Genomic DNA, 144,179 nt, shown 5'->3' on the forward strand with positions numbered 1-144,179 from the left:
CTTTCAGGGCCCCTTTAAGTGCATTTCACTTCTCTCTGGTTTTGCTATTTGTAGAGCGATGTGAGTGAATTTAAGTGACGTCGCATGGGTAATCGTTATGGGTGCCGTTTACAGCTTTGCTTTCCAACCACATCCACGGGGTGGATTGGCGCGATTTTTTTATTTAGAATTAAGTTTTCTTTGTCACTAAAGTGCGCTTAAATACCGCAATGCCGTGGCTAAAGGCGACGTCAATGTCACCTGACTAAGCATCGGTACAAGAAAACACGGGCAATACAGACAAAATATTTCAGGCATGAAAAAAACGGCTATTCGAATGGGGACAAGAATTACACAACAGCTAACACTTCAGAATTAAAAAAACTGATAGAAGTCCAGGCCGAGACCAGCTAAGCTCAATATCTGCCCGGGTTGTGGTATTTTTCCTGCGGGGAGAATCACTGGTTACACTTCCGTGGTTGTAGCCATAGGTCGGCAAAACCGAAAGAACTCACTCAAACTCATACTCAAAAAAGCTCATCGGTGCTCAAACTTACGCATACTCAATCATCATATACTCATTTTTAATTGTACTCATCTGTACTCAAACTCACATGACCGCGCGGGTACTCGTATTCAATCTGTACTCACTCTACTCACGTCATCTGTATTCACTCGTATTCATACTCAATCTGTACTCACGAGTGCTCGTACTCATTCTGTACTCACGAGTATTCGTACTCAATTGTACTCAACTCATCTGTACTGATGAGTTCTCACACTCAATCTGTACTGAGGAGCACTCGTACTCAATCTTCACTCATTTACTCGTACTTAAGTGTTCCTACTGATTTGTTCCAGAAATCAACCATTTACGTTCACATGCTGAACTTCGTCAATGGACTCCACCAACAGGTGCGAAGGCATATCGTTCGCTTACTGCTACAAAATGCGGGTTATGAACCCTTCCAGCCCTGGAGTCCTATTTCTAAGACATTAACCAAAATTCTTCTAGCAACGTCAGAAGGAAACGAAAACAGCAAGTTTTCTAGGACATAGTTCTTCAAGGATTTCTCTTTCAACACATCACCATTGTTTGTTTGTTTTTTTCGTTTTTTTTTTTGGCTACAGCTTAACGCTAGAGAGAGGAAGGCATTGCAGTGAAGACCAAACCGACATCAAGGTGACCCCAGGGACCGAAGTTCTAGTTGGATTACATGGCTGTAACTAAAAAATACTTTCAATACCAGCTGTATTTTTTGTATGTGGGCTCACTGATTTTTTCAATTTGGAAAAACAAGCAAAAAATTTTCTCTTGGATTTTAACTTTTATATGCTAATCACCTAATTAGTTGCAGTGCCTCTAAATTGCTAATTACTTGTACCACAAGTTCAATTTTTCGTTTGTAAGCTTATAGGGCCGGAATAGTAAGGTTTTCCTTATTATTCCGGGCCAAAATATATTTTGCTAGAAAAAAATTCAGGCCTGAAAGGGTTAAGAAAGGTAGGGATGATTGCGGTACGTTTTTAAAGTAGCTGTAAACGCTCATTTTCAAAGTAAATTCACATCTAGCATTTTTTTACATAATCAGCCTTACAATCATAAAATCTTCCTCCATGCCAAACATTTTATGACGGGAATGATGGGAGACCAGCCGAGACGCGGTCAGATAGAAGCAACATGAAGTTTCCCGACAGGAAATCAAATTGATATTTCGTACGTGCAGCGAAAAAAACCTGTATATCGATTGAAAACACAATTATTAGCAAACATTTTGATTGACTACATAAAAGACAGAAATATCTCTCGGGCCGTGGCAAACCAGAAGCTTCCAGCACTTGAAGCCGTATCCTTAGGGTTACACCCGTATCGCTTATTTTCGGTCGCATGCCACAACAAACTGTGCCAACAATTACAGCGCACCACAAGCATCACGCACACCGCAGCAACGAGCAGCGCACAAAATATATCATCTATAACAAAATACAACAGCACCCCACAACCTATCGCAAGCACATTTTGAGGTATTCACGCAGCTGTAAGCCCTGGACGGTGAGTTCCAGCACAACGTCCGAGCAGGCCGATGGTGTAAGGAATCGAATAAAGCTCTGGTTTTTCCAAATTTAGCTCAGGTAGTATTCATTCATGTTGTATTCCTAGCGTGAATTTCATTGATGCTAGGAAGTATGCTCAGTCGTAAATTGCAAACAAACGTGGTTTGTTTCGTGCACTCCGTGGAGAGCTTACTGCTTTTGCAGGTCATCCTTCTTCACATAGTGGAAGGGGTCTAAATTTTGAAGGGACCCGCGGAGCCGTGCGCGGCGGCGTCGCCGCCGCGCAGACGGCACTGCAGGGTTAACCTCAGTGGCGAGATGGCACCAGCGTCTCGGTGGCGGCCTCAACGCAAATTCATTCTGATTTTGGATTTCTTTATCGGGCGTAATACCATCCATGAATGACACAACGCCTAGAGAAGTTTCATACGTCTGCGACCGGATTGTGTGCACAGAAAGAAATATTTTTGGTTTACCCAGCAAAACAGGCCTAGCATAAAACGTCGGTGGTAAACTTACCTTAATCGAAACAGTTCTCTCAGCCTTTGTTCACTGCTTTTTACTGCGAAGCAGTATATGTCTAACCCCCCCCCCCCCCAGTTTTCATTCCGGTGTGAACGATTTACTCGGCGCCGCTCCGGGGCTCCTCCTCACCACCGCTGACACCTCTTTCCCAACTATTTCCCCCCTCGCCTTCACCGATGCCCCTTTGGCAAGTTGCGCAGTCGGCAGCTAACGGCGGTAGTGCGGTTATCAGATAATTGCGAAAAACAAACAGAAGCACGAATTGCCGTAAAAAACGCACGGACGATTACTACACTCCCTAATACCAAATTTGTGATCAGCGTGAGCTGCAGTCTTCTCGGTCACGGTGCATTTCTGCTGCGTCTCAGGAGGTGTTCGCGTGATCAGCGAACGTACGGCGGCGTGCCCTACTCTGCTGCTACCTTGCAGTGCGCCGCCACCTCCGGTGTTGCAAACCGTGTTTGAACCTCCCGCGCAAATGTCATTTGGTTCGCATTAGCCCTGCACAAGGGAGCAGCTAGCATATTGTTGCATATCGTGCTTGAACCTCCCGCGCAAACGTCACTTGGTTTGGATTAGAGGAGAATGGAACAGCGTCTGCAGAAAGTGTCAGGGGGAAAGCGCTCCTTCGTGGCGACGCATGACACATGTGTGAGGGAAAGGCCCTGAGAGAGATGACGCCGCATCCGCACGTGTCGTGCTCCACTTCACCCTCCTGAAGATGCTCCTCTCCGCTTTCTTTCTTTCGTCGCTGAGACGTTCGCTCACTGGGTTACATGGACATAAAGAGACGCCACTCCCGCGAAGCCCAGGTAACAGCTGCCAAAGCTCAAAGTACACGTCTCCAAGTAGCTGCGAATACCTCCCGGTAGAAGAGAACCTTCCCCAGTTGGAACGCCAGCTTGAGCCGGTATGTCTTTTGCAGTTTGGAAGACCTTCCTAGCGACATTTTTGCCGGTGTTATGCACCACCACCGGTTGCCGGTTTATGCGTGCACGGTTCGCGGTAGGCACAGCTAGACTTCATGCCGCTACCGATGAAATGCCGGTTGGGCTGGTGGCAGATTTAGATGACGAAATTACATTAAACGCGGACGTTGAACGGCCCAATGGGACCTGTCCGGAGTCCGCAGTGGTAGAGCGGATTGGGTTTCTGTGTAGCTTATGTTCAGACTATTGACGCAAAAGCAGTATCGTGATCTATGGTCGTAAAAAATGGCATGTCATGCGGTTCGGTTGGCTGAAACGTGAAATGACGTCATTCTTTAAGGTTATTACGAGACTTGCGGCAAGAGTCTGAACCCGGCCTTACACAACAATCAGATGCCTACGACGCGGGAGGGACACAGGCAGTTCCATGTTTATCTGCAAGAGCAAAGCGTGGATCCTTCAGGGTTCACTCAGCTATCTGGCTAGGAAGTATGCTCCATCGCAGATTACGATAAACGTGTTTTAATTCGTGCACTCCGTAGACTGCGTCCAGCTTTGCAGGTCATCCTTCTTCACAGAGTGGAAGGGCACTAATTTTTTTGTTCAGGCTATCTTTGCTGGCTGCGTCTTATTCACCCCAGCTGTACGGTCGCTGCGTGCTCCGTTCCCGGTATCTGCCGCATCTATGCCTGCCGCTTCGGATTCTACAACAGCATCACCGCACGTGCCTCACAACTGCACCAATACGTGGTTCTGCGTACCGTGACGTCACCGAAGACTATGGCTATAAATCCCGGACTTCACCAATTCTTCATCAGTGGGCATGGCGAACTGAAACCAACAGCCATGTTGACCAGGCCTATTCCTCTTTTTGTTCAGGTTAGTTGTGCACCGTGCGGTGTAAAAACCAGTAATAGGTCCATTATTATTGTGCCATGCACACTGACTTGTTTGTGCATTGTAAGCGACTGTTACCACGTTTGCAAACTACTTCTTTGCGGGGATGTTGAGTCAAGCCCTGGTCCGACCATAGCCGACGTTTGGGACCGTCAGAAGGTCATTCTTACATGCATAGACGAGATTAAAGCTCAACAAGCTGCGACGGAAACTACGTCGCAAGCCCTTTGCTCAAAAGTTAATGAAGTTGAGAAGCTTCTGCAGCGCTTGGCTTCTTCAACATCCCAATTTGAAGTCGTAAAATCTAGTCAACATCCCTTGAATGCTCTGTTGCGCAGCAGTCTGAAAAACTAGTTGACATCGAAGACCGAAGCCACCGATCAAACTTAGTTGTGCATGGTCTGTCGGAAGAAAAAGGAGAAACGGAAGAGCTATTAAAAAGAAGGTACTGGATGACGTGTTCAAAAACAGCTTAAGGTAGAGTGCCACTCGACTGGTAGAATTTACAGACTTGGTAAACGGTTAGGAAGCCGCCCAGTCATCTTGTTCCTGCAGGATTATAACAAAAAACAGGCCATTTTGAAAAATGCAAAAAAACTTAAAGGCAGCAACTTATTCATCTCAAATTATTACTCTAGGCTTACACGTCAAAAGCGCAAACTGTTGTGGGAGAGTGCGAAGGCTGATAAAGGCAGTGGAAAGAAGGTCTATCTCGTTAACGAAAAGCTGCGCATCCACGACGACACTTTTATATGGGATTTTAGTACAAACTCGCGAGTACAGATTCCGTCCGTGAGCACAACTCCGCTGCATCCATGACAATGCCCTCTTTCCTCACAACACTGTTTGCGTCTCCTGAATATAAATGAAAGAAGCATCATTAACAAAACCACCGAGCTTGACAGTATTTTACTAACCCACGGCCCCCATGTAACTATCGTAACAGAAACATGGCTTCCCAGTGACATTTCCGACGAAGATATAGTGCCGAGTTCCTACAAGGTGTATCGAAGATACCGACCGTCGCACGGCGGGTGCGTCGCCATTCTTTTAAAGAAGGATATACCGGTTGTAGTACTTGACCAAATTGAAGATCACGAAACTCTGTATCCAGATACATTGTTTTGGTAATAAGCTAATTATTTTCGCTGTGTATCGAGCTCCCTCTTCGAACCTGGATGTCTTGCCTGAACTTTATGATAATGCTATTAAGTTCTCCAAAAATCGCTTGTTAATTGCCGGTGATTTTAATTTGTCTAGCAATAATTGGTCAAAATTATCATCCCCCTGTCGTACTGATCACACTGTCTTTGAAATGATGCTAGCATGTAATCTCGCCCAAGCAGTCAATACCCCTATCCGTGAAATTCGAAACACATCCTCCATGTTAGATCTAGTTTTTTCATTCCAGATCCCTTAGCGATGCATGCGCTACGGTCGAGGACGGTTTATCAGACCACAAACTTGTGCTTTTTACGGGTCGTTTAAACAGTCAGTGCTCCTCGTTTAAAGAAAAAGAATAATTAGTCAAAGACTTTTCGCGGGAAAACGACGAATCGATGCTCGATTACCTTGATCTGGTTTTGATTGCTTTTGTGGAAATGACGTCAATTATATGTGGGATAATTTTAAGTCCATTTGTCATTTCTGCTCGAGAGGTTTTTTTCGAACAAAAAGAAAAAAGTTCAGAAGGCTAATCCTTGGATTAATCGTGATATTATTCATCTGGTACGGGAAATTAAGCGAATAAAAAAATGGGGAACAACCTAAAGCTCTTGCTATGTCAGAAAATTCACTCAAGCAAAAAATTTAACTTCGCTAATACTTTTCCCCAGTTTTTAAAAACAAATGCATCAAAATTCTGGCGCCACCTCAGCTCTAAAAACAAAAAAAAACTATTGACTGCATTAAAATAGGCCAAAGGGTCGTTCGCGACAATCTGGACATCGCAAATGAATTCAATGTATACTTCCATTCTGTTTTTTCAAGGTCCCCTCCTTATGACATATACAGTATTAACAGGGCAGATATCAGCGCAGAATTTATAACATTTGAAGGCGTTTTTTCGATGCCCCTCAACTTAGATTCAAAATGCTGGTGCGGAACAGATAACATACCCAATGCTTTTCTGCGCCGCTACGCTGAATCATTAGCTCGCTTTCTGGTTGCTATTTTTCGTTTATCTTTTTCAACTGCATTGTCCCTTCAGACTGGCGTGTCGCTCGTGTTGTACCGGTGTTTAAAAAAGGGGATAACATATTGCTTCCAAGTTACCGGCCCATATCCCTGATAAGCTCTGCTTGTAAGCTCATGGAGCACATAATTGCTAACTATATAGTTGATTTCCTAGATAAGGGGAACATTCTTTCCCCCTTCCAGCACGGGTTTCGCAGGGGCTTGTCCTGCACCACTCAATTAATTTTCACTATTCATTCCTTCTCTTCTGTGATTGATGAATCGGGCCAAATTGACGTAATATTCCTTGACTTAAGTAAAGCTTTCGATAAAATCTCTCACTCTGGACTAATATTTAAACTAAACAAACTCGGTTTTCGTTCCTCGCTTGTGAATTGGATCATATCAGACTTCGAACTCCGTGAACAATTTGTTGATTTAAATGGCTTTCACTCCGATACCCTCCCCGTTTTTTCCGGCGTCCCCCAAGGCAGCGTGCTCGGGCCGCTGCTTTTTCTCTCATTTATATTAACGATATAGCAACTTGTGTAAACCAGGACATAATATTCGTCTATTTGCAGATGACTGCTTGCTTTTCAAAAATATTAAAAATGTTAACGATCAGGTCTCTCTAAATGAAAGTCTCGATGGCATGCTGACATGGTGCAAGCTGTGGGTTATGACACTAAACCCCGATAAAACAGTGTTCAAGCGTATAACCAACAAAAAGAGCCCTCTTGAATACCACTACACAATAAACAACACCCCTGTGAGTTTAACAAATAGCTTTAAATACCTTGGTGTAACGATTACTAGAAGCCTGTCCTCGTCGGCTCATGTTGACAATATTTCCGCTTCGGCTAGAAGAAAACTGGGACTCTTAAAACATAAACTTAAACACTCCCCGCCCAATATCAAATTGTAGGCTTACAATACATTAATCCGATCGCGCCTTGAGTACGCTTCAGTGGTCTGGTACCCGCATACAAAAAAAGATATTGGCAAGCTCGAAATTATTCAACGGCAATCTGTCCGGTTTATTCATAACCGTTATCAAAGACACGATTCCCCTACCACTCTAATGCAGAACAACGGAATTCCAACGCTGGAATCCCGAAGAAGGATCAACCGATTAAAATTTCTTGTCGATCTTTGGAACCGCAAACTTCGCATTGACCCATCAATATATCTGACCTGTCTTTCTTCCCGGCCCACCAGGCAATACCACCCCTTTAAATTTACCCCATTGTTCGCCCGCACAAACAATCATCAATATTCATTTTTCCCGTGAACAATATCCGATTGGAACAGTCTTCCTGCCTCTGTGTTCACTTCGCCTAATCTGCAAGCATAAATTGATCAGCTTTTTCACATGTAGAAATTTTTTGTCGTTTGCCATTCTTTTGTTGGTGTTTCTAAGATAGAGATTGCATAATTACATTTGCCTGATATGCTATGTTTTTTTTTCTTTTCACTCCTGCTCGGGCCTAATTCTGGCCTGCAGTATTGTCTAAATAAATAAATAAATAAAAATATGACCAACATACCATCTGTTGACATACTTCGGTGGGATTATGATGTTTACCCAGGGGCAAAATCTTGTTCAGCACACCCTAAACTTGGAGCTTTAAAATGAGTAGAAGAATCCAGGGCACGGAAATGTGCCACGTTGACATATGTGGTGTTGCGACGTCGTCATCCCACCGCTGACAACCTGTTGCTGCATCCGGGAAGGCGTCGCCTCCGACATGCGTGTGGTAGCGTGGTGAAGCGAGCGGCCAGCCAATGTTGCTGCCTCGAATAAGCCCAGAAGCCGAAGGCAAACGTAACTTGCTTACTTCATGGCGAGAGATGAGCCGCAGCCAAAAAACAATGCCCCGACGGGCGAGGTTACAGTACAGGACTCGAGCGGAGTGACAGCATTGATTCACTGCTCAAACAAGAATGAACTACAGCGCTTGGGGGTCTTATTTATACCCAAAGTGCCAACGGTCAAAACAAGCGTTCCCTCTAGATTCTGCACACGACACGAATGGCACACACACAGTACTCTTTCCAGAGTTCGTGAGCAGTCGGTAGTAGCGGCGCATGCTGAGTCCGAGAGAGGGGAGAGAGGAGGTCTCCGCAGCGGACGCAGGGGGCTTCCGCGTCCTTCGGACAGGTCTCTGCGTGTTGCGTCGGCACGCCACGGGAGTTTGATCGCGCCGATAGCGAGGAGCCTACGATCGAGACACGTCGCAGCTTGTTTGAATTGTCGGCTGCAAGTGTGAGTCACCGACAGGGAGGCCTGCTTGAAAGGCGCACGTAGTGGAGGCTTCGCCGCACAGCCGAGGAGTATTGAATGAAGCACAGCGGCGGGTTGATTCGTAACAGTGGGTATTATTCTGAGGCACATGACCGTTCTGACCTCCTAGTAAGACACTGCCATTCTTTTGTTGTCTGTGTGAATGTGTTACGTGTGTCCGAATGGGTTTGAAGCAACCACAGCCTGTATTTTTGCATTGCTGTTTCCATTTCTAGTGAAATATACCAGGCACAATGAATATTTATTCAGCCACATAAGCCCTAAAACAGGCCGCACATAAACAAAAAATTCGGAATCAGAATAGAAATTTATTAGGCAATCGATAGATTACAAAATTTTTGTATACAGAAGGAGGTCCCATAGTCAGGGACTGAAACGGGACCTCCTATATTAGTGAACATAAGAAATATATTTGAAGCAGCAAACAGTAGTAGCGAAAAACAAATAAAATACATCGCAGGCAACAAAAGATATTCTACAACAGAACAGCAAAAAAAAGCAAGAATTATGCTGAAAAAAAAACAAGGGTAATTCAATATTTCAAATTGTGAGATCGATACACACAACAGAATAGCAAAAAAAAAAAAAAGAAAAGAAAGAAAGCAAAAATTATTCAGCAGAAAGAGTAATTCAACATTCCAATTGTGAGAGCGACACATGTTGGAAAATAGCCAAAATGATATCGCAAAAAGAAACCACAATTATTCGCAGCGATATACAACAACCACCACCGAGGTGATTCATCGGCAGAAGGTTGTGGAAAGGTTGCCATGAAAAAGAGAGGGACAGAAAGTAGAAAGGTAAAGAACACGAAGAAAAGTAAAAACTATTTAAAATTATGGTGATTGTGGCATGAACGGGAGGAACGTTTTAAGATCTTTTTTGAATTTTCCAATTGATTGGGAATTTTTTATTTCCGGTGGTATGGTGTTTCATAGCCGGATACTGGTGAAAAGAGCTGTTTGTTTGCCGTAGTTGGAATGAGGTAAAATGAAATTGTGATTACGTGCAAACCTTGTGAAGTTAGTATTTAATAGGTTGCATTCGGGGATTATGAACACATGAAGCTGATTGTTGATTTGTTTAAACAATAAGATACCTAGCTTGTATTTGAAACTGTTTTCAATATTTAGAATGTTCTCAAGAAGGAGTGTTTTGGCGTCACTGCGGTAAGGACTGCGGGTGAGTATTCTAATACATTGGTTTTGCATAGTTTGAAGGGAGGAAAGGTGGGTGCTGTAGGTATTGGCCGAAGATGAAATACAGTAATTAATATGGGAATGAACAAAAGCGTAGTATAACGAAAGTAATGTACCGTAAAAACCCGCGTATAATACGAGGTTTCTTTTCCAAATTTTACTATGTAAAATTGGTGCCTCGTATTATATGTGGATCCCAAAGTTTTCAGCCGAAAATTTGCACTTTCGGTTTCAGTGGAGGGTGCGCCATCTTGCGGTGGCGTTCGCTGGCTGCTGCTTCTCTCAGCCGGCGCCATTTTGATTGTTGTGACCACGCGAAGGATCTCGGCACGTTCACCGCAAGTCTATCACGATGTCGGGTGCACGAAAACAGTATTCGGCTGCAATTAAAAGAAAAGTTATTTTATGTGCCGAGACCATCAGGAATTGCGCCGCAGGACGGCAGTTCGGCGTCACCGAAGGCAGCATTCGTGGGTGGAGAAAGCAACTGGTGCTTGACTGGATAAAGTCTGTGTGTTGTCGGCGTCCTGGAGCACTGTTGTGGATTCCCGTCAGTGCTCGTGTTGGACGCCTTTCGCTGCCACCTGGCCGATTCCGTGAAGAAGTTGTTGCGCGAACCTTGCACCCAACTCATTGTCATTCCAGGAGGAATGACATCCCAGCTGCAACCGCTAGACGTTTGCATCAAGAAGCCTTTCAAAGACTTCATCAGGTCCTGCTACCAAGAGTGGATGAGGTCAGGAGTCCCCGTAAGTGACAGCTACCGAATGGCTGACGCGGGTTTCTCCAGCGGTGCTTTGTGGCTGGATCGCCGATGCGTGGGCCAGCATCCCAGAGGAGCTCGTCAGTTGCTCTTTTAAGAAACGCGGCATCTCGAACGCCCTTGACGGCACTGAGGACCACTTTCTGTGGGAAGACATTTCCGACAAGGCGACTTCAGGAGACAGCGGCAGTGAACCTGACGATGACTGAAAGGACGTCGGGAGACAGTGCCAGCGAAAACTGACAATGACTGAACGGTAACTGCAGTGCAAATAAATGTGTTCTGTGCTCTTTACCTCGCATTATATGCGGATGAAAACTTTTTTTCTGAATTTGCTGTCCTAGAATTACACCTCGTATTATACGCGGGTCCGTATTATACGCGGGTTTTTACGGTAGGCCGAGAGAATACATCCCGGGCCTTAATCAAAACATGTATGCCGTATGCTATCTTCCTTCTCAGATAACAAACGTGAGAGTGAAATTTCAAGTGACGGTCCAACTGAAGCCCTAAAAAAATAGCCTCTTCTTCTGCTTCAATTGCAAATTGTTTCAAAAAAACTCGTGGGACATGATTTATTACACGTTGGTGAGAGTGAAAAACAACGAACCGGGTTTTAGTAGGATTAATCTGTAGTTTATTATGAGAGCACCAAGCTGCCAAGCTTGCCAGGTCATTGTTTAGTTTTTCTGTAAGGGATTGGGGGCATTTATCAGTGTTAACAATTGTTGTGTCATCGGCATAAAGTAAGCAATCTGAAGTATTAAGACAGTTCGGTAGATCATTTATATAAATTATGAAAAGAAGAGGGCCGAGAATAGAACCTTGAGGTACGCCTATATTTGTTATTTTGGGCCTAGAGTTAATTCCTGACACACTAACAACCTGACTTCTGTTGAGTAAGTATTTTTTTATCAATAATAGTGCGGGGCCAGTTCCTCCTATTGCTTCGAGCTTCATAAAAAGAATGTGGTGGTTGATAGTGTCGAACGCTTTGGTGAAGTCTACAAATACAGAGCCTGCGTAGTACGCTCCATCAATTGCTTTCTTCAGCTTATCGGTTAAAGATAACAAAGCGAAGTCAGTGGAATATGCCGCGCGAAAACCAAATTGAGAAGGTGTTAGAATCTTAAATTTATTGATGCAATTCGCGATGCGAATTTCAAGTAATTTTTCAAACAATTTACTAAGAAATGGTAGTATGCATATCGGGCGATAGTTAGATATTATTGCACAGTCTCCTTTTTTAAAGACGAGAACGATTTTACCCCTTTTCAGTTCAACAGGAAAGATGCCAGTTTTGAAAGTTAGGTTGATAATGGTTGCCAAAATATCTGAAATAGCGTGCGCAATCATTTTTATGTGGGTGGGGTGAATACCATCGAGACCAGGACTTGTTGTTTTCAGGCTACGGATGACATCATGGACTTCGTGAGATGTGGTCGGAAATAAAAAGAAAGACTGGGGCAGCCGAGGTAGGGATAGATTGTAATCATCACTGTGGATGTTATCAGTATGAAAAAAATAATTGCTGAATGCCTCAGAAATTTCTAGTGGGCTGTCATACGTGTCGTTATTATGCTGAACAGTAGTTATTCCAGAGTGCCTTCCGTTCCTGTTCAAGAAAGAGTTGACTATCTCCCATTTCTTCTTTACATTAGATCCAGCATCTTCAATTTTGCGTTCATAATACAGCCTTTGTGCATTTTTCAGCCGTATTCTAAGAGCATTACAGAATCTTCTGTATCGGTCAAGCAACTTCAAATTAAAAGGCTTACTTTTGTTTTTATATAAAGGTTCTCTTTGGCTCTTAGTTCTTTCAATAATTTTTCAGTTATCCAAGGGCTCTGAGGACTGGCGTATATTTTTTTACATTTACGGTTCTGTGTATGGCATTGAATATGAGGCAACAAAATAGAAGAAAACCCTGAAAATGCAATTTGGGGATCGTCTAAGGATATCACTGAGGGCCAATCAGTGCGCTCTACAGCATCAATGAACGATTCCTTGTCGAAAACGTCTCGGATGAAGGATTTGCTGGTTGGAATGGTGTTGCTCGTGAAGCGCAGGAAAATCGGATAATGATCAGTAATATCAACATTAAGAACGCCTGCGTCGGGTGCAGGTGACAGATTAGAAAGAGCATGATCAATTAGTGTGCTTACACCACTAAAGCCGCGAGTGGGAAGGGAAATTAAACATTCATATCCAAAGCTCTGAAAAGCGCTGGAGTAATTTAAAGAGCTAGGAGAAGAAAGATCAAGTAAGTTTATATTGAAATCGCCCATAATCACTACATTTGTGTCTTCAAGAGATAATGTATGGAAAACTTCATGAAGGGCTTCACAGAAATTAATGACTGACGAGGATGGAGATCGATAGACACATCCAAAGATGAAATTCTTATTGTCAAGGTTGAGAAAATTATGGTTTAGTTGCACCCAGACACTTTCGCAGTCCGTTACATTTAACTCTAAGTCACGTCAACGTTTATACTTAGTGGCAGAGTTGATGTACACGGCTACACCTCTATGATTGCTATGTGCACGATTCGAGTACTCGGATTTGTAAGAAGGGAAACAGAACAAATTTTTGTCGTCGTCGGAAAGCCAGGTTTCGGAGATACTGACAAGAGAAAAAGGATTTTCAAAAGAGTAAAGAAGATGCTGTATGTCGTCAAAATGTTTACGGATGCTTCTTCCATTTATGTGAATGGCAGAGGAGGAGACAGGCGAGAGAAAGCAATTGAGTTGGTCAGTTGAGAAATAGGTAGCCATATGTGGATGTATTTAAGTCCAAAAGAGGAGGAATTTCGGATTGGATGAGGTTACCCACGCCCTTTTTCAGCCCACGCATCACGTATACCCTACCTACCATATCTCGCCATCACCCACACCGAAATGACACGAACAGAGGCTACACAACGCGCACTATATCTCCGTACGCTACAGCTACCCCCAGCGCTGCTTCCGACGCTCTCCTTCACACGGGCACCTTTAATACACCATCCGAACTTATAGTAGCACACCGACAGGCTCAACTATCCCGCCTTGCCCTAACCCAAACCGGTAGAACCGTCCTATTCTCCCTCAAAATTAACCCGCCCATCCACCACTCCCCACCCCTCCTCATCCCTCCAGAATATCGAGAGGTTCTCTATCCCCTCCCTATCCCCCCCAACCTGCACCCCACTTATCACACAAACCGTCGCCTGGCGCGGCCGCGATACCATGCCCAACACTTCCCCTCGGACATGGTATACGTTGATGCTGCAGAACAGCAACCCCGCCATACATACATTATAGCAGCAGTGAACCACACCCCAACTCCGCGCTGCCCATCCCCACGCGGCGGAGGAAGCTGCAATTGCCCTGGCCGCCACCCTCCACGCCACCCCTAGCCTCATATTAACGGATTCACAAACGGCCGTTCGAAATTTCTGCAGGGGCATCATTTCGCCCCTCGCCCACAAAATTATCTGCTCCCACCCCCCTCCTTACCGCACCATCTCCCTTTTGTGGACTCCTGGCCATGTGGGCTTTGGCGGCGCGGAGAAGGCACACGAGGCGGCCCGAGCTTTGATACACCCAACCTCCTTGGATACACCGGACCCCTCAGCAGAGCCCCCTCCTCGCTTCACATCCCCCTCCTCACCTAGAGCCACTGCTCACCTTCCGCGAAATCACCCTCCATCACAGGCTTTCACGCACCACCCTTTCACCCCCTCACCCCTCGTTATCCCCAGTTGAATCATCCCTCTGGAGACAGATCCAAACCCATTCCCTCCCCACTCGATCCATGCTCACCCACATATCGCCATCCCTCTTTCCCACCCCCGCTTGTCCACACTGCGGGGACTACGAAGACACCCCCACGCCATCTGGCACTGCCCTGCCCTGCTTCCTCTTCCCCTACCCCCCCCCCCCCCCCGACTCCTGGCTGTCTGCCTTCGCGCGCTGGGACGCCCAGTCCCAGTGCGCCCTGGTCGACAGGGCTCGGGCCTATAGAGCTGCGCTTCCGCGGCTCCACCGTCCGAACTAACTTAGCCTGGCCAGGAATAAAACGTGTTTCTCTCTCTCTCTCTCTCTCTCTCTCTCTCTCTCTCTCTCTCTCTCTCTCTCTCTCTCTCTCTCTCTCTCTCTCTCTCTCTCTCTCTCTCTCTCTTCCGTTGCACCGCAAGAAACTTTTGAAATACAAAATGAGCGAATTGCACCTGCTGTTTTTTTAAAGGGTATTAGGGTTCAGACAAGCTGAAGTAATCCATTCAATTCATCCATCCAACTAAGCTCATTCCGACAATAACACTTGAAAAGCTTTGCAGAGTTTTTTTTAAGACTGATCAGTGTTTCCTGTCTTCCGGTTTTTTTTTTTTTTTTCACTACGGTACGCCGAGTCACTGTTCGGACTGCTACTACTAGGTTGCTCCCTCAAATATGTAACAGAGCCCTTGCAACATCGTATTTAGGTGCCGTGTGCGGATCATTTGAAATCCACTCCATCAAGCAATTACTCGTTTGTGATGATTGCAAAATTCCCATGGACCAAAATTGCAGCAAGATGTGGAATCCTGAGCCCTTCGATTAAACAAAGCTGTATGTCTTCTTCATGGTCACAGTAAAGTGCAAAGCTTCTTTGTGCTACTTTCCTGAAAAAAAAAACGCAGTATTCCCCAGCTGGCACCACAACTTCATTTTTCCTTTTTTCTTCCTTTCTTTCTTTCTTTTGCAGGGTGCGCACGGGAGCCCACCTTCACTCCTCAAGAGCAAGGCACTGCTACTGCCCATGCAGAACTAGCGTCTCAAGCTGGTGTGAAAATTGATAAGATTGTACACGTTAAATCACTTGTTAACAAATTAGTTCACACCATATATGGTTCGAATGTTAATTCCTTTACTGGATTGTCTTCACTAGTTGCTAGTGTCTGGTTACGCCCTATATGAGAGTGTCCAGCCAGTTGTCCATGAATAGTCCATGCCATTGCAGCCCATGCCTGAAAAACAACAGAAACACTGATTATTACATACCAAGTTTTACTTCAGGGTCCGTTACTTTTACATAAAACACATATTCTTGTATAATTCCACGCGACTACTGATAACTCAACCCTTGCGCACTTGCAGGACTGCAAGCTCTGGTCGAATAAACCTTGTTAACTCCAAATTCCATTATCTGCTGGAAATAGACCACTTGTTTTTCGGCACTCAATCGTGCATAAGTTCCTCAGCAAGGACACCAGTTTATAAACGCTGTCACAGCATCAGACTACAACCCGATACCAAAAAAGAAGTCACTTTAACAGCCTACGGCGAAACGCCCCAAGAAAGGCGTTGGCTCAACTTGCTTAGCTAAGTCTCACAGGTTGTTTACTTTTAGCTCTGTTGTACAACGTGCATAGGTCAGAAAGTGCCTTACCTTCCAGGTAGCGGTAAGGTTACTGAGAACGGGAGATTAAGCCTACAAACTTAAAGGAGCCATGAAGACAAAACACAACTTTGGTTCATTCAAAAGACCGCCTCGTTAGAATCATACTGACACCAGTTTTAACGCAAACTTCGCTCAAATAAGCTATATAATTAGGAAAAAAGGGAAAGACCATGCGACCCACTCGCTCCTTTCCCGCCACAGAACCTATGATGCCATACCAGCCTTCTCAGCGATTGGCGGAGGCCGGCAAAAGCAAACGCAAATTAGGCTGAGCTTATAAGCGTGCAGAACGAGCTATTTGTGCTTAAATTTAGTGCACATTTTTATAGCAGTAGGAATGGTGGGATAAACAGTGGAAGTTACGAAAGCACATGTAAACATAGAAGTACTGATGCGTATACTGCTGTTGGCACTGCGCGCACTATGCTTGGTTTAGCTTCACAGCCCTGCGGGGCCTGGGGTTGTCTCGGACGACACTGGCCGATTGATGCAAGCAACGGTGTCTTAGGTGACCATACTTGTCGAGCGAGCACTATGTTTCACGAAACGATTATTTTATCCCAGAACGAAAACAAGCCATGTTTAAATACGGTCAAAAACAAACCAAAGGCAGAATCATACTGAATTGCCCCATTCTACGTCCTTCAAAGGCAGAGTACGGCTTGCCACGGTATGGTGGCACCATCTAGGTTCAGTAACGTAAACAAACGCGCGAGTACCTAGATGCCAGCACCGCCGTACAGGGTGGAGACACCCTTTGAACGGTCCCGTGCAGCTGCAGTTGGGTCAACGTACTCAACGCGTTGTTCTTTTCGTTTCCCACGAGACCCAGCAACTCGAAACATATCATCATTATCATCATCACCACCAGCCTATCTACGCCCACTGCAGGTCAAAGGCCTCTCCCATTAATCTCCAATTACCCCGGTCCTGTGCTAGCTGCGACCAATTTATCCCCGCAAACTTCTTGATCTCATCTGCCCATCGAACTTTCTGCCGCCCCCTGAAACGCTTGCCTTCTCTAGGGATCCACTCTGTTACCCTTAATGACCAACGGTTATCTTGCCTTCGCATTACATGCCCCGCCCACGTCCATTTCTTCTTCTTAATTTCTACTAATATGTCCTGAACACGCGTTTGTTCCCTGACCCACTCCGCTCTCTTCTTGTCCCTTAATGTTGCACCCATCATCTTCCGCTCCATTGCCCGCTGAGTCGTTCTCAATTTAAGTTGAACTTCCTTCATGGTAGAATTTCCAAGACGGCTCTGGATATCCTGCTGCAAAGGCCACCCGAAAGAAAAGTGAGGATTCTTTGGACGCCAGCCCACTCAACCCTACAGGGCACCACGACCGCCCACGACATCGCCCGAGATCTATCCCGCCAGGCGACACGAGGGTGTAGGTTAGAGACTGCGTGTCCTTTGGTTACATATCAAGATATAACGGGGTACTATAAGTGCCAAAGAATGATCTATCCCCCTGGTCATGAATCTCTAACCAAAGGGCAGGAGCACTGCCTCCGGCTCCTCCAAACAAATACGTTTCCTCATCCATCAAAACTTCACTTGCTCCATCCCACTCAGTACTTCCCTTTGTGCGAATTTTGCGCTGCCCCGGGCACCCTGTACCATATGGTATGGGAGTTTTCCGCCAACCCCGAAATTCAAAGAACAGCGCACCCTTCCCGTGAGCAGTGGGAGAAGGAGCTGTCCAGCTCCGGTCTCGATTCCCAGCTCCGGCTGGTGGAAAGGGCCGTGGCGGCAGGGGTCTCCAATGGAGTTCTGGACTGAGGGCACCACACCAAATTACGATGCTGTCAATAAAGTTTATCCTCCTCCTCTTAGTGAGCCTCCAAGTTTCTGCCGTATACCGGTAAGATGCAGCTGTCATACACTTTCTTCTTCAGGGACAATGGTAGGCTGCTATTCATTATCTGAGAATGTCTGCCATATGCACTCCACCCCATTCTTATCCTTCTAATTACCTCTGCCTCGTGGTTGGGATCCGGAGTCACTACTTGGCCTAAGTAGATGTATTCGCTTACCACTTCCACTGCCTCGCTACCTATCTCAAACCACTGTGCTGTCCCGAGGTTATTGATCATGACTTTGGTTTTCTGCATATTAATTTTCAGGCCCACGGTTCTACTCTGTTTGTCCAGTGCGGAAAGCATGCTTTGCAATTCGTCCCCCGAGTTACTTAGCAAGGCAACGTCATCAGCAAATCTGAGGTTACTTAGGTATCCTCCACTAACCCTTACTCCCACCTGTTCCCAATCTAACGTTCTGAATACTTCTTGTAAACACGCTGTGAATAACATTGGAGAGATCGTGTCTCCTTGTCTGACGCCCTTCCTTATAGGTATTTTACTGCTCTCAGGATGATGGTAGCTGTGGACCCATTGTAGATATCCTCTAGTATTCTTACATAATGCTCATCTACCCCCCGGTTCCGTAATGCCTGAATACTGGAATACTGCTGAGGTTTCGACCGAGTCAAATGCAGATAAGATGATTCAAAGTTCACCACTAAACGGCGTTGCAGCCATAATTTTAGGACGGTTTTCATACAATGACTTGCTTCGGCGGTGAGCGAGTGACCCAAAATGGCGGCGCCAGCGTATACGTGTCTCCACCCTGTGCGGCAGACGCGTGAATCAAGGGACCCTAGGCTGCGGAGTGGTCGGTTCCTGTGATGTCATTGCAGACCACGAAAACACACGCTTTAGCGGGAAAATCAAAATTTTAACTTAAATTGATTAATTTTTCAGTGAATAAAGCATCGTTTGTATCCGGACAAACGCTGGTGGCACTATAAAATACGAAATCTTTCGAATAAAACCAACTTGTATTTTGTCTTCATGGCTCTTTTAACAAGTTTAATATACAAACGTTGAGCCACAACCCTTATGTGTGGCTGAATTATGCAATATGTAGAAGTAATGCAAGTAAACTATACTTAGATAAAACACGAGAATAAAACTGACTTCCTTTTTTTGAAACACAATTGTAAATTTTTATTTTACTTATTTATTTATTTATTTATTCATTTATTTATTTTAGTACCCTAAAGGCCCCGAGAGGCATTACATAGGGGGGGATACAATTTATACAAGGTAAACGTCAATAGGTATAAAAAAGACCGCACTGAGCGATCAGACACAATTGGGCGAAAGACACATTTGGAAAAGAAAAAAAAGAAGAAGAAGAAACGACAGGCAGTTACCACACAGCGCATTTCACACCCGCAGTACATTCAATCCCACGAAGCAACACATGGCAGTTGATTACCAACGCCGCACCGGTAAACAAGATACAACAGGGCACACAAAAAGTATCAGTCGGAACTTTACACATTCAGAAATGTGCGCAGGTTGACAAATTGACAACATATTTGTTTCAAATCATTCAAACTGACCATTATGCGACATAAATCACAATGGTAGTAGTAGTAGTAGTAGTAGTAAAAAACGTTATTATAAAGTCAGATTATTTAGCTTAGTGCCCTTAGTCCAGGGCCCCCATTTGCTGCTGCGATCCGTCTTGCGCGGTCGATCAGTCCGCGCTCGTCGTCCAAGGCTGAGCTGGAAAGAGCGGCTTCCCATCCGGAGGGGGAGGGGCTGGGTATAGGCAATTGGGTCGGGGGTTTGGGGCATTCCCATGTGGACTGATACAGGTTCGGGTGTCCTCCGCAGGTTGGGCATCTGTCTGGGTACATGGTAGGGTAGAATGTGTGCCGGCGCGAGAGGCTAGGAAACGTGTTAATTTGTAGCTGGCGCCATGCAGCGGCTTCCTCACGGGTGAGTTGAGCGTGTGGCGGAGGAAGTGTCCTACGGGAGAGTCTGTAGTGTTGTAGTATATGTGTGTATGTGAGTGGGATACTTTCTGTCTTGTCTGGTTTGGGTTGGTCTTCCGCTGGCGCCCAAAGGGTGAGGCCTCGGGCTACCGCATGAACGCATTCATTGCCAGGGAAACACGCATGCCCAGGTGTCCAGATTAGACGGACTGGTGGAATGTGTCGGTTTCGCTGTAGGATGTGATAGGCGGTCGTGGTGATACGCCCTTGCGCATAATTTCGGCATGCCTCTTGCGAGTCGGATATAACAGTTATTGGGTTCCCTGAAGGGCGAGTGCTGATAGCGAGTGTTATTGCACACTCTTCCGCTTCCGTGCTGTTCCCGGAGCGTATGGTGGCTGATGTTATCGTCTCACTCCTCCAGTCGGCTACCGCTTCCACCTTGGCATTTATGGCTAGATAGTCTGCTGCATCCGTATAGAGGGTGTCGGGGTTACTGCCGTATATGCGGTGCAAGGTATCATAACAGTGAGCAAAAGAAAAACATGGCGTTATTGCGGGACTACACACGGTGACACACCATGTACCAAACTTACTGAAGTCATTGCCAGTGCAATGTGACATGGAAGGCTGTTTAAATTCTAAGCCGATTGTCGTTGATTTCGCCGCTGGTGATAAAGCACCGACACTCCTTCCTGTCGATACTACACAAATTGGCGAGCTGAAAGTCCATACCTCAAATATATGGCGTTTCCGTTTTTCGCCACAATCCCAGATACAGCCTCCTCGAGGGCGACGGAGTCCACTACATAACTGACGCAGTTCGACAGCACACAATACAGCGCATAATCTAAAACTCTGCCAGGATGTAAGTGAACACGCGTCGCGCATTTCTTCCGAACGCGCTTTCGTCGAGATTCTAGCAACATGCGAGCGCCATATGTATTGCGCCATCAATACGAGCGTAAAGGCAACAAACAAAACACCGAAACTGTTCTTATTGTCCTGCTTCTTCCGACTCGTATATTTTTTCTGCAGTTTGCGCTCACACCAGATCATAATTAATGAGGCTACGGCGAAGCTCCATCACAGCCCGAAGAGTGGTAGTTAAAACTAGAGTGACTGCACGACTTACCTGTCGCAGGTGGATGAGAGCCACAGCAGGATGCTTGCACTTCTCTGACTGCCCTGGTGCGCACGAGCCCTACCCTTCCGCGACTTTTGGCTCGATAAACAGGCAGCTTATCCTGAGTGAAATGCGATGCGGTTCCTCGGTCACACCCGACGCTTGCATGACTCCGATCTTTGACGGGCCCGATCAAGATAAGGTCGTCGGCTGAAATCATGCGCTCTTCCTCGCCAAAAGAACGCGAGTATATGGTGCAGTAAGAATATTTGTACGGCAGCAGGCGAAACTGCGACGGCGCACTTGTTCTGCGACGCCATTTTGTTTGTTTTGACTGATGTTGCCAGACTGGGTTGCGGAACTTGGAGTTGCGAATCGCTCCTTTAAAGAGCTTTGAGTGCGCCGAGTTGAAAGACCGAAGTGATTTGTTGGCTCTGGGATCATAGCTTCGACAGCTACCAACATCTTTAAACATAAACCGAATGACTAGAAACCTGATATGATTTCGTGCGTTAGGAAGTACGCGCATTGCGTCATGAAACAAATCCAGCACCTTCCTGGTTCTCACATTCAATGTCCTGCGCGTAACAGTTCAAAACCACTAAAAAGTCGTCAACAAAGCGGAACTCTTTTAGACTATTGTCAGTTAGCAAGGCGTGAATGAGGCGATAGAACGGAGCGTGTACTAAATCACTAAGAACTGGCGCGATCCAAGACCCAATGCATACGCCCTGTTTTGAAAATGGGTCGTCCCTTCAAAGAAGATGTAGGTTGACTGCAGGTAATAGGTAAAGAGTTCTGAAACCCCACTAACTGAAATTCCCGTGGCGTTTTGGAAAGCCACAGAACAGTCTTTTTCAATGGAGTGTTCCACGCATTCAAGGATGACGTTATAGGGTAAAGAATAAAAGAAATCCTTTTAAAGTTCCCTTTAAATATTTCCTTCTTTTTTTTCTCGTTTAAAAAGCATCTTCTGTGGCTGGAATGTAGCTGAGTGAGTTACCAAAGGCTAGTTCTTCGAAATTAACCATAGTTGTACCTTGTGGCCCCTTTATGCTAGGGCAAATATATTTATAGTCATGACGTTCGCTTTCCATGCACAATGCTTCAGAGAAAGACGAAAGGTTAACCTACGGCGGCAAGACAAGAGGGCACGGAAGTGGAGCTTTAGCAAAATGTCAATACTAAAAGTGTCAGCGTTTGGCTGAAAATGATAAACCAGAAAACGCCAAGTGGAACAGGAGCCACTGTTTGGGGTTCGATCCCCCATTCCTTGCTTTTCTAGTTCACTCGTTTCGAATTCGCGCAGCAGATCACGGCTCTTTCAAGACAAATAAGTTACCGTACGTACCACGTACCTTCCCCGATGTATATTTTTGGCCAGTTCCGCTCGGTTTGGAAGGTCCATTTTTCGAAAGTTTCGGCGTCTTCAAACGAGCACAGCTGCATTTCGAGGCCCTGCGTGTTCAAGCATAAAGAGACGAAGATGGCCCCACTGTCTGCATCACGGTGCACACCCACATAGGGCAAGTTGGAGCAGCATCAGAGTTTTTGTCAGTGCAGCGACAGATGCGCCGGAAGGCTCAGCTGACGGCAGGTCAATTGCGCGCTTCCGGAGACGCTCGCCGGGTTTCCTTTACGCCGCTGCAACGGGCTAAGAACACAAAACGTTGTGTGCTACGTTCGCTTTTTAGGGCCCCGGTTCGGTTGTATTGTATCTAAGGAGGAAAGAAAAATGGTGCTCGTTAGCTCCTCATCGCCGGGGAAAAGCAGAAGGAGCCTGCGGCCATCCACTTGAATGGGAGGGCCTGCAATGTTCACAGAAGGGCGAAGTGGAGATTTTCGCCGCCGGCGGGTTTCCTTTGGTTTTCGTTTCTTTCAAGCCACCGGCAAAGCAAACGTAATCGCTGGACGAAGCGAGGCAATCGTTGCGCTGCTGGAACTGATCAAGCATTGCGCGGGAGCACGTTCTTTTAAGTGCGGAGCACATTAGGGGTCCGGCTTGCCGTCGTAGCTCGTCCGGGGTCACAGTACCTAGCCGCCGTACTAACTCATAACGCGTAACGCGGCGTCACGCAGCCACACAGAGGCTTCGAAAAGATCGCCGCTTCCCGTGTTCGTGATCGAACGTGGGCCCCTCGCGTTACGAAACCGATGCCAATCCCATTACGCTACACACAGGGGCGTCGGAACAACGGCTGCATGGGGAGCGATGGCTCCCCCTCTTTAACAGCGGGGGGCACGGCTCCCACAGTGAAGGGCCACCTGAAGACTGCTGGACGGCTACGAGAGGGCTCGGTTTATTTGTACAAGGCAAAATGCTTAAGGATCAGACGATATTCAGTCGAAATTCCGACGGCGCTGGCCGCTAATTAGAGGATATTTTCCGCCTTTATCAATGCCCCTAATTCTGAAAAAAAAATGTGATTTCGACGTTACCCGTTTTCAGCAGATATATAGTTTACGTGCAAACAAAATTGTATGCAAGTTGTTTACAGTTTTATTGCCTGGTTCGAAGAGACTGGTATACAAAATTTTCTGGAGTTGGCCGTGTTTTTATTTGTATTAGGGGTTTTCGTGGAAATGTGCCATTTTATTATTTCATAATTTTTCTAGCTGCTACAGGAACATTAATTTGTAGAAGTAGTTGCATGTATTTGGTGTTCTATGTTTATTTATTATTTACTATGTATTATTTATTAGGGGTGTGGTACCTGAGCAGATTGAGCGAAGAATAATAACATCAGAGAATTCTGCCAAGCGTGTACAAGAAAAAAAAGAAAAAGAAATACAGCAGAAACATCAGTGTCCATACGCATATAAAAAACGTACACGCAAAAAACACAATAATAGTATACTGTGTTTAAGCTATTTGGTCATTTGAATTTTGAATGGGAGGCTCCTAAGGAAATATATGTAGTGCTTGACCAGTTTTCAAAATGGTATTTCTTTTTTACTTTACATTGACAGAGGTCTCAACGAGCATCTGGATGCACCTACAACGTTTGTGCTGTGCACCTCTGATATCTGTCGTCTTGTATGGCTGTGGAGCTGGGAATAAATAAAACTAAAAACTGTCTCTTTCATTTGCTATATTCCTTTTACATATTGCAGGAACGTGGAAATAATATGGGTACAATACACGAGCACTTGCACGTCATCGTCCCCTGGTCTATTATCTGGTATTTATGCTGCAGTTTAAACAATCAACTGCCAGGTAGCCAACATTCACAACCATTTCAAGTTGTACCTCTCAAGCTGTACCTCTCAATCGGTTACTCCGGCTAGTGTCATAGCAATCAAGCATCTTGCAATAACACAAATTTGTTTAGACTTAGAGCCACTAAATAAGCTACGCTACCATCTATCGCCAATAAATGTGCATTTGGAACGACCAGATCTGGAATCTGATTTGAAGGGGCAATATCTCATTCTACGTTTTTTTTTTTTTTTAGTTTAAAAGTGGCACACTGCACAAGTAAAAGTGCTATTGAGATTACCCCGGCCGGTACACGCGCGCGCTTCTAGGAAATCTCGCAGCTCAGCACCGAATTTTTCTTTAATTTTCTCATCGTTCTGGAAAGAAGCAAGAAACTTAAACGCAGAGGTAATTCAGTGTCGGAGAAATAATAAAGAAGACGTCCTCCAAGTCTGATGATTGGTTGGTGCGGCGCGCAGCAGTAATATTAGGGCCACACAGAGGAGAAAGAAATGTTGAAATTTATAAGAATAAAGGAACCAGCGCAGGGCACACTAGGGGCAATACCATGGACACGGTCAGGCAGGCACGCTCCGCATTCATAAAAGAAAAATATCGACAAGCAAGACACCCGTCAAAACTGAAATAATTACGAAGGAAGCGTAAGTTCCAGCCGTTTCTGCGTCGTCTGATGCTAGACGCCGGCATTCAGCTTCTTACAGGGAATTCTATAGGAGGCGACGGGCGAGGCCACAACAAGCCTGCTCGCTGCAACAACAAATTCCCTAAATGTCCATAACTTTTGTCCCCAACTGACAGTGGTTTCAGGAGCCAATCTAAACATGGAATATTTTCCTCCTTTTAGCCGCATGCGTGGGCGAGGGTCCGTTTTTCTTTCGGCAGCGTCTGGAACCCCACGCGGGGCACGAGATTGAGCCCCCTCGCAACGGCTCCTTCCCCGCGTGACCTCATATAAACGTCATACTGATGTCATATTTACAGCAGTTGTTATTATATCGCGTAGTAGAATACCAAAAGCACATTTTTTTTTACATTTTAATAAAAAAATTACAAATCCACCTATTCGCTAAAAGTTTTATAAAAGAAATTTTTGTTCATTCTTGCGGAAGCCGCCGGTGCTGCCGCTGCTGGCGGTATGGCGTATCTGAAAGCAGAGCCATTTAGTTATGCCACCATAATTTAGTGGGTCTACCACTCTACCCTGAATTTGTTCGGTCCATATGCTTCGGTCGTCAACGTAGATAAAGCAGACTTGACAGAGTTATAGAAGCAATATCAGAAAGGGCTAAAACGTTGCCGTATGCGGGGACCAAGCCAGACTTTCCACACGGTAGCGAAATCCGCTCTCGAGTAATGCTGACCTGTGACTGCCTGCTGTATGCCGATGGTACCTGCGTTAGACAACATCGCGCAGCCGAGTGGCCCCGTTCAAACAACCCACGTCCCACGCAAGAAAAGACACCGCCCGAGCGTGATTAACCCGCCGCGGTGGCTCAGTGGCTAAGGCGTTGCGCTGCTGAGCACGAGGTCGCGGGTTCGATTCCCGGCCGCGGCGGCCGCTTTTCTGATGGATGCGAAAAGCAAAAACGCCCGTGTGTACGAGATTTCGGCGCACTTTAAAGATCCCCAGGTGGTCAAAATTAATCCGGAGCCCTCCACTACGGCGCGCCTCATCGCCTGCGTTGCGTCGGCGCGTTAAACCCTACAATGAAATAAAAAAATCAAACCGAGCGTGATTATGTGAGCCTGCTGCGGTATGTCTGCGCGGCGGCATCTGCTATCAACAGTTTGTACCACGGCAAGTTCAGACTGCTTAAATGGGTGGCCTGAAATCACGGTGTTTTCAAAATGACAGCAGCGCGGAACCTACAGGGCTCAGGACGTAGGCTAGACGCCGCAACTGATATTTTACTGGTCGCATGTGCGCATTCCAAGTGCAAACCACTGATAGCTAGAAAATGTAATCATTGGTGTCCCCACACATGTACCGCGTACAACCCAGCACAGTAGTTTCCCCTCTGAGGAGATTAGCAAGGAAGACCCGAAAATCGGCAGTTTGTCGCGCTTTTTAGATGCGACGCATCTCTTGCTCTGAGGCATGTCCCTCCTGCGTCGGCGTCGGCGGCGTCCGCACGCCACCTGCGCATGCGCGACTCTCCTCCGCTCTTCTCTCCGACAGCTGTGCGCAACACTCTCACTCCGTCCATTATCATAAACAACAGCTGCGTGCGCGCGCTTCGCTCGCTTCGCTCCGCTCCCGTCGCGTAAGCACGCGCATGCGCGACTCTCCTCCGCTGTCTCCTCTTCTTCAGGCGCTGTGAATATAAAGCGGGTAGCGCGCTGCGGCGGTTCAGTCAGCGCTCGCTCTCGTTCGACTCCGCGTGACTTCGATTGATGACTTCGTGCTTGGCTTGATTTTCCGATGAAGACGTGATGGAAGCGACGGTCCCTTCAGCGAGTGGATTGACGCAATCCAATACCAGCGTCAGCCCAAACGCTCAAGGCAACGTTACGACCATAGAGAATCAACCAATGGAAACGCCAATTGAACCCCCCGATGCGTCGCATCACATCAGGGTTCCCCTCGCGGGAAGATGGGCGTAATTTTGTATATATTTTCGAGTAGACTCAATTGTGGCTTAAAATTATTTACCCGAAATGCGTTTTGTGCGCAGAAAAGTAGAGAGTTTTAGCTGACCGTTTCTGACGGTCCGCTCCGCTCCGATAGCAAGCGGGAGCGCCATTGCGCATGCGTGGCGCGCTAGCGCGCTACCGGAGATACCGGAGCGTGGCCCCGCTCCGCTAACCGGGGCCTCTTAGCGGACAGTCGCGGCAGCTTACGCTACCGTGCGGAATTTTAACATGGCTGCCCCCGCGATGCGAGCGCGCTACAGCGAACTTCGTTTCTTCATTTGAAACACGAGCGACGAAGCCGCGAAAGCGCTTCCGAATAGGCGATGGTGCCACACACCTCAAAGATCTTTAGAACGGAAGCGAAAAACGTCGACCGAAGCGCAAAGCTGCTTCTATGCAGCGCCGAGAAATGCAGCCTTGGCTTGGCTATTCCAAGGTTTATCGGCTTCTTTATTGTAATTTAATAAAAATCGTACTACGTCAGCGACTACATTATAAAAAAAAGGTTAACTGAGGCCAAGAAACACGGTATTTTGCTTTGTTTGGGCGACCAAATACCAATTCTTATGTTTCCTTTAGGATGAAGTTTTCGTTTACAAGCGCACGCGAAACGACCAGTCACGCGAATCATTCCCGGTCGAGGGTGATACGGTTATCGCTTAGCTAAAAGCCTTTCGGCTGCTGACGCTTCGGTTGTGCTGAGCGGGACGTCGGGAGCATAGCGGAGCGTCAAAAACGGTCAGCTAAAACTCTCTAATATGGTGAGCATGCGCTTCTTGTATCATAATTGTAATTGTAATTGTAATTGTTTTATTTCATCTCTTGAAATATACAAATCAACATCGGGTCAGCCCAAGCCATGCAAGGCTTCTCGGGCCGTACCCGGCAGTCAGCACACGCACTAAATGGTATTAGTTAGAGGTAGACAACACAGAAAAATTTTTGCGCAGATATGTTCTTAGGCCACGCAGAGAAGAAATAGAAAATATCTCATCGGGTAAGGAGTTGAAAATTTTTTAAACGTAGTGAGGTCTAACATAGGATCCAAAACGTGTGTAGCAACGCGGTATAACAAATCGAGGACTATGTCTTAACGCTCGCACCGGCACATGAGGGGACAAAAAAGAGCTGCACCAGAAGTTTTTTTTAAATAATCGTTTGAAAAAACAGGGCATCAAATGTAGGCAGACTGAAATAAGTGAAGCAATCAACGTTAACGGGGATATCTACATAAAATCATGGTATTCATCGCTTGAAAATATTTTCAGAACAAATTACTGCAGCTGTAGTTGTACGTGAGCCATTTCACTACAGCAAAATGTGGCAGAAACACATCTGCGATACAAAGGATGTGAAAGAGTGAGAACATTGGCAGTGTTGTATCCCGTGGCCCAGATTGTGGCTGGGTAGTTTCCGTCATTCATTCAGCTCCTCACATTGGCACACACATGATGTTCCGACAAATTAGGACCTGGGTCCTCCAAAAGGCACACTAGCTAGGCGCTTCATGCCATAGCTGCTGCATTGGCATAACCTTCACGTCTCTCTGTATATCTGGCGGTATATGCTATGTTGGCCAGATTTTACCGAGTCCCCTCATGCAAAGGGACTTAATTCAGGACACCCAGCCGATATTGTCAGAGAAGAAGCTGTACAGACGGTAACAGGAAGGGTATACACTTGGCCGACCGTCATGTCTATTACACATACATGCACTCCAGCATATGAAACCCCATGGGTTCTACGCAGGCTCAATAGACAACGTCAAAGAGAATCTTAAGATGTGCCTGGAACGTGAAAGCCTCAGCGGATTGTTTGTGTCCATGGGTATAGATGGTATTCGTTGAAAAGTTTAACGGTCAATTTTTTCGCTTGGCAACACTGGAAACGGCCACAGACATGGCCGATGCACCAATGACCATAGAGATAAGGACATGGACAAGTACCGCCATCCCGCGGAGCCCAACGTAACAAGTGGCGGCGCACCACGGCCTCCGCGATCGGCTGCCGGCGGCACGCCGTTGCTTGGAGGACAAGAGGGGTGCCTGATCTGGGGGCCGTCCGCAAAACGTTGCCTAGCAACAGACGCTTGGCCACAGATATGGCGGCGCACTCGCATGGTTGCCTGCATGCACTCCACGCCATTGAATACCGGCCATAGGGACCGGGCAGCTGGACGGGTGACGCCACCACTCGGCGCTCCCCTCGTCAGTGGAATGGGCCGGTGAATTGGACTACACAGCCTCACGTTGTTTTTGTCGTTTTTGCTTCGGTGCTTTGAATGTTGTGGTGGTGTTGTGAGCGGACATGTGTGGTGAAACGAAGTCTAGACAGATGTGTTGGGTTCTTAAATTTTTATGCGACGCATTCAACGTGTGGGTCGACTAGTGAGGTCTAGCTGGCCAGTTTGGGCACAAAATACTCACTTTTGTGATTTCAGACAGCTCTCAAAGGCCTATCTAGATGTCTGTTTTTTTTTTCGATAAAAAAAAGTGCAAGCTCACAGTTGGGGATCTTGAAAACATTGTTTAGCTTCTCCAGCAATTGTGCGAGCCCGAGGTAACACTGCCTCTAGGTGGTTTTCATGTTTGCTAGCTCCCTCACCAAGCACATGAATGCAGTGACTGAGAAAGATGGTGGCCAAAGGGAGAAGAGAGGGTGGTTCCTGAACAAACAGCCCTTGATCATCAAAACAGCAGAAAAGAGCGCTGATGACTCAGAGTTTCCGGGCGGGGTGTCAAAATACCTTCTGGCCTACGTGTACAGTGCATTCACAAACTTTTCCCTAAAAAATCTTGCGATTACACACACTCCCTCCATGTAAGGGGTTTATTTCCGGCAAGGTGGTTGAGTTGAAATTTGTGATTAGTAACAACATCAACTCGCCATTCGTCCCTTTCATTTAGCATGCTTCCGAGCTTCACTTTAAAACCCCCGATTTTCCTCATTTACGTATAAATGGATTGATTATGCAATATTCTCTTATTTACCTCTGTTCAAATAAAACTCTGGTATACCATAACCGCTGATGAGTCCATGCAGGCGTAACATTCTTTAATGGTGTTGTGTGGGGTACATTAAGCTCAGTACCAATAAGCTTAAAACCAGGGCAAGTGAAGTTCCCCCTATTGTTTCAGGGCACCCAAACTATTTATAAATTTTTATAAGCATTCTAAGTCTCTACCAATACTTGGGGGGTAACTCAACTAAGTTCACCCTTTTTTCCCATGCCTTTACATTCCCAGCTGGAACATGCCTGCTGAATTCAGGGCCCAAACCATTCTTTTGCTATTTCACACGATTGCAACTGTATGAAACATTGCTTTTGTTTAGTTTTAGCCAATGATTTCCAACAGGCCACTTAACTACTGTCAAAACCATATTAATTGCTATTTATATTAATTGCTATTTATAACAAACATTAATTGCTATTTATAACAAACATTATTCTAACATTTTACGTAAAACATTTTCTTCTAACCTAACTTGACGTTTTTGTTACACAGCCAGCCTGGTTCATATTTATCTAGGTATGAAGGACATCTACACAACAAATGCTTTACTGCAATACATCCACATGCCTGTCTCACAGCAAATCAGCAGTGACAGAAGCCACACGTTTTGGCTTTCCAGCAGAGCTTTGGTGTCAACAAAAAAGGAATCTTTCTTGGCTTCTCTGCAGAGCTTTGCACTCAAGCAAAAAGATCACTTGGTTTGGCTTTCCTGCAGGACTGTAGTGTAGTGCTAGAAGGCATCACTTGCTTATTTGGCATTTTTTCTGTGTTGTGCCAATAAACCCTTGTGTTTTGTTTGGAAAAGAAACTTCACACCACAGACTGTGCAGAGGAAGTAGAGCTACTCACTGACTTTTTTCACAGCGACGCAAGTTTGGTAGAATCACTTGTCATTGACAAACACCATGTTTGCTTTCTGTCTGAAGGTGTGAAGCTGGGAGAGTTGGTTTACAAAAATACAGTGACAATAACAGTACTGAAGTACAAGGAAAGGTGCTGTGATTAACAGTGTCCATGTGTTCACAGCTTTTTTGTCCAGTTTCTTTCCCGTGTTTTTTTTCATGAAGACTTGCTACAGTGGCTGATCAATCCTGTTTTTGTGTAACAAAAATGTCAACAGCGAAGCACTTATCAATGCTCACATGCTGACCATTGACACCAAAGCAGAAGTGCGTTCATTGGAGTCATTTTATTGTTGAAGCCTTCCAGGATACATACTACAGCTTTCAGCTGTACTGCAATATTCACAAACACCAACAAAGACATTCACGTCCATATAGGTGTCCTTGGCTCCAGTTCCTGCACAAGATATTAAGTACTCTCGGGAGAGGGTAATGTCAAGCTGTACAAGAACCATTCCCTCGTAGATGTGCTCCATAAACTGTTTTTTAGGCTTGTTAGCTTAAAAAATAGTTTCAGTGCCCCCCCTTTTTTCAAGCTAATGTCCACCCCCCGAGAATGTGCTTTCTAGCGTTGGGCTCTGCTGGGTATGCATCGTTGCAAAAAAAATATGGGACACTGTATTATGGCCCTTACGGCTAAGCATATTCACTTAAGCAATTAGCCGAGACAGTTTTTTACACAGCACAGAGTTGCAATAGAACATGAAATATCTTCTTGCAATTAGAAACTTTTACTGTTCACCCCCCCCCCCCTCCCCCAAACACATAGCAGACAATTACCAGCTGTGAGCAGTTGAATTCCACAGGGTGCTCCGGATGGGTACATTAATGTCACAGTCAATCAGAATTCGTGAATCCACTGTAAGCCTTCGAGAGAAGCTTTCACCATTACTAGCCATCCAACTGAGTGGGCATGAAAGTATTGTCGTTGGTTATGTTGACTTCCAAGCCAAACACAAGAGTAAACAAAAAACTCGCGAACCAAGTGAGACACGGTCAGTACTTCGTGCCCTACCGAGTGAACCTCGTTCGAACTGTGCCGTTTGCATAAGCCTAACGCCGGGAGCTCTTCGGAGCGCCGGCATGGCGGAGCACGGTGCACGTGCATCACCGCCAGCTCAACCTGCGGCTGCCGGCGTCATCAACCCCGGCGCTCGTGCTTCCCCACCAACTCAGTCGGCGACGGTCGGCGCTCCAGCGTCTGATGCAACGACCAGCGCTCCGGAATTGCTCATCGCGCCCGTTTCTTGCTACGCGATAAAACCAGGCGAGAAGACCCGCAGGACACTGGATGACTACTCAGGCCGAGATGCTTTGCGCGGCCCTCGCGCACGCTCTCGAGAGCGCCGCAGAAAAGGAAGCCCCATCGACCGAGACACCCTGCTTGATCACCAACGGGAAGAACACCGCAAAAGCCGAGCAACGTACCATCGCGCACGCAGAAGTGCGGGACACTTCATGGAAATAGAAGACACCGACACCGACTCCTCTTTCGCTTCGAGATCACCGCATCACCCCAGGAGCCCCATTGACCGCACTCGGGTCTCGGACTACCAGGCCGAATGGTCGGCGAGAGACCTGTCAGCGCAGGATAATGACGAACGGTTCGGCCTGTGAACTATCCAGGGACCAAAGCGTCGCCCATGATTCGCGAAGGAGCCTGGAGCGCTGACGGAAGAAATTCCTCGCTCTAAGCTTCCAAGCTACCTAATCACCCTTCGACCAACAACGCGTGTTGCGCTAGCGAGCGTTTCACAGCGTCTGCTTCACACTACGGTTATGGCAGCTGCTCCACCGTCAGAGCTTCAGCATCACGTAGCCATCCGCACGAACAGAGCATCGAATACAGTGACAATCGAAACTTACGACGCCCAGCATGCCAAAGGCCTCTTACGACTCACGTCCGTCCGAATATCGCCGAACCAAACGATTACGATTACTGCACACCAAACCCCTGGAAAGGGCATGTGTCGTGGTGTCATCTACCGAGTCGACCCGTCGGAGACGGCGGAGTCCCTAAGAAGAGCCCGGTACTCGGAGAGCCACCACATCATTGCCGCACGGCTGATGGGGAAGCGAGGAGCCTGCCTCGTGACGTTCGAGGGAACCAGACCGCCACGGACGATCAGGTACTGGAGTGTACTCACGAAGGTTTCCACGTACGAAGCGCGCAGTCTGGTTTGCCACAATTGTCAAGGCCTTGTACACAAGAAAGACATTAGCCCGCACCCTAGCACCTGTGGCAAATGCGGAAGGCAGCACTCTGTTGATGTCCAGGGCATGGATCAGACACCCTAGCTACTGCCGAAACTGCAAGCAGTCTGGACACCTAGGTACTGACGCCGAGTGCCCCACGCGTCGCCGGTTTGAAGAACGAAGCAAGGAGCGGGCAAAAGATCGCCGCTCGCGTAGTCGCAATCGCCGTAGAAGCAGGCGTCGCTCGTCCAGTTGGAACCACGGCAATCGCTTCATGCCACTCTCCGAAACCAGTACCAGCCGCAGCAGTAGCCGTAGTGTTGGTGCCCCCGCTGCTTCACAATTGGACAGGGCCACCGCTTCTCCCGGATCGCAAATCCCAGGCGAAAAAAACAATTGGAGGACCATTTGGACCTGCCGAAGACACAACTGGTTCAAATGGAACCATTTGAAAATGCAAATGGTTCCATTTGGTCCAATTGTGTTTTCGACAGGTCCAATTAGGCCTCCAATTGTTTTTTTCGACTGGGATCGCTAAAGAGTCAACCAATAAAAAGGTCACGTATGCATCTGCCACCGCGTCAACCATGCCTCCCATCCAGCGATCGGCACAACCGTCCTCCACGCAAGATTCACCCGCTTTGACTCCTGCAACAGACGACGAACTAGGAGCTATGATCGCGGCTCTCCGAGAAGAGGAGCGAGACTTGCATAACCAGGTACAAGAAATTCGGCGTGAGATGGAACGGGCACTGGCAGAATTCAACGCCCGCATTGATGAGAAGGCTGCGCGGCGCAAGGAGCTCCAGCGCGCCTACGGGGCAGTCGCGCGGAGCACGCCGCGACACCCATGGTGATCTCGCCACCCAGCGTAGTGCAAGCTTCGCTGCAAGGCCAGGTCACAACAGACTGCATCGTCGAGACGTGTGTGCGAACCATCATGGACAAACTGGTAATTGCGGCAATCCTCCCCTTGCAAGCCTGCTCCCTTGCTTGAAAAGGTAAAAAGCGCGACTTGGACAACGACAGTAGAGAAGGACGACGGGACAACTGTCGTTGTCCAAGTCGCGCTTTTTACCTTTTCAAGCATAATGCACCAACTTGCCCAACAGATTTGTTTAATGCTGCTCCCTTGCTACACCTTCGGCAGCCGCAGTGCCGCTCTTTTAGGAGGAGGAAAGCGGAATTCATCCACAGATTTCAGTTAATTCAGGGAAGAAACGCTCCAGCTATTATTGCACTTCAGGAGGTTAACGGACCCCTCGTGAGAATCCCCTCGTACGAAAGATATGCACCCCACGACGATGCCCCACAACCTGTCAAAGCGGCACTGTTCATCCACAGGGGGTTTATGCACGTAGAACTCGACACTCAGCCGTGGTGCACCGCTTTCGCCGAAGTAGCGGGGTGTCGAGTCGAAATATCACCACACCGAAAATTTTGGTGTTTTCTGTGTATGTAAGTCCAGAAGGCGCGCGTAAGAAATCGCAATTATCGCACATAGACCTCAACTTCGTCCAGCACTTCCAGAAGCTGTACCCGAAGGACGTTACAGTTATGTGCGGTGATTTTAACGCTGAGGATGTTCCTTGGGGTTACGAGAAGACCAGTGCCCGGGGCAAGCACATCATGGCAGACGCGACGGCATACGGCCTGACGTTGCTAAACGCACCACTGACGCACACTCGATTAGGCCAAACACAAAATCAAGCTGACACAACGCCGGATCTCTCGTGGGTGTCGCATCCGAAGCTGGCCCGGTGGGAAACCTACGAGGATACGTTAGGGAGTGACCACCTGCCCATTTTAATCCATCTCCGCACTGGCGGACAACGCCCACAACGAACTAGCGCTGGGTCTTACGCGAAGATGGCGTACATTACGCACTGCAGTATCGGTGCATTTTAATGGAAGAGCCACCAGCCGCCGGAATTCAAAATCACACAGACCAGCTGTGCATGGCGAAAGAACAATCTACCAAGAAATTGCGCGTCCCTCAAGATCACCCGGAGCCAGACAGACACTTGGTGACGCTGTGGAACCGCTGGTTGCGAATTTTCGGTCAATACAAAAAGTCTGGTCGTGCGCCACATCTCAAGCGACGCCTTCTCGAGGTTCAGAAGAAAATCGAGAGTCACACTAACGCATTAGCCACCGAGCGTTGGATGGATGTGTGCGAGACCATAAATGTGCACACGCACGTACGCTTCGAAAGTCTGGGCTTTTCTCCGATCTCTTCTTGGACAGCGCAAAACAAACAACAGTGTCACACGAGTCGCACTTCGCGGAGGTGTGAGCGTAAACGAGTTGGCCGAAGAAGCTGCCGCCGCCTTTTTCCGTCAGACGTCTCACCCTTCTGCAACTACCTACAATCGGGACGATACATCTGCCGACGAGGAAGCTTACAACGTCCCCTTCACAATGACAGAATTACATCATGCCCTCGAACGAGCGAACACTCGCAGCATGCCAGGGGCCAACAAAGTATGCGTTGCCCACCTGCGAAACTTGCCGGATAGCCACAAGCAAGCCCTTCTTGATGAACTAAACCACATCTGGAACAGTGGCGGGATACCTAAGACCTGGACGTTCTCAATCGTAAAACCCATCCCGAAGCCAGGCAAGCCGCCTCTTTCTCTGTCCAACCTTCCACCAATCTCCTTAACATCGTGCGTGTGCAAAATTATGGAGAGCATGGTAAATACACGATTAATCTGGTATCTGGAGGAGCGCCAGCTGTTGCCACCAACGCAGTATGGATTTCGATCTGGACTGTCTACTCAAGACGTGCTACTTCGCCTTCGAGAAGACGTGCTTTACAAGTACTGTAACCAGCCTCGTGCCGTGGTCGCCGTTGACATCAGGGAGGCTTTCGATTCGGTTCCGCATGACACCGTGCTGACCAAGACCCGAGAGCTCCGCATACGCGGGAGGCTTTATAACTTCATCGCAGCCTTCTTGCACGACCGCACCTATCAGGTCCACATAGGCCAGGCGACTAGTGCTATATATCACAACAACGTTGGAGTGCCTCAAGGCTCAGTTATTGCGCCTATACTCAGTTCAACATTGCCATGCACGGCCTCCCGTGCAAGCTGGAAGCGGTAGCTGGGCTTAAATACGCCATTTATGCCGACGACGTCACCGTGTGGACGCACCAGGGTTCCGTCGGTGCACAAGAGGCCACGCTCCAACAGGCTCTGGACATCATACATGATCAAATGTGCGATGTCGGCCTCACTATTGCACCAGATAAGACCGAATTCGTGGTCATTCACGGGGGCAGGCGTACAACGGTGAAACAGGCGGAGAAGGAGGCATACAGACTGCGCATTGGAAGCCAAGAGATTTCAAGAAAACCGTCGATCAGAATTCTGGGCATGCACCTGGACGAGAACTGTACCGCCTCTACTTGGTTCCGAAGGACATTAAAGACATGCAAGCAAATTTTTCACGTTCTCAGACGTATTTCAAACCGTACAATGGGTGTCAAGGAAAGGGAGATGCGGCAGATTGTGCAAGCATTGCTAGTTTCGCGTATTGTCTACGGACTTCCTTACCACCCGGTCAATCGCACCCAGAAGCTTGCACTCGAAAGGATGCTCAACGAAGCACGAGGCATTGTCACGGGGCTTCCCCGCTACACCCGCCTCGAGGCGCTGAAGAGCTGCAGCCTTATTAACGACTTGTCCGAGATTACAGACACACACCGGCACACGCAAGAAGTCCGGCTTCGTTCGACAGAGGCTGGCCGTGACACCCTTCGCCGTCTGGGCTATAAAACTAGTGGTCTACCATTACTCCCGCGACGCACACCTCCGTGGGAGTACATTACCATTACAAATGGCAAGCCACTACCCGTCCACATGGGACCTCATCACGGCGGTCGAAGAGCAGCCCATGCGAAACGTCACGCCCGCTTCACACAGGCGGCATTTAGGCACGAGCGTGTCATCTACCCGGACGTGGCCATGTCCACTACGGTAGACTTGCACATTGTACGCCACGGCCTGGTTCGACGAAACTACTGGACTTCAAGATCGCCGTCACCACGTCGGTGTCACTCCGGCCCACAGCACACAAGCTGAACTACCCGCCGCGGTGGCTCAGTGGCTAAAGCGTTGCGCTGCTGAGCACGAGGTCGCGGGTTCGATTCCCGGCCGCGGCGGCCGCTTTTTTGATGGAGGCGAAAAGCAAAAACGCCCGTGTGTACGAGATTTCGGCGCACGATAAAGATCCCCAGGTGGTCAAAATTAATCCGGAGCCCTCCACTACGGCGCGCCTCATCGCCTGCGTTGCGTCGGCGCGTTAAACCCCACAATCAATCAATCAAATCACACAAGCTGAACTGCAAGCTATCTGTGACTATCTCGACGCAGCTCTCCAGGAAGACCTAACAAGCTCCCCTGTACATCACCATGTGTACACAGACTCACAGGCAGTGTATCGAGCCTGTGCCAATGTGCAGTTCACCAACCCCGTCACCGAAGTCATTCGCCGCAACGTTCTGAAACTCCGGGCATCGGGTAACGGTTTCACACTTCACTGGGTTCCAGCACACTGCGGCATCCCTGGAAATGAGAAAGTGCACCGACTAGCACGCGCACATTTACTCTCCGTGCTAGCTCGGAGCCCCTCCCCACTCGTGGCTACGGCGTCCTTGCCCGTTCCTCAAGAAGAAGCCGATCCCACAGCTGAACGGCACCTTAGTCAAACGCGCCGGACAGCTTACTTCGTAGCCATGGCCAACCCTCTCCAGATCCCTGCAGTTCCTTCCCGTGAGTTCTCACGGCGGGAATGTGTGATCATCCGACGGATTCAGACGGGAACACTGCTCACACCGTTTTAAATGCAGAGCATTTCAGTAACTCACGATGTCACCCGCGTTGACGTCCGTAGTCGTAGTCCGCACCCCTCCCCCTACACTATATAAAAAAAATAATATCCGGCGCCTGGTTTCGATTCCTCGACCCTGCGGGCGGAACGCAATGTACATGGTGCTCTACCCACTGCGCCACAAAGCCGACACAGAATGGGAGGCTACGAACGCGCCTTATATCCTTGACTCATTCAAACTACGTCAAGAAGCTGCTGATACAACGCATTCACTACCACCAACTCCCCAAACACTAAACGTTAACGCAATACACCCACCCCCGATGCGACGCATTTACTCGAGTCCCCCTCGCGGGGAGATGGGCCAAATTTTATGCTCTACCGTTTTCATCGCCGTGGGGCCGCTCCCAGTGTCCCGAGCACCTGCAGCACTTGCCATACCAGGGCAGACCTACAACATCTAGTGTGGGACTGCCCCCGCTACAGTATTCCTCGGTACCGTGCCCTCACCAACGTGCGACTTGGACCCTGGCCCACGTCTCTCCAGTCCTGGTCCTGTCCGCCACCAAAAGCTCCTGCTGGGTACGCTACTAGCTTGTGGCATGCCCTGCTGCTTTTTCTGTTGGACCCCGCAGCACCAGTCGTTGGCGACCGGCTTTGTGGCGACGCGCAGGACAGTACGGTGGCTATGACTCCAGGCGACCATAGTGTTGCGTCCATGCCGCTGATGCAGTGAATGGCGGCATTATCCTTTCCCACTTTTTCCTTCCCTACCAATCCCCTACCTGACCCATCTATCCATAGCAGCGCTCAAGCGCAAGAAAATGGAATAAACGTGTATTCAATCAATAAATCGCGTTATCACGTCATCAAAGTCAGCTACCTCGTTAGCCACGGCGCGAAGCGCTGGAGAACTGATCCGCACGTTTTACGCCAAAATCAAAACACAAGGCTTGGAATGCAAGTAGCGATGACAACGAATGCAGGAGCATGAAGCCGATGGCACGCGAACTTCAAGACAATGAAGCTAGCAACATATTTAACGGCAACAAAAGGAGCACGGAAAAAAGCGGGGCGAAGCAGCTTGCCAAAATAGGATGCGTTAGGCTTACCAAGACTAGCAGCAGCAAGTTCACGAAAAATATTTAATAAATAATTACAAACAATCCTCCCAACAAGAAAAAAGCACCGCGAGGTAGCCGCTGTGCAAGGCGATAAGGACGTAACGTTGCGCAGGCTTGCGGTTGGAGCCACGGCCGGAATCCCACATGGCGCACACACGCCGTCAAACAACGTCCTTAAATGGGCAAAAAATAATAAATTTAGTGACGTCACAGGAAGTCACGTGAGTAGTTTAGTTTGACGTCACTTCTGCGGGGCGGGCTAGATCTCGTGCCCCGCGCGGGGCACGAAACTTACCCTTTTTTTTCTCTTTCCCTTGGGTTAGAATAGAATATTCGGCGAGTATATTATGCCTAGAAATAGCAAAAAAAAAAAAAAAAAACAGGGCTTACTGCAGCTCTCCAATTGTTTCGGGCGGGACCAGGCTTATATTTATTCGTTTTAGGAGCACAAAGTTGAGCTGTAGACGTCCTAGACGACCTTCGGCTAATGATTTGCTGGCTCCAGTAGGTCTTTATAGCAGAGACCATCTGGGTACCAAGAAGTCCTGGGAGCAACTATTGGTCCCAAATGCAGCCCTGATAGTCACAACTGCAGCCTTGCTGGTCCCAACAGCAGCCCAGCTGGTCCCAACTGAAGCCCAGTTAGGACCAACTGGAGCCTTGCTGGTCCCAACTGAAGCCCTGTTGGGACCAACGGTGGCCTAGCTGGGACCAGCAGCAGCCCAGCTGGGACCAGTAGCGGCCAAGTTGGGACCAGAAGAAACCAGCAGCGGCCCAGCTGGGACCAGCAGAAATCAGCAGAGACCAGCTAAAACCAGTTCAAATATTTTCTGTTGGGCATCTATCGTCATTTGGTTCAACCGCTCGTACGTGTGCTCTGAGACCAAGCCCGCCGCATTTATTAACTATCACCAGCTGCCGTTCTTCACACATATTTAGAACCAGGGCGCCGTACGTTGTAGTCCATATAGATCCTCAATGTGGGCATTTAAGACTCCTACTATATCACCTCGCCGGATTCTTTGAATTTGTTTATGTCCTTCCTGCAGTCGCATAGAGTTTCATACAATAATGTTATTGTAGTCCCTGCAGTCCACCCACCCACTATGGTAGCCACCATACACCCACGGCAGCAGGCTGCAGCGCCGGCTGCGCCCGCAAGAACAAAAATGGTTTGTTTCAAAATCTTCTAGCATTCGAATAGCTTTTGAACTTTTAATAAAAATAAAAACGTGTATTGTGTGTTATAATACGGAATTTATTTTATTTTAAGACGCTGCCTTTATTTCTTGATCGCACGCGGCGTGCGAACATAAATAAAAATTATCCTTACGCGGCGTGCGAGCTAAACATAAAAATTGTTCCCACGTGACGTGCGAATAGGGGCGCTGCTAAAGTGAGAGAAAAACCGGGAGAGAAACTCAGCAGGAAGCTCTGGGCGTCGTCGCTCTTCCGCATGCAGGATTCTTTCCTCCGCGCTCTTCTGCATCTCTTGCGGGTCGTTCCTCTGGCCTGAGCCAGTATGCTACTATGTGGGCTCCACACGATGGGCGGACTTCGTGAGTGCTGTCCCTGCTCAGGTTGGTCGTCTTTCGAAAAGGTACAGCAATTTCTTTGTCCGATCCTGTCAACGGCCTTTCGGCGGCTGCCGAGTTTGACAGCAAAGCGGGCAGCCAACTGCTTTGCTGTGAAACGTTCCTTTAAACACGTGTAACCGTTGTGCGAGAACCTCCTCGCACCACCGAACGCGCGGAGAAATGCTGCGGCGTTCGCACGATTGCTGCCAGCCCGACGCAGCGACGAGCGTTGGAGCGCTGGCTTTCCTGCAAGGCTTCGCTGCATTGCTCGATCTTCGCCGCATCCTTTTTCGAGCCAAACAAGGCGGCGTGCCAAAATTGGCTGCCGGCCGCTTCCTGTGAAGAATCGCAGATTTCTTCCTTTTTAGGGCCGTGGTGCCGTCATGCCCGGAATACCTTCGTCAAGCGGTGCACCTGTTCCGCCGCACGTTTAGCGGATCATTTCTGTACATGAGGCTGAAAAGTGTCAGGGAAAAAAATAATTCCGTTCTGTTTCGTATAATTTGAGATCGTGACGGTTGCATATGCGCGACTGAAGAGCTCCAACGCTTCGCTTTATTTATTCTATAATTGCGTAATGCCACACCATCAGGCAGGAACAAAACAGGCCACACGTTTGCAAAACCCCTCGTTTTGTGAACGTTGACAAAAGGAAGAGCAGGAATATTATATAATTGGATGACGCGTACACAAGGAGAAAGCGGGACAACACGTTCTCTCGCGAGGCTGGGTCCCGTCCTTCTATCCAACGTCCCATCCGAGTGTGTACCAACAGGCCCATCACCAGACTCTTCTACCACATTATTTAAGTTACTCTCGTCATTCGACTACTTAATTTTGCCAAATTTAGGTGGTCCAAACAGAAACATGCGAAGTCTGGACCACATGACTGTACTAAAAAGTGTTTTTTTTTTTTTTTTTTTAAGAATTCCTTGTCAACTTTCGGATCAAATTAATTTCACATTGTTTTGGCGATGTCTGTATATGTGCATAGTTCTTGGATTGTCAGTACTTGTGAGTTTTACCATGCACCAAGTATTGAAACATTTGCTGTCTAGCAGCACAGCAAATAATCAATCATTCAGGACGGCTCGAACTGCCTCACCGCACTTCTGCATTTCAGTTAGGGAATTACTTTAGCTGAACGGATTAACTTTTATAAAGGGCGGAGTAAAACTTTTTACAGCAAAATAAGAGAGTGTGAAAACAAATGCCGAATGCAGCCACTTCAAAAATTTCATTAGTCCAGAACTCTCCCGAAGGGCCAGTCATAGGCCACTTGTAAGGCCACAATACTGGACATCATCCATGGCTTCTTGCATTTATTAAGCTTGTCTGCTTGTTTCGCAGGTATATATTTATCCAGAAAGGGCAACCACTTGTCCTTAAACTTAAGCCACAAATTGTTTACACTATTGTTTTCAGCTAGGCATTCAAACACGGGCAAATGGTCTTCTAGCTTTCGGGCTTTAGTTGAGTAGTCACCCTTGCTGAATAAGAAAATATTTCTTGTTGCACAACTTAAGGTTCTTGTACTTTTCTGACTTCTGCAGCAACAGCCATGTGGTCGCTGATACCTGGAATAACGCTGACGTTATTCACCAAACGGAGAATTTGAGAACGGGAGGGCTAAAAAGTTATTATTACTAGCTGGGAAAGTAACAAACTGAGTAAGACCAAAGTTGCCAATTACATTTTTCATTTTCGGGTTCACGCGGCACCCAGTGGCTTTTACACATATTCCATCACTCCATTCTAAGTCTGGCAGATTAAAATCACCAGCAAGAATGAAAGTTCCTAAGACCCTGTTGCGCTTGTTGATTCATGTCAACATTTTACAGCGCAGACACACAAAGGAGGAGCGGCACACCACGAGCGCTGACTTTCAACAACAATTATTGGAGGGAAAAACATACATCGAGCTTATATGAGAAAAATCATGGAAAACAGCACATGGCATTTCCTGAATCAGCCAGGGAATCGCAAAAATAATCATGAACGCGTGAAAGATTCCCATAAAAACTTCAATTCTTTTTCCAATAGAACCAAGTAAGGGGCACTTAAGCAGCGTTCTTGCATCTGGCATACTACCGTATTGTGGTATCTAGCAGGGATCTTGGTGCGCACGGACTCACGGGTGCAACCGCAGTTGCGGCAATGAATACCAATACTCACTGCATTATGTATGTTGTTGTGGTGCCCGCGAAGCCTATTGTTACAGCGCCTGCCTGTTTAGCTGACGTATTCATTATTGCAATGAGTTAAGGGTGTTGATTCGACAACACCTAATGAAGAGGTTTTTGTGATTCTTAGAACAAGCAGGTTCCTCCGTCGTGCCTTCTTTGATCCACTTGCACAAAGACTGCAATTTGGTGGGACCCGAAAACGCCGCGTTGACGTTCTAGTCTTCCCTGACGTTCCCTGGCATCCAGTCTTCTTTAGGCGGCGGGACAGGTTACGAATGAAAGGGACGACCACCTTTTCGCTATCGTTTACAATTTAGTTTTTCTCAAGCTGTGCACTTGGCGGATGCTTTTTTAATTGCTCCACAACTGACGCATCAAATGGGACGGATAAGCCGCAGCCAACAGGCGGTCCAATTGCTCGTTGAGGCTAGTGCTCATGGAATGACAGTAACATTTCTTCAAGGAATTACTCAAGCAGAGGCTGGCGATCGCTCTTTTAACAAGTTTTGAGCATGCGAAAGCAGCGGCTTGTTTGCTCTGGGTTCAAATTTCCAGCAGACATGGTCACTAGAGAAGACAAGTTTAATGTCCAGAAACCTAACTAAAACAGCCGTCTTGTGAACCTCATGAGTGATCTCAGGTGGTTCGAGGCAACGGAAGAAAATCCCGACAACCTCGGAAACGACGTCTTAAGGACATTTTCTTGAATTCTTGAATCGCAAATAATCAGAAAATTATCAACAAAACGAAACACTTTGCAAACAGACAGGCCCTTCAGGGCTAGGAACAGGTCGCTGAGGATGAGCGGTAGGCATGATCCAATACTAGCACCACTTTTTTGAAGGTCGACATTCGTTGCCTTCATACATCACACAAGTGCACTTCAAGTATAACAGCAGCAGCTCAAGGAATCCCTGCACTGATTCCCCACAGGCGTTCTGGAAAGCAATGGCTCCAAAGGTGTCAATACTATTTTCAATGCACAAAAGTATCTCCTGTTCAGGGATGGAGTAATACAAATATTTAACATCTATCGAGGCACCCGCGAAGTCAGATTTACACTTATAATCTGTAAACTAATTCGTATCGTCTGAGTATTTCACCAAGAAAGCTACGTCATATCGTCTGATGATTTCTCCAAGAAAGGATTGTCTACTGTTAGATGTTTTAGCCAGCGTGTCTACCAGTGGGGAAAACCGAGAATCATCAGGGATTTGATTTCGGATAGTCTGGAAAAACTCATGGAAAACTCGGGAAACCTGTGCTTCTATCACTTCTATCAGGGAAAATTAGCTGTAATTTATAAAGGAAGCAAAAGTCATGGTAATGCCGGCCATAGTGATTCGAAAGCGGACAGTTCCCTGGTGTCGTCGCTGATGCCTTCGTCAGAAGTCATTGGTTTCCCTGAAAACTCGCTTTGTATGGCTTTCAAGTGACCTCTTCAGCCGTTTCGATGGCCGCCAATGCGCCCCCCCCCCCCTTCTTCCTGTACCCTCCCCCTGTATTGTCGCGTTTTTCCCAAATTTTAGAGTCCTGAACAGCGGCTGAAAACATGCGCCGCGATAGCTTGTTGTGGCAGCGTGCGGCTATGGGGGTAGGCGCCCGTAAGTGTGCTACTCCACCTCGGCCGCGGAGCCTAACTGCCAGGACCGCGGTGATCTGTCGTAAGAAGCGGGTCGCAGTGAGATTGGGGGACATATCATTGGGAGTTCCACTGTATATATTACACTTGGGCGGAGGCACTATTGTTGCATATGCACTCCCTTCTGAAATAAATTTCTGGCTACGCCACTGGTTGCTAAAATTCAAGCGATTGGCGTGCTGCATATGCTGCCAAATGATGCATCACTACTCGCCCCTGGCATTAATTAAATGTTACACAGTTTGCTAGTCGTGTGTCATGCAGACCTGCACAAAGCTGCCTTCGCTCTGCCCATTCCTATGTTTGGCAGTAAGCCCCGCAGGCCAAAAACAACACATGCACACTTCAGAGCTGGCACGTTCAATCACTAGCATCATGCACTGGCCAATGGCTGGCACTGCAATTGACACGTCATTCATGATTCCCACTAAAGCACTCGATAGCAGCACCTGCTTCCTTTAATATTGACAAAGTCAGGTATGTGGGACACAGGGGGCGCAAGACCGCTGGCAAAAGAGTGACGAAAGAGAGGCGAATTATTGTTCTCCATTTATGATGGCATATTACTAATGGGATGCTACTTGTTCTGTTTTATAAGGGCAGTGGTGTGTAAAAATATCTGTACCCCATGTTGACTGTGTTGTAAACAGGTGTTTTAGTCCTCGGCACACCACGGTGCTAGCGTGTTATGGTATAACGCTAAGCCCAACCAATGGGAGGCCTCTGAAGGGTGCTTGTCAGAATCCAGAATCAGTTTACGATTTAATGCAGTGCGAGCCAGCAGTACAAAATGTGTCACAGTCGAGGCATTTGCCACTAAGCACACAAGAGCCAGGAAATTTGGTGGTATTGGGCTGCACAGAGCTTGAAGGGTGTGCGAAAGAATGTACCCAGGCATGACCTCCGCCGGTGGTGGGTGACGCTGGGTGGTGCGTGTGCAGTGGTTGACCTGCAATGTGGCCCGGTGGCAGCCCAGCCCGGAGCCCCGTGCACCCGAGTCCGGGCTTCCTGCTCAAATGCGGCAAGGAGCATGAGAAGCTGCAGCTTCGCCTGCGCTCGCAGCTGCAGAAGCACATGCTCAGGTGGGTCATGCGGGGTCCCCGCAGGCAGCGAGCAACTGGGTCTTGGCGAGTCCCGCCCCCTTAGTAGAAATTAAGAAAAACAAATGGGCGTGGGCAGGGCATGTAATGTGAAGGCAAGATAACCGTTGGTCATTAACGGTAACAGAGCGGATCCCTAGAGAAGGGTTTGCTGGAGGGCGAGATGGTACATTGTAATACGAAGAAAAACAGTGCAGAAGGCAGGGCAAAGAAAGGAACTACAAACCACAGCGCCTTTGGGTTGTGGTTCGTTTCTTTGTCCTGTCTTTTGCACTGTTTTTCTTTGTATCCCTAGAGAAGGCAAGCGTGGAAGGGGGCGGCAGAAAGTTAGGTGGGCAGATGAGATCAAGAAGTTTGCGGGGATAAGTTGGTCACAGATAGCACAGGGCTGGGATAATTGGAGATCTATGGAAGAGCCCTTTGCCCTGTAGTTGGCGTAGGCAGACTGATGATGATGACGATGAGTCCCCCACCTTGTGCAGTGTGCTTGAAGATGGCCTTTTTGCGGATGTCACCATCGAGTCGGGGGATCACGGGTCGGTGCTCAGGGCCCACAAGGCAGTGCTCGTGGTGAGAGTGCCGGCCTTCTGGAAGCTGCTCAACGAGAGCTTTGCCACCACAGGCATTGGCCACTTTGCTGTTCCACTTGAAGAGGACCGGCTCGGGGATTTCCTCAGGTGGGCAAGGTGGTTTCATACCCAGGTCGCTCACCTGCACATAAAAGTAACAGCCTCGCATAGCCTGATAGAATGACTTTCTCGGCTCTTCAGAGCGAGCCTCTCTCAGGCAGTGACCGAGAGAGGCTCACTCACTGCCCGAAATGTGGAGGCCGATCCTTTCCGTGCAATGGTGTAATGAATTGGTTCTGCATATCTTCAGTTTAAATCGTGCCTTCCTTGTTTTTGTTTTTTTTTCACTCTTTGGTGGTCACGTAGGCACTAATGCACTTGCACAAGCCACTGAGGTGAAGTCAATAAAGTCAGGGGTGAGGCCATTTCAGTCATTGCTGTGCCAAGCCCACCTGTACAAGCGTGAAATGGCTTGCCAAAAAAGTTTTACTTGAGCATTGCTTGCTTTTTCTAAGCCACAGAGTGTAGGCTTTTTTTTGTGTGTGTGTGGAGGGCGGCAGCAGAGCCGCTACAATGCCACCTGGTGTGCTGTTGGTATGTTTTCCAAGGGTATTTTGGTGCAGCCATGCTTCATGATGCAGCACACCGCACACGCGGCTTGGCACACCGTCGTGGCCACCCATCAGGCAGGGTGGCCCAGCAGCAGGGGGCAGCAGGCATGGCGATTGGGGGGGAACTCTGTTAGCCACTTCATCCGGCACACCGCCGCGGGTCAGTGACCTGGAGTTTAGTGTGTCCACAGCAGACCCGGCATTGCCTACACTGCATTCAAAGTTGACTTGGCAACGTGAAAAAACAGTATTTTCACTCCATCCATAGCAATGAGGTAAGGGCGAAGCAGAACGGGTGAGGGTGGGGCATCCTTTCCCCCAAAGCCAGTCGCGGTATTTGCTGGCCTGACATTGGCCCTAATGTTGCACCAACAGTACCCATAACTTGACGTACAATGAGTTTTATGTTGCCAAATCGCTAATCTTTACGTTGAGGCTGCCAAACATTGAGCCAAAATGTAGGCCGAACAAGGGTGATTGGCCGACACTCTCAATGATAGTAGCGGAGAGGAGGACAGGACAGGCAGAAGGATGAGGATGCCTTCACACCCGTCTCTCGGGATACACAAGCTACACAGCTTGAACCAAGCTTGCCAAGAGTGGCTGGGCACACCTGCAGAGACGAGGCTTTATGAAATCGCTAATCGACTCGATCATATAAAGGGGCCCTGAAATATCCTCCACCGATACATGGATGTACGTATGACCAAATAAAGCAATGTTTTAGACATCACCTCCTTCAAGAATTTTGCTAAAGCGATGAATATTAGCTGAGAATTTGTAAATCAAAAACTGCACATTGCTGCCGCGGCATGTTTCCTCCTTTCTTCATCATTCTCCACACTGTTGACGATGGGTGAGCATTCCCTCCCACGATGCTTCGCTCCTCGGAGGGGATGTCTCCAACCATGTCCGGTTTTACGCTCCGCTGACTGCGCGTTGCAGTGGTTGGTATCGGCGGTGACGGATCGTTGATGACCATGCAACCGCATCGACGGCGCAGCAAGGCCGCACACACCTGGGAGATGATACCAGTGATACTTAAAACGGCGACGCCGTGTGCACTGTCGCTGGCTCCTGCCTGGCGGGCTTCCATTGGTGCCTTCCCGGCGCGGTAAACAGTGAAAGATGATCGGTCCAAACGGCATTCTCCCCTTGTGCAGTTGGAACTCTAAAAGCCTAGAGTGAAAATGAATTTTTTGTAGGCAGCTCGAATAAACCACTGTCCACATGTTACTGCCTTCGAACATTACAATAGGCAACGAGGTCAATTCTGGACTGATGGCACTTTTAAGCGGCTACATCATCGAACAGCAACACAGCCCCTGCGCTGCGCACACCATGGCAACGCCTGACTTTGCCCGCATTCCAGCGTTCTACCGCAGACCGGGTTCGTGGAAATCATGGTCAGGGCGCCTGAACTTTTTCTTTGAGGCTTTGGATGTTATGGACGTTTCCAAGAAAAAAAAGCACACCTTCCAACGTTGTGTGGGGTAGGGACTTACGACGTCGTCTGCGCCCCCTGCTACAGCCCGAGCAGCCCACTAAGGTCAGTTTTGAAGATATTGTAGACGCCCTGAAAGCACACTTTGAAAGCTCACTGTCAAGCACGCTTTAAATGTCGGAATCAAGAACAGGGAGAAACCGTGGATGCCTACGGTATATAGCACGGAAACAACTTGCAGCAGACTGCAATTTTACATTGAGATCAGGCGAGCCAACAAATGCTACACTCCTGCCTCTGGATGTAATGCTCCGAGACCATTATGTTTGCGGCCTAAGGGATGAGGCTGCAACAACATCTTTTCTGAACGAGACTTGACATTCAAGAAGGCCTATGAATTCACCTTGCGAGCAGGAAGCGCCACAGAAGACAAAAAAAAAGTAAAGGCTGAGTTCAGAGACGTGCCCAAAACAAGTGGATTTCCAGCCAGAGACGTGAACAAGGCAAGTGCAATGGGTTCCCCACCGAGGAATCATTATGGCGCAGGAAAGCGACCAAAAAACGGGAAAGCTCAATGCTGTCGACGTGGTGCACAGCACAGCCCGGACACTTTCAAGTTCCAGACTTACTCCTGCATTGCAAGAAGCGCGGACACATTGCATCAATTTAAGCACAAAGACGCTCAAAACTTGCACTGAAACCGCAACGTGGAGCTACCACTACAGCATGTGCCACAGGTGACTCTGTCACTGGCTCATCATCAGCATGCAAGAGCTGAGACGACGCATGATATCAACAACTTGGCGGACACTGTGAACGTGCCGAAGTTCACAGTGAACGTGCTAATCGACAATAAACCTTTGAACTTTGAAGTAGACTCCGGTGCCACCTGCATGCTTGTCAGGAAGTCCATGTTCAACACCATGTGGACACATAATTCATTTAGGCTACAGTTGCTGCGCATGTGGTCAGGCCAGTCTCTTCATGTTCTGGGTTCTGCAACAGTAAACATCGAGTGCAAGTCCATGACATCTGTGTAACCACTACTGGTTGTCGATGGAGCTGGATGCAACCTGCCTGGAAGAAACTGGTTCCCACATCTCGGCATACAACTTGCTGGAATCAACAAGCCTCGGATGATGAACTTGTCCAGCAGCTATTAGAAAAGTACCAGTTCGTATTCAACGTGGACATCTCGGAATTCCTTGGCCCAAAAGTGGACATTGAACTCACCGAAGGAGCGATGCCGAAGTTCATGAAAGCACAGCCAGTTCCCATCACCTTACAGTTCCCTGTGTATGCAGAGATTGACAAACTTCACAAACACAGTGTCATCGAGCCAGCCCAGCATTCAAAGTGGGCCACGCCTCTCATAATGGTGCAAAAGAAAGATGGGACAGTGTGCATCCGTGGCAGCTATCCTTCCTTCCACCGTCAACTTGGCATCAAGGAAGGCAGCCCACCCACTTCCTACAACAGGCGATATCTTCAGCAAATTGAGAGGAGGCAAGATATACAGTATCCTACATCTGGCTCAAGCATACCAACAACGTAATTGACTGTCCCAGTTGGTATTCCATTATGTACAGTTCAGCGCAAAAAAAGACAGGGACTAGAAAAGACACAACGCAAGAGTGCTACTACAACTGAAGTTTACTAAAAAAAAGACGCCCACTTATAAACACGCTAAGGACAGATATAAATGAAAAACAGAAAAGGAAGGAACATAAGAATGAGGTGAAGTCACACGAGATAAAATTTGGCACACTCAGACACACCCGTCAACAACGCGTGCGCCAGCAACCTAAAGAAATTCAATTTCTTTGGCTGAAAGGTGCAAGGCCGGCACACTGATACATTTGTCATGTGCTGTCTGAATATTCACCGCTTCCATCATTTCCCTGGTGCGCTGGTCTCTCGACCTGAAAAGCACTTCACAGTTTTCCAATGACGGAGCGCAGGCACCATCTTCACAATCTTTGCAGTTGGCAGCCAAGTGTCCCTTCATTGCCACGGCGTGCATTATTTGCATGCTCACGCAATCAAACATTAAGACAGCGTCCTGTTTGGCCTACGTAAGACCTTCCACATTTCAGAGGAAGGCGATACAACACCTTCAACACATCTAACATACTTATTCTGATGCTGGATGTTGCACTGTTTGTTCTTGTTTGAGTGTGGGCCGGTGCGAGCGACAATGAATTGAGGTGCAGAGAAAATTCCGCACCCATCTTACTTCCCATTTTCTTCAAGTTATGTGAAATCTTGTGGATATGCGGTACAACAGAAACTTTGCCTCTTCGCTTGTTCCCCTGCCCCTGCTGCTGCGATTCACAATCATCTTTCTGTATTTTTTTTGTGAATTGTTTCTGCTACTGATGTAATAAACTCGGCTGGCTACCCAGCCGACCCTAGCTGCAGAATGTGCTGGTGAAAGCTATTGTTCATTGAATGAACGCATGATTTTGTAAGAGAGTTCAACAGGCAGCCCTGTGCGATGGCTCGCTTGACCACCTTGGAATGTGCCGAGGTGAACGGCAGCAGCAGCTTTTTGCTGCGTAGCTCATACTGCCAACAAAGATGGCTCCCTCTGATCTGAAGTCTTAGATCAAGAAACCTGATCTCAGAGTTCTCAGGGACCTCGTGGCTCAACACCAATTGAGCCAAACATTTCCGAAAGGTGGTCAGTGTGCGATCAATGTGATGCAAAAAGCCTTCACTTGTGCATTGCAGCACAACCAGCCCACCAACCTAAAGATTCTCTCGACAATACTGTCAGCCAGCTTGGCGGCCACCAGCCAGTTAAAATGTACCAGATACAGCTCACTCAAAACAGGAGCGATACAAGAGCCAATACAGACACTTTTTTTTTAAACAAGAACTGGTCATTCCATTCTACAGCAGTGGAGGTGAGATACAAGCGAAGAAGTTCCAAAAAACCGGAAATACTAACGCCAGCCTTGTTTTGAAATGGAAGTGCTCCATAGTTATCAACCACCTCTTCAACACAACCAAGAAGGGTGTCCTGCAGAAGTGAGTAGTGCAGATCTGTGATATTTATGAATAAACACCAATGACCCACACTGCAGTCCTGTCAAAAAATGTGCTACAGCATCAGAATTCTTGACTACAAAAGGGTCATCAACCGGCAGGAGTCCTAGGTTCTTTTGCAAAAACATACCCAAAGATTTTTGCCACGTATTCCTTTCCGAGACAGGGTTGCAGTGTGGGTTGTTGGTGTTTTTCCATAGACATCAAAGATTTGTACTACTTACTTCTACAGGACACCCTTCTTGGTTGTGTTGAAGAGGCGATTGATAACTATGGGGTCGTTCCATTTCAGAACAAGGCTGGTGTTAGTATTTCCTGTTTTTTGGAACTTTTTCGCTTGTAGCTTACCTCCAATGCTGTAGAATGGAACAACCAAGTCCTTGTTCAAAAACAAGGCGTCTGTATTGGCTCTTGTGTCACTCCTGTTTCGCGTGAACTGTATCTGGCGCATTTTAACCGGCTGGTGGCCGCCGAGCTGGCTGACGGTAGTGTCGAGAGAACCTTTAGGTTCGTGGACGACTACCTGGTTGTGCTGCAATGCACACGTGAAGGCTTTTTGCATCATGTTGATCGCACCTGACCACCTGACGGAAATGTTTGGCTCCATTGGTGTTGAGCCACGAGGTCCCTGAGAACTCTGAGATCAGGTTTCTTGATCGAAGACTTCAAATCAGAGGGAGCCATCTTTGTTGGTAGTATGAGCCATTGCACAGGGTTGCCTGTTGAAGTCTCTTACAAAAAACATGTGTTCATTCAATGGATGACAGCTTTCGCCAACAAATTCAGCGGCTGCAGTCGGCTGGGTAGCCAGCCGAGTTAATTAGATCAGTAGCAGAAACAATTCACAAAAAAAATATAAAGATAATAGTGAATCGCAGCAGCAGGAGGAGGGGAACAAGCGAAGAGGCAAAGTTGGTGTTGTACCACATATCCACAAGATTTCACATAACTGAAAGAAAACAGGAAGTCGGGCAGATGTGGACGTTGTTTTCTCTGCGCCTCACAAGTTGTCAAGGTTATGTGCGCGCACCGGCCCACACTCAAACAAGAACAAACAGTGCAACATCCAGCATCGGAATAAGTATGTTAGATGTGTTGAAGGTGTTGTGTTTCGCCTTCCTCTGAAATGTGGAAGGTCTTACGTAGGCCAAACAGGACACTGTCTTAATGTTCAATTGTGTGAGCATGCAATTAATGTACGCCGTGGCAATGAAGGGACACTTGGCTGCCCACTGCAAAGATAGTGAAGATGGTGCCTGTGGTCCGTCATTGGAAAACTGTGAAGTGCTTTCCAGGACGATAGACCAGCGCACCAGGGAAATGATGGAAGTAGTGAATATTCAGACAGCACATGACAAATGTATCAGTGTGCCATCCTTGCACCTTTCAGCCAAAGAAATTGAATTTCTTGAGGTTGCTGGTGCACGCGTTGTTGACGGGTGTGTCTGAGTGTGCCAAATTTTATCTCGTGTGACTTCACCTCATTCTTATGTTCCTTTCTTTTCTGCTTTTCATTTATATCTGTCCTTAGCATGTTTATGAGCGGGTGTCTTTTTTTTTAATAAACTTTAGTTGTAGTAGCGCTCTTGTGTTGTGTCTTTTCTAGTCCATCTTTTTCTGTGCTGAACTGCACATACCAACAACTTCCCATCATGTCAGAAACAGCCAAGTTACTGACTCTCAACACGCCAAAAGGACTCTGCAAAGTCAACAGACTTCCATTTGGCAACTCTGCAGCAACCAGCCATTTTCAGTGCGTTATGGACTCTGTGATAACCGGCATCACAGGTGTTTGGGCGTACCTGGACGGCATCATTGTCAGTAGAAAAGATGCCGCCAAACACAACGCCTGGCTGGGAGAAGTGCTACAGCGGTTGGACAAACACAGCCTTTGTCTTCGAAAGTATAAGTGCTGTGTTGGAGTCAACGAAGTTTTCCTGCTGGGTCACCGGATCAATGTGTTGGGAGTTCACACAACCCAGGAGAAGTTTAAGGCTATCGTGGATGCTCCAGCACCAACTTCTAAGAAAGCTCTGTAGTCTGTTCTTTGAATGCTTGCATTCTATGACCAATTCCTGATGCACCGGGCAAGCATCGCCTGATGGCTATACGAGTTGCTTCAGAAGAACACCGCGTGGAGATGAGAAACGAAGCAATCGAAAGCACTTGAGCATTTGGAAAAGTGCTTCTCAGACAAACCATATTGGCTCACTTCGACGAGAGGAAAAAGCACCTGATCTCCTGTGTTGCAACAACCAACAAAGTGGGGCTTTGTGGATGACCTCTTTGTGTCAAAAGAGGTACCGGCATCATACCCAGATGAGCTCTCATCCATCCCACACACAGCTCAACTGCTGTGACCTCCAGAGGTCAGACGCCCACCTGATCATTACAAAAACTTTGTCTAAGAAGGGAGGATGGGCATTGACGGCGCAGCGAGGGCACACACACCTGAGAGGTGATGCCAGTGGTACTTGAAACGGAAACGCCACGCTCGCTCTCTCTGGCTCCTGTCTGGTGGGCGTCCACTGGCGTCGTAACAATACTGCGCGACAGAGACGTGGCACACAGGACGAGCGCAGCTTAAGTCTTTGTTTCTGTTGCGCTGTATTGTTAAGATGAACCACGAACTCACCCGATACTACACTCTGTTTCCATTGGCGCCTTCCCGGCATGGTAAACTGTGAAAGATGATCATTGTGAACGGCACTTTCCGCTTGGGCAGTTGGAACTCAAAAAGCCTAGAGTGAAGATGTATTTTTGTACGCAGCTCGAATAAACTGCCATCAACATATTTACGGCCTGCGAACATTACAGGCGGCGCATCGAAACGACAGCTTAAAGCGGTGGAGAACTCGTGGTGATGAATGCGCCGGTTAGGAATGCTTTATCAGCTGCACGGGGAGGATCTTGCGTGTCTTGTCCTCTTTCACACACCACACATTGTGTATCTCAAAACACCATCTCACAAGTGGCCCCGCTGGTGCCAGGTCTTGTTTTGCAGTGTTGCGGTAATTCCTGCCGGCAGCATGTCAAAAAGGCATTTTAAAGCGGCAGAGGACCGTGCACAAAATGCGCCGGTTCGGGCCGCTTTATTAGTTGCGATGAACGGCCTTCCTGGGAAGGCACACAGCAAACCAATGGTGCACTCGAGGAGGGTGCACGCGTTTTTGATAAGCTGCACCCATGTCTTGTAACGAGAAGCGTGGTAATAGAGTAAAAATGATAAATATAAACAAACATGATAGCATGTAAGCATGTTGCAGGAAGTGCTAATTAACCGAAGGTTAATTAGCAACCCGCTGCGACCCGCCGACGCTGAGCAAATGACCCTTCTCTTCGCCGGAAGTACGAGAATAAAGGCCGTCTAATAGCAGGATCTCTGCTTCGTGACACACATGGGAGAATCAGGGATGTACATGTGTTTAAATGGTGGTGTCTAAAAAAGTGCAGGAAATGGTGGGAAAGGGGCGACAAACTTTGCTATGAAAGTGTGAGCGTTCCACTGCACGTAAAATTATACTTGGCACAGATGACGTTGACCACCCAACGTAATGACTGCACTGGTTAATTTAGTGTGCTTAAAATGCCTTTCAGCACCCCTTTAAAGTTTACTCAATCAATTACAAAGTGCACAAGCGTGAGGAGGATTGACCACAAGAAATGCCTGAATGAAGAAATCTGCGCCAGGCATACTCAGAAGCCTAGCACAGTGTACCACCCACGCAGTAGTGTGCACCCATAGTACTGTGTTGGTTGACGCTATTCTATCAGCAGGAATCGGCACAGCCAAACCACCTTTCATTTTTTTGTGTGTTCTGCTTATGGCAGTATTGCCCTTGTGCCAGCATTCTTTAGTGAAAATGTTTGATTGGTGTTTCACGCAGGAGCATCTACTCTGATGACGACATTCGGATGAAGGAACATGACATACTTCGAGCCCTGCGTTCACACGATGCTCCTTCCACTGATGAGGACGACGATGGTGGTGACTTTGAAGGTGCCAGGGGCGACACCAGTGGCACCGCCCCCCGGCCAGCGGTGCCAGACAGCGCCGGCACAGACGGCCCCCCAATTGGTTCACTGGGGCTGACGGAGGACTCGCTGGAGAACTTGCGCTTTGCGAACGACGGTGCTGAGCGGGGCACTGCGACGACTGGCAATGGGGGGGAGGAACCTTTGGACAGCCTGTGCGACCACGGCCAACGGTGCGACGATGGCTCCGCAAGCATGAGCAGCAGCATGGTTCGGAGTGGAACATTTGACCTGCAGAGCCAGATGCCCCTCGAGGAGGCCATTGACAAGTGGAGTGCCACCAGTCCGGGGAAGGAGACCCCGATGGCTGCCTTCTTCCTGCACGACAAGAGCGCGGCCCCCGTGCCAGTCTCCTACGTCCCCCGGCAGCCCCCTCCCAGCACAAGCGACTCGGGCCTTCAGTCCCCAAGCACGTCCGCCAAGGGAGCCCTGTTCCCGTTCTACATCGACATGAGCCAGGCGGACGAGGGTGGGCGGGAGCCACCCCACTCGGGCCGTGCGGACCCGATGCCCCGCTCCCTGTCGCTCTCCATGTTCATTGACATCAACGATGAGCACGGCGCGAGTGTGGTCAGCGCCCAGGAGGCCTACAGCAGCTACCAGGGCCGCCCAGCGGCGGACGGGCCTCCCGGCCACCACCGCATGTGGGAGCACTTTGAGCGCGAAGAGATCCTGGTCGTGTCCGAGGAGGCCTCTCCCCGGCGGCTGCCCCTGGAGCCGGCCGCCGACCTGTGCCTGCTCCCGATGAGCCCCATCCTGCGGCGCAAGGCCCAGCCGGCCGGGAAGCGGGGCGGGGCCCCCGTCAAAGCCTCGACGCGGCCGCAGGACGTGGACGCCCTGACGTTTCGCAGGCCGTGTGGCGGCCAGGACAGCGACTCTCTCGAACACGAGAGCGACAAAGAGGCCCACCAGCCCAGCAGCACGGGGCCTCCGGTCGGGGGGGACGGTAGTGTGCGGGGCTCCCCACCGCAGCCAGCCGAGGTGGCAACACCAGAAGCCGCTGCTGGCAAAGTTCAAGAGCCGCCTGCAACCGCTGCCAAGCGACCCAAGGTGTGTGCAGGCCTGGGCATAACTGGAGTTCTCGGGTTGCCATTACTGTGCTCACCGCCGATGTCCGAGATGCAATCCGACGTTTGTTTTTACCACTTATTTCCATGACGAGCAGGTGGCTGATTATAAAAGAGCCCCAGTTATTCTCAGCTCCACTTGTGCGTTTCCTAAGGGCCTTGTTCGTAGGGTTTGTATCAGGGGCATAGCCAGTGGGGGTGTCATTTAAATTTTTTACCTGCGGGGCATAATGTGCATCGGAAAACATTTCTGGCTACGCCACTGGTTTGTATGGTGAACAAAGTTAAATTATCTGATTTACCTTCCCAATAGTTCTTTTTATCTAGACTGGTGAGCACTTAGTAGTGGCTATTTTTATTGTAATAGATGTTTTGTTTTGCAGTATTATCTTCTAGAAAGCTCGCACAAAATAGAACCTTGCAACGCGTGCAACAGACTGGCTGTGTGTACATGCAGGAACGAGAGCCAGACCAATATGAGGGACATTTGTAGGACATTTCATCCTGAATAAATGTGTTGGCTGTAAAACATGAAGGCAGCTCAAGTAGGGGGAAAAATTCACCAGTGGGACGATATTTGTTGGCTGTGTCCAACTGATGTGCATTTGTTTCGAGGCAGTTCCACTCTACCCTCCCTCCAAAAGGGAGTATAGTTTGTGATGGAAGGGCATTTGAGAAATGCCATGCTGTTGATTGATTATATCTTTGATTTGTGTACATTTCAGACGGTTGGCAAAATCACGCTTGGTTAGCAAGTAGTGCTGCGTGCTTCCTTGGAAAATATCTCCAACTGACACCTGAGGTCTTACTGACATGCCTCCGAGGGAAGAAACAAATGAATGTAAACATTGAGGAATACTTTGGGTGCTTAGTGTAAACAGATACTTCGCAAACTGTATTATGTCTGAAGGTGTGACAAATTTTTCAGCATTTATCGTGAAGTTTGCTTAGCTGGCAAGGGGCGGCAATGTGCCAATAATCTAGCATGCAGACAGAAGCAGAGTGAAAATGGGGCCTTCCTTTCAATCCAGTTGATTTGGCCTGCTGTGGTCCATTTTATGTAATGTTTAAACATTGTCCTTGCTCGCACGTTTCCCCCAAAAGAGTGCGACAGCCTGCAAAGGAACCAGCTGGTGATGTGCAAGTGCTGAACACTTATTTGTCATCAGCACTGGGGGTAGGTGTACTTCAATGTAAGGTCCTTGCTCAAATGTGGCCTCGTAGCAATGTGTAGTCGTAGTTGTGTTGGATGCGTGCCAAATGACCTTCTTCAACAAAGCCCAAGTGGCTAGATGAGAAAAGGAAACATAGACCTCATCCTGGTGGCAGGTAGTGTCGTGTGAGGCAATATGAAGAGCCACAGGATGCTGAAAGCAGAATTGGGACGAGTGCGAAAAGGGAACCATAATTGTAAGCAAAAAATCACAGTCGGCAAACGAGCAGTAATCTGGACTGAACACGGAAAACAACAGTGTGGAAAACAAAAGCTGAGAGGCGTTCCCAGGAAATTCTCAATCGAGGTGAAATTGACAGAAGCGAGGTAATATCAGTGCAGAAACATGATGAGGAAGTTTAGGAGCAAATGGAAGTGGCAGTGGAGGTGGACAGGTGATCTGCTAGATGTTGGTTCTCAGCTCCCTTGCTGTGGAGAATTCAGTGAATCCAGTGAGCCTTGCTTATGTAACGCAAGGTGAATGAATATGCATTTCTCATGGGGAAAGAAATCAGCATGGATGTTTGGGTGGAGTAAGCAGCCTCTGGTGCTGCTAGCTTGAGCTCGTAGTGAACACCGTGGAAGCAGAAAGGGAGAACTAGCGCTTGTGGATGAGGGAGCAGACTTGGGGGAGACACTCAAGCGGGCCACCTGGAGAGTTAAGGGAGGACCTGATGGAGGACCTCCCCGAGGCCCGAAGCTTAAGCCTGCCCTTTCTGTTCAGCAGATGCCTGCTCCGTCCTCACCACGAGGGGATCGGGAGGACGACTCTGAGACGGTCTACTCGGAGGTCTCCGAAGTGAGTGGCCTATCAAGCGTTGACCGAAGGATGCCCGACTCGGAGGCACCGGAGGCCTGCTCCAAGCTGGGCGGTGACCTGCTGAGGATGTTCATCAGCCAGGTGGAAACGGACGTCACCATCTGTGTGGAGGGCAAGCGCATTGGGGCACACAGGTAGGGGCCAACATCCTTGCTAGCGGGAGATCCTTTCTTGCAAGAGGCACTGTAGCAGTTCGCACACCGCTGGAGTTGTACACAGTGAACACTTAAGCATCCTGCAGTGCACCATTGTCGCATGTTAATCAATCTAACAAACTTGAGTTTCACACCGTCTCATCTCATGAGTCATGTTTACAGCATTAGTTCTAGCGGTGTTCCTGGGGGGAACTGCAGCTGCTAGTGGGTCGTATTAGAAAAAAGTGAACCGTGCTCCTCTGTGCAGAAAAGCAAAAGTACTGCCAATTTTCGGTCACATATTCTGTTTGGAGTCGTATGTGATAACCACAACCACTCTTTCCCTGGGCTCATCCTTGGGAGATAGCGAGCTGCCACATCGTGAGTTGGCTTTTGCGGAACGTTGTATCGATAAAAAACTGCCTTTCGTGTTAAAGAAAAGGGAGAGAGCGAGAGAAAGTAACAAAGGCCTTTGTTCTGATCACTTTGGACCAGCAGTAGTGGCCGGGCTTCTGCCACCGTCGCATCCATTCTTTCAAATGCCTTTCATTTCTTCCAAGAAAAAAGATTGCAGATGTGTTTGCAATTTTGAAAAACTGCAGCAGTAGGTGATGTGAAAAAGACTGGAAATAAACTCTGTGCATCTGTTTTAAGTTGCACTTGTTTCAGTGATGGTAAATGAAGAATGCTTGAAAGGTATGCTTGGTTTGTGCATGCTTTGGCTGTAGCGTGTATAGCTTACAGTGTGGACTTTCATTGGCTTGCGCTATAAGTGGTCCATCTTGTACTGTGCACTTTGTTGCTCCCATTCCTTTAGGACAATGAGGGCATTGGCTGCTTGCTTTGTGTGCCAGTCCACAAGCACCATTGAGACAGCTCGTGTGGGGTGCATATATAATCAATGTTGGCTGGGAAGAGGTTTGTTTCATAAGTAATCCCTGGGCGAACGTTTTCTGGTAAAGCTACAGAGGGCAGCCTAGCTGTTCCTAAACAACTCCCACAAGAATGCTAAACTCGTGAACGACAAACTCGTATGGATCCTGAATGTGAATTGGCCATTCTGTCCTGCAACGTGTGTGAGTCCTCTCCATAGACACTGGACAGTGTCGCTGAATTCCGAGACAATCCCAGCTTCCTAGAATTTGGCAGGTAATCTGAGATTGTAATGCGGCCCCTCTACAACTGGGCACAGTTGGTGATGCATGTCGAACTAGGACGAAACAAAGAAGGACGAACAGTGCTTTGTTGTTTATCCTGCTGTATTTCGTCCTCACTTTGATGGCCTGTGCTGTAGTTCAATATGTACCTTGCTGCTATTCACACAGTGGCGGAACAAACGTTGGAGGAGAATGACACTTTCGTGTTAACCATCTGCTTCTTTTGAGTCCTGCACTGTTGGAAGGGGGGGCGCCCTGAAGAGGCACTCACATCACTACACCTGCATGCTTCCAAGGTGTTTTGACAGCACTGAAACACTGCACAAAAGACATGGCATGGACTAACAATTGGAGATCTCATTTGAACCTTTACATGCAAGTATGAATGGGAAAAAAAAATGCACGCTACGCATGTGCAGAAAGCAGGGTGAAGGCGATATGGGGAACAAGGCATTGCAATCGTTTTTGCCAGAAATGATTGCTGTAGCCAGGAGGGGAGAGGGGACTTCTCAGGCTGTTTGCTCAGACTTTTTCCTCGCCTCTTCCATCGCCGATGGAAATTGAACCAATAAAACAAAAAAAAAGAAGCGAAAGGCCAACGGGATCAGATGACCCTTAATGTCGTTTGCACAGGCTTTCATTGTCGTAATGGGCCAACTAGGCCGAGTATTGTTCTGCTGGAGTTCATGTTTTGAAAACGTTGTCATGGTGCAGAGGATAAGTGTCGAGAATTGTGAGTCCATAATATTTTTGGCTGTGCCCGAGAAAATGGTGACTTTTATTGGTTTGGTGCTGTTTGGAAATATTGCAAGATTGATTAGATTATATAAAACCGGGATTTTTCAGAACAGGTGTGAAAGGACTAAGTGCCCATAGTTTGAAGAAAAAAAAATAGTGAAGCAAAAAAAATACAGTTACAGAAAGGCTGGAAGGTGAACCAGGAATGAACCCTATCATCGAACTTGGGCAGCTGAAACTTCTTGTGGGCTGCCATTATGATTATTAGTACAATGGAGTTCGGGAAATATCGAATTTTTCAACCAGGCCCCCACCCTCCCTTGAAGGCCAAAGTTTGTGTCGCGTTGACTCCCGTGGTGTGTTTGTAATGTTTTGCAGGTTCATCCTGGCATCACGGTCCGACTACTTCTCGCTCATCCTGCGGGAAGAATTTGCTGCTGAGGAGGAATTCGTCAGCATGGATGGGTGCGTCTGTTTTTCCCTGCTCAGCTCTAGGTGTTCGGGAACAGTTTGATAGAGCAATAACGTTGGTCCACGTGGGACTTCTTAACCATGATGGCATCAAACACCGGCAGCATGCTCCACGGTGGTCTACCGGTTGCCACTTCGCACATGTGCGCAGTCCAACTACACTTTTGAAGTGCAGAGCACATCAAAGCCACGCCTTGTCGTCGTAGCTCACTCGCTGGACCCAAGTAGAGCCACCCGCACGGCGTTCTGTCGTAACCGCTGTCGTTGCGGCGTAACCCAGAGGCTTCGAAAGCCAAGCGGTTTATATAGTCATAAGCGTTCGAAACTCGTGAACCGCTGGCGCTTGTCCTACATCTCCCCGTTGTTTAGCGCAAAGAAAACTGCAGGTACATTTGAGGCAAAATGTATGCAATTCACCGGCAGCGCCCGCATTCATATAGTCAGGAACGCTCGTTTGGTTGTTTTGTACGATAGTAAGCGAAAAAAAGTGGCAGCGCAATGCCGGCAGGTGCGGGAGGAAAAGCAAGCACAAAAAGAACAGAACTCCTGCTGGCGCAGCCTCAGGCAGGGGGCGTGGTAGCAGTGAGCGGATAATGGCACTACAGCCCATTATGGCGAATCACTGCTCTGCAGTTCCGGCAGCTTTCACATTGAGTGGAATGGCTGTAATTTTTTCTTGTTAACCTGAGCTACAGCAGTGGCTTTCACCCAAGTTTGCTGTGTAATTCCAGACTGCCTTGAACAAGTGTTTACAGCGAAAAAAAAAAAAAAAGAACCAAAAGTGGTGGCACGGGCAAGTGCTTGTCCACTCTTCGTCCTTCATTCCATTTTTTTTTTTGTGCTGTAAACATTTATTCAATGGAGTATCAACTAGCCCAAACTTTCACATTACCCAGAAGCGCTGTTTACCATCCATAAGCGTTACTGTCATGATTCGTATGTCCATGGGCCCACTGAAGCTTTTTTTTTTTTCGTCGAGGTCTGTAACAGTAATTAGATTCCATGTTTCTATACCCCATTAGTGGGCGCCAGTATTTTGTGCATTGATTTGTATTCCTTCCTCACAAAGGCTCTTCATTACTTCAGGGCGTTTGCCGACTGCACCCCAGCACCTACTAATTCTGGGCCGAATTTTGTTCCCATGGTTTCAGTTGGCACGGAAAACGGGTTCAAGATGGTTGTATTCATGTGCCTAAACTGAAGGCAGTACTTTAACATTTTCTTTTTACTTGCTTATGTTTACCTTCAATCCTGCTAGGCTCTGTGAGCATTCTTTGCAGGTCCCACCCCATATCACTGAACTAGGTGATACATGTATTGTCCACAAATCCTGAGCGTCTCAGGTATTCCTCGACTTTTCCCAGACAAACCTCCTAAGTTCCCCCTTTTGACATGCTGTAGATATTTCCTGTGAGTGGGTGTCTGCAGCTTGCCTGGAGACGCCTTTCCTGGCACCCAACCCAGCCCATACACTGTGATTTTTTATTTTGAAACAAATACGAAGCGAATAATTATTTTGTTCCAATAGTTGAAAATCAAAGTGAATTTTTTTTCAAATCAAAGCCAATATTTAGCTATTTACAACAAGAAAACTGAAATTTTCAATTTCTCAAGCATGCTTCAGCAACTATAGTCTGTAGAAAAATAAGAGGATCATTTAAAATGGTTTGAAAATTTTTCCAATGGCATAAAACAAACACCAGGAGCTATCCTGTAATTATTAAATTGTTATTCATGATACTATACACACTTTATGTGGGGTCCAACTTTCATCTCATGTGGTAACCTTAGCCACAAAGGTTTCTGTATTAGTGTAATGAGGGTTTTTAAGTCCTCCTCTGCATGCCTCCATGACGTGGTGGTGGTGCCGTTGTCGCCCCCGCCTCGCACGTGCTTGAGGGCCCTTTTCCCGGGACCAACAATTCCCATGCATTGCATTTTTAGAATACACTTTAGCTGCGCGATGTCCCCACAACCAGGGACTTGCAAGAATCTTCAATGTGGGTTCCTCCAAAGGCTGATTTTGAGAGAAGGCCGTGTCATCACTAGTATGAAGGTATAATAAGAGTTGAGACCAAAATTACCTCAAGTGCCTGATCACAATCCCAAGTGGGTGATAATGCAGCTTCCGGAGTGCCGCAGAGTCAACACCTTGTCAAGAAAGCATTATCTCGCTGTGCAGGAGTGTGAAGCTAGACAAGTTCATGGGTTTTCTTGTGTTGCATACTGATCAGAAAAACTAACATAACAGGTTTAAAAAAAGGATCAACCGGGTACTCGGGAACTGTGTCAGCATGTGGCTGGGCTTTCTTACCGAGAGGCTGCTGACTAGAGCATCTTGAGCCCGACCATGTTATCAGGGTGCGACCACGTTATCAGGTGCGGCAGAGAAAGAACTTGTTTCATGAAAATGTGGTCCCATACAATTAAGAGCGTGGACAATGCTCTGCATGAGCCTGAAACATCAAAATTGGTTTTGTAAGAAATGTTTGTTTGACATTCATTGTTATGATTTCTACTGGGCTTTGATAAGAAGGAAAATGCATCTGTCATGATCCTGCCACCTCCCTTCTCTTGGAACGGCCAAGCCGAGTACTGATGAGCAGCAGCGCAATCTTTTTCACACTCACGTTGCTCATGTAACATACGACTGTTGGGGGGACACTGGCCCTCTAATGGTCTCCTGGATACGTCCTCCTTGATGGTGTTCCGTCCCAGTGCCTTCACTGTGGTTGTTAGCAGGGGTTGGAAGTTTCTTGGGTGCCTTCAGGCCGGGCTGACCCCACGTGTGCCCGGCCCTGTGCAGGTTCACACACGGGGCGGTGCTGTTTGCGCTGCAGCACCTGTACGGGGGCACGGCCACACCCCCGCGGGAGGTGCACCTCTCGGAGCTGGCCCTGCTGGCCGAGGTGCTGGGCGTGGACAGCCTGCGCCAGGTGGTGGTCGCGCACGTGCGTGCGCACTGCTGCCACTTCTTCCACAAGGTGGGTGCTGCTGCCTGCAGTGGGGTGGCTTGTGTAGGGGCAGCAGCGGCCAGCTCGTGTCCTTTTGCCCTCGCGTGCAGCCGTGTGGCCAGTGCATCGTGGGGCTCTCCGAGTGCCTGCAGATGGCCGCCTGCTGCAGTGGGCTGCGGGAGCTGCAGGCGCGGGCGGTGCAGTGGGCGGGCCGCCACTACGTGCGCGTGTGGCCCCACCGCGCCTTCGCAACGGTGCCCGACCACTGGCAGCAGCAGTGCTACGAGGCCACGCTCCAGGCACTGGCAAGTGCTGCTCCTGCACCCAGTCTCGTTCCCCTCAGGCCACCATCCCAGCCAACTGGGAGGCTTTCCAGTGGCGCAAAGAGAGCAGGGGAGCTACTGAAAGTGCCTGCTTGCAGCACCACTGGCCACAGGGGCTTGGCGGGCTGAGCACACAAAATGTGCCATGTGTCAGCTGTGCGAGGAATTCAGCTATGCGTACATATCGGGAGTAGCGAAAGCAATAATTAGCTCTGTTCTTTTATGTGCTTTTGGCCGTTCTTCACCAGAAGAAAAAAATGAAATGAGAAACTTGCAGACTGGTTGCGGAATTTGAATTGGGTGCCACCACAGAATGCATCTTCTACAGTAATGCCCTGATTATCTGGCCGGCAGTTCAGAGCACTGTAACATTAAATTAAACAATTTCAGAATATGCTTTTCAAAAAATTTGCGAGCAGAAATGGTGATTATATCACACCTTTCTGCAATGAAATTTGCTTTCCTGCTGTAATTTGTGCTCGCAAAGCACTAAAGCTAATGTTGTAAGGTATGCATGTAAAGGAATCACATTTTTTTTCAGCGGGCAATGCATCAGCATCCGCTGTGCAGTTCTCACCTCGCGCATAATGTAACATGTTTTTATGGCCACCTGGGTCATACCACTAGTTTTTTTCATAATGGGGCAAGCAAAGCTTTGACCTTAATTGAAAAGGAAAGTGAAGACACTTGTAAAATTAAAAAAAAGGTTCTTGAAGGGGCTGTTAGCTGGGTAAAGCAAATACAGTAAAAACCAAGTGGGGCACCAAAAGATAAAGAGCGCTAAAATGTGCAAAGAATTGACATATCGCCGAGGGGGGGAAGGAGTGGCAACACGTGCACAACTAAGCACTGTAAAAAGGGAATGAAATGGGAGAGGGGATTGGAAGGGGACCGCTTCTCTGAAAAGCAATTGCAGCAGCTGCTTGTGAGTTAGTGCGCCGGCTGGTGGCAGCAATTTAAAGCTTCCTGTGGAGGCAGAAATTTTAGCTGAGCTGGCAAGCGGGTGGGCAGTGTCTCGAGGGGACTGGCTGCTCGATGGCCTGTACCACACCAATCGTAGGGGCACCAACTTGTCTCAAGCTCGGCTGTCGAGGCGAGGCCTTTGTGGCAGGCCAGCCTCGCAAGTGGCCGCCTGACCCCCCCCCCCCCTTCCCCCCGGTAGTGCCATTTGACCACTGGTTGACATGTCGCGCGCTTGTATAGTTGTATATTTTGCCTATTTGCATTGCAACTGCCTTGCCTTATGATTATTTGCATGTTTGTGGTCAACCACGCCCTTTCATTTGTCTTGGTCCTTTGAGGGGGCGTGTGCACCCGGTTGGTGGGTCGAACACTTAGTGGTTGTCAGGGTTGCAAACTGGCTAGTTAGCCGGCATTTTTGCTCCCCGTAGCGGTCGCACTTTCACACCATGCCTCCGATGAGCTAGGCCTATCACCTCATGTGTGGTGACAACTGGTCCGCTAGCCTGCCGGGCACTGCACGCAACGGTACTTGGCGTCGAGATACGGTGGGCCCGATTGGAGCATTGCTGCCTGGCCAAACGCGGCCGCATGGCGTTCGGGCACTTGTGTAACCATCCTTTGCATTTGTAAGGTCTCAAAAGTGCTGGCAGAGCCTGTGGTCAAATGGCAGCATCTGCAGGTTGTCCTGCCAATGAATGGAACGCGTACCGAGAGGCAACAATATCAGTACACACTCTGTGTTTGCATAAGAGCACCTCTTTACCCAGCCCCTACCTCGTGCTGTGCAAGTTGGCAAGCGTGAGGCATGTAGCAGCGGAGCTGCGTGCGACACATACAGAGAGGCCCGCATGCAGGGCATGTTAGAGATTACAAGCTGCAGGGAAGGTGTGAAAGTTATGGGCTGAATTTAGAATATTCACCGCTTTATTCCCTTGCACCAGGTGTGTAGAATGCGTGTTGTACAACCAAAAGTCCATGACTGATCCGGGACAAGCAGGAAATGTCTCTTTTCGGAGGAGGGCAACGCCGTTTGAGGTGCCCAAGATTTTGTGGGGGTGTACCCTGTCTGTGACTTTGATTCCGCCGTGTGTCGAGGATGCATTGGCAGAGACACCTTGTGGGCGACCCTCTTCTGGTGCAGACGGCTGACACGGCCATCGAGATGGCGCTGAACTGCGAGCGGCTCTCCGTGACTCTGCCGCGTGTGCGGTGGGCCGAGTCGGCCCTGTCACTGGCCAGTCGGCTGCTGCACGACTGCATGGGCCTCATGTCACGAGAGTTCGACCGTGTGCTGCGCAGCAAGGGCTTCCTGGACCTGGGGAAGGTAGGGCTAGCAAAGAGGGTGGGGTAGAAGCTGTACCATGCCTGCCCTTCCTAGTACTGCAGTGCCATCTTTGAGCTCACTGCACTGTGTTACTGCACAAAAGGTGTTCCCAATAAATGGGTTTCAGTGTCAGCATGACAGATACACATTTGCTATGGTTCGCTTCTTCGATAGAGGTTTATGGTGGAATGCACTGCACCACCATCACCGAATGTACAGCCATACCGTCTTCGCTTTCCCGATGCAGCTGTGCTTCGCCACCTCTGGCGGCATGCTGCCAGTCGGAGTAGCCAACACCGACGCAAACTTGCGAGCCAATCTGTGCCTCATCATCCACTGAAGGAGAAGACAGGAATAATAATGAAAAAAAGGAGTAGCATTCAGGGAATTGCGTGTTTTATTTACACAAATCCTGCAGTGGCAACGTGTGGTGTATGTGGGCGCCCGTTATCTTTCATGAGCCCTGCCGCTTGGCATGCCTCCTCATAGCCAAATTTTCTAAAGCAGTTCAGCGGCCATACAGGCCATTTCTCCTTGCACATTTTTCAGGTGGTTAGTAGGTACTTGCGCCGCCACATAATGGTATTTTTTCTCTCAATAGGGCTTTTAGTCTTATTCGAGTCACTTATTTGCGGTAAGTTCACTCACTCGCTCGGGCGCCCAGCCAACAAACAATTGTTGTTCTTACCTGATGAGTGCCCAGGTGCTGCTGTACGTCTGGGTGCTAGACAAGGATTTAAAATTGGCCTGTTTTGGTTTCAGCAACTTTTGGTTGTGTAACCTGGCATGTAGTTACTGGGGGGAAACAAAGTGATGATCTCACGAAAGAAGACTTGCCACCGGCAATGCATACCGCCTTTTGGGAACACAGTCATCCTTTTTTCTCGGAGAGCCAAAAAGCTGGAGATCATTTTAATTTGCCGCACTAAGCGATGAGAACATGCCACTCAGCCTAAATGTGTTTTCTGCGCAGAATGACCCGGAGAAGGTCACCAAAATTGACGTATACCTGCACCTGACAATGTCACAACAGCAACAGCTTTGCAGCATTATCGACTCATTCAGCGACTCCTTCACTGTATGTCCAAAGTTCAACAAACAACCAGTGCCAAACATCGCATCATCACCAATGAAGATGCGCGATCCATTCACCAACACTTGTACCAAGTTTTGACAAAAGCAAGGGAGGCAATTCTTTGCCAAGTAAAAGAATTCAGTGTTTGAGACGATGTCATCCAGCCGTTGACGAGTCCGTGGGTATCACCGGTTGTCCTTGTTTAGGAAAAAGATGGTACTCTATGTTGCTACGTCAACTACCGTAGCCTCAACAAAGTGACAAAGAAAGACATCCATCCATTGCACGTATTGATCACTCATTGGATTGGTTGCATCATGCTAGGTTTTTCTCATCTATCGATTTGAGCAAGGGTTATTGGCAAGTTGAGGTGGCTGAATGAGAGATCGCTAGAAAACCAGCTTTCGTCACTCCGGATGGATTATACGAATTTAAGGTCCCCCCATTTGGATTGTGCTCAGCTCCCGCCACTTTACAACGGATGATGGACACTGTTCTGTCTGGACTAAAAAGGCAGACGTGCGTTGTATATTTGGACGATGTTGTGGTGTTTTCAAAACCATTTGAAGAGCACCTGATGTGATTTCGTGCACTTTTTGAAGCCATAATATCCGCCCAACTATCTTTGAAACCAGAGAAATGCCACTTTGCATATGAAGCACTAAAATTTCTGGTCCACGTGGTCAGCTTTCAAGGCGTCCGACCTGACCCCGAAAAAACAGCTGCTGTTGCCGCTTTTCCAATCCCCCAAAAATAAAAACACCGTGTGCTGCTTTCTCAACCTCTGTGCGTTTTGTGGGAAACTTCTCCAACGTAGCCGAGCCTTTGTTTTGCCTAAATGCGTTTTCCTTGCCTTTTACCCGTGGCAGCATAGGGGGCAACTTCCTGAATGCAACTTTTTAAATTAAAACGAGCCTTGACTGAGCGTGACCGGCCATCTGTTTGCATGTGCTAACTTGAGAAAGTGGTGAAAACAATCTACATGGGTTCTGTGCTATTGAAACCTGAATGGCTCGCATAGAGTCAGTGGTGTGGCCCCTGCATTGCCCGTGTGGGCCGAGATGCAGCCCTGGGAAGGTGTCTAGCCGCAGCGATGACCGCGAAAGGAAAGTGTTACGGCCCACCGTGCAGGGCCAGAGCTGGAACGTGACTGCGCTGGAGGACACGCTGCTGACTGCGGCCGAGGGGCTGTCGCCGGACACGGCCTGCCTCTCCTGCATCGCCCTCGACCACCTGCTGCCCGACAGCCTGCAGCGGGGGGCCACACAGGTGGGTCGCTGCTGGCGGGGGGACAAGGGATTACATTCGCAGCTAGTCGAACCTCGTTAGGAGCCGGACAGCAAATTATTAGTTCGTTGTATGTATCAGATATTCGTTGTAACAGTAAAGGTAAAAATCGGCTATAACAAACCAACAATCTGGCTCGCGCAAAAATACTTGACATGAAAATGCATTTTTTAAGGCTTCGAACCCACTATAAACAAGGTAACCCTTACCTTTCTCCTTGTTGCATTTCAAGCTCAATGAACTGGAACATGAGTACGCGAAGTTACAACTGAACGAAGTTTACTTGACAAAACAGTCCTGCATATTTATTTCTTTGATGAAGGATGTGATCTTCATCTAGTGGCTACTCGCAGCACTGAGCAGGGATGGAGTTTTCCCGCAGTGTCCAGGAGCAGCTAGTTCTGCAGTTTCAGATGCCGGAGGGTTTTTCCAAGTTGCTTCCCAGCTTCCTTGTCAAATATTTCTTCGTTATATCCGATATCGTGCGTGGCTGTCACAGTTTCAGTTTCGTTATAAAAGAATAATTGAATTTGTCATCGAAATAAAGCGTGACTAAACAAAGTTCGTATTTAGTTCACTATAGCCGATCATTTGCTATATCAGTGTTCATTATAACGAGGCTCAACTGTACTACAATGTGTAGGAAAGTGGACCTTATGGCTGTTTTTACCTATGCATGTCAGCAGAATCTGGTACTCCACGCCAACTGCGCAGTTCGCTTATCACAGGTGGGCTGACATTCTCTTCGCATTCCCTGCTGCATTTTGAAGGGGCCCACACTGTCCCTCCGGCACTTGCTGCCTTTCCAACCCAGAGAGCCTGTTTTTATAAGGGCAAATGCAGTGGGAGCTTGCGCAGGGCGTCCGGTGGCCCGCCGCCTTCACGCAGCCTGAGCTGAAGCTACCTCCACTCGGCTAGCGGGGAGTAACAGCTGGGCCCCCCCTCTCTCGCCCGCAGAACTTCATCGAGCTGCTGCGCAAGATCCAGCGACAGTGCGAGCGGTTCCTGATCCACAACGCCAACCGTGTGGTGCACTGTCAGAGCTGGTCGTCCCTCTCGCCCGAGCTCCAGAAGAAGATCCGAGATGGTGAGACCACCCGCGCGGAGGCCAAGTGAAGGGCGACTCTTCCATGCATGGGCCCTGGGGGCAGGGAAGTGGAATTGTTCATTGCGACATGTCGCTTGTTCATTGCGACATTTGATGCACTGCTTAGTAAACACGGACGAAAGACGACAGGACAAGGGATCAGTGAAGCACGAGTGAATAGGGGTGTGCGAATAGTGATTTTTTGGGTTTAAAACAAATAGTACAAAGCAATAATGATTTTGTTCGAATAGTGGTGAACCAAGGCAAATATTTTGGGATTCAAGTGAATGTGTGGCGATTTCTAGAGGTTTGCAAGGAGATTTTTGGTTTTGAAGCAAATGCGAAGCGGGCAATGATTATTTTTTAAGTAATTGCAAATTGAAGGGAATGTTTTTTTTATTGCATTAAATATTTAGTGATTCTCAAAAAAAAGAAACTTCAAAAAATATAATTTTCAAGCATACTTCAAGAACATAGCATGTAGAAAAGTAAAAGGCTCATTTGAGAGGGCCTGCAAAATTTTTCTATGGCATAAACACAAACATGCGTAACATGTAGCCACCTTTTTATTATACTTTATGTGGGGGCAACTTTCAGCTTATACGGTGCTTCAGTGTTAGCGTGGCAAGGATATATACATATTCTGACAGGGTGAGATTGCCACAATTTTCCTTAAAAAAAATGTAAACAGCAGTCCCATGGTCCTTCAGTGAGTTCTAGGAAGGAAACTGCGTATAGGGAACTGCGTATCAGGAAACTGCAGAAACTGCATATGCGTAGCCTATACGCATGCCTTGTGCTTCTTAAGCACAAGGTGTGAAAAATTAGCCTGCTTTTTAAACGCTTGTCTGCGTGCCTTCATTGCATGCAGACTAGCACTTGCTCGTGGTGTCTGTCCCAGTGCTCACAATACGTATGTGCACGTACAAGAATCTTCACCATTGGCTGTGTGAAGAGCATTTCGTGCCTAGTTTATAATATGAGTGTGTACACCAGAGTTGAGACCGAAATTGCACACCAGAGCTTGTACAAGCCAGCTTGCTTGCACACCAGCTCTGCAAATGTTGCCGTCTTGTCCAGAGAGCTTTGTGTCGGTGTCTAGGAGTGTCTTTGAGCTAGACAAGGGCATCGTGCCTCTCATGTGTCCCGCATAAAATAAGAGGAAGATTAGAGGTTTTGTTATTTCATTTGTTCAGTAAATAGGGGACTGTCGGTAAGCCAGGCTTTCTTACCTTGGCTAAACAGGCAGCTTGAACAGCCGGTGCCACCCCCAACAGCCCTTTCCTCCTTTTGCCCCCTTTGGCCGCATGCCACTGGTGCATTGCGGGAAAGCCTGCTGCCGCTGCTAGCAGAGGAAGCCATGGTGCACTTGCGCAGCTCTCGATTGTAGGCGTTCAAGGTGCGGCACATCTGGTGCTCAACTAGTCCTAACCAGTTACAAAGAACGTAGTGTGCATGTTTTTTAATGGGGCATGTCTTGTTTTCAACGAGGCACAATTTTATGTGTCAGAGTTCATTAAAGCAACTGTCCTTTCGCGCTTTCAAACTTTGAAAATGTGGAGTTTTTTCAAAAACCATTGTCACTTCGAAGCCGAATTCGTGTGGATGTTGAAGAGTTTCCAGTATGTGCCCACCCCTACGGGGTTGTCGCTGCTTGAAGCCTGAGCTCAAAACCAAATAACATCTAGCACACTCTTGTACGACATGACCTGAAAATTCTATTAACAGAGAAAGGCAGTGCACTCTCCCCCATGTCTCCTTCCGAGAACCTTCTCGAATAGTCTGTCCGCCAAGGTTGCCAGGAGAGAAGGGCCTGGGCCATTCTCTGGGACGCACTCGCACGGGCCTTCGAGTTTGAGAAAATTCTCACACTCTCTTTCAGTGGTGGCTGCACCAAAATTGTCCGCCATTACCCATAGCACTGTTCCAGATTGCAACAACGTTTCCATATGTTTGCGGGATGTGTATAGTCTTTGCCAGGCCTATATTTAAAGCTAGCTTCATAGTTGATGTTTTGAGTAGAAAGATGATTGGTTGTTTGGGAATGGTTCGCTCTTCTTACAACTTTTGGAAAACTGTAGTTCTTCAGTCGATTTGTCCAAAACTGTACAAAAGAAGACACGATGGCACCTGAACCCATCACTAATCGCTGGAAGGGGGCTCAAGCCCTCCCCCTCCCCTTGGTCTACATCTAGTTACCAGGCACTCAAAAGACAGGGTGGAGTGGGAGGTTGCACAGCCCTTTGAAATGGTGAATGCTGGCTGAGATGTACATATTTACTTGCATAATTTGCGTCCTCGTGTAGTTTGCGCAATCTTAAGTTTTATATTTACAGAAAAAAAAAAAATTTCAATTGCATATTTGGCACTCCCTGTCTCGCCAAAGAAGAGAACCCATTGGTGCATGCGAACAAACAAGCACGCTTTGAACGGCAGTACGGCACCATGGTACGTAGGAGTGCATTGATACACGAGACTGCACGTGCATCGTCCCTTCGTTCTTTTCTCCTTTCTTTCCACCTCTGTGCCTGGAAGTTCTTCCTCGCCACACCTCTGTGACGGAGTGGAGGGGTGGCAAGAAGGAACTATCCTTTCCACAGGCAGTCTGAACTGCTCGAGCATGTGCCTCCTTCCTCCTTTCCTTTCTCTTCCGCTGTGAGAACTCACACAAAAAGGCAGACGCGGAGTCATAAGCACTAAATAACTTCTTTATCAAAGCTGTGCCAGGGCGTATCAGCCCCACCGCTGTGCCGCCCAATTCTTGCCTCTCCTTTCCTGCATTTTCACTGCACCGGAACCCTCTGCCTCTCTTTACTGCATATGCACAGCGACGGAATCCTACCTTTGTGCTTGCGTTTCGCCGTCAGTCAATAACCTTCTGCATCAGTAGTGATGGGCTACAATAACTATACGGAGAAATTCAAACTCAGTGTCATTGAGTTTGCCAAGGAAAAAGGTAACCGTGCCGCCGTGAAGCATCTCAGTGTGAACGAGAGCCACATGCGGTATTGGAGAAAGCAGGCGAGTCCACTCCAAAATACCAAACCTGGAAGGAGGGCGTTTCTGGGACCAAAGCTAGGAAAGTTTCCTGCCATGGAAGAAGAGCTGTTGAAGTTCGTTTGACAGATGAGGTCGTCCTGTCTCGCAGTGTCGTGCGAAATGCTGCAGTTTGAGGCAAGGAAGACCACACATGAGAAAGGGGTCCCTTTTGCGGCATCCAAGGTGAGCAGAGGCGCCACTAGCTGTAGACGGAGAACGACCCTCAGCGAGCGGTTACCACAGGACTACGAGGAGAAGGCCGTATTGTTTCACCGCATCTTGATTGTATTACGCCGAACGGGGGCCTCCATCATGTCCCAGATTGGGAATGCTAACAAAACACCGCTGACGTTCGACATGCCACCCAACACCACGGTGAGTGAGAAAGGTGTCACGTCCGTGCCCATCAAGACTAACGGCTGCAAAAAACAACGCTGCACGGGGATGCTTGTCATGATAGCGGACAGCTGCAAACTCCCACCTCCGTCATCTTTAAGAGGAAGACAGTGCCCAAGTTAAAGTTGGGAGGTCGCATTCACATCTGGGCAGAAGAAAACAGGTTGATGAACGAGAAGCTGATGCAGGACTGGATGGACGCTGTCTGGGGCAAGAGACCTGGGGCTTCACTGTGACTGCCATCGCTGTTGGTGCTCGACAGATTCAAAGGGCATCTTGTGGAGAGTGTGAAGGAGATGTTGCGTGACTAACTTTGCAGACCAACCTTGCCGTTATCCCATGTGGCCTAACATCTGTCCTGCAGCCCTTGGATGTGTCGGTCAACAAACCGTTCAAGGACTACATGAGCGAAATGTAAATCGAGTGGATAGCCAGTGGAGAGCACGGGCACACTCCCACTGGGAGGATAAGGAGACCGCCACTGGAGAAAGTCTGCGAGTGGATTGTGGCAGCCTGGAACATGATCGCAGAGCACAGGTTCAAGAAGACGGGGCTGTCAAACGCGCTCAATGAAACCGAGGACAATGCTCTGAGTCGGACTTCTTGACCAGCGATTCGGACTAGACCACAACTGGATTGGACTGATCGGAAGTGCTGTGTACATATATAAATAAATATCTTTCGCTTGTGCTATCATACTCGATTTTCTCTTAAATGTTTATTCAGTGTTAGGACCATTTACACATGATTTCGAACTTTTTAGCAAAATCCCCGCGTAATTTGTGCACCCCCTTTTTGAAGCCCTAAATTCGCTAGAAAAAGTGTGCAAATTATGCGAGTAAATACGGTATGTGTAAACCAACTTTCAGTTGCCCTTTCAACTGCCAAGCTGGCAATGGTTGCAAGCCGCGGATAATAGAACAAAAACTGTCTGCGTCATGTTTTTCTTTAAGCTTGCTGTCATGGATTAAACTGTCTTATCCATTTTTAATTCGTTTTTTGTCCTTGTTTACTATATTTTTCTATAAGCAATGCATCAAATTTCAGTTTCCTCTGGGGCTTTTTGCAACTCTATACATTGAAGAACTCGTGCAGCTTGAGCGCTAATGTGATTGCAGGTGACATTTAATAGGGTGTGTTTTGCCCATCAGGGGGATGTGACTCCCTCTGCGTGTCCTTTTTTTCTACACTGTTCATCTAGCTGTGCCCAAGTAACATTGGTCTCATTTGGTTATTCTTGCAGCCGCAGTCATTGTGTTCGAGTTTGAAAAGCCCATCGCTCCGCCACCGCGGTTGTCCAGCTTGCGGCGAGTGAGTCTTGCATTTATTTGTTCCTGACAAGCACTGTTAAGGCCCAACCGCATGCACGCGCAAAATCAGCTTACTCTCGCATCGGTGTAGCTCGGCGTAGCTTGGTGTAAGATCGCGTATAATTGGCGTACTTTGGCGTACGCCAAATACATTGCTACGTGCTTCTTACGCTAAAGTCAGAGCGAGCCAGACATCGGCGCAAACTTCAGATGCACGGTGTTGATGTCTATTTCTGGCGGTGATGCTATCTGGCGGTCAGGTCGCATAGCAAGTAAAGCTAATTGACAAATAAGCTAACTTAACTATAATTATGCGATAAAACTTAAGTAGTTTGTAAAATATGGAGAGCAGACAACGCACGAAGAAACGAGCAACTAGGGGAGCAAGGGAGTTTACGCCAAATAAAGCGGTGCGTTTTGTGCCTGCCAAGTAAGCATATTAATTAACATTTTTGAATGTTGCAATTACATGTTTTAGTTGTTACTGTATTAGATATATGTAATTATCGGAGGATTGGCATCATTCGTTTTATTTCAGTCAAAATGTAGTTGAGCTGGTTGCCATAAAGCTGAGTCCGGGGTAGTCTAGCAACACTGCGCAGTGCAGTGGAGTACGCTGGTATGGTGGCTAGAAGGGGGAGGTGGCGTCAACGCGCGCGTACCCGCCGAGAAACCGCGATCCTCCGTTTCAAGCCGCTGCCGCGAAGGCCGCTGTGGCACTGCTGCCAGCTTGTCGATGTGATCGTGTGGTTGGCGTGGCCGCGGTCTCTCGTCTCTCTCATGTATCGTGGTCGTGGAAGTGTACGGAGTTTTGCGTTGCGTCGGAGAGTGGCTCTTTTTTTTCATGACAGCGGTTGTTTTGCCTCGTTTTTTTCGAGCTGTGTTTCAGCGGTGACTTCTCAAATGTGAATTCCAAACTCTGCCGGACCGATGAGCTCCACCGTGAAGAAAGCGAGGCAGACTTACTGTTTTGCGCCTGGCTGTGCGTCAGGCTACGTGTCGTCGAGGCAGTCGGGTCAGCATGTGTCTCTTTTTTCTGTGCCGAAAGACCCTGTGCGCTTTGAAGCTTGGCGACGAGCCGTCCCCCGTGCCGACAAATCTTTGGACGCGAGGTCGGCGCTGTGTGAACATCATTTCGACGAGCAGTATATTGACCATTGCTTCACGCACGTGATAAAGGGAGAAACTGTGGAGATACCCCGAGAGCGACCACTGCTGAAAGCAGACGCGGTACCAACCATATTCCCCAATGTCCCTGCGTACCTTTCCAAAAAAGCGCCGAAGAAAAGGACACCGAGAACGTCAACCTGTGGCTTGCCTACAAAGATTCGGCGCCAAGAACCGAGCGTGTCTGCGCCTGCGTGTGATGAAGCAACTGCCTCGCTCGGCGCAGGAAGCAACTGCAACGAACTGCCTGTTTTGATCTCGCCAGCAGTTCCTGACATGAGCAAGTGTGGTCTTCCCAGCGCTTACTGGGCTAGACACCTAATTGCAGGAGCTAACGACGTCATGGCGTTTAGCGTGTGCGCACTTGAAGGTGAAAACATATACTTTGAGAAGTATGTGCTCATGGTACCAAATGAGAGTACACTTCAAGCTACTGTTTTTGTGCAAGCCACAAAGGTGAAAACTATTCACGTAACCGATGTTGGAATGGCAGAAGAGCTGCTTCGCAACGTGGACTCTATGATCTCATGCTCAGGATTTGGAAGTACTGGAGAATTTGAGGCAAACGCAAAGCGCAAAGTGAAGACTTGTGGTGGCAGAACTTTCAGTTCATCATGTCGTGGAGTTGCTCAAGCACCAGAGAAAGCTTGCCCACAATGCAAACACCTGAGGAGACTGCTCCTAAATCAGGCGTCCTACAGAAGGAGAAAGGTGAAAACTTGTGTTCGGTCACTTTCGTACAGGCTGAAGCTGCGAACAGCACAAGTCAAAAGAAGCAGACAGAGTGTCCTTCAAGCTAAGTCCCGCATTAAGGAACTGAAGCAAAGGAATATGCAGATTGATTCTGCAGTGTTTGAAGAAGCCATCAAGGCCCTACCCGCAAAGCAACAGCAGCAGGTCAAGGCATGCTTTGCATCATCGAAGAGGAAATGCACGAAAGGAATGAAGTACGAGAGTGAGTGGGCACTGGAATGCTTGATTATGTGCATGAAAAGCCCCCGGCTGTATGAGCACATACGCAAACACCAGATAATGACCTTGCCTTCTCGAACATCCTTACGTCGATATCTAAAGAACTACAGGAGCGGGTTCGGCCTAAGCGAGAAGGTATTTGCTGCTGTTGCTGAAAAAACAAAGTCCATGGACTCGTTCCAGCGCCATGGTGGACTCTTAATTGACGAGATTAAGCTGTCCGAGAACTTGAGCGTTGACTCCAACGGCACCATCGAAGGTTTTGTAGACCTCGGAAAGTTCACGCCTGAAAGTGAGCGTTCCATGACATGCGACCATGGCCTTGTCGTAATATTTCAGCCTTTTACAGGAGCATGGCACCAGATCATTGGAGTTTTTGCATCTCACAGCAATGTCAAGGCAGACACTCTAAGCAAAATAATCCTTGAAGCTGTGGTCATGTGTGAAAATGCAGGGCTCCATGTAGACTTCATCACCACTGATGGAGCTTCATGGAACAAAAGCATGTGGCACTCGTTCGGCATACACAGCAGAAAAGGAAACACTGTATGTAGAAGGCAGCACCCTGCAGACCTTGAACGATTTCTTTACTTCATCTCGGACTTCCCACACCTAGTGAAATGTGTGTGGAATACTTTTGTAGGAAGTGGCGTGGAACTCCCGGAAGGCCGTGCAAGCGTTGAACCGATTGACCGCGCACGGGACCTAGATGAAACGCATGACACGACCCTCAAAGCCATGCCTCACATCAACAGATCGGTCGTGCGGCCGAGTGGCCTTGAGAAGATGAGGGTCAATTATGCGTTTAGGCTTTTTAGTGATGAAGCACTTGGAGGCCTTTTCTTGTATAATGACAGCATTCGAGGAAAGCATGAAAGCACGGCTGCAACAGTTTGCTTTGTGGACAGAATGAGGAAGCTCACTGAGGCAATGACGTCAAGGTGCAGCTCGGGTGCACTCAGGCCTGGAGGGAAGCACGAGGCGGGCATTGAAAGCTTTTTGGCTTACTTGGATGCATGGGAAGCAGCCGCTGGCTCAAAGGGTTTCCTTAGCAGCAGTACAGCTGAGGGGCTTCGTGTTACGTTGACAAGCACCTTGTACCTTCTCCGCTACTTGACAACGAAGCTGAACTTCCGCTATGTGATGACCTGCCGTTTGTGTCAAGACCCTTTGGAGAGATTGTTCGGTATCGTCCGACAGATGTGTGGCAGCAATGACCATCCCACTGCCTCACAGTTCCTGATCACAGTTAACACACTAAGCTTCCAAAATTTGGCAAAATCACCAACAGGAAGCAATGTGTCTCCAGGACTGCTAAGGAGCCTGCTGGGGGCTGACAGTGCAAAGGACGTGACCTCTCAGAGGAAGCTTGATGAGCTTCTAGACGCAGGGAACCTGGCAGAAGCACACGAAGTGCTCAGCGAGTGCGGTCACGGCAGCGAGCATGCTGCCATGGTGGTACAAGCCAGCGACTCCAGGCTAATATATTACATAGCTGGCTACGTCGCAAGAAAGAGCATCGCATGCACCAAATGTGCAGAGTGCAGTCAGCAGCTCCTACAAGCCAAGGACGAGTCACCTCCAGCTGCAGCATCCCTCACTGCTGCTGTGGACCGCGGAGGGCTGCTGTATCCATCAGCCAAGCTAAATGCACTCGTCACCTCTCTTGAGAACACTTTTACCCACTGCTTTAGTGTAAGAGAAGTCAAAAGTGACAGCATCGTGGATTTGGTTTCATTCCTGCAGTTAACAAAGCTCACCCTTGTTGGCTGCCCTGACCACAGCATGTCCCTGACAAACAAGATTATCAAGTTTTATGTGCTGACTAGGCTCCATTTTCATGTCAAGTCCCAGAACTGCAAGCGAAGTGCGAAGAAAGAAAAAATGAAGATGTTGAAACTTCGGCGGCTGCTCTAAGCTGCATATTGCACTGCGAGTTCGAGGTGGAACATTTTAGATTTTTTATTTAGTTCAAAGTTATACAATTCCTTAGTGCAAGGCAACTCACTGTGGGTGCGAAATGTTTTTTAATGTGCATTTACTGTCGGTGTGCAATGTTTTGATACTATTTTTAATTTGACAGAAGCATGTGTGAACTTGATATATTTCTACTTTACTGAATTACCATGATATTTGTGCAGTAAATATTTCCTGTACTTTCCTGTGCTTGTTCATAATCCGAGTCGCATTTTTTTTAGGAGTGGGTGTACACCCCGTACTCCCGGAACTGCACGCATCCATGAATAAAGGATTTTATTAACGCTGAGATTGTACGCAGCAGAAGTATTGGACCAGCAAAAAATAACTTGGCTGTTAAAATTGTTTCTGTCAATCATCGTCACACTCGATTATAATTCATTGATTTAACGCGCTTACGTGAGCTGCACATTTGGACAAGGACGAACAGTTGAAAACAACCAAACTTGATGGTGCGCAACATCGTTTTTCACTGTCTCTGTGCTCGTTCAAATGTGCGGCGCACGTTAATATTGAATTCTAGGCGATGTCAACTAGCCCCTGAAGCTTATTCACGTTACTTGCAAAAAATTACTCGGACGCCCGCGCGCATCGCGCACGGCTAATCGAAAGCCCGCTGCGCGCAGTGAGCATCGCATTACGGTCAGCAGCGCCACCTACGCCCGGCTTGAAATGGAGGAGCGGCCTCCGCCTCTCGTTGGCGTCACCTCCCCCTTCTAGCCACCGTAACGCTGGTCTTACGCTCACGTTGGGGAGCCTGCGTGGTTACTCGCCCTCTCCAGCATCGTTGGTTGGCGTAAAGGCAGTGGCGTATGTCGCCGCACACCTAGTACATCAGTTTTATGCTTCCATGTGGTTGGGCCTTTACGACTCATGCGTTCGTTTACAAAGGTGCATGGGTCCAACATATACAGTGTGCATGGGTCCGACAGCGAGCGGGTATATGTCGTCCTGCGCACGCAGTCTGCTGGCGCAGTTAGAGCTGCCGCCAAGGAAGGTGCGGGGGAGTCAACCGGAATGCACTGCTGGGCCCAGAGCTGTTCCCCACAGGGAGCCTGTAGCGGCCACTGTTGCGCGTAGCCACGACGCAGGTCTGCTGGCGGGCCGACCGCCGAGGCTGGCGACGCTGCCAAGGGCTCGCCCACTCGTGGGGGCCCCTCGTCGCCCAAGACGTCGGGCAGCGACTCGTCTGAGCGGCAAGGCCCAGCCGCAGAGGAGGCGGCCGCCGCACGGCCCCGGGGGCCCCAACCACAGGTGGGTGCCCCTGGAGGCCGCTCTGCTGCCCCCAGGAGGGGCAGCTTGCCGGTGTCCATACGAGGGGCCAACTCCATGTGCCACAAACCGGGGGCACTAGTGGAAGTCAGCACAGGCATGCGAGGGCAGGCAGCAGCAGCGCAGATGCCACAGGGGGGAGGGGGGCACAAAATCGGCATTCTTTTTCTTTAGAAACTTGGGATTTCAATTAGGGGTTGGCAAATTACGCGAGAACACGCTAAATATAGTAATTTAAATAAGTTCTCAGCCCAGCTGTCGCATGAGACCACCTGCTACGCCAGCATTTACCTGTGCCCCGATCATACGACGCTTTCGCGTGCTACCTTGAAAGTCGTACTATCGAGGTTCTACCGTAACAGATTATTGCCCTGTTGGGTTTATGCCCTTCCCCTTACTCTATAAGGGTCTTTTGCTACTTCTTTGGGGTTCGTTATGGCAGAGTGGACATTAATTGTGCTCATATAGCATGTAGTAGATGTGTGCGCGAATACATTTAGCTTCAGTGGGGTTGGAGGGATATTTGAGAGGAGTGTACCTCTTGGACATCCCTGGGAAAGCTTTGCCAGTGCCTTCAAGTCCCACCCATAAAGTGTGGGGCTTTGTGGCCAACTTTGCCTGTATGCCACCCTTCCCCACATCAAGGTGGCATTAAAAAAAAACCCTTTCTTATTAGCCTCCCATCCTTGTGATGAAAGTGAAAGCCAATGAGAACTGGCTTTTGGTAGTTGTGCTCAGCTGTTACTTACCTAAATGAATTTTTCGTAAATCAGTGTGCGATGAATTTAGTGTGCCACTTGTTGAACATGCTGTGTGTAGTGTGCTGGTTTTAGTTGTCCTTGCACTACAGCTTTCATCAGCCTCTGCAAGCAGCTCTTGGAAAACAGCCAAGCCAGAAAAATTCGCTGTTCGAAATAAAAACGCATCCTGCCATTGATGCACGCAGGCTGTACTGCTGAAAGTTCTTTTTTGAATTGCAATAGTATTACATATCCTCAGTGTCATACTCCAGTCCACAATGCTGTAGATCATGGTTTCTCAAAGTGGGCTCCACGGAATCTAAGGGTTCTGCAGGCCCCTCCTCAGGGTTCCGCGAGCCACTGATAAATTTTCCCTGGTTCCGCAGTCGCAAAGTCTTATATGGTGAACTTGAGGTGCAATTGATCTAAGGAACCTCCATTACTCACGCCCGAGTGTCAGTAAGCATCTCGGCGCATAACAGAAACGCGCGAGCTGCGCAATAAATCTCGCCAGCAGCTTGTAGCCAGCCAGACTCCGAAAACGGGCCTCGTGGTTAAACTATTGCACTTCAATCTCGGCCTTATATTACCCCCATGTGCATTTATCCTGTTTGGAGATAGGTGCCGCTAGCGTACGCATTCGCGTAAAGTCGACGGGGGAAAAAAAACGATACCCTTGCTTGCTTTTGAATTTATTGCACCTTAATGTAGCATGAACGAATGAAGAATGAAAAATGGCGGGAGGAAGGGGGGGAGGGGGGGGGTTCCTTGGCACTTAACAGAACTTAGGAGGGTTCCCTGGGACCAACATGCTTGAGAACCCCTGCTGTAGATAATTGCGGTACAGTTAAACCTCGATGTAACGAACTTCAATGTAACGAAAACCTCGATGTAACGAACCACGGAATTTTTCGTAACTTCAAGTGTATGCACACCATGTATTTTCACCCTCTGTGTAACGAAGTCCCGTTTGGGGGAATTTCAATGTAACGAAGTTTCATGGAGAACTAGGCACGAAATTTAAGTTGTAGAGGTATATTTTGGGAGACGCAAGCGCCGAAATGGGTCTCAAACGCGAACGGCAACACGGGCCGGCCAATGCCGCGGATGCAGCGAGCCCCTTGCCTACAAACTGCGTGGCGTGCATACACGCCTGGCGCACTGTTTCTCTTTCTGTCGGAGCTTAATCGTCTACGCGGGCCTACGCGGACATCAGCGTGAACCGCACGAAGCGTTTTCTCCCCGCAAAAACTCAAAACGCGTCCCGCAAGCCACAGGCGCGCTGACGCAGCCGCGGAGACAACCCGCGCGATGCGAGTAGCTACAGCGACCGCTTCCAACCGCTCGCTGAAACGCAACTCGAGGGGCAAATGAGAGGGGCACGCGAGAAAAAAAAAAAAAAAGCGGATAACGTTGGCGAAATTTTCACAGTAAAACTGGTAAAACGTCATGCGCGCCGCTTACGAAAGCGCCCATCAAACATCCTCCGCGGTGGTAAGCCTAATCGCCTCTTGCGGGGCCGCCGCCGCCGCATGCCGCCGTTTTGCCCTTCGTTTGCTCAGGCTTGTTGGGTTTCATCGCTGCAGCAAGCATTTGTGCGCGCGTTTTTTTCGGACCCGCGTCCGCGATTTTGCGCCGGCGGCGGCTTCTGCGCCGGGAAGTGACTCGCGCTGCACGCGGCAGTGGGAGGAGCCTGACCAGTTTCGCCATTGGGGAGGCGCGCACCCTATGGCAGGAGCTTCGAAGTGCTCGGGCATGCCGAAGATATTTGATGGGCGCTTTCGTAAGCGGCGCGTATGACGCTTTACAAAGTGAAAATTTCGCCCACGTTATCCGCTTTTATTCTTGCATGCCCCTCTCGTTTGCCACACGAGTTGCGTTTCAGCGAGCGGAAGCAGTCGCTGGAGCTACTCACATCGCGCGGGTTGTCTCCGCGGCTGCGTCAGCGCGCCTGTGGCTTGCGGGGCGTGCTTTTGCGGGGAGAAAACGCTCCATGCGGTTCACTCTGATGCCCGCATAGACGATTAAGCTTCGATAGAAACAGAAAGAGTGCGCCAGTCGTGTATGCGCGCTACGTTTTCTTTTGCAGGAAATGCTTCACGGGATGAACACTTCATTAAAACCGCGAATTTCACTGTAGCGAAATTTCAATGTAACGAAGTAAATTACGAATTTTACCGACTTCGTTACATCGAGGTTTAACTGTAGTAATGCCTTTTGTACGGCTGGAGCATTCACGCAGTGTTCAGATCAAAATGACAAGGATGGTGATAAGCAGCAATCAGTGCCACGGAGCACTTGTCGATTGTCCTTCAGTGCTTTTGACTTTCCGCAAAACCAGACAAGGCAGTTTAATCCCTGCATCGAAAAGTCTTTGCATTGCTCAGTGCAAGATTCCATGCAAACCTGGTGCGTCTTGGCAGGTATAAAAAATGCCGCTGTAGAGAATTATGCCGGCATTCTCTTCAGTCCAACCTCCCGTGTTTCCTCTGCGCGCCCAGGGGCTGCCCACCGAGCAGGAAGCCAGGGATGGCTCTGGGGCGTCCCTGGCTGATTGCAGAGCTGCGCTGCCGGGCGTCATGTCGGCGAGCATCGAGAGCTGCCGGGAGTCATCGTCAGACTCTGGAAAGGAGCAGGTAGGCAGGCACCATCTATGCCAGCATGCTGAGCTCTAGAGCGGACTGGAGCACGAGGTCGCGGGTTCGATTCCCGGCCGCGGCGGCCGCTTTTCTGATGGAGGCGAAAAGCAAAAACGCCTGTGTGCACGAGATTTCGGCGCACGTTAAAGATCCCCAGGTGGTCAAAATTAATCTGGAGCCCTCCACTACGGTGCGCCTCATCGTCTGCGTTGCGTCGGCGCGTTAAACCCTACAATCAATCAATCTAGAGCGGACTGCACGCCGAATTGATTGGGCCCACAATCACGTGACCAGTGGCTGCTGTCGTATTGTGCATGCAAGGTGATAGTAGGCTTTGTGTGTGCAGCAAAACATTTGGCTCAAATCAAGGCGAGCATTCCGCCCGTCTGGTAATGCTTGCTAGCTCGGGGTATTTTAAAAACAGCGAAGGGTGACTATTAATTTTTTATTCTTATGAAAAACTGAAAACGGCCTAACAAGCGTTACCAGTCGTATTATTCGTATTTTTTGATGGCACAAGCTATTATTTGGATAAGTGTGAGAGGTGACGATGCCCCTTTTCACACTTTTGTCATTTTCTACGTTATGAAGCAACTGCTGCTGCTGCTGCTGCTGCATTTCCAGATGCATAATAACCCACAACCCACGTGGTGCTCATGGAAAAAGAAAAATAGTTGGCCACGCCGTGAACCACCAAAGCAATGTTTAAACCCTAAAAGGATTTCTCGCACAATTTCTTGACTCCCATGGTGAAATATATTGGCCATACAGTTTACTCTTTTATGTCTGTATGGAAGCATCGTCTGGTGATGCAAAAAATGCAGGGCCGTCAAGCTGCCTGCCCTCTTGCCTCTTCATCTCACTTTTTGCGTTAGAGGCAGGCCTGCTGCAATAAAAGCAGTAGTGTCCACAGGACAGTGCAAGGGAGACAACGGAAAGGCGAAATTCACACAGTATTTTTACTTGGCGGCAGCATATTCTCGCAACCCAGATGTTTTCAAATGTCTTTTCAAGCAGGCATCCCACTAAAAAGAAAAAAACTTGGGAATTTTTCAATTGGAAACAATTGAATTTCTGGTTCTGTTTCCGATTCAGGGTGTCTACCAACCTGGAAAACAGGGAAAACCGGGAATTCTCAGGGATTTTGAATAGTCTGGAGAAACTCGCGGAAATCTCATGGAATTTGTGCTTCTATCAGGGAAAATTAGCTGTACTTTATAAAGGAAGCGAAATTCAGGCGTATTTGCTGGTTCAAGTAACAGCAAGTCAAAAGTGGACAGCCCTCCAGAGCCGTCGCTGATGGTGCCGTCTGAAGTCACTGGTTCCAGTGAGAACTAGCTTCATACAGCTTGCAAGTCACCCCCCCTCCAGATCCCCTGTACGCTCACCTTGTGTTCTGGCGTGTTTCCCAGACTCCTGAAAGGCGGAAGAAAACGTTTCGCGTTCCGGTAGCTTGTTGTGGCAGCGCAAGGGAGTCTAGAGGGGTAGGGGCAGTAGTAGCTTTCAATCCTATGCTGGAACACCTGGCACCATCTACTGTGGTTTCTAGTTATGTGATGCACGTTGCGAATCTTTGAGTTGTGAATCTGGCGTAATAATAAAAACACACTTGTCGAAATTTTCAACTTTAAAAGTTCGCAGCTGTGTTCAAAATACGTCTTAAAAATATAGACATTGTACCCCGTTTTTTTAGAATTACTTGTAAGTGCTAGCCGGCACTATATTCCACTATGTGCCAAAAGAACTTTACGTGGCGTCACCATAGCGAAGTGTAGTTGAGGTGTTTCTGATTTCCAATGGGAATCCCAAATAAACTCCTTCCACTCATCCTGCGCAGAGCTTTGATGCTGGAAGTATTGCGGTGTTTAACGGCACCTAACGTGACGGTGTTTAAGATGCAGGGGTCCCTCATTCAAACCAAAATAAACTCTTTGAAGCAGTGAAATACAGCAGTGAAGCATTGAGTGCAAGCTGAGAACGTGGGAGTATTTTTCTACCTTTTTTTTTTTTATATTTCATTCACTGTGAATTTTACTACCACTCTGTTATGTTTCCTTTTTGAATTAGGTTAGCATTCTAACTTTATTATGTCATATTTTATTTTATAAGGGGCTTTTTAGAGGGTGAAAGCAACTGGTGAAGTGGTGTCAGCCCGTGTTGACGTAAAACAGATTTCTGTGTCACTCAGGGAGTTTATCAGAAAGACTCAGGGAAAACCTGGAAAACTCGAGGAATTTGAAAATGTCAACTTGGTAGACACCCTGCAATTGGGGCCTGTTGGTTGCTGGAGTCACATTGAAAACATTTGAACCACTGCAGTCAATTGGCTGCAATAGGCTCTAGCCCATTTGAACACCAGCTGCACTGTGCTGTGGCCTATCTGGCCACTGCACAGTGGGTTCAGTGAGTTACTCAAAACAATGGCGCCCCACTATCGTTGAAAAACCACAAAGCCCTTATTGGTTTTATTGTGCAGGAATAAAAATGTCCATTGGCTGTCCGGTGTATCCCTCGAGTCACAGCTACAAGATTTGAAAATAATAAGATATTTTACATTACAGGGATAGTATAAAACTTGCCTGGCATGCATTAGACATTTGCAAAATCAGCAGTAAATAACTGGTCCCAACTTGTAAACTCGACCTGGTCACATGTGGCTGTTACTGGTACTACTCGCCTTTCCAGCAAATGGAGCCTTGGCTGAAATGTTTCAATGCAACATGTTAGAAAGAAAAGGCAGCAGGCAGGCAGCAGTTTCATGGGAAAAGAGAATCCCAGCGGCAGGTCAAAGGCCACTTCACGTTGTGTGAAAACACGAAGAGCTCCACAGGTGATGCCGCAGCTTTAGAACAAATAAACCCATGTGCAGAGAAAAAAAAAAAAGGTGGCTGCGTGCTAAAGAAACTGAATGATTGGACGACCAAGCTGCTGCTCTAGTAACTCATTTCTGAATGTTAGAAGCGTTGTTCAGAAGTGTTTATTGATGGAGTACTTCGGCTTAATATTATGACACATATTTATAATGTGGGTTTAATGTATTTTCATTTCCTTTTTAAGCTTGGCAGCTTCAACTGTTGCGTATACTATGTCAAGTATGATACAAAGCTTAGGAATAGGGACGCGAAGTTGTCACAGCCACTCGTTCGGTGAGCTCATTGGTCAAAATTTGGAGATAACCGCTCACAAGAATTATTTCACTGTTTATCACCTTAAGTATGTATGCTATAAAAAAATTCCTGAATTCCTAACTGCTGAGAATGATAGATTGATTGATTGTAGGGTTTTAACGTGCCGACGCAGCGCAGGCGATGAGGCGCGCCGTAGTGGAGGGCTCCGCATTAATTTTGACCACCCGGGGATCTTTAACGTCTCCGAAATCTGGCACACACAGGCGTTTTTGCTTTTCGCCTCCATCAGAAAAGCGGCTGCCGCGGCCGGGAATCGAACCCGTGACCTCGTGCTCAGCAGCGCAACGCCTTAGCCACTGAGCCACCGCGGCGGGTCTGCCGAGAATGGAGGATCAGACTCTTGCTTTATGTTACAAGTGTTGAGGGCATTCATCGTGAGCCAGTGGTTGCAACGATAAATTTTTAGTCAGGTGTCAGTACGGCAACATTGCTTCTCGAGTGCAAAAAGTGGACCTCATTGATGGGATGCATTTAATGACTACATTGCTCCCCTTATAGCTTGGGCATTGCTTCGGCGCGTTAAGCATCTCAATTTCTTTGCTTTTTTTACGGGGATGGGGACATTGCCTGGACAAAAGAAATAACATCATAGGATACCAAGGGAAGCTGCTTTCAATAGGTATGACCATACCAGATGGACGACAAAAGCATGCAATAATGTTTGCTTTTGGTACTGAGTTTACGGCTTGGAAAAATTTCATTCTTTTGCTATGTCGATTTGTTCGCTAAAGCAACTTAACTATATGTGGCAACCAATGTGGGCCGGTTCTGTATTTATGGAATTGTAATGCACATGTGCGATCTATGGCCAGAAAACAAAACTGCAAGATATTTTCAGCACAGGGCAAACTGTTTACGAATATATGAACCTCTTGTTACTCAGCTAGGGCCTGATCGCTGTGGAATGGCAGCGTGAACACGTGTCACGTCTCCAACTCAGCTGCCCAAAATGCAAAGTGAACTTCTGTGTTGAAGCTGTTGGTGTGGGCTGTGCACACAATGCAATAGCAGCAAAGTGGTGCACGTGCTGACAGTCACTTGAGAAAAAAAAAAAAACGCCATTTGATCACTCATTGCAAGGGTTAAGGCTTGGGCGAGTTGGTGCATGATTATAAAAGGGGAACAGCGCAAGGAATAAGCCTCAGTTGTAAGTCAGCGCTCGTGTTTGTCACCTCCTTCTTCTTGTGTCTTGTCTGAGTTTGCGCTGTTCCCCTTTTATGATCACTCATTGCTTGACCTTGTTAGTTGTGCGTGCTAGTTATAGGATTTCTTAAGCATTTATGTGGTGTTGTTCATTTCTTTGCTGCTGGGAGTATGCCTTGCTAACAGATAGACGCATGATTACAGTACACGGGTCCAGTGGCGTGAAATTTAGCACGCCAATTAGTACAAGAGTAGCAAGGCTTGAACTACAATATATTCCCATCTTGTGTGTCTATGTGCGTAATGAATAGCCTGGGAAAAGAAAAAAAAAGCATGGACTTGCGCTGGGACACACCTCTGCACTGTGTGAATTTCATTCTCTAAACGCTAGCCACTGTGGAGCAGTTTGCTTTCCCAGCCAGCCAAACATTATTTTCTAGTTGTGTGCAATAGTGAGGCCTTGTGAAGGAGTTTGCCAGTGCAGGAAATCAGTGCCGGCATGCAGGTTAAACTAAAGCAACCAGTAGAGTCATTTTATTTCGTGCGAAATACTACAAAAGATGGCGGGCAGTGGTGGCTGCTCTCCAGGTGGCCCCCCTTGGCTAGCAGGTGGCTCCGCCTGGAGGCAACGATGGAGGAGTCCAACACATCACATGAATGTGGACCCCTGGCCTGCACAGCCGAGTCGTTCAGTGTCGTTCGAGGCTTCAGGCTCAGTGTCGTTCAGGCCCAGCATCGTTCGAGGCTTCCCGAAGCACACATCCTGAAAGTGCGCTGCCACTTGAGGCCCGGAAGAAATGGCTACATCCGAAAGAAACATGCGCTGCGCCAGAGTTTGATGGGTGAACTTGTCTGGAAGCGTTGCCAGCTACCACATGTGCAGGATGCGTGTCACGGTCCATAGACAGGCCCTCTACTTCCTGCAAGACTTGACGATTGTAGGCACCCATTTCGGGCAAGGGCAGTACGCCCACCAGATGTTAAGGGAAGGACGAAGGGGTGCTTTCCCAGCTCAACAGACGACCTTTGATGCTCGCAGTGTTGGCGCTGGGGCAAACCATGCAATTCTTGCACGTTTGTGACCCCAGTTGCCAGTGAGTAAACAGTGTGGCACAAAGTGTGGTCAGGGAACAAACGTGTGTTAAGGACGTATTAGTAGAAATTGAGAAGAAGAAATGGGCGTGGGCAGGGCATGTAATGCGAAGGCAAGATAACCGTAACAGAGTGGATCCTTAGAGAAGGCAAGCGTTGCAGGGGCGGCAAAAGGTTAGATGGGCATATGAGATCAAGAAGTTTGCGGGGATAAATTGGTCACAGTTGGCACAGGACCGAGGTAATTGGAGATCTATGTGAGAGGCCTTTTCCATGCAGTGGGCGTAGACGGGCTGATGCTGATAATGAAACAATGTGGGTTTTTTGTCATCCAATGTTCACAGATAAGGCCCGAGAAAAAGACCCGGAGCTGCAGGATATCGAGAGGAGCTGCTCCAAAGGTACCTCGAGAGCTCGGTAAGAGGTACCGCCACTCTTTCGTGTTGTGCTTCCTGGTGGAGCTAAGTAGGAAGGAAATGCCAGAAACGTGAAAACGGGTGCCGACGCCCCACACGCTTTCAGGTACTACGGTTTGTGACGTCACAATATTTGTGCACGGTGAGAGCTCACTGGAGAAGCATCTGTAAAGGTTGTTCCTAAAATAAACAGCGCTGATGTGGTTGAGCATGTGAAATAAATGTAAATCAAAGCATTCCGTGAGGTGGAGTAATCTAAAAAAATGCAGACAACAGATTTTATACACTGCGAGACAAGCTGCTTCCCTCATGCTCGTCAGCCATCATGCTGCCCGTTTCGTTTTTTAAAAAAAGCAATGGTGCGCAATTCGCGAAGTCGGAAGCCTACCACGGTGAACGCCTGAGCGTCTGCAAGCAGGCAGGAAGCGGCAAAGGGACAAGATGCACTCCGACCCGCCGTTGCACCTAATCCATTCTCTGCATGCGGATGTTGCTATTGGTAAGGCATGCCCACACCCGGTTCGAACCTTATCGCCCGTGAAAGGTTAGGGTACTTACTGCACGAGGTTATCCGACTGATCCGAATTTGTGCTCTACCACTTGCTGCGAGCCGCCGTTGATAAATAATCCGTACATTGTGCGCGCATAGCTCTACCCTTGTTATGTTTGGGCCTGGTGGAGCCGCCCCAAAGTTGGGCCGTTCGGCCACGAAGACTACTCAAGAAAGCTGCAAGAAGCGTGTGTGATATCAATGGCGCGTTGCGTGAGAGTAGAGGATATGAGATGGACGTGATCGCCAGACGAGCCTAGATGAAGGCTGCCGCTTGAGCGATGCCTAGCCGGGCAGCCACTGTTGCACGATATTTGGAATGGCATTTGTCGCTGCTTTGTTCACGGCCAGCGTGAAGTCTGGGTGTCTGGTGTAGGCGGGCAGAATGGCCGTGAGAGCGGTGAAAAGCATTTCTCGTTCGGTGGGTGACATATAATAAAAGTGAAAGCCAGCCTCCTTGGTCAGAGAAAAGTTCTCGGTGGTCGGCCATGCCTTGGTGATGCAAAAACTACTGTTGCCAGACCGCACCGGTGCCTCGCTCCTACTTTGTGACGCAATGGTTACGTCACGAAAAAAATGAAAGGTAAGCGGGAGAGATAAATGCCAGCTTTCTTTGCAGATTTCTCAGGAAATAATGCATTGTTGCTCGTCAAACAAAAGCTAAGAGTGCTATGAAACGTTTGATCTTTCAGTTAAAACAAAACTTTAAAGCAGTGTACCAGTGAATGGTGGTAGAGATAGCTAATGCACTTTTCCCAGGAGGTATAGGTGGTGTGGTATAGTATACCCATTGCGATGGCTCTGTGGCTAAGGTGTTGTGCAGCTGAGCTCAAATTGATGCGGGTTCGATTACAGCTGCGACAGCCATTTCTTCTATGAAGAAAAAATGAAAACGCCAGAGTGTCAAGATTTAGACGCATGTTTAAGATCTCCAAAGCACTATGGTATGGTGTGCCTCCTAGGGAGGTGTAGGCTTGGGCAACAAAACATTTACAATCTGAGCTATGCGGTGTGCTGCATGCATCTGCCCCTTCATACTGCAGCTCCCGAGAGATGTGTGGAGGCTTATGTTAGTCCTGTCACAGCCAGAATATAAAGCGCAATCTCTCTTTGTGAGTTGTGCGCATGAGAAAAGCCATCGAGGTTATGATTGAATAAATTCTCTTATGCTGTTCATCTGAAAAAACTGCCATACGTGTAAGTAGGTGGCTAATTTTTCTCCTCTCGGGTGTAAGTTGTGAAATAAAAAAAGGTTTGGTAAGCGTGTGAAACGGTGTAGCAGAGTGTGAGGTGGTGGCGCTCTGTCGGGGGACGGAGGTGGGGGCAGCCCTTGCAGTGAGGGTGCCCGTGGCGGTGGCCGTGCGCAGGGGCCCGGCCCAAGTCTGCCGCCACGTGGGCGCCCGGCCCGGCCAGCGTGGCCGGGTGGGCCCACCCGCCGCCCCGGGCCCCGGCGCAGTCCTTCCAGAGCCTGAGGCCGTCCCAGGAGGACTCGCACCGCTGCTCGGGGCAGGTGGTGCGCGTGCCGCCGTTCACCATCAAGCCGGACGCCCCGGGGCCCAGCAGCAGCAGCAACAACAACAGCCGGGCGGACGACCACTCCTCGCCGGATGCCTGCTCGCCCGACTTTGTGGCCGCCATCGACGCCGAGTCCAACCTGGTCAGCCACTGCCTGCAGGTGAGCAGCGGCGCAGCCGGTGGGCAGCGGCCGCGGCAGCCACGGCCCCGTGTGCAGGAGGCGGAGCTGCTGGAGCGCGAGCTGTCGCGGAAGCTGCGCAAGCAGAAGCGGGACCCGTACAGCCGGCCGCCTCCCCCCCTGCTGCACCGGCGGCGGCCGCCCCCTGCGGCTTCAGCGGGGAGCCCCGTGGCCAGGCCCCCCGCAACTGCCGCGAGTGCGGCTCGCCGCAGGGCGGCCTCTTCGGAGTCCAGGCCGCCCCCGAGGGTGTCGGGCATTGCAGTGTCCGCCAAGCCGGCCAGCCGCCGGTGATCGGCCCACTCAAAGGAGGGCCCTTTCCACGGCTCCAAGTGTTTGCTGCACCAGTGACCGCAACTTCATAGCGGGTGTTCTTTGTTTGTGAGACACAAACTGCCCACTTCAGCTGTGATTTTGCGCATGAAAAACACCTTTAGTCAGGGGGCCCTTCTTGTGCAGAGTGAAACCACTTTGTAATAATGTAGTGAGTCAAACCTCGTTACTATAGCCACGGCGGGCATGTAGCCAATTGCCAGGTAGAACCCAGTGAATCTCAAGTTCGCGTTTCCTTTCCTTGAAGGTTATAATAGGGGAAAACCCCTAAGGCCGGTGCACTTTATGCAACAAAACATCCAGCCACTAAGCCCATTTTTGCCCCCCTCCTCAGAACTCATTGCGTCTAAGAGAGTGATCGAGTGTGACACACAATGGGAACTCTCTTTCAGGGTGAGCTCTCCTGTCTGCCCTTGATGGTTGCGCTCCTGGCCTCTAAAGCACAGCTGCATCCGAGCTAGCATTGGAAGCCACCATGTGGCCTTCAACAGGCAGTGCCTGCGCTTCAGGGCATTGAGAAAAGGGGCATTTGTTCATTTAGCGAGGGTCCACATAGCGTGCAGCACAATGTTAGTGACCGGTGGGCGCTTCACATTTATTAATTAAGTAGTGCGGGAGAGATCAGTTCATTTCAACTTTGCCCAAAAGGCGGGAAACCAAACAGCAGCACTTTGCAATGCCATTTTGGCACGTGTTCAAGCATGTATTGCACCACACTCACATCTAGTTTTATCGATTGTCGCACCCGATGCACTTTTGTTGTGACGAGGCTCAACCACAGCTGCCAGCTGGAAGCAGCAACGCTTTGAGCTCCACATGCAGCATCCTGAAGATAGGCCCAGGTCTGGGCCCACTCGGGGTTCTTCTTGGGCACAACGCCAGCATGCTGCGTGTAAATGATGCAGGCAGCAAGACCAAGCATGTCTTTTTCCTAACCTAAACTGCACACGTTCATTTTGCAGTGCTCAACGTGCTTTCTCAGGTGTTCCGTTGAATGCAGTGTCGCATTTCGACTTGCTGTTACGGAAAGGGTTTTCTATTTCGTATGATGTAGTATGTGTGCAATTATTTGTGTGTGTTATGTTCTTGAATAGGGCTGATATAAACTAGGGAGACGTAACAATGTGCAATATTGCGTGTTCTTGTGCAATTTTATAGCTGTACTTTTAGTGCATTTTGTGCTCATACGAATTAGGGAGACGTACCAATATAGTTTTTCATTACATATTCTGATGGAGTTTTATTGCTGTCTTCTCAGTGTGTCTGAAAAACATTTTTGATAGGACCAAACATTCTCATGCACATATTGAAGCACCAGTTTAGGCTATCTTTTGTTTCTTGCTTTTTGCTACAGTCATTTACGTGTGCAATGAAGTGTTCTGCCAGCCTCTGGGTTCATTATCATGTGGCTTGGTCATCTCAGTCAGCATAGACAGCAAAACCATCAACATAGTTTGCTTGTCCCTGTCACATATATGCCACAAAATGGGTGTAAATGCTCCATGTGACTGTCCATAAGTGCTGCTTTAGCTCTGCCAGTGAGCAGGTTTCTGCAGCCAAGGTTTTTAGATGTACAGGGGGGATTAAAAGAAATACGAACAGCATAGCCCACAGCATCCGACGTATGCCGCACCGTCTGGCTGCTCTGTCAGTAAACTGCGCGCATGCGTAGTTCTTTCAGAGCGTTTGAGAGTGTAGCCTGCTGTTAGGCAAAATACTTGATGAAGAATGACACTGGTCATTTATTTTGAGGCATGTTTTTATACTCTGTTGCCACTGAGTATCCGGTTATCTGGTACATTTGGGAGCCAAGCGCACAGCAGGCTGATTGCAGCTAGCAGGATGCCCCTCAACGATCACCCTGCTCAGTGGCGACGCAGCGTGAAAAGGTGCCTCAAAATAAACGACCGGCGTCGCTTCTTGGTCAAGCATTTCCCATAAACGTAGGCCACACTCTCAAAGAAGTGTGCATGCGCGCAGTTTACCGACTTTGCAGCCAGATGGTGCAGCATGCGTCGGAGGCTGTGTGCTCCGTTGCATTGCTTTCAATTCCCCCTGTACCAACAGACAGGCATTGCACAGCACAAGCAACGAAGACATTTTTGGGCCATTTACAGGCCACGTGTTGTGACGCCCAAGCGGGGGAGCATTTCAGCTCCCCACGTCGCCTCTGCAGCTGCTCACAGCAAGCGGCACCGTTTATTGGGAGTGAAGTCAGCAGTGTTGTGTTGGGTCGGTGTCCTTGTGCACACTTCATAAAAATGATGCCCATTTGTGCTCGCATCTCTTACAGTGATCTCATGTTGTCATCAGTTTTTAGTTTAATCCAAAGCATGGGGGCTTTCGCAGTTTGGTGGAGACTGCTAGCACGTGTGGCGCCCTCTGTTGGGGCAAGGGTGAAGTGGACACTACTGCGTAATTCATTTCGTCTTTGTGCTGCCTGGGTGCAAGTACATTTAGGACACTCGCTGGTGGCCACGGTCAGCCCCAGCACCTGGGTAATTCTGCAGTCTCAAGGACCATGCTCTGTCGATGTCAGTACCATATGTGCCATTCATTTGCCATCTAAAAGAATGACAAATCTTTTCCAAAATCTCAAACCTTTTTCTCCTTGATGGTGTTGTTTTCTGCCGTTGAATTTAAGGCACCCAAAAAAAAACCTTGACACACAGCTTCTCACAAACAGCTGGAAAAAATTTCCAGGGTGTTTCATCGCTTGTACCAAAGATTTGAATCGAAGTTTTTGCATATTGAAGCATCAAAACTAAACAGCACCAATCATCCAGGTGATGTCTGGCCAGTGCCATCCAATTTTTCAATTTTGATTGGTTAAAAAATATCAATAATCAACTTTTCGGCAAGTAAATTGCGCCTGCTGAAAAATGACGAGTTATAAAGTTCATAAGGAATACTGAGTAAAATGGCAGAAATGCAATTGCTGCACCAATTGCACCAAACTGCCCAAAGGCAGAGCTGGCTGCTTGAAGTATTTTGCGGCCAACCTGCACCAAACCTTGTTTTTGTGATTTTAAGAAATGAAATAAACCACTTAAAAGCTTGCAGTACCTTGCATTTGAAAGCAACAGGGTCATTTATCCTTTTTTTGTTGTTCTTTATGCTTCCCTTACTTTATTTCCCCATTTTTTACCCAAATAAACTGCAGCCACCGTATGCGCTGTGTTTAAGAGAACAGCTGCTGTCTCCCAAGCTTGCAGTTTCTGCTGCTAGCGGGGTGCTTAGTACCGGGCCCTCTTCCAGGTGGTGCTGTTTCGCTCTTGAGCATCGATAGCACTGGCAAAGGGAAAAAGGGGGCAAGCTTCACAGCAATGAAACCTCAAGAACAAGGAGGGGTACAAGAACTTTTTCTCCTGGGTTTGAGTCAAGGAATTTTGTTTATTGCATGTCTCATCGAGAAAAGTATGTTGTGGAGATAAAAACAAGGGGTGATATACAGTCGTCTATCGATACTTCAGTTGCTTAACTGGAATTTTCGTTTAGTTGGAAGTGATGTGCTGGTCCTGGAAATTTGGCTTGCAATCCAATTGAAGAAATTGTTCGATATTTTGAAGCTAAAACCCACTACAATGGTCAATTGGAAGTGATTTCGGATAAAAAGCATTGAAGTGACCGTCCTTTCTTGAAAAAATTCAAAATTTTCAAGCCCAAAAACAGCGCCGTGTTCTGTACCGATGTCAGTGCCATCGCAACTGAGGCAGCGTACAGTTGATAAACCAGCAGGCCAGTTGAGAGTCGTACCATCGAATGCTTATCTCTTTTTTAAAGCTCTTAACTTTTTTGTTGTTGCGCACAACGCCATGTAAGCAGTTTGTCTGGGTGACGCTTCAGGCTTCGATTTTAGAGATAAGTGTCAACTGTCATCGCAACCTGTGTCATACGCCCAACTTGGGAATGGAAGTCGAGATTCTAAGCGGGATCAATAAGGGAGACTTGTCATGGACTATAGTTCGTTTCAAAAGCTGCATGCAGCACTGCGGAGGCCACATTTTTGTCAACAATCCACCCACTGTGCAAGCCTAACTCATCGTGAAGGGGGCATTGAACGGACGTTTCCGTCTTCCCTTTTGGCAGGTTGAAACACAAGGCCCCGGTGCCTCCTTCACGGTGAGTTAGGCGCCCTCAGTGAACAGTCTATTGGCAACAATGAAGCCTCCATAGTGCTGCATGTGGCTTCTGGAATGAACCACAGTAACGATGCTGTTATTGTGCTCTTGCTTTTTAAAACCAGAGGTTCGGTTCATTCGAAGTTTTTTGCGCTACGCACGGACTCGTATTAACAGGAGTTGACTGTACACGTGCTATCTTCTTTTGTTTTATTTTTTTCTTGGGAGAAGGGAGGGAATGTTTTCTAAATATGATAATTCCTTCACTATATATTAGGCAAATCATATTGTCTGCATTAAATTACCTTGCACTCATTGAGGATGCACTTCCAAGACGACAGAATCATTAGAGATGTGTAAACTAATGCTCTGAGGTATACCACCTGCAAAGATTAGGAGACAATGTAGTGTGTCTGTGTGTGCTAAAGCTAGAATCTTCTTTCGGAACATTTGACTGTAGCACACCTCGCAGAAGGTATTTCAAACTACAGAAATGTGTCATTTTCGTGCTTTAATGCATCGAACACAAGTGATCTTTTCGAGCCTTGTGAATATTTTGCTGGACAAGCGGATTGTTGACAACTTGTGCGTAAATTTCCCTCCTTGTCGTGCTACGTCAGGCAGGACAGCCGAAACTATTTTTCACACTAGAAATTGCCTTTCTCCATACAGCTGCAGGGATTGAGACAGAGAACGATCTTTAATTAGTCTAGAAATGTTAGCCAAACTGGGATGCGTAGCTTGCCGTGCCAGCTGATAATTAAATGGGGCATCCAGTCATCTACAGCGTCTGTGCTTCGAGGTACACAGTCAGACCTTTCGTTGCGCATGAGGCCTGTTTGGGACATGAAACGTCCCTCACTTGAATGTCCACATAAAGCGGCAGTCCCAAAGTCTCTTTTTGCACTCAATTGTGCACATCAGGTGCTGCAGGTTTTCACACACATTGCTGTGCGTGCCAACTGGCAATGTGGTCTGTTTTAGCTGGAAGGGGAAGTGGTGCGTGTAGGGGACACTCGGCCGCATTCGAGCTAGCATCCCACTTGGAGAGTTCAGGCGCATCTTGAATTGGCAGCGTGGGTCCATAGAATGTGGAGTGATGCGTCAGGCCAGGTTGGTGGCTGCATGCCAAGCTGGATGCACGAAAACTGAAGCACCTTTCCTGGAGAATGGTATTGCTCATGCACAGTGGATGCTGCAGTGTCTGCTTTCACGTCACCATTTATTCCACAGTGGGCCACTCGAGTGCGCTTGTAGCGGATGCTTCTTTTGGTCGCGATGATGTGGGTCGAGGCCATAGCGTGGCGGGGATGACAGCGACCCGTGAGTGAAGAGATGGTAGAGCTGCGGTAAAAAGTCACACACTTTGTTGGGCCACCATCCAAAAGCAACCTCTTTGCAGGCGGCTCTCGCCACTCGCTCTAGGCATGCAAGTATTGCTTCGTGCGCCACGGTGATGTGGCACGCAGCGGTGTTATTCCCTCATCAGTACTGTTTTCTATTTTGTGCTAGGAATGTGCGAGTATTTTGCAATGATTAGCTAGAGCAGGTTTGTTTTACATTACGTTATTCTCATTTGCTTTATGTACTGGCTTAATTTAGGAACTGGTATGCATGCTCTTAAGTTTCAGTATGCCTGTATTTTCTTGTGTATACATGCGACCCATTCTACAGTGCATTATTTATTGCAGAATTTCATAAACGTGGTGTGCTGGCCATTGATATTGCCCTTTTGTTTTTTGAACACTTTACACTGTCGTGACTTGTCATGTAGTAATTCCTTTGTGTGTGTCAAATAAGGGCAAACAAAGAGAATAACAATTGTTATTTTCTTTTTCTGACAGAGCTTGTGGCCGTTACTTCATGAAATATGGATTTTTTTTTGCCTAGCATTATCATGTGCCTATTTATTTATTTATTGTTTTTATCACCTGATACTGTCACGTACACAGTCCCTGAAGCACCTTCACGGAGTTGCTAACCGCTTGTCACGTGAGGTACCTCCAACGCTTTTTCTGGAAGTAAAAGAGCTTGATTTGAATTGACTTGATTTGTTTTGTGGGAGGTGAGTGTTCTAGGATCCCAAGGAGCAACTCTTTAAATTGCATTAATACTTCAAAGATCTACAAAGTTAGTTTACTGTTGTGCACTACGCAGGGGCCGGGTTGTTTTTTCATTGATGAGTGTTCTTCTCCGCTTGGTCATTTTCAATGACTTTCGATTCCTTTGTGGGGGTTTGGCACAAAGAGCACACAATCTCATGTATGCATCAAAAGATAAGTGCAGATTCATTACCTTAGTTGTGATGGCATAGGTTATTACTTTATTTATTTATTTATTTTCACAATAACCCTCAAAAGCCCTCTAAGATGGTGTCGTAAAGTGGAGTGCGTAAATATAATGCGAAAGCAAAATGGAGATGAAGTAAATTACGGTACATCAACATAAAAAAAACCACAAGACACCAATAAAAATAGTGAGCAACTAGTTGTACAAATGAATGCCAAACTATTGGCAATGTCGTGGAGGCGTCATTTACCTCAGTTTGTTAGGCAAGTACAGGGTGTCACATCGACAAATAGAACACTTTATAAAAGATATTCCTGAGGGAACTGCTACTCTATTCTCACTCAAACTTCAGACCAAGGTAGCATTTTGTGGTCTCTTGATACCAGGAGCAACGATGGTACTTGCCTGTTTATTCTGAAAATAAATAAAAATGATTTTCGCCTATGGGGAAAGGACGGCCAATTTAGACGTGCAGCTTATCTTGGCACGGTGGCACCACCTGGGACATGCAAAATGAAACTCGTGATGGCAATTAACGGTAGCAAGTGATCAGAAAACTTCTTTTGTCAATAGTTTATGATGGTCAGCACATACAAATCATGGGAAAGTATTCCCGCGGTTCATCGTTGTCAATATCAATCGTCTGGTTTCAAATAGCCTTTTCTGCTAAGCCAGGCTATGCTGCTTTCCGAAATAAGGCTTGCAATTGTTTTTTCAACTTTGTTGCTTTGTTCTCATTTTACTTTTATTATTCTAACGAATAGTAATAATAATAATACAATAATAAAAGTAAAACCAAAAAACACCAAGAAAGAATTCTGAACCTTGTTTCGGAAAGCAGCGTAACCAGGCACAGCAGACAACAGACGATATGAAACGAGATGATTGGTACTGACAACGAACAACTGAGGGAACTTTACTATGATTCGTATGAGCTCTTATGTAACTATTTGTGGCCATCATAAGCTATCAACAAAAGAGGTTTTCTGATAATCTGCTACCTTATTTGGCTCATGCCTATCGTGAATCGCCAGGGCGTGTTTCGTTTTGCATATACCAGGAAACGGTGTTGTTCCAAGATAAGCTTGCACGTCCAAATTGGCCGCCATTTTCCCATAGGCGAACATCTTCTTTATTTATTTTCAGAATAAACAGGTGAGTACTGTTGTTTCTCCCGGTGTCAAACAAAATAGACCACAAAATGTGAAGTTTGTGTGAAATTTGAGCACTAATGGAGCAGCAGTTCGCTCAGGAAAAATTTTTTAAAGTGTTCCATGTATTGATGTAACACCCTGTATCACAAACACACTTGTTTCTAAATGGATTTTTTGCTCTGCTTTACAAAACACATTTTGGTATTCCTATAAATTGTTTTCCTCTCTTAATTTCCAGCTAAAAAGCATGTTTTACAAAAAAATACTGCTTTTGTCTGCTACAGAACCTCATTCGCTGCTTCAAAATGACTTTGACCAGTTGCTTTATTGCTGCTGTAACTGTGAAAATGGTTTGAGTTTAAATATTTTGCATTGCTTTAAGCAAAGAACACCGTTTTCAAAGTATCCACTGTTCATGGTTCAAGTGTTGTGCGTATGCCTTCGCCATGGCATGCGCCATGACACGCAGGTCTCCATTTGTCGATAATTCGTTTGAGTGCCATAAACTCTTTCTTGTTTGATAAATTCTCGCTCAAAATTTGTCTCTGCATGTTTTCGCAATTGGCATGTTTTGCAACTTTGTAACTGAAAATTTTAGTAGTCTAGTTCAAGTAATCGCTTGACTAAGCAAAACCTACATAGTGAGATGGTTCATGGCACCCAGATAGGCTGTTAATTGCATTTTTTATGAAAAAAACTTGTACATTCCTATTTTTAATTCCTAGTCTGAGTTACATCGGAATCAGTTCCTCAACATTGAGCATGCTTCCTTCGTTTTCATTAGTGACAGCCAACGTTCTTTCAACTGCACTACAATCTTGACTTGACTTCAGCTAACGCCGCCTGTATAAATATTGCCTGACACGTTGTCCACTTTCCAATTGGAGCAGTAGGGACGCTTAGTTCAGCCACTCCTCCGCTATGCGGTGCGCGCCGGCGGACGTCCAGCCTTACGTCAGTGCTCGCGAGTAGCGGACGCTGCTGCCACTTCTACGACGCGTGTCTGTCAGCTTGACTGTTAAGTTTCAAGATCCATTTTGTTCCCATTTTAGTCGCTAAGGGGCGTTAGTTCTGGGGCAACTGGTGATCTTTCTCCAACGGGTCCCTCTCTTCATACGTGCTGCATTTTTCGCAAGATGACTGGCGGAACTCTCTGCTTTCTTAAACGACTTCGTATTCTTGCAGCTCGACACCGTTTGCTTCGCGATAAAGCGGTTTGCTTCCACGGTACTGGTAGTAGTAGTAATAGCACTTTTAATAAGGAACAGGAGCAGTGGCATAGCTAAAAATATTTTTCGGGTCGTGTTATACGCCGGTGAAAAACAAGACGGAAAAGAAAGAGGCCCTGCAAGCAAACATGTCATTTCATTTTCTTCTATAGTTTTCTTCTTTTGTTTTTGCATATTACCATACCTATGCGGAGTGCGAGCCGCGTGGACAAAACAAGGCTTGAATGCGGAGGGGACAGAGGGTGGAACGCACCACTCAGAAAATGTTGGGGCCGGTGATCCAAATACGTAAGCACGCAAAGCCGGCATCAGCCTGCAGCAGCACAAGTGCTTTGGTGTGCGCCGTTGCGCCAGCGGTTTTATCAGCGACAGACCAATATGATAGCCATGGTGAAAAACAAGAAGGCGAAGTGCCGCCTGGGGAATGCTACACAAACTGTCAATTATTTTGCATAGTTTCCGAGAAGCGGCGCTGGCTGGCGTACATGAAAGCACGCAGGAAGGCTACGGAGCAGGAAAGGGTAGGAGAGAGCAACAGGAGAGTGGCTGTTTGGCCATTTTTCGCTCATGCGTTAGGCAATGTTTATACAGGCGGCGTTGCTTCAGCGCACCGGGGATTGGTTGAGTGCTTTTTCTTGGTGGCAAAAGTGCTGGGACCCTTAAATGAGCAATGATGCGTAGTTACATTTCTTCAGACTCCCATTTTTAAGTTCTGTAAAGTGGACTAGTCAAGGCATTTGGCATATGAAGGGACAGCCGATGGGAGGACACCAAAGTGGCTTTGGTGCATGCCACGGGAGAGCCATTTTAGCAGTGACACACTGTGTCCAGCCTGAGTTATATTGTACTTTCGAGAGGGCTGAACAAAGCCCACCAAAGAAGCGAGCAGACTGCCAGCTGCGAGTCGCACAGCACTGTAGTCACTGCACGTGCATTGAATATGTGGGATGTCCATTTGTGCCAGGGTGCAGGCAAGGGTCTTGCAGATGGGAGGCATGTATTCTCAGAAAGGGCAGCAATGTTGTACTGTTCTGTGCCTCAACACGATGCTTGATTGTAGTTTCTAGCGGCAATACTCCCTCGGCAGCGCTGTGCACGAGCATGGTTCTTTTGTCCACGTTGTTACAGCTTGTTCTTCCACTTGAGTGTGCTTCTCTGGTGATGCACATACCCTTTTGAATAAAACATGCCCACACTGAAACTACCTGCATCATTTTTTTTTTTCTTGCCAATTCATGCATATGGCGCATATAGCATGAGGTGAAAAGTGATTTTTGCTTTTTGAAGTAAACACTTTTGTTTATAAGTATAGTAGTATTAAGCGGGAGCTTCTGTATGGCAATATTAAAACGTTTGCTTTTGTTAAGCACTATTTTAATTCAAATAGTTCTGAAAGCAAACATTTGGGGTTGCCATATGAAAACACATCTAATACTTCAAATAAAAATAGGCATGGCTAAAAGCTTTACAAGGACTTACAAGACATGAATATATAAACAGTTAACAAGCTACAGATTAGAGCTACAGATCACATATTAAAACAAGATTAGAGCTTTGAAAAAAAATTCAAGCCCATTCAGCCCTGTAATTGCGGATAACCAGCAGAGATGCATATAGTGCCTGTGGGAGGTAGGGGTATCCATTTGTTGCACATAGCTGTGCCACAGTGTCGCGTAGTAAGGAATGCTTGCACACGCTTTGAACGGTGTCACGTAAGCGTTTAAAGATGGAGTGAGGCCAGTTTAGGTTACATTTGAAGTTACGCCTACGGATAGGGTTACGGTACATTGAAGTTTAAGGTGAAGTTTTGGGGAGGTTAGTTCTGGTTCAATTTATTTTTAATTCATCGTAATGCAGTTAGAACATCCAAATCTATCTTAACCCACCTTAATCTATTGCAATCCACCCAAATTTGCCTTCAGGAGATCCAACATTATTCCATTTTAATTCAAGCCAATCTACCCTAATCTAGCTCAGTACCTGAATTCATCATAATTCACCTTATGCCCCCTTAATCCATCTTAATCGATCTTAATTACAACCAGGTTCACATTGCTCTCTCTTAATCCTTAATTTGCCTTCATCCACTTTAACGGGCCGAAATGCATATTCATCCCAATCCGCCGTAATTAAACGGACACTGAAGACAAAACTGAAGTTGCTCTGCGTATGGGCATCGACAGAAATGAGATATCAGTCGCCTAGCAGAGACGATGTAAACAGCGACTGAGCGGATTTGCCAAGTGTCGCATGACGAACAACAGAACGAAAACCACGAAAGAAACAAAAGCTTTCTTTGCACATTAACTTCTGTGTCATAAATAATTATAAATGTACAGGTATAATTCAAGCTTTGCCGACATTTGCAACCTGCCAAGCTGCAGGGTGCGGACATTCGCAGGTTGGTGGCGGTTGCTCAGGGGTAGGGGAAGGTAAAGGGGGTGGGAAGTCCGTGTTTTTGTCCCATTATCATTATGTGCCGTAGAGTGCCTGGTTGAGTATGCAATTTACATTGTGCGTCGCATTGTGTGAGAAACAACAGATGATTGATTTGATTGATTGTAGGGTTCAACGCGCCGACGCAAGGCGATGAGGCGCAGCGTAGTGGAGGGCTCCAGATTAATTTTGACCACCTGGGGATCTTTAACGTGCGCCCAAATCTCGTACACAGGGACGTTCTTGCTTTTTGCCTCCATCAGAAAAGCGGCCGCCGTGGCCGCTTTTCTGATGGAGGCAAAATTAGCCTAGCCGCAGCCAGCACATATTTAGGCCTAAATTTCTCACAAATTGCAGATGAGCTGCCCTTCGCTAGGCTGAGCTAAATGTGCCGAATTCCACGCGCTTTATGTTAGCATTTATTTGTCGCGATTGTATATGCGGCGACGACGCTTCTCGCTGCCGGCGGCGCGTTTCGACGTGCGGCGTGCGACACCACCGCGCCCTCCGGTTTGAATTTGGCGCCGCGGCGTCCTGGAAGCAAACAACGCGCCTCCGTTGCTATAGCAACGTACCGTATGCGCAACAAACTACGCCTGCTGGTGGTCTTTCAATAAATTCATTCATTCATTCCCCACGCAGCCGGGAGAGGTTTTTCGCACTTCATCTCGCCGCCGCTTCCCTCTCCGCATGCGCCCCAGCAACGTAGGCGCGTCGTCCGCAACAAGCGTTGCGGCCGCATATCCGATCGCGATTTAAAACATTCGAACGTGCAGCGCCAGGCATTTGGCGCATTTTCTCAGTCTAGCGACGAAAAGCTGATCTGACGATTCGCGTCGTATTTCGATCAGCGCAGGCTGTAGCTAGGCTAATCCGCGCTAGCATGGGCATTTATCGTGATAGTCGCTTGATACAATCGACGCCCTTGTAGCGCGTGCTTCAGAAACGGACTCTACTATGCAAGCACGATATTGCTTATGGAAATGATGCACTTTGATATATTCTGATGTATATATGTGATTCCTGCTTTGTCGGAAATGATGCTTAGTCTTTCTTTGTTGTTGTTTTGTTGTCCCTCTTGCCTGAGCCTAAACAGTGGCCTGCTGTACATGTAAATAAATAAATACATGAAACACAAAATCCGAATGAAAAGGCAAACGTATTCCCGCTATTGCAGGGTTGAAGTTTTTGCGCGGGCTTCTCGCCATGCGCGCAATCTTTTTTTTTTTTTTCATTCGGCCAGGGACGTACGATTCTTGTGGGAAACGAAATAACTTTGTTTCTATGGGCAAAATACGCTTCATCACGCGGTTGTCTTTGGGCTCCTTCATAAACTACACCAAGAAGCTTTCGGCACCAATTAACGCGAACGCTCTCAAGCCGTCGCGTTCACACACCGCACAGCGCGCGTTTACGTTGTAAATTTGAAGTTGCCAAAAGCGCCGCAGTCATAAAAAATAATATATACGTGATGCTATTGTCAAGAAAACAGAGAAATAACTTTATTGGGAGAGGCTGGTGATCCTAGGCGTCAGCCAAGAGCCCTTGGGCTCTAGCAGCGTCTTCGGCCAGCTGGACGGCCCAGACTTGATCCGCTGGGTCGGAGCTGAGCAACACGGTTTCCCATTGCTCCGCCTGAGTGATTCTGCGCGCGGGTGTAGCCGCCGGCGGGCAGGCCCATAGCATATGTGCTAGATCTGCCCTTTCTTTACATTAGTGGCATTTGTCGGAATGTTGCCCTGGATAGCAGTAGCTGTACATAACCGGGTTTGGATATGAATTCGTTTGAAGTAGCCGCAATACGACGGATTGCCTCTTGTTGAGTGACGGGTGAGCGGGGGGGAAGCGGGCCCGTTCCAGACGGTAATGATTTGTTATCTCCCTGTAGGTCACGAGCCGGTCCCTACCCGACCATCGGAGCGAATGGTCGAATGGGGTGTTAGGGTCGATGTCAGCTCGGTCGGTGAGTCCTCTAGCAGCATCGTGCGCGCACTCGTTCCCGGCCCGGGCCGGAGTGGGCAGGTGCCCATATCAAGTAGATTTTGCCGGTCCGCGCATCACGACGGAAGCCAGATGTAAAGATTGCAGACGCTTCTGGGGAGATTCGCCCTCTCGAAAAATTTATAATGGCAGATTTGGAATCACTGATGACATATTTGATATTTGCGGAGGCCGTCATTGCCAGAGCTATGGCCGCCTCTTCTCCCACTTCCGGTTCCTTCGTGCGAATCGAGCCGGAAGCTATGGAATTTCCCTGCCGATCGACTACCACGAACGCCATGCCGTCGCGCCCTTCGTAATCGGCTGCGCCCGCGTATGCTACGTTCTCTGATTTTTCGTACTGTTTGTGTAGGGCTTTGGCCCGCGCGTGTCTTCGCTATAGATTGTGCACGGGATGCATGTTTTTCGGTTTGGGTGGTATGGATGTGCCTTCTCTTGTGGCTGGAGGTAGTGGGACCTTGGTTGGGGCAGTACTCGGATAGGCGACGCCAAGAGAGTCGAGGATGTGCCGTCCAGTCGCGCTGTATACGTTAGTCGTTCTCGTTGCGCTAAGCGTTGAGCTTCGATGAATTCGCTTAGCGTATTGTGTAGCCCAAGTGCCTCGAAGCGTTCGGTCGATGCGGTAAGCGGTATCCCGATACCTTGCTTGTAAGTTCGCCTAATGAGAGCGTCCATTTTGTGTTCTTCGTCCTTTTTAATGTCTAAGAACGGAGTGACATACGTTATCCTGCTTAGAACAAAAGTTTCAACTAATCTTACTAGATTGAGTTCCTTCATGCCGTGATGGCGGTTTGCAATACGCGATATGAGTCGGGTGATTTGAGGGACCTTCTTTTTGAGAGCGAGGATGGTTTCGGAATTGTGTCTGTTTGCCTGTATGCGAAGGCCAAGGACCCGTATGCTTGTCACTATGGGGATGCGTTGGGTTCCACCACTAGCGAAGAGTTGGACTTCCGGAGGGGTCTTATCTGTGCGCCGCCCTCGACTGGTTGGTCGATATAGTAAAAGCCCCGATTTTTGCGGAGAGCAGTTGAGACCGCGAGGGCTGACGTAATCTTCGACTGCTTCGATTGACTTTTGTAGCGTGTCCTCAATGTGACCGTCACTGCCTCCGAGGACCCAGAGCGTAACATCGTCTGCGTAAAGGCTATGTTTAAGGCTTTGAGGGGTCTTAAGCATTTTTTTTGTTCAAGCTCTCATTGACTGATCTGAATTATGCTAATCATTAACAAAATGCTTGAATGACAAATGATGGATGGCTATAGCCCAGTATTCGCGAACTATTCATTTATTTAAAGCAGTATATTTGCACAAGCCTGTAATGTGGCATCTGATAGCGTATTTCAATGATGAGATCTAGCGATCATGATTAGCTAATTTCATTTTACCTCATTTGGTACGTATAGGGTACGGATGCAGGGTATCTAAAACTCATACAATCCTTGTGTGTACTTTTTGATAGATCCTGAAATGTCAAACAAAAAAAATGCAGCAAGGATAAAATTCCTTATTAAATTTTAGTTGATATCACCAGAGGGCGATTTGACCAGATACAATTTCTTTTTTGATGTTGCATTTCTTGCAGTTCATTTATTTACTAAAAGAACTTTTGAAATAATATCCCAAGCCAGTTGTACTCATCAAGAAAGCAGGCCAACTTGTTCAAAAAGAGGTTTACACGTTTACATGTCTACAATACTGGTACACCCCAGACGTATATGACCTCTGCAGAAGCACGACCAATGTTTACAATATCCACATGACTAAATAATGGTGCCCAACGCAAACAAGAATTCTAAAAAATACCTCACTGCAATAAGACAGGTTCGTGTGAATCCAGGCCCACACCACTGATGAAACCTAACATAACATACACAATACTAAAAAAGATGTTCTTTCGCTGCTATGCGTGCCTACCAGCCCACTAATCATAGAATGACAGATTAGGCGGTCGAGCGCAGCGTAAACATTCATTTACGGCGTCGTTTATTCGTGCCAGTTTCGGTTTCGACAAAAAACGCCGAGCGGCCGCCATGACAGCATGTATCACATGGCGTCACCATTCTTGCCGTATCGCTGCCTCTGTGGAAGCGCGCGCGAGCGAGCGCACGCGCGCGCCCAGACCGGCCGAGGTCTTCGCCGTCCCCACAGGCCCGGGCAGCATGACGTCAGTCCCAGAACCATGACGTGTACACACGCCCGAGCAGCGCGCGCCAACCACAGCCAGCGCGTCGGCTTCGTCACGGGAGCCCCGACGTCGGCAGTATAGTGTACAAGAATTGGGGCACGTAGCTGATGATGTCACGTCGGCCCGCTCTGGGCTTTCTCGTGCGGGCGAAGATTAAAATGGATTTTAAATATGTTTCGCTGAACGGTTGCTGTTGAAACTTGCTGGGAGATATCTCCTGATAAAAAGGAAGCGTTTTACATAGTTATCTCAGCTTTGAAATTTCGTGTCAGTACTCCTTTAAGCTATTACAATACACAGCTGCTTTTACTGACTCCCCAAAACGACAATCCCCTATGTTTCCAAGGGCATGTGGACCTCCTTTAGTGACGCCACAACATCGGCTACACTGAAAACCCGCTTGTTCAACCTACCAGAACAGACTCTCTAGTGTCAGACACATAAAATGTTGCACCAAAATTTATGACAGATAAAAGCGAAGAGCAAAGCACGGTACATATTCATAACATGTGACAAATAGCGCGCGCACACACACACACGCACGCACACACACACACACACACACACACAGTCTGGAAACATAAAAACTCGCACAGAACATGAAAAAATAAGGTAAGCAGACAGGGACAGACGAGAAAGACATTAAAAATAAAAATAAAAGTTTACTGACGTTTCAGCTAGAGGACTTCCTTTCTTCAGAGCACAGAGTACAGTACTCTGAAGAAAGGAAGTCCTCTTCCTGAAACGTCAGTAAACTTTTATTTTTATTTTTAATGTCTTTCTCGTGTGTCCTTGTCTCTACTTACGTTATATATATATATATATATATATATATATATATATATATAAGACAGAAATAAGAGTTGGCAGTCAAGAAAACCTCGGAAAGCAAAGGGGAGGATGTGGTAGGTCATTGAAACAGATAAAGAATTTGGAAAGAAATTGGAGAAAAAATGCCCACCAGGTGGGATCCGAACCCACGACCTCCAGGTGAAAATCGCCCCACCGGTAGCGTAGTGGTTATCGCACCAGACCGGTATTCTGGAGGTCGTGGGTTCGGATCCCACCTGGCAGGCATTTTTTCTCCACTTTCTTTCTTTCCAAATTCTTTATCTGTTTCAATGACCTACCACATCCTCCCCTTTGCTTTCCGAGGTTTTCTTGACTGCCAACTCTTATTTCTGTCTTATTTTCAACGAGCCCCTCATTTCCCATTCTGATTCGCTAAATGCATAGCGAGGGCCTCTGTTCTGGCAGTCTTGGTGCCATAGGAAGATTAAGAGGGTTCAACGCTGGTCGACCACTCTTGACATGTCGTAGACACTCGAGTCACGACCCGGGGGTTAAAAAGAAGGTCCCCTTCACCCCGAGTAGTCCGAGTGGCGCTGGCTACCACCCCCAAGCACAGGAAACAAAAATACCTAAACATAAATACCCCAGAAATTGGAGGGGAAAATCGCCCCGCCGGTAGCGTAGTGGTTATCGCACCAGACCGGTATGCTGGAGGTCGTGGGTTCGGATCCCACCTGGCGAGCATTTTTTCTCCACTTTCTTTCTTTCCAAATTCTTTATCTGTTTCAATGACCTACCACATCCTCCCCTTTGCTTTCCGAGGTTTTCTTGACTGCCAACTCTTATTTCTGTCTTATTTTCAACGAGCCCCTTATTTCCCATTCTGATTCGCTTTTATAAGAATATAAGCCACGCGAAAATGTTAAGTATATTCCAAGGCTCTGCGTCGTGAAGGACGTGCACTCATGCCTTATAGCAAGAACCAAGAAAAGTGAATTAAACCACTGAAAAATTAATGGTCTGCAAGTCCGGAAGAAACAAAATAGCTCGTACAGAAATGAAAAAAAAAAACTCAGTGCATCTTCTGAAATGCTAAAGACGTTCGTTTAAACTTAAGCCGTGTAGGACTTACGAGACCAACTAGTGTGCGAAATGCACTGCTATTTCGCGAGACATGGGGAGGGGTGAGGGGAGGGGGACGCTTACGTATCGTTGTGTACGATTGCGGAGCGAAATCAAGGAAAGTACGTTTTACTAATCACACACACAAGCTACTCGTTCACGTCACTCTAGTTTTTAGACTTCAACTAACAGCTGATCCCTCGGCGAACGCATTTTTTGAGGTATACAAGTTCAAAACTAATAAAATATTTCGTTAGAACAGTGGGATATCTGATAAGGCCTCCTGATTTCTGTTTGTGCTAGATTCTGCAGGCTACCTGCGTCATATGACTATGCTTCGAAAAAACGTTTAGTCGCGAACGGGCATTAGTGTAGAAGCCCTTCTCCGGCCTGCTCACGGAGGATATATGTAACATATATGAATGTTTGCAGGCGCTCAGCTCACGACAAGACGCCCCAGCATTATTTTTTTTGTCGTGCGCTGATCCCGGGTATAATTTTGGATTATCCATCGTACTTATTTCGTAGAATGTTCGTGAAATTTATGTCCAGGGTAGTGATCAATATCTGAGGTATGATATTGGCAAGCATAACTGGCGTTCTGTCAGGTATGAGCGCTCCACTATAGGTTATATAAGCGCACAAGACTGATTTACATCGTAGTGTATAGCCATGGCATGACCAGAGTCCTTCAATGCTTCTGTGGTCATGAAACTCCCGGCCAAGTTTCGTACGGGGACAAAGGCTACCGCGAGTGGCGCCACCGCAGATCGGAGGGCATCGGGCGGCCGCCGCTGCTCTGTAGCCAAACCGGCAGGCAGGAACGCAGTAGCAGCATGCCCGTTCGCACCAAATTTTTTCGCCACTCACAAAATGACAAGTTCATTTGAGCGGCCCACGACACGTAAAGCGAAAGCGCACTGCTGATAAGGCGGCGAGCGTCTGTTTTATCTTACTCCGTGGTCCGTTCTCTGCCAAACGCGCTCTGACCACGCCCCCGGCTGCCCTCCGATCAACACCAGCGCCGCGGCGCGGCCTCCCTGGGCAGCGTACGAATGTCTCCCATAGCGTGACGGCGAAGTTTCACGACCAGAAAGGAATTGAAGGACTCTGGCATGACCATCTGGGGATATTATGCTTACGGAGACACTGTTAGTAAATTTCAGGGCAGTAGAATCACAATCATCTCCATATGCATATCCTGGTTTCGCGACGCCGACCTGTGACGCACACTTGGCGCTTGTACAGACCGACTGTGCCAGACTAAGATGGCGTCACACACATTTACACTCTCGTAAACACACCACATTTGCGAACAGAGTGACTGCTCCACATAAATATGTATTTCCAACGCCTACAAAGGGTAAATCTCAGTCGTGAACGGGCCCCGAAAGCAACGGTGACAGTATGGTCCCTAGAAATATGTGCTAGTCTGCCGTCCGCGCGCTTTCTCTATGGGAAGGCGTGTCCGCGCCGCTGATGCACGCACAGCGCTGCGCAGAGGGCGCTGCGAGCAATCGGAGCGCCCGAGCAGCTGGAGCATGGAGGAGCTGGAGCATGAGCTGGAGCGAGAGCTGCCGCAGGCCGGCCTGTGCCGCGCGCTACTGCCGCGGAGCGCGAGCGCGCATCGGCGTTTGTCGGCCACTTAGAGCGGTGAAATCGAATGGTACGAGGTACATCAGTTCATAATGTAAGGTACGATAGTACTATAAGACCTTTTAGTTTCACGCCCCGAGTTTTTCGCGAATTGGGCTACGGAGCCTCTTTGCGGCCGCTGAATTTCGCGAGTGAGACCGAAGGATGAAACCGCAGCAACCAGCGTAGCCGTTTCACTACCACCGCTTGAACCATTATTAAACTGAAGCTTTCTATGTCTCACTGATGACCTATGTCGCCTAGGCTCGAAAAAGCACTGCAGGAAAGCCAACTGTCTCTGACGACGGTGATGTTTGTGAGTAAAGTGAGAGGGAAAAAAACGCTTCCCGTGGTCAGAATCGAAGCTGGCTCCATCGCGTTATGAAGCCGACGTCTATCTCATTGCGCAATTCCAACATGGTCAAAGCAGTTTGGATTTGGAGAGGAGTGCATGGACGTGCACATGCAGTTAGTCAGAAAAATTATCCACTCCTCCACTCCGCAACGATGGTTGAACACGAAGCTTTCTTCGCGTGAAATCAAACGGCAAAGGGTCGATGTCAACCCCGATGCGATCATAAGTCCAAAATGCGTGCGAGTCAAAGTTAAAGCTCAAAGAGTCACAGTCAAAACTCAAAAAACAAGGAATCGCTCACAAGAAAGCTTCGCGTTCAACCATCAATGTTCAGACAGTGAGATCCCGTTCAAAAAGAGCTCCCTGCGGCACCAGCAGCTGCGTTTGTTCCACATCGAAACTACCGGGTCATTCCCGAACGTCATTGACGGTGACAAGCACGCAGCCGGCTGGTAGGCTGACAAGAAGAAAAGCGAAAGCTTGAGTAAAATGTTGTGCCAGCAAAAACTTGTTCCTATATACTTTGGGCAGAGTGCGGGGGGAGGGGGGATAAAGCAAGGTATATATGGTCATGACAGTATAAATAAACCTTAATATTTTTACTCCTTGGTTTCAAACAGCCGCGATTATAATGATTGGCCATAACACAAATATTCTTCCGTGTTGCTTTCCCCGCGTGCGTCTCGCAATTCACTCCGAGTGTGTGAGTGATCAAAAAGAATTAACCTAGCTGTGCAATGAGGAATGCAAGCGAAGTTATTGATTTGCAGCCGGATGTTATTAAAAATCAGTTTCACGTACCCAATGCTGGCGAATGTTTCAAATCGTGCTATTCACGAAAATTACAGGCACGCAAAAGAGGTTTGATAGTACCCAAATTTTTGAAAATTTCGAGGTAAGCGAAGCGTTTGCGAAAAATGTATGGCCAGATCACTGGAATAAGAGCTAGTGCTGTGCTGGTAACAAACGCTCCAATGCACAGGGACGCTTCCGGAATACAGGCAAAATAATTTGCAGAAAAAAACAATTTTTTTTTATGTATTGCGGAAAAAGAACTGCGTGGTGCTCGCCTGTTTCGCCTTCGCATCTGGTCCCAAAAAGTGTTCTCGAGCTTCTCAATGCCGCATCAACTGTTGGTCGCCAACGCTATATTCTATCTTGCTGTGAAGCAGGCAAAGCATATGTTTTTCTTGTTCGTGCCGTTTTTGGCACTTCTTGAGCCACGTCGTCGCCCACATGATCAGAAGCGTCTTCTCCAGCTATATCAACGACGTAGGCGTCAGACAGCACTCCGCTAACGGGACATCGGCCGCGCACAGTGCGTACCCCGCGCAAATTTGCGGTTCGCGACGGTGTTTGGCGCGTAATGGGAGCTAAGCTTTAACCGAGAGCTTATCAGCTGCCTGCAGCAGCGGATGTTGCATTGCGTCCTCTTTGTCAACATTTCGAGATATCCGTGATCCCCGAAAAGACGTTTCGAGACAAAGGGTGGAGAATGTCGCCTATGGCAGGTATATGCACGGCAAAAAAAGGTTTCGACTTAACCGGTATTTCGAGATATCCGAGTTCGAGTTATGGAGAAATCACTGTATCTGATGACTGAAGGTGATAAAACTTCGTATGCATGTGCACACGTCTTGTTTTTTTTATTCGGCATTTACATTTAACAGATTCCCAGTTGACTGGACGTAACTGAGGAGGCCGCGAAGACGTGCGCTTAAGGGCCTCCAGATCAACGATTCGAAAGGTCAGAAGGCACCGGTTCGAGCTGCTTTATTTACATACACGTTCAAGGGACATCTTGGTAAACTTGCAAAGAAAGACGGTTCCAAAGAGCCATACAAAAAAGCGGAGCGCCGACACACCACACACATTTTCACGCGCTGACTAATCCATCGGGGGTATTCACAAAGAACGGTTGTTTGCTTGGTAATGTAGCTGAAGCCCCGAATGATGTTTCCAAGCTGGAAAACGATGCCGTGCCGTCAGTGTTCCCGAAGCCCCCGTGTATGTGTCGAAATCGGTTCGACACATACTCGGGGGCTAGCGTAGCGACACGATTCCGCGGTTTTTACAAGGCTCGATCCTTCATACGCGAAAACGTACTCCTGCCACTTCACGCTTCGGTTAAAACTCTTCGTACTGGTAAGAACCAACTTATTGGCTAATCTGGTTTGTCGACAGAAATGAATAGGGTTCGAAAAGGGGCAGTTAAAATGGGCTGAACCCGCCCAGAAATAGGGCCGAACTACGAAGGCAGCAGCGGCACGGCAGTGCGCCGTCCGCCGCTGCCGATCGCGCCGGCCGGCACCGCACTCCGATAAGGTCCCTGAAAGAACTAAGGTAGCGCCAACTGCCAACACCACCTAAATTACTGCAACTGCTCCCTCCTTCTCCGCTGCCCTCCTCTTTTTTCTCTCCCCTCACCCGCGGCGCCGCCGTCCCTTTAACACCGCGGCGGGGCCGCCATATTTGTTGGCCACTTGAGAGCAGACGCCCTCGCTACGCTTCAGGGCGCTCGCTGCAGTTTGCTCTTGTTTTCGCGCCGAAATCGCTCTTTGGTAGCATTTATAGGATTTCTGGAGCCCCGTTTTACCAACACGCACTGAGTGATAGTGTTTTGTTTTATATTTTTGTCTACAAGGGGATATTTGCGGGGCGGATGCCGCTGGCGCATACGCACAGCGCGGTTTTTGTTTACGTGTGCGGCATTCTGTAACACCTCAGGATAGCTCGTGAATGCGAAAGGATCGAGCGTGGACATTTCAAACTGCTCTGTTACGGTAGTTCCCTTCTTGCATTCGCGTGACTGTGGTCGTGCAATCACTGCACAGAGGTCTTGCGCATGGTTCGCGGCAGTATACAGTGCGCTTCATTCGCAAATGCCGTAGTTCGAGCGCTGCGCTGGCGTCCTTGCACTCGGCTTTCTTGCGATAATTGTGTATCCTCAGCGGCGTTCACTCTGCGCCCGCTTTTACTAACGACCTACAGCCTACCTTAATTCCGCGCAGTTTAGAGTGCTTTGCCGTTTTTGTAGAAATGTTTCCTTCACCTTCATGTCGTTATAGGCTGCTGTGAGTAGACTAAAAACATACACCTGCTGTTGTGCGTGTGTGCACGTACAGCGACGTGAAAAGCCCCTGCTTCCCCGAGTTCGCAGCCGGATACACTAAACTACACTCGCGGCCGTACGTTCATGTGCGAACCTAGTGAAAAACGCAGACTTGTAATTCTGGGAATACGCGCCAGAGAAGACTGCGATCAATCGATCGGGTAAACTGAAATTACAGATTTGTGGCCTCTTATTTCTCATACGAACCAGAGATCGAGTCCCTCTAGGTACAAATTATGTAACTAGTTACTGCAGTTAATTAATCATGCAATACGTTTTTTCACCGGGCGCGGTCTTTACAGCCGTTATTAATGGAGGCGCCTGGACAGAATTGTTTTGTGCTGGGATATATTCTGGCAGATTTGTACATTGCACTAACACAGGGATACACCCGAAAGAAATTCGAAAGAGGACCAATGTCACGATGATTATCAAGAGAAAACAATAAATCACAAAAATAAATTGGTGCCAGCAAATAGATATTTTATTGGAACAAACGTCCGTAATGACGTCGTGCAGGTGGCTTGTGCTGCTGACGTGGCTTCCCGTGAGAAAAAATGTTGGGAGTGGCATTTGGGTTTAGTTTTTTTAACGCCAAGCTTCTCCAATATCCGTTGCTCAAATTGATCCGTGAAATAATCCTATTGAGAAGGGAAAAAAAATGTCGCCACCGAGTTTGAGATGCGCCACAAACACTCCGCAAATATAGGCAATAATGCATTGCAGAAGGGAGTTAGTGACTGTTCTACCGTAGCATGGTCAAATTCGTGTTCGCGCATATGCTCAGTGCCGCGTCCGCTCAACTCGCTACACTAAACCCGTTTAGCAAGCGCTTTGCTGGACAAAATTACGTCTGCTGAAAATAATATAGTCGCCCAGTGTGTTTTGGTTCAAATCGCAATGACTGGATACGCTGCGCCATTGACTACTAAGATGAAGTAAGCGCGCACACTGCAAATGTACGGCATCACGTGTAATGCAAACGTAAGTCGTAATTAACGTTCCTCTGTGCATACACGGAAGAAAGGGCGTACAGCCGTTACGGTGCGAATATGCATTTGAAGTGCTCATTCAAACGTGCGCGAATTTAATAAAGCGATAACAGAAATTGCGCATCAAACGTACGTCAACGGCGCGGTCACTATATTAGCTGACCTTAAATTGTTTTACCTAGCCGCAATTTTTTTTTCTCGCAACAGCCTCAATTTGCGCCGCACCGACCAAGCCCATATTACGCAGCAAATCACTCCGATGTCATAACAACGGGATTATAATACCACCCGGGTAGCAAACACACAAAACATGACTTCACGCCAAAAAGAGCGCACACGCACTCGGAACGCACACGATACATGGCCAGACGCAAGCTGCCGTCGGCCAAAACAAGCATGAATTCAGGTGAACAATTCTCGCGTCACGAAACCCTTACGACAACTGACTGAACATGCTACGCCGCTGATATTGATGCTGGAAGTTAAGCGCGCACATGACAAATACACGGCCTCTTATCCAAACCAAAGCTTACGACGGGACGAACTCGGCGCTGCGCGCAATGCCTACTCAGAACAAAGCGTGGACGACGGTCGCGAAGGGAATACGCATCTCTTCGTAAGTGACCGCTCTAGCTCGCGCAGAATTTAACAGAGCAAGAACAAGCATTCAGAAACTTACCTCGCAAAAGAGTGATGGTAGCGTCGGCCTGAAGTATGCCCGTTCAAATCTATGCAACCAAACTTTTCTCCTTTCTGCGTCGCGTTTCCCGGACGGAATAACGAAGTCTTGTGCCCTGCCTGACGATATTCGCGCTGCCTAAGGCACAACACATCGACACCGAGAAGCAACCTAAAACGACACCGGTGCGACATTTTTTCGAAACGAGCAGCTAATTCTTACTTTGCTATTAGCTGGCGCCTACGATAAAGCCGCCGCCGGTACTGAAGCACGGTGGCGACGGTGGCTCGGAAGCCAGCAATGGCGTCGCAGCGGCGGCATTGCGCAATGTCCCAGCCGGCGAGGCATCGGCGAGGCGACCCGGCGGCGGAGCAAAAAAAACAAAACCACGTGACTTTTCCCTTGGCCAATGGCGCGCGGCGTTCGCCGGCGAAAAAGAAAATGGCAAAAAACGAAGTAAGAGAGGAGCGCGGGCGAGGGCGAAAGGCGGCGAGATCTAAAGATGGCGCTACCTTAGTAATTTTAGGGACCTTACACTCCGATTGACTGCAGCGCCGCCGCTGCATGCATCACGGAGGAGCCCCCTTCGCGGCCGGCGGACGGCAGACTAGCACATATTTCTAGGGACCATAGTGACAGTGGTATAGTGAACTAGAATACTTGGGTAGAGGAAAAAGTGGCCGCCTCCGAGTGAGGCACTTAGTGTCAACCCCACGAGGTGGCGCTCGCGTGCCCCGCCCGAGATTAGTGGATGGAGATTAGTGAGCAGCTAGAACAGGAAGATATCCAGGTATACGGTGTGACCGAGACGCACCTACGAGACTTGGAAGAACCTCCGGTAATCGGAGAGTATGTATGGGAAGGTTGTAATAGGACGGCTGGATTGAGAAAAGGCGGAGGAGTAGGCATGCTTATACGGCAGGGGGCTAATTGGAAGAGAGTGAAAGAAGACTGTAAAGAACATGTGTGGGTGAAAGGGGTAGTGGAGGGTAGGGAGATGTCTTTAGGGGTGGCGTACCTATGGACGGGTAAGGATAGCAAAGAACAAAACGAAAAACTGGGGGCGTGTCTGAAAAAGGACATCGAGGATTTGAAACGTTCCGGGGAGGTACTATTGGTAGGGGACATGAACGCCCACATTGAAGATCTAGACGGGTACACAGACTTCAACGGAAATCTAATGCTAGATATGTGTGAGTACCAAAAGCTGATCATAGTAAATAGGGAACAAAAATGCGAGGGTCAAATAACGTGGGAGTGTGGTAGGAGACAGTCAAGTATTGACTACTGTCTTATTTCAGAGGGACTCTATGAATGGTTGGATGGAATGACCATAGATGAGGAAGGGGGCCACAGTCTGGGCAGTGACCACAAGCGCATAAACCTGGGTTTTGGGAAACTGGGGGGCGAAAAACCGGGTCGGCCGGGGCAGCGCACAAAGTTAAACAGCAAACAAATTGCAGTTATAGCCAAAAGCATAGAGGCTGACATAGAAAGAAATTCTGGAGAAGAGTGGGAATATGACAGGCTCATCAAAACTATGCAGGAAAAAATAGTCAAGGCAGAGGGGGCGAATCGATGGAGAGGAAAGAAAACACCCAAAAGCTGGTGGAACAAAGAAATCAAGGAGGCGACAGAGAGGCGTAAACAGGCGTCTAGAGATCACAGACAGGCCAAGAGGGCAGGGATACAGCAGGAAGAGGTGGACCTAAAATGGGAGCAATATAAGCAAATGAAACAGGAAGTACAGCAATTAGTGCAGGCGAAAATAAAGGGGGACAGCGAGCGATGGGTAGCGCAAATACGAAGGAGGGGTAGAGACGCACCGAAAAGGTTTTGGAACCATGTTCAGGCATTAGGGAAACGCACGAGTCCCACAGAAGGCGGTACTATAGAAAACGAGCAGGGACAGATGCTCAAGGGAGATGAAGCATTGTCATACCTACACAAAATCATCACGGAGAAGTTCAGTAAGATGGATGAAGAGGCCCCGCAGCGACACAGAGATGTCGCGACGGGTAGGCCGGAATGTCTGGAGATAGATGGGGACAAGCTGAAATGGAAAAGAGCTGAGGAAAAGGTCCCCAAAAATACCGCGGTAGGCACAGATGGGATACCGATGGAGTTGATTAACCAATTAGGACCAAATAGCAAGGGAAAGCTACTACAAGCCATCAGAACAAGGATAGAAGAAAAGGCAATACCGGCCGCGTGGCAAATTAGCAGGATGAACTTGGTGTACAAGGGCAAAGGAGTCAAGACAAACCCGAGTTCGTATAGGCCAGTAACCGTCACGTCAGTGCTGTACAGGTTAGCAATGCAGGCAGTGAAGTTCGAACTAGAACAGTGGGTGGAAGAAAATAGGATATTAGGGGAACTTCAAAATGGGTTTCGAAAGGACAGAAGACTCGACGACAACTTATTTGTAGTGAGCCAATGCATAGAGGTGGCGAAGATGCAAAACCGACCTTTGTGGTTAGCCTTTCTGAACATTAAAGCGGCGTATGATAATGTAGACAGGGAGAGGCTATGGAGTATCCTGGAGAACGAGGGAATTGGGGCAGAATTCATTAGCTTACTCAGGGAGCTATACCGGGAGAACCAAGTGCAAATAGTGTGGGAGGGGATAACATACAATAGGCCTGTATACACCTACAAGGGTTTGAAACAAGGATGTCCTCTCTCTCCGCTGCTGTTCATGATCTACATGGCGGGGTTAGAAAGGAAGCTAGAAGTCAGTACGCTGGGGTTCGACTTATCATACATGAAAAACGGACAGGTGGTAGAACAACGGGTTCCGGGACTAATGTATGCAGACGACATATTATTGATGGCGGATAACCGGATAGGTTTGCAGGGCTTGATGGATATATGCGGTGAAGAAGCGACGCACCTAGGGCTATCCTTTAGCAGAGAAAAATCGGGGATCATGGTCTTTAACGACGCCGCGGAGCACAAAGCAGTATCAGTGCAGCAAGTAGAAATACCATTGGTGAAAGAGTATAAATATTTAGGAGTATGGCTGAACGACAGCGAAGATTACACGTAGACGCATGAGGCGCACCTTAAGACGAAAGGAAGACGGAACGCGGCCATAATGAAGAATAGAGCCCTCTGGGGATACAGCAAATACGAGGTGGTAAGGGGAGTCTGGAAAGGAGTCATGGTACCAGGATCAACTTTCGCAAATTCGGTTCTGTGCATGAAGCCAGAGACCCAAGCCGGCCTGGAGGTAAATCAGAGGGCGGTAGGCAGATTGGCCCTCGGGGCCCACAGCAAAACTACAAATGAAGCGGTACAAGGGGATATGGGCTGGTCGTCTTTCGAGGCGAGGGAGGCGCAGAGCAAGATAAAGTTTGAGGAGCGACTTCGCGACATGGAGGACGAAAAATGGGCCGCGAGGGTGTTTAATTACCTGTATATGAGGAGCGTGGACACGCGGTGGAGACGGAGGTCCAGACAGCTGACCAAGCGGTACGGAAATTTGGTAGGGGAAAGTGGTGTTTACACAACAGTTAAAAAGCAGGTAAAGGCAGCAGATACGACGAAGTGGGCACTGAGCATGGAAGCGAAAAAAACCCTGGAGACTTATAGGGCAGAGAAACGGGAAATTAAGAAGGAGGGATTCTATGACAATACGAGAGGCAGTGCGTTGCTCTTCGAGGCACGGGCAGGGTGCCTGAGAACCCGGGCATACACGGGTAGCTACAGGCAGCAGGATGAAACGTGCGTGCTGCGGCAGGGATCGGGAAACTATAGACCATATTGTCATGAACTGCACAGAGATACGACCACCGCGGGGTGAGGGGCAAACGACGCTGGTGGAGGCTTTGGGATTTGGGGCAAGGGTGAACCTCAACTTCAAGGCCATAGAGGTGACGAAGAGGCGACTGGAGTGGTGGTGGAGGAAAAGCAGGGAAGGGATGAGTACGCAGGCGGAGTAATCATACGGATGATAATTTAGAACAGCGAGGGAAAAAAAAAAACGGGGGTGGGGGCGATGAGTGTTAAAACAGGGAAGAGGATGGGAGGGAGGATGCAAATCTATTAGGTTAGCTGGGAGTAGGGCGAGTAAGCATAATAAAACTGGCAAGTCGGTTGCTGACAACCGACGCCCTGATTCAAAGGGAAAGCCACTAATCATCATCATCATCATCGAGCTCTTTTTCGCCGCTGGAAGCGGCGGGCAGGCGTGCGTCGGGCAGTCTCCGAGGAGCTACAGTTCTTTTTTCGTGTCAAAATAGTAGAGAATGCTATTAATGTACCAAGGTTTTTTTATGGGAAAGGAACCTACGTTGTGTATTTTCAGTTGTATCACTAGAGTTTACTATTTCTGATATAAAGCTTACTGTTTGCTCCTTTTTTCATCACATTTGGCCAACCCAGCAGACCGCGCACGCCGTGCTCAATCTAGGCTAGCGTGCGGATACTTTTTTTTGTTGTTTGATGGTTTTTCTATCGTGTTGTGTCAACTGAGGAATGAGCGGGGTGCTTAAGGCTTTCTGCTTAAGGTCAATGTTTCTGCTTTTTTTCTTCATTTTTTTTGCTGATTTTTCTATCAAGTTCTGCATACCGAGCAAACAGCGTCGTGCATGCGCAAACATTTACGTTGTTTTTTTACAAATTGTACCCACGAAGCACACATGACAGATGTCTTAAAACTTCAGTGAAGTCAACGGAAAGCGTGCAAATACAAGATTCGCGACCGCAATTCTCAGAAAAGCACCAAGCCACGCAGCATCATTTTATTGCGCGATCATTTTAAAACTGCATACTGTTTCGCCGTGACACTACACCGATAAGCATAAAATAATTACACCTTATTTACATTTAATTATTTACATCCACGTTACAAACAATTAAAACAAAGAACCGAGGACATTTAAACAAGTGTGGTTCCTCCTAGGCTCCTTTTACAATTTCCCAAACCAAGATCATGTGCAGCGGCTAGCTGGTGTTGTTTTCCTATATGGATCATGTGCACCGACTCAACAGTGGGGAGATAATGTCATTGTGTCATCTGTTTATTGTTCGCTTTCCATACTGTAAATAATTACCACATGTGTGCGTTCACCCACGCATGTCCAACGAACGTGTGGAGCGCTTAACTATAGCAGACTATAGGAACACGAAGGGAAAAGCAAAACCGAAACAACATGTGAGTCGAAATGCAAGTTCGAAATAGAAGCTGGGTGCGCTTGAAGCAAGAACAAGGTACGAATCAGTACCACACGAAAGCGTCAACTCGCCGGAGCGCACGAGCAACGCCAAACGAGTCCGGGTAATGTGCGCAAACGCAGCGCGTGTGAGAAAGCACACAAAACAACGGAGAACGGAAGCAAATAAATAACGCAACCGGCAGCGTTCATTTCGACTGTATTCGAGGGGCATCAGTTCTATTGCAGTGTAAATTCACCCCTGGTGCGGCGAATGCGCGTTGCAATAGCTTTGCGAATGCTATTAGTAAGGTAGCAAGGTTCTTATGCATGCCGTGCGCATGTACTATTTGTTCGTTTTTTCAACCCATTTGGCCAACCAAGCAGACCGCGTGTGTCGTGCTTTAGTGATCGAGGCTAGCGTGTGGTACTGTTTCTTCATTGTTTGCTAATGTTTCTGTCGCATTTTGTCAGCCGCGGAAACAGCATGGGGCGTTAGGCAGGCCGACTTACGCACATTTTCGTTTTTTTTTTTTTTAATTTGATCACGCTAGAGCACTGCGCAAGCCACAATTCCTAGGCCCGGCCCGAACCCGACAAATTTTTAAATATAAGCCCGAGCCCCGCCCGTACCCGGCAAAATTTAATAAAATAAACCTGAGCCCGTCTGACTGTTTTGAAATATCAGCCCGTGTTCGAAAGACTATAAACATGAGTCCGAAAAATTTTGGCCTTTTCAACCTGAAAACGTAACCATAGAGTGAGTATATTGGACTTACAATTTTTAAACTTGGACCGAGTTTTGTAAATATATATTTGGATACAGAAAAAGGAATTTCGGAGAATATCGACGAAATATATTTTTAACAGAGCTCCAGTGACTTCGCGGTTCGATTTTTTTTTATTTAACCTAATTCAATGAGCTTACTTTTTGGTATCAACAACCACGAATTTGCGGCGCATGACTGCCGGGCTCCAGACACCGCATGCATGCGCCCGGGCCAGCGCGGGACGAAAAAAAAATTGTTGAAGGCCGAGTCCCGCACAGTCCCGAGAAAATGCGTGCGTCCCACCTTGCCTGGGCCATATCAGTGCACTAATCCACACAATACACACGATATGCTTTTAATAGCTTCACTCAAGGCAGCGAAAACGATCAACATTCAAAACTGTAATTCTCAGAAAAGCACCATATGGCGCACTTTATAACGGGATCATTTTAAAACTGTACAGTTCAGTGGTGCGCTGGCCGTTCATTAACATAAAACAATTAGCATATTACGAATGCACAAGTTCATTAAAAGTGCTGCCCACGTCTTGCAGACGCAAGATATTATAAAACGGTTAGGAATTCAACAAATAAAAGCAGGGTAAAACAAATCGCAAATATAAAATCTCTGTATCAATCACATAAATTTATTAGGGGTATAATACCACAACACGCTATTGCACTATCCTTTCAAACCGCATGGGCCATGGCCCTTCGGAAATAACAGACAGCCGCAAGCATATCTCCTCTCTAAATTACTAACAAAAAAAAAGAACCAAGAACATTTAAAGATCAGCGTAGTGCAAGCTAGGCTGCTCTTGCAATTACACACACAAAAATATCATGTGCAGCGGCTTAAAAAACATCAAAACCGAGCGTGAACCACTCAACAGCAGCATAGCGGCAAGGCGCGCCGCCTCGGGATCTCCTCGGGCGGGGCACACCAGCGCCACGCGCGGCGGTTAACATGTTCGGCTTCAAGGGCGATATGGGGAGAAGGCGGCGCCTTTTCCACTACCCAAGTATTCTAGTTCACTATAACAGTGGGGAGCGGGCCGGCGACTCCCGCGGCTGCTTTCGAAACGGGCCGCTAGGGGGATTTCAGTTGGGCCCCTACAGGCCGCGCTCGATGCGTGTAGCGGTTAAGGTCCCTGAAAGAACTAAGGTAGCGCCAACTGCTCCCTCCTTCTCCGCTGCCCTCCTCTTTTTTCTCTCCCCTCACCCGCGGCGCCGCCGTCCCTTTAACTCCGCGGCGGGGCCGCCATATTTGTTGGCCACTTGAGAGCAGACGCCCTTGCTACGCTTCAGGGCGCTCGCTGCAGTTTGCTCTTGTTTTCGCGCCGAAATCGCTCTTTGGTAGCATTTATAGGATTTCTAGAGCCCCGTTTTACCAACAGGCACTGAGTGATAGTGTTTTGTTTTATATTTTTGTCTACAAGGGGATATTTGCGAGGCGGATGCCGCTGGCGCATACGCACAGCGCGGTTTTTGTTTACGTGTGCGGCATTCTGTAACACCTCAGGATAGCTCGTGAATGCGAAAGGATCGAGCGTGGACATTTCAAACTGCTCTGTTACGGTAGTTCCGTTCTTGCATTCGCGTGACTGTGGTCGTGCAATCACTGCACAGAGGTCTTGCGCACGGTTCGCGGCAGTATACAGTGCGCTTCATTCGCTAATGCCGTAGTTCGAGCGCTGCGCTGGCGTCCTTGCACTCGCCTTTCTTGCGATAATTGTGTATCCTCAGCGGCGTTCACTCTGCGCCCGCTTTTACTAACGACCTACAGCCTACCTTAATTACGCGCAGTTTAGAGTGCTTTGCCGTTTTTGTAGAAATGTTTCCTTAACCTTCATGTCGTTATAGGCTGCTGTGAGTAGACTAAAAACATACACATGCTGTTGTGCGTGCGTGCACGTACAGCGACGTGAAAAGACCCTGCTTCCCCGACTTCGCAGCCGGATACACTAAACTACACTCGCGGCCGTACGTTCATGTGCGAACCTAGTGAAAAACGCAGACTTGTAATTCTGGGAATACGCGCCAGAGAAGACTGCGATCAATCGATCGGGTAAACTGAAATTACAGTTCCTCTAGGTACAAATTATGTAACTAGTTACTGCAGTTAATTAATCATGCAATACGTTTTTTCACCGGGCGTGGTCGTTTACAGCCGTTATTAATGGAGGCGCCTGGACAGAATTGTTTTGCGCTGGGATATATTCTGGCAGATTTGTACATTGCACTAACACAGGGATACACCCGAAAGAAATTCGAAAGAGGACCAATGTCACGATGATTATCAAGAGAAAACAATAAATCACAAAAATGAATTGGTGCCAGCAAATAGATATTTTATTGGAACAAACGTCCGTAATGACGTCGTGCAGGTGGCTTGTGCTGCTGACGTGGCTTCCCGTGAGAAAAAATGTTGGGAGTGGCATTTGGGTTTAGTTTTTTTAACGCCAAGCTTCTCCAATATCCGTTGCTGAAATTGATCCGTGAAATAATCCTATTGAGAAGGGAAAAAAAATGTTGCCACCGAGTTTGAGATGCGCCACAGACACTCCGCAAATATAGGCAATAATGCATTGCAGAAGGGAGTTAGTGACTGTTCTACCGTAGCATGGTCAAATTCGTGTTCGCGCATCTGCTCAGTGCCGCGTCCGCTCAACTCGCTACACTAAACCCGTTTAGCAAGCGCTTTGCTGGACAAAATTACGTCTGCTGAAAATAATATAGTCGCCCAGTGTGTTTTGGTTCAAATCGCAATGACTGGATACGCTGCGCCATTGACTACTAAGATGAAGTAAGCGCGCACACTGCAAATGTACGGCATCACGTGTAATGCAAACGTAAGTCGTAATTAACGTTCCTCTGTGCATACACGGAAGAAAGGGCGTACAGCCGTTACGGTGCGAATATGCATTTGAAGTGCTCATTCAAACGTGCGCGAATTTAATAAAGCGATAACAGAAATTGCGCATCAAACGTACGTCAACGGCGCGGTCACTATATTAGCTGACCTTAAATTGTTTTACCTAGCCGCAATTTTTTTTTCTCGCAACAGCCTCAATTTGCGCCGCACCGACCAAGCCCATATTACGCAGCAAATCACTCCGATGTCATAACAACGGGATTATAATACCACCCGGGTAGCAAACACACAAAACATGACTTCACGCCAAAAAGAGCGCACACGCACTCGGAACGCACACGATACATGGCCAGACGCAAGCTGCCGTCGGCCAAAACAAGCATGAATTCAGGTGAACAATTCTCGCGTCACGAAACCCTTACGACAACTGACTGAACATGCTACGCCGCTGATATTGATGCTGGAAGTTAAGCGCGCACATGACAAATACACGGCCTCTTATCCAAACCAAAGCTTACGACGGGACGAACTCGGCGCTGCGCGCAATGCCTACTCAGAACAAAGCGTGGACGACGGTCGCGAAGGGAATACGCATTTCTTCGTAAGTGACCGCTCAAGCTCGCGCAGAATTTAACAGAGCAAGAACAAGCATTCAGAAACTTACCTCGCAAAAGAGTGATGGTAGCGTCGGCCTGAAGTATGCCCGTTCAAATCTATGCAACCAAACTTTTCTCCTTTCTGCGTCGCGTTTCCCGGACGGAATAACGAAGTCTTGTGCCCTGCCTGACGATATTCGCGCTGCCTAAGGCACAACACATCGACACCGAGAAGCAACCTAAAACGACACCGGTGCGACATTTTTTCGAAGCGAGCAGCTAATTCCGGTACTGAAGCACGGTGGCGACGGTGGCTCGGAAGCCAGCAATGGCGTCGCAGCGGCGGCGTTGCGCAATGTCCCAGCCGGCGAGGCATCGGCGAGGCGACCCGGCGGCGGAGCAAAAAAAACAAAACCACGTGACTTTTCCCTTGGCCAATGGCGCGCGGCGTTCGCCGGCGAAAAAGAAAATGGCAAAAAACGAAGTAAGAGAGGAGCGCGGGCGAGGGCGAAAGGCGGCGAGATCTAAAGATGGCGCTACCTTAGTAATTTTAGGGACCTTAGTAGCGGTGCCCGGGAGTTAAAGGACCTGATCGGTCAATTCCATCTCTCCGATGCGTGGGTGCAGCTCCACGGCGACATGTTTGTCGATACTTGGATAGGGGACAATCTGGCAGTCGGCTAGATAAGTTTTATTTTCCACCCGAGCTGAGCTGCTACGTGGAATTGGTGGAATGCTGTTCCGTCTTCTCCTTTCCAACGGGGGCTCGTCGCGTGTCTGATCACCGGCCCGTGTTAGCGACGCTTAACCGTAACGTCCGCGATTTGCTGCCGGCGGCGCGCCGCCGGCAGCAAATCGCGGAGGCCACGGTTTAACCTTGGCAACTGTGCGCCCCGCCACCAGATGTGGCGAATGGACGAGCGTGTGCTAACCGACAGGGACAGTTCAGCAGCTGCGAGTTCAGTTCTCTGCCTTGGGATGAGTTGAAGGACCACTGGCTTTTAGTAAAGGAGGGTCGTGCGCGCAAGGCGCCATCACGGCCGCGCTTAACGACACGTTGCGGAGGCTTCGCATCGTCCAGAGAGGGGGCACCTTAACAGTCAGTATATTATCTCTTTGCGTTAACCTTCGCGATTCGGGGCTATGTTAACCTGCTTAAGGTACGCTACGAGTCCCCCTTACGGCAATCATCGCAAGCGGCGAGCCGTGCGCAGACCTTCGGCAGGCCCGTCTCGGACCCCTCTGTACTAAGGCATGTTAGAGCGGGCTCGCTTGACGAGGGTGGGCTAGCTACTGTTCCAGAGGTTACACTCGCTGACGGGTCGGTTAGCACGAGGGCTGAAGATATAGCCGAGATCTTCGTGGGACACTTCGCATACTCGTGGGACACTTCGCATCCGAACCCACGTCGGATCCCACCCGGCGGGCATTTTTTCACCACTTTCTTTTCGACTCAAAAAATTCTTCATCTCTTTCTATGACCCACCACAACCTCCCCTTTGCTTTCCGAGGTTTTCTTGACTGCCAACCCTTATTTTCTGTCTTATTTCACGGAGCCCCTCATTTCCCATTTTCTGATTCGCTACATGCTTAGCGAGGGCCTCTGTTCTGGCAGTCTTGGTGCCAAAGGTAGCTTAAGAGGGTTCAACGCTGGTCGACCACTCTCGACATGTCGTAGACACTCGATTCACGGCCCGGGGGTTAAAAAGAAGGTCCCCTTCACCCCGAGTAGTCCGAGTGGCGCTGGCTACCACCCCCAAGTGCAGGAAACAAAAAGTGCTGGGGAAACAGCCCCGCCGGTAGCGTAGTGGTTATCGCACCATACCGGTATTCTGGAGGTCGTGGGTTCGGATCCCACCCGGCGGGCATTTTTTCACCACTTTCTTTTCGACTAAAAAAATTTTTCATCTCTTTCTATGACTCACCACAACCTCCCCTTTGCTTTCCGAGGTTTTCTTGACTGCCAACCCTTATTTTCTGTCTTATTTCACGGAGCCCCTCATTTCCCATTTTCTGATTCGCTACATGCTTAGCGAGGGCCTCTGTTCTGGCAGTCTTGGTGCCAAAGGGAGCTCAAGAGGGTTCAACGCTGGTTGACCACTCTCGACATGTCGTAGACACTCGAGTCACGGCCCGGGGGTTAAAAAGAAGGTCCCCTTCACCCCGAGTAGTCCGAGCGGCGCTGGCTACCACCCCCAAGTGCAGGAAATAAAAACACCTGAACATAAATACCCCAGAAAGTGGAGGCTAAAGTACCCCCGCCGGTAGCGTAGTGGTTATCGCACCAGACCGGTATTCTGGAGGTCGTGGGTTCGGATCCCACCCGGCGGGCATTTTTTCACCACTTTCTTTTCGACTCAAAAAATTCTTCATCTCTTTCTATGACCCACCACAACCTCCCCTTTGCTTTCCGAGGTTTTCTTGACTGCCAACCCTTATTTTCTTTCTTATTTCACGGAGCCCCTCATTTCCCATTTTCTGATTCGCTATATATATATATATATATATATATATATATATATATATATATATATATATATAAACGGCTCATGTATATAATTGCGACAGTTAATCATTCAATCCGTTTTTTTACCGGGCGCGGTCATTTACAGCCATTATTAATGGAGGCACCTGGAAATAATTGTTTTGTGCTGGGATATGTTCTGGCATATCTGTACATAGCACTAACAGGGGAATACACCCGAAAGAAATTCGTAAGAGAAGCGATATAACGATGATTATCAAGAGTAAACATATCACAAAAATGAATTGGTGCCACCAAATGGATATTTTATTGGAACAAACGTCCGTAATGACGTCGTGCAGGTGGCTTGTGCTGCTGACGTAGCTTCCTGTGAGAAAAAACGGTGGAAGTAGCATTTGGTTGATTGATTGATTGTGGGGTTTAACGCGCCGACGCAACGCAGGCGATGAGGCGCGCCGTAGTGGAGGGCTCCGGATTAATTTTGACCACCTGGGGATCTTTATCGTGCGCCGAAATCTCGTACACACGGGCGTTTTTGCTTTTCGCCTCCATCAGAAAAGCGGCCGCCGCGGCCGAGAATCGAACCCGCGACCTTGTGCTCAGCAGCGCAACGAAGTGCATTTGGGTTTAGTTTTTTAACGCCAAGCTTCTCCAATATCCATTGCTCAAATTGATCCGTGAAATAATCCTATCGAGAAGAAAAAAACAATGTCACCACCGAGTCTGAGATGCGTCACAAACACTCCACAAGTATGGGCAATAATGCATTGCAGAAGAGAGTTAGTGGCCGTTCTACCGTGCATGGTCAAATTCGTGTTTGCGCATCTGCTCAGTGCCGCGTCCACGCTAAACTCGCTTACACTAAATGGGTTTAAAAAGCGCTTTGCTGGACAAAAATAGGTCTTCTGAGAATAATATATATTTGCCCAGTGTGTTTTGGTTCACACCGCAATCACTGGATATGCTGCGCCGTTGGCTACTAAGATGAAGTAAGCGCGCACACTGCAAATGTACGGCCTCTCGTGTAACGCAAACGTTAAGATAATTCGGTCCTCTGTGCACTGTGCATACACGGAATAAAGAGCGTACAGCCGTTGCGGTGCGAATATGCATTTCAAGTGCCCATTCAAATTGCGAATCAAACGTACGTCAACGGTGCGGTCACTAGATTAGCTGGCCTTAAATTGTTTTTTCTCTTTACAGCTCCAATTTGCGCCGCACCGACCAAGCACACATCACGCAGCAAATCGCTCCAATGTCATAACAACGGGAATATAATACTACCCGGGTCGCTTACACACAAAACATGACTTCACGCCACAAAGAGCTTACACGCACTCGGAACGCACACGCTACATGGTCAGACTCAAGCTACCGTCGGCCAAAACAAGCGCGAATTCAGGTGAACAATTCCTGCGACACTACTTACGACAACCGACTGAACATGCTACGCCGCTGATAATTATGCTGGGAGTTAAGCGCGCACATAACAAATACACGGCCTCTTATCCAAAGCAAAGCTTACGACGTGACGAACTCGCCGCTTGGCGCAATGCCTGCTCAGAACAAAGGGTGGACGACGGTCGCGGAGAATACGCATTTCTTCGTAAGTGAGCGCTCATGCTTGCGCAGAATTTAACAAAGCGAGCACAAGCATTCAGAAACTTATAATACCTCGCAAAAGAGCGATGGCAGCGTCGGCTTGAAGTATGCCCGTCCAAATCTGTGCAACCAAACTTTTAGATGCAGAGCATCTGATTCACTCGCCTTGTCCCTCCGGCGTCTTCGTCGGCGTTGTCCGCCCCTCCCCCATTCTCCTCGCCGCGCCAGCTGCGCTCTCCGCCGCTCACCCCCTCTCCTCTCCGATAGAGAACGCTCTCTCGCGAGGGGCATTGGATTGGATTCGATTGGATTGGCTTGGATTGGATTGGAATAAAGTGGATTGTGTTGGATTGTGTTGCGTCATAGCCGCGGCAGACGCGCTGGTGCCGGCGCTCTCTTTTCCGCGGTTTCCTCTCCTTCGGGCGCGCTGCGCATGTAACCGGTGTGCCGTTCTCCGGCGAAGCAACATACCGCTTGGCTCAAACACCTAGAGTCCACGCCGCTTTACAAGTACGCCAACGTTGTCATCGACTGGGACCGGCTTACGCAGTTCCCTCAACGTTATGCGCGCTATAAAACGCGGTCCCTTCGCCGCTCCGCCTGTGCGTCGCATCTACACAGGGGTTCCCGCGAGGGGAGGTGGGAGTTTTTTTCTTTGTGCGTCGCGTTTCCCGAACGGAATAACGAAGTCTTTTGCCATCCCTGACCCTATTCGCGCTGCCTATAAGGCACAACACATCGGCACCGCGATGCAACATAAAGCGACACCGATGCGACATTTGTTCGGAACGAGCAGCTAATTCTTACTTTGCTATTCGCTGGCGCCTACGATGAAGCCGGCACTGAAGCTGCGCAGCCAAACATGGCGCCGCACCAGCGGCGTTGCTACTAGCATTGCGCAATGTCCCAGCCGGCGAGCCGACCCGGCCCCGGAGGCAGAAGAATAAAACGTCAGAGCTACCACGTGACTTTTCTGTTGGCCAATGGCGGGCGGCGCCGGCCGGATAAAAAGAAAATAGCAAAACACGGAGGAGGGAAGGAGCGCGGGTGAGGGCGAAAAATGCGAGATCATAGAATGGCGCTACCTTAGTAATTTTGGGGGCCTTAGCGTAGGGGGCCTCGATGCGCGCGGGGGCGCATCGAGGCACCTTAGACGCGCGCGCAAACGAGCGCATGCGCTCGCCCAGACCGGCTGAGGCCTTCACCATGCCCGCAGGCCCGGGCAGCATGACATGAGTCACAAAAAGTGTACACATGACGTGTACACACGGTGTAGCAGCGCGCGCCAACCGCAGCCAGCGCGTCGGCTACGTCACGGGAGCTCCGACGTCGGCAGTTAGGGGAAAGTATCAGATGATGTCATGCTGGCCCGCTCTGGGCTTTCTCGTGCGGGCAGAGATTAAAATGGATTTAAATTATTTTATACTGCACAGCTACTGTTGAAACTTGCTGGGAGGTATCTCCTGATAAAAAGGAAGCATTTTACATAGTTCTTCCAGCTTTGAAATTTCGTGTCACTACTCCTTTAAAAACCGACAGTTCACTTTTTTTAAGTGTGAATACACTTTATAAGCGACCCCAAACCATCCACCGCCGGCGGCGGCGTCGGCGTCCGCAGTGCTCCTCTATAAAGAAACAGCATCCGGCGCCAGGTTTCGATCCGCGGACTTTGCGGCCGCAGCGCGACGCTCTACCGATCAAGCCACGGACTTTTTTTTTTTTTTTTTATTGCCAGGTTTGCACTTTACAACATAATACATGCAGGGTTCAACACATGAATGACACTAAACTGAAAAAAAAGAAAAAAAAAAAAAAACCGCCACCAACCCGACCAGGGCTGGCGTTGTCATTTAAAAGGGTTTTAGCGTTGCCAGTGGCTCGACACTTGAAAGCCATTCCGGCACACATTCATGCAATTTCTGTTCTTCTATATACCTTGAAATATATTCCCCGAAATACACCCGCGCCGACCGAGCGTCTACATCGCTGTAGACATAAGCCGAGCGTGCTCGCCAAATACTCTGGAGGCCCAACAACATTATCATGTCCAATGGCATACCATCATCGTCATCCACTGCCAGGTAACGGATTCCGTGTGGGCTCAGGGGGAGCTCCTTGCGCATAGTCCTCTGAAGAACGTCCCAGAAGAAAACACCTTCCCAACAGTGTAAGAACACGTGATCTACTGTTTCTGGCTTTTTACACAGTGTACAGTGCGTACCCCACGGAACAAACAGGCCCCTTTCTTCCATCCATGTCTTTGTGGTTAATGTGTTGGTGTGAAGTTTAAAAAAGAAAGACTTCACCCCTGACGGTACTAACATTTTCTTCACGCGCTTAAGAACGTTTTGCCCAGGGCCTCCAGCGTATAAGGCTCGGTACATAGGAACAGGAAGGATAACGCTACATACATCATTATACAATTTCCTCCGTGTAACAGTACTCAAATACTCTTTTGAAAAACGCACGCTTAGAAACATCACCGCGTCGACTACTTCCTTTAAATAGCCATGGAGACCACCACTCATGCGGCCGCTCGTCACAACAAAATTGGGCAGAACTCGCCCGAGCCGCAACTGACAGACAGTCCTCAAAAAAGGATCGCGTACATCGCGAAAAAATAAAAACCTGTTAACAAGCTGTCGCACGAACAAGTGGGTCAGCCCTAGCCCACCTTCCTGAACTCGCCTGAAAAGATTTGTTCGGCTACTTCTCTCCCAACATGAGGCCCAAACAAACACCGCGAACACGCGGTGAAGTTTCTGCACATTCACTCGAGAACAATGTAGAACTTGCATCACGTACCACAATTTGCTGGCAAGAAATACGTTGCATACGTTTGCCCTTGCGAACATGGATAAACCAGAGCCCCTCCAATTGTCAGCCTTCTCGCGCAGCTCTTGAGCTTGCGCACGCCAATATGGCTCACTGTCTCTATAATACTCCAGTGGAGTGCCCAAGTACTTGACGGGATGAGTAACCCAATTGATGTTGGCAAAAAACTCTGGGGTTGTTGGCCAATCGCCGTGCCAGAACCCGACACACTTTCCCCAGTTCACCAGGCTTCCTGTGACAACGCCGAACCTTTTCACGATTTCGACTACGTGAACGACACTTTCCTTGTTGTGACAAAACACCGCGACATCGTCCGCATAGGCAAGAAGTTTCACTTCACGCGTATGTAAACGGAAACCTCGGATCTGATCGTTCTTTATAATAGTTAAACACAACATTTCAATGTATATGCAAAAAAGCAATGGGCTGAGTGGGCAGCCCTGGCGTACCGAACGTTGCACGTTAATGGGCGCTCCCAGTGACTTGTTTATAATTAACCGCGTCGTACACTTGTGGTACGCCAGGGTCACTCCGTCTCTAATGACGGCTCCCACTTTGATGTGGTCCAAAATAGAGAGCAGAATATCGTGTGAGACGCAATCAAATGCCTTTTGAAGGTCTAGTTGAAGAAGTGCAACGGCATCTCCAGTGGCGTCACAACACTCGAGTACACACCGCGCGGTGTGTATGTTTGTTGTGATTGTGCGTCCTTTGATGCCGCACGTCTGGTGCGGTCCAACAAGGGTTGTGATAACTGTTTGCAGCCTTTGCGCGAGCACCTTCATAAAAACCTTGTAGTCTACGTTGGTCAACGCTATTGGTCGGTATGAAGTGACAGACTTTAATTTTTCAGTTTCCTCTGTTTTAGGTATCAAAACTGTGTGCGATGATGCATACGATGGTGGAAGGGTTTTCATTCGGAATGCCTCATTAAACATTGCCGTTAAAATAGGTGAAACCTCGGCTTTGAAATGCTTATAGAAGGCCGCGCTTAGCCCGTCTGGGCCGGGCGACTTTCCAGGGTTTAAATTATCTATAGCTGCCTTCACTTCTTCAACAGATATGGGTTGTTCCAAACTGTCTTTTGTTTCGTCCTCAAGAATTGGCATGCAGCTGAGATACTCCCTTCGAAAGGTTTCTAGATTACAGGGCCGATACGCGAATAACTGTTGGTAATATTCAAAGAAAAACTGGTGGATGTCCTCTTTTTTGCTTGACGCGCGTCCTTCCCATTCGATTTTATCTATCGTGTTTTGTCGAACACGTGCTTTTTCAATTCCAAGCGCCCGTTTGGTGGGCGTTTCCCCCATCGCTAATCGTTCAGCTCTCGCACGAACGAGCGCTCCGCGATAGCGTTCTTCGTCCATTAACTCAAGTTGATGTTTCAGTTTGCCTATGTCATCTTTAAACACACCTGGTGTTTTCCCTTCCTCTATAGTTAATCTTTGTAGAGTGTGACGTAGCATCCCTTCTTTCATTTTTTCCTCGTATCTTATGCAGCTTGATCTTTCGATGGCTTTAACTTTAATTGCTTCTTTGAATAATTCCCATTGTTCTCCGATTTTATTATCCTCATTTTTAAATTCTTCAATTTTTTCCTTAACTGTGTCGGTGAAGATTTCGTCCTTTAAAAGTTTAGCGTTTAATTTCCAGAGGTCCCACGAAAAGGTCGTTTTTTGTTTTCTGGGCCCGACGCTACATTTAACAAGGCAGTGATCTGAAAATGATACTGGATGTACACTATATGATTGGCATTTGGGGATTAATTCAAGCGACACATAAAATCTGTCAAGCCGCGCGTGACTGGTTCCCTGAAAGTGGGTGAAGCGCACGTCTCGACCGTTCTCAAGGCATTTTGCCACATCTACCAGCCCAAACTCGTCGATAAGTTCGGCCAGCAAGTCCGTACTTGCGTCCTTGTAAGGACTGCTGCTTGTCTTGTCTTGCGGGGATAACACACAGTTGAAATCTCCCATCATTATAATTTGCCTCTCGTTAGTGAGGTATTGACGTAGAGTGCGAAAGAAATTCTGCCTATCCTCTCTCGCGTTCGGTGCATACAGACAAATCACACGCCATTCAACGTTATTCAACGCGAAATCACACACAACGAAACGACCAAAAACACACGATCGAACACTTTCAACCTCCAGGCCTGAATGCTTTTTCAGAAAAAGCACACAGCCTGCAGAGTTTCCTACAGCATGACTGACACACGCAAAATACCTGGCCGTGAAGCGCTGCACCATGCTCCCGGTCTCATCCTCCCCTTCAACTTTCGTCTCCTGCAATGCCACCACGTCTAAATCCTGCTCAGTAAGTAGGCGGTGCACCTGACTTTGCTTCTTTTTTGCTGAGAGCCCTCGAACGTTAAGCGTAGCAAAGGTCAACTGAGCTTCAGTAGGCATTTAAACAAAGACGAGGTGTAGAGGCCGGGAGCATGGTGCTTACCGTTCTCGTCACGCCGTCGCTAGGCGTGTCCGTCCGCTGTTGGGCCTCCCGGAGGCTGTAGTTGTCCCGGCGTTGTATCCGGCTGTTTGTGGTCGGCCTGAACTTTCGGCCGTAGTCGCAGGGACGACCGCCGCGCGACTGCCGCCTTTTGCGGCGGCTCTCCGGTGCCACCTTCTTCCACCCCCTCCTTGTGGCCGGCCTCTTCGTGGGACCGCTTGGCGGTCGCGTTGACGCTGCTAGCAGGAGAGGCGACGTTCGTTTCCATCTCGTATGGCTCAGTTGCATCCGTTGTGACTTCCACAGAGGGGGCGTCAACACCACCTTCCGCCTGTTGGACAGGCAAAGGTGGGAACGCCTCTGTCGGTTGCCGGCCGTTGCCTGGGTCCTTGAGACCGTCACCGCTGGGTCCACCTGGAGCAGTCGACGCCTCCACCGTCGAATGCTCCCCCACACCTCTCGCTGCTTCCTCAGCTTCCGCTGTGTCCATAAGCAACTCGATCGAATCCTCTCTCTCTGTGGACCCGGTCACATTCGCGTACGTCTTGACGCATTGCTCGTCTCGGTGTCCGAACCGCCGGCATCGGGAGCAGCGCGGCACCTGGCAGTCCCTCCGTACGTGGCCGGCGGTGTGACAGCGCAGGCACTGCATGGGACGGCCGGGGGCCACAACGAGAGCCAGTTCACCTGCCACACGAATTTGGTGGGGCAAGTCGTCAACCTTCAGTCCGGCCTTCAGCTTGAGGAGCACGGTGCGGGTGGTGGAACCTTTGTCGTGCACACCTTGTACTCGCCAGCGTTCCCGGGTGACTTCGCTAACTTTGCCATATGCCGCAAACGCCGCCCGAATGTCTTCGTCCGCAACACCGTACAACAGCCAGTGAAGTTTCAATTTCACCTCTTGGTCCTGCGGGTCGATGACCAGGCAGCGCCGTCCCTTCACTTGCAGTTCGCCGGTCGCAAGCATCTTTTTCGTCGCTTCGGGGCTGTTAAACGTCACCGCCCAGATGTGGTTTATCTGATATGCCCCCAAGGCAACTACCTCGGAAAGCATACCAGACTTGGCCAGCGTGTCCCTGAAATCTTCTACTCGAAAAGGTCGAGCGCGCACGTCACCATGAAGAAAAACTGTGTTTAAAACGATACGCCCGGTAGGCAGAGATGGCAAAATAATCTGATACTCTTCGTTATCATTCGCGTCGATCCTGTTTCCGCGGCTAGGCTGCGCCGCAATTGCCGCCCCTTGGGAGCACATGACCCTACGTCCTTTCACTACGGTGGCCGGAAGTAGGATCAAGCCACGGACGCGACGGTGATATCAGTGTTGACGCGCCTTATATCTTTAACGCATTCAAACTACGTCGTCAGCGGCGTGCGTTGGCGACTCAGCGGCGTTATAGCGGCTTGATAACTGCGTGGTGTACACGTGATACTACAAACCCGATGGAAGAGATGGAAGAGAAGGCGGCGAGGCGGTGGGCTGCGGGGGCCGAGCGCAAGCGCCGCAAGCGGGCCGACAACCGTGCATTCGCACTTTCACATTCTCCCCCTCGGGGAAATGCGGGGGAATTTTGTGCTTCTTGGGCCTCCTGGCCGAGCCTCGCTATGCACGTGACGATCGAGTCATCGTATTCTATGGTGCTGGCGTAGTTCTGCGCGGCTTCGTGTTCCAACACAAGTGGCTCAATGGCGGCATCCGCTTCGTTTAGTTTTATTTTCAGGGTGCTAAGCCTAGCAGTTAGAACGTTTAGGGCCTTTTTGCCAATGTTTGGGAACTGTAAATGGACACTCCCAACATCACTTAACGTGGGCTGCTCCCTAACGATTGCAACCTTTAACTGCCGCGGAATAACGAAGTGATGGCTAAACAGGCTGAAGTAATCGCGAGTTGGCCCGCTCGAAGCATATCGATGTGTTGGTTTTGCAGGAACCCTATATCCACTGAGTAGGGCAGATTAGGCAGTTTGACAGCAACTTTGGCACCAGATCTCTGTGGAGCTTCGGGGGGAAGGGCTCCCGCGGCATCGGTATGGTTTTGATGCAACGGCGTCATCTCTGACGCCGCTTGCTCTCGACCGACCGAGGCTGTGGCACGCGCATCGAGAACATTTACACCGCGAACAGCAGGCCGCTTCTGCGGCAGATAGAATTTTTCAAAGCGTTAGATTCCAATCTCGCAGGCCCGTCGCGACTGGTTCTTGCGCGACTTTAATTGAACGCTGCTCGCGTCAGATCGCGTTATACGCGCCGCGGTGCTGCGCCCTGTTGCGTACGGGAAGGCCGACCCGAGCCTAACTCAGTCGCCTCCAACGAGCGGCCAGCCACTGTTGCAGCCGTGAAGAAGTCCAGAAGCCGTAGGCAAACGTAACTGTTTACTTCATAGTGAGAGGTGAGCCGAAGCCAAAGAACAATGCCCCGATGGGTGAGGTTACAGTACAGGACTCGAGCAGAGTGACAGCATTGATTCACCGCTCAAACAGGAATGAACTGCAGCGCTTGGGGGGTCTTATTTATACCCAAAGCGCCAACGGTCAAAACAAGCGTTCCCTCTATATTGTGCACAGGCCACGAACGGCACAGACACACACAACGCTCTTTCCAGAGTTCGTGAGCAGTCGGTAGTAGCGGCGCACGCTGAGTCCGAGAGAGGGGAGAAAGGAGGTCTCCGCAGCGGACGCGCGGCCTCTGTGTCCTTGGGACAGGTCTCTGGGTGTTGCGTCGGCACGCCATCGAAGTTTGATCGCGCCGACAGCGAGGCGCCTGTGATCCAGACGTGTAGCGACGCGTTTAAATTGTCGGCTGCAAGCGTGAGTCACCGACAAGGGGGCCTGCTTGAAAGGCGCACGTAGTGGAGGCTTCGCCGTACAGCCGAGGAGTGTTGAAACAAAGCCCAGTGGCGGGCCGATTCGTTACAGCCCTTACGCGAGCGAGGGGGGGGGGGTGCACGGCACTTCGGGAGTTGGTAGACGAACTAGGGTTGACCCCTGGTCTCTGCTTCGACAGAGCCAGTCAGGAACGACTTGGACCGGCCGATGCTCTCAGAGCACATTAGACCGGTTCTACGTTTCTGCGTAACTGACTCAGAGCCTCTATTCCATCTGGAAGGTAGCTTCGGCACTCTGAACACCAGCTTGTTGCGCTGCGTCTCGCGGATTCCGACTTCATACCATCCTTGCGAGGGCCTTGTCGTCTGAACCCGCGATTGCTCGAGAACCCGTGCGTCATGGCACAGGTAGAACACCTCGTGGCCCATAGGGCGTACGGCCTCGATACGCCCATACAAAAATGCTTTATGGGCGTCTATAGAAGAATGTATGGTGAGCTATGGCCGCCTATGGGTCCCTATGGTCACCCATAAAAGTGCATAAATTAGGCTATAGCCAGCTATTGAAGTTTTTATGCATCCTGCACTAAAGAATGTAAACCATACAATTATCTTTAGACGACTATAGAACATCCTAGTGTGTTTAGTCTATAGAGTCACAGCTATTCAGGCTACTGTAGCCAGCTAAAGAAAAATCTATGGCTTCAGTTCTATGAGCCAGCCGCGACAAAGCTCTTTTGGCTGGCTAGAGACCATTGTTTAGCTTTAAGTCTACAGACTTGAAACCATTCAGCTGTCTTTTACCAGCTATTGAAAAGAGTTCGTGCTAAAGCTAAAGAGAGAAAGCCATAAAAGCTCATTTGGCTGGCTATAGGCCGTTTTTTAGCTCTAAATCTACAGACTCAAAACCATTGAGCTGTCTTTTGCCAGCTATTGAAAAGGATTCGTCCTACAGCTAAAGAGAGAAAGCCTTAAAAGCTCATTTGGCTGGCTATAGGCCGTTTTTTAGCTCTAAATCTACAGACTCAAAACCATTGAGCTGTCTTTTGCCAGCTATTGAAAAGAATTCGTCCTACAGCTAAAGAGAGAAAGCCATAAAAGCTCATTTGGCTGGCTATAGGCCGTTGTCTAGATCTAAGTTTACACAATTGGAACCATTCAGCTGTCTTCTGCCAGCTATTAGAGAGAATCTGCCCTAAAGCTAAAGAGAGGCACCCATAAAAGTTTCTGCGGCTGGCTACATCGCAATATATAACTGTAAACCTTTAGACGTGGGACAATTAAGCAACATTTAGCCGGAATTAGGAAAGCGTTTGGCGCAGAATTTAGAGGCTTGCATCCATAAAAGCTTCCTTAGCTAACTACATAGTGACATAAGCCTCTAAGTCTACAGCCGCTAATAAAAAAGTGTTAGCCTATAAAGGTATAATTCGAGCGCACCATTAAATTCTATTCCGCTGGTTCCAATATGACTTATGCCGCGTAATTTATACACTCATGATTTACCTAGCTACATCTACAACACAGACTGAATAACGATGATGAGATTCATCGGCCAGTTATATGAAAGGTTAACGCTCAGATTCAGGTTGCAACTTTGGATACTGTGCGTAGGCAAAGCTTGCGAATGAACGGACGAAAGAGGTATAAGTTCGGAGAATTATTCCTCTGCGGCCCTTCGCTGCCGCGGTCAAGTGAAAAAGCGGGCTTCTCTGAAAACGGCCTTCTCAGCGTCGAAGCAAATTGGAAAGAACTTTCGCGTCCCCCGTTCCTGCGGGCGCAGTCAGAAATATGATGGCATCTGCGAACAACCGCATTCCTTCTCCCGCGAAGCTCACTTTGAAATTAGTCATTGAGGAAGGGGGAGAGCGACCCAAGCTGGACCCAAGGAGGCAGGGAAAGGAAGTTCTGGGAAGCATTGAAAAGGCTGAGGGGACCACGACCGGCCGGGGAGGTGCGTCGTGAGTGCCCCGCGCGTCGACGCTGTAGCCCGGTCGTGGGAAGGGAAGTTTTCGTGGAAAAGAGGGTCAGGCGTTCCGTGCTGTGTTAGTATTCGTGCGCGCAGCAATAATAGTGGCAGAAAATTTTCCCTGAGTACTGATAATAGATATAGTTTTTTCGGATGAAGAAAACAAAACGTTAAGCGATGTTGTATTTGCCAAATAAAATCATTACCAGAAAACAAGTTAGAAAAAGGTCGAAAGTTGGGCACGTATCTCCGCACTATTTGCTAGCGCGATGGACCTGCTGGACCAGGATGTACTCAGTCAGCCACATCTCGTCTCCTTGCTCATGTGCGCGGGCATGGCACGTGTTGCCAAATGTTGGAAATTTACGACTCGACTGCAATGTGTTCGTGTTGATGGTGTGACGCCAAGCAATTGTGCCGCTTTTCGCTGTCGGAAATTTCGGTGTTTATGGTGACAGTGTTGCGATTAATTCAACATCAACCCGAAGTCATGCGAAAACGGATACCTGCGATACCGCGACATGAATTTCATCGTACGCAAAACACCAGGGTGAGTGATCTTACGAACTGAAGAGGCTGTGTTGTGCGAGAAATGCAGGACTTTTTTTGGTGTTCAAGAATACGTTTCCAAGCTACCCTGCACCACAAGGGCATTGCAATGTACACAGAAGTGAAGATTTCGCCGCGTTGACGAGACAAATATAATTATTTTTTCGCGAACTGAGAAAACGTACAAGGAACTAATTGAACGGGCTTGGAAAACGTTTTTTTATTATTGCATTATGTGCGACCGTCTTCATTGTTTAATTAAGAATGCATTTCCATTTTAGCCACCATACTTGCAACTTCGTGCATTGAGTACTGAGTGAAATGAACGATTTCTGAGTGTTCTATTTTCTGTGGACTACCCAGCACCTGCAGGTATTGTGTCTCGGTGGGCGTTCGTAGAAAATGTGCCGCGTAGTGTGGCTGTCGAGCGAATGACGTAAGCGTGAGCCAGAGTGTTGGAATGCCTGTGCTGTGTGTTTGGATCGGCGCATGTGAACAACAGTTTACTGGCGGCGAAGTAGCGTAGATAGTAGCCTTTATATAATGAATGGGATGAATAAACCCCTTGGTTTTGATTTTCTTGTTTGCCTTTGTTTAAGCCTTTTGTGAATGAAAACTGGCGACGTGTTTGCAGTCGCAACCTTGCACTCCCCCTATATCGCTGAAGTGTTCATGGAGCATATATTACAGAATGCAGATAGCCACACAATCTAAGTGCCACAGGAGAAGTTCTAGAGATCCGCAAGGCTATATGCCGGCATGGCAGCGTGTTAATAATTTCCCAGAGGCTGCTGCTGTCGCTGTGTTTCAAGTAATGGCGATTCTCTTCTGGCTGCAGCCCATGCAAAAATATCGTATGGTCGGCTATTGAAAATCCTTCTTATGGTTGCCTTTAGCTATTTGGCCCAATTATCTTTAGACATTTCTATGGCTGTCTTTAGCCATTTCTATGGATATTTCTATGGGTGTCTTTAGCTTCTTCTATAGCCATAGCGATATCGAAAGAAGACCTAAAGAAAGCCATAGAACCGGCTATAGAAGAAGCTAAAGACACCCATAGAAATGTCGATACGAATAGCTAAAGACAATCATAGAACCGGCTATAGAAGAAGCTAAAGACACCCATAGAAATGTCGATACGAATAGCTAAAGACAATCATAGAACCGGCTATAGAAGACGCTAAAAACACCCATAGGAATGTCGATACGAATATCTAAAGACAACCACAGAACCGGCTAAAGAAGAACCTAAAGACACCCATAGGAATGGCGATACGAATCGCTAAAGACAACCATAGAACCGGCTATAGAAGAACCTAAAGACACCCATAGGAATGTCGATACGAATATCTAAAGACAACCACAGAACTGGCTATAGAAGAAGCTAAAGACACCCATAGGAATGGCGATACGATTCGCTAAAGACACCCATAGAAACGTCTAAAGAATATTGGGCCAAATAGCTAAAGCCGACCATAAAAAGGATTTTCTATAGCCGACCATACAATATTTTTGTATGGGCGGAGCGGTGGGATGACTTTAAACAAGAAGTGCGCGAGTGTCTCAGGACCTGGGGCAAGCGGCTGGCGCAGGAGGAACGCGCGGCGATCGAAGTCGTGTCAGGCGCGATTCTTCTGCTCTCGTGAGGGGGCTAGACGAGTCAAACGTCCTCGTATGGGCTCTTCAACAAACCCGCCGTTTCTGCGGAACAAGCCAACTCTCCCATCCCAGTTTGGTATCAACGTGACCAGCAAGTCAAGCGGCATCGACTGATACCATTCTCATCGCCATCGGGTCACCCGAACTCTCAAATCAGTGACAGAAGATTCCCGCAGGTGGGTCGCTTCGCTAAGCCTAACGTACCTCGCCTCGCTACGGCTGGCGCCGCAGCTGACGCAGAGGCGCAGCGGCGGACAACGCCGCAGTGATGCGCAGAATGCCGCAGGCTCTACGATTTCATCGAACACTCCTAGGTAACTATACGAGTGACACTTGTTTAACCATGCCGAACGCCGTGCCGTCGAATACGATACCGGAACCCTCCCTGGACGAAATGCACGTCGCTGTCGATGACGACGACTATTGTCCCATTGAATCACCCCCCAACTGCAACCGCTGGATCGTAGTGCGCATAGACACCACGCCCTCGCACCATTTGGCCCCACCGAATCACATACCCGCTTCTAAAACCGCCGACGCAACCGGCAATGACCGAAAGAGCCCGAGCGCACCACGCCGACAGTTCGTTCCCCCTAATCGCCACTTCTGCCCTCGGACATCAAGATAGTCCTGAGGCCACGAGGCGGCCTGAATCTCTCCCGCATTTCTCCCCTGGAACTCGCATCTCTCCTCCAGCTGCTGCAAGCGCAGCTGCCGCCCAACCGTGAAGACCAGCTTCGCTTGCATTACCAGTCTAATTTCATCGTAGTGAGTTCCTCACGAGGACCGCGCACAGCGATACGCATCACTCACCACGCCCAGCATCGGAGGCAAGACCTATGCCCTGGCCACACATGTGCCAGCACCGACGAACACCTGCGCCGGAGTCATCTCCGGGTTGCCACTAGACCTACCACCAGAAGACGTCATCCAGACCCTCATTGAGCACAACCTCCATCTACAGATCATCGGCGCAAAACGCATATGATCTACTCCTCTCTTCCAAATTACCTTTAACGGAACGAGGGTGCCCTATTGGATCCGTTATCAGATGGCTACATTCCGCTGTCGTCCTGCCAAGCACAAAACTGAAGCGTGCCACCTCTGCTGAGCCACCGGGCATAGACCGGAAGTCTGCGCCAACCCCGATGCTCCCCCACGCTGCCGAACATGTGGCCTAAGTTCTCCACCAGACCAGCATATTTGTCACCCCATTTGCATCACCTGCTCCGGCTCACACCCCACCGGATCCCCTGCCTGCAACCAGCGATACCGACCCAGACTGCCCCCAAGAAACGACGCCCGAACCCTTACTCTTGGACAATTTATCCCGAACTCGAACCAACTTCAGTCAGTCTTCGGTAACACTGCCGCCTCCAACAAGGCCTCCAACAATCCACCCCAGAAGGACTTTCCTCCCCTCTCAAGTGAACATCAACAACCTGTGAACCACCCCAAGCAACACCACGACCCCTCTCTACAAAACGGTCACTGCGGCGGAAGCGACACCAACACGCCGCACACAGGACTTACCGAGGCGATCAACCTACGCCGAGGTGAGCTCCCGTCGCCTCCCAGCCACTCCCACCTATTACCAACCCTCCCTCCTGCCAACGTTCGCGATCCAGTCCTCCAGGATTTGCAGTTACTAAAACAAGTTGTTCGCCTCAGAGCCGAAAATGTGCAACTGCGCGCTCACCCTTTCCAAACCACACAACCACTACAACTCTCTCAAAGCGCATCCAATCCGATTAAAAAGCGAGCCTCCGAATCCCCAGACCAATCCCCTCGAGACCGCATTAGCCATCTCGAAGAATAACTCAATGCACAAAACGCAAATAAGCTGTCCTCCTTGACAAGGTTCGTACGTGCCCTCACCGAGCAGACATCCCGCATGCAGTCCCACCTTGAAACATTAACTTAACTTTTCCCTCCCTCTATTTCCCACCCACCCATACCAAATGGTCCACACAACCACCTGCTCTGATACTCTGCGCGTATGGCAATGGAATTGTCGACGATTCCGCCGTAAACGCGCAGCGCGGCAAGCCCTTATCGGCGGCAATTCCGAACCCCACGACGTTATATCCCTCCAAGAACCAGGACCAGAATCCAAATGTGTTCACTTCCGCACAATTCAAAACGACTGTTACACTGCCATGTTAGTCAATAAAAAGTTCACAGCACAATACCTAGAACTGCGACCCGACCTCCCCCCTCACACATTCATACGCCTTATACCCAAGATCCACACCACACAGCCCACCTACATACTAAACGTGAATAGCTCTCCACGACTATCGCCCACCTTCCACGAACTGTTAAAACAAGCTATAACACAGGCAAACAAAGCCCCCTTAATAATTACCGAAGATTTAAATGCCCACCACCTAGCTTGGGGTTATTCCACTCAGAACAAAAAAGGCAGACTCTTATGGGAAACGGTACAGCATCAC

General features: G+C 48.4%; 2 protein-coding genes across 4 annotated transcripts; one reads left to right on the forward strand and one right to left on the reverse strand.

Annotated features, from left to right (window-relative positions):
- The first annotated feature begins 40,488 nt into the window (after positions 1-40,488).
- LOC144179881 (uncharacterized) lies at positions 40,489-94,913 on the forward strand. 3 transcript variants are annotated; one of them, XM_077708323.1, is made up of 17 exons: positions 40,489-40,699; positions 45,446-45,586; positions 46,087-46,281; positions 55,167-56,364; positions 58,322-58,548; positions 60,822-60,908; positions 63,721-63,898; positions 63,979-64,173; positions 66,296-66,478; positions 68,685-68,822; positions 69,798-69,927; positions 74,606-74,673; positions 79,869-80,042; positions 83,302-83,436; positions 89,207-89,279; positions 91,196-91,503; positions 91,561-94,913. In XM_077708323.1, the coding sequence occupies exons 2-17, from the start codon at positions 45,459-45,461 to the stop codon at positions 91,810-91,812; spliced, it is 3,669 nt and encodes a 1,222-aa protein (XP_077564449.1). In that variant the 5' UTR covers positions 40,489-40,699; positions 45,446-45,458; the 3' UTR covers positions 91,813-94,913. The 3 variants fall into 3 exon arrangements, with proteins under 3 accessions (XP_077564449.1, XP_077564434.1, XP_077564442.1); XM_077708308.1 differs by having other exon boundaries at positions 91,196-94,913; XM_077708316.1 differs by having other exon boundaries at positions 40,489-40,679; positions 91,196-94,913.
- Positions 94,914-131,724: 36,811 nt separating this feature from the next.
- Positions 131,725-136,237, reverse strand: LOC144179905 (uncharacterized). The gene has a single exon (XM_077708331.1). It carries the CDS (start codon positions 135,975-135,977, stop codon positions 134,745-134,747), a length of 1,233 nt encoding a protein of 410 aa, XP_077564457.1. The 5' UTR covers positions 135,978-136,237; the 3' UTR covers positions 131,725-134,744.
- Positions 136,238-144,179: the final 7,942 nt, after the last annotated feature.

This window comes from Haemaphysalis longicornis, unplaced genomic scaffold, assembly GCF_048455015.1.
Source record: "Haemaphysalis longicornis isolate Haplotype H1 unplaced genomic scaffold, Haemaphysalis longicornis Haplotype H1 scaffold_1, whole genome shotgun sequence".
NCBI lineage: Eukaryota > Metazoa > Arthropoda > Arachnida > Ixodida > Ixodidae > Haemaphysalis > Haemaphysalis longicornis.

Excerpts from the sequence above, each read along its gene's own strand:
- LOC144179881 (XM_077708308.1), top strand. The coding sequence starts at position 45,459 with ATGTGGCCCGGTGGCAGCCCAGCCCGGAGCCCCGTGCACCCGAGTCCG. Across the intron at positions 66,479-68,684 it reads GCTTCCTGGACCTGGGGAAG|GGCCAGAGCTGGAACGTGAC; the intron begins GTAGGGCTAGCA and ends CCCACCGTGCAG. Across the intron at positions 80,043-83,301 it reads CCCGGGGGCCCCAACCACAG|GGGCTGCCCACCGAGCAGGA; the intron begins GTGGGTGCCCCT and ends CTGCGCGCCCAG.
- LOC144179905 (XM_077708331.1), bottom strand. The coding sequence starts at position 135,977 with ATGTGCTCCCAAGGGGCGGCAATTGCGGCGCAGCCTAGCCGCGGAAAC.